The sequence below is a fragment of the Bidens hawaiensis genome, unplaced genomic scaffold (genome assembly GCF_021521415.1).
Source record: "Bidens hawaiensis isolate Kalapana, Puna unplaced genomic scaffold, B.hawaiensis_p1.1 tig00036246_1, whole genome shotgun sequence".
Classification (NCBI taxonomy): domain Eukaryota; kingdom Viridiplantae; phylum Streptophyta; class Magnoliopsida; order Asterales; family Asteraceae; genus Bidens; species Bidens hawaiensis.
The window spans coordinates 28,213-172,391 of record NW_027496310.1 but is presented as its reverse complement, the minus strand read 5'-3'; the positions used below and the strand labels follow the sequence as shown (position 1 = coordinate 172,391).

At 36.6% G+C, this 144,179-nt stretch overlaps 6 protein-coding genes, 1 long non-coding RNA gene and 3 pseudogenes across 9 annotated transcripts in view; 6 read left to right on the top strand and 4 right to left on the bottom strand.

Annotated features, from left to right (window-relative positions):
- Positions 1 to 30,807: 30,807 nt before the first annotated feature.
- On the bottom strand, positions 30,808 to 31,674 carry LOC143588223 (uncharacterized). Its single transcript, XM_077069287.1, has one exon. The coding sequence runs from the start codon at positions 31,672 to 31,674 to the stop codon at positions 30,808 to 30,810; it is 867 nt and encodes a 288-aa protein (XP_076925402.1).
- Positions 31,675 to 42,409: 10,735 nt separating this feature from the next.
- On the top strand, positions 42,410 to 44,267 carry LOC143588222 (uncharacterized; annotated as a pseudogene).
- Positions 44,268 to 45,284: 1,017 nt separating this feature from the next.
- LOC143588225 (uncharacterized protein At5g41620-like) lies at positions 45,285 to 48,171 on the bottom strand (annotated as a pseudogene). Its single transcript, XR_013145068.1, has 3 exons — positions 47,781 to 48,171; positions 46,704 to 46,829; positions 45,285 to 46,621 (listed from the first exon to the last, which is right to left on the bottom strand). The product of XR_013145068.1 is annotated as an uncharacterized protein At5g41620-like (transcript).
- Positions 48,172 to 49,186: 1,015 nt separating this feature from the next.
- LOC143588232 (F-box/kelch-repeat protein At3g61590-like) lies at positions 49,187 to 51,065 on the bottom strand. Its single transcript, XM_077069295.1, has 2 exons — positions 50,890 to 51,065; positions 49,187 to 50,627 (listed from the first exon to the last, which is right to left on the bottom strand). The coding sequence occupies exons 1-2, from the start codon at positions 50,890 to 50,892 to the stop codon at positions 49,374 to 49,376; spliced, it is 1,257 nt and encodes a 418-aa protein (XP_076925410.1). The 5' UTR covers positions 50,893 to 51,065; the 3' UTR covers positions 49,187 to 49,373.
- Positions 51,066 to 88,586: 37,521 nt separating this feature from the next.
- On the top strand, positions 88,587 to 92,293 carry LOC143588231 (cation/H(+) antiporter 18-like). Its single transcript, XM_077069293.1, has 3 exons — positions 88,587 to 88,775; positions 89,854 to 90,855; positions 90,930 to 92,293. Exons 1-3 carry the CDS (start codon positions 88,587 to 88,589, stop codon positions 92,139 to 92,141), a joined length of 2,403 nt encoding a protein of 800 aa, XP_076925408.1. The 3' UTR covers positions 92,142 to 92,293.
- A 939-nt stretch (positions 92,294 to 93,232) lies between these two features.
- Positions 93,233 to 96,074, top strand: LOC143588221 (disease resistance response protein 206-like; annotated as a pseudogene).
- Positions 96,075 to 103,096: 7,022 nt separating this feature from the next.
- LOC143588230 (disease resistance response protein 206-like) lies at positions 103,097 to 103,779 on the top strand. Its single transcript, XM_077069292.1, has one exon. The coding sequence runs from the start codon at positions 103,132 to 103,134 to the stop codon at positions 103,687 to 103,689; it is 558 nt and encodes a 185-aa protein (XP_076925407.1). The 5' UTR covers positions 103,097 to 103,131; the 3' UTR covers positions 103,690 to 103,779.
- A 3,369-nt stretch (positions 103,780 to 107,148) lies between these two features.
- On the top strand, positions 107,149 to 108,073 carry LOC143588228 (uncharacterized). Of its 2 annotated transcripts, none has more exons than XR_013145070.1 (3): positions 107,149 to 107,223; positions 107,568 to 107,675; positions 107,792 to 108,073. It is a non-coding gene; the product is annotated as an uncharacterized LOC143588228 (long non-coding RNA). The 2 variants fall into 2 exon arrangements; XR_013145069.1 differs by having other exon boundaries at positions 107,155 to 107,223; positions 107,568 to 107,666; positions 107,782 to 108,073.
- A 3,480-nt stretch (positions 108,074 to 111,553) lies between these two features.
- LOC143588220 (F-box/kelch-repeat protein At1g57790-like) lies at positions 111,554 to 113,555 on the top strand. Its single transcript, XM_077069285.1, has 2 exons — positions 111,554 to 112,300; positions 112,385 to 113,555. The coding sequence occupies exons 1-2, from the start codon at positions 111,738 to 111,740 to the stop codon at positions 113,553 to 113,555; spliced, it is 1,734 nt and encodes a 577-aa protein (XP_076925400.1). The 5' UTR covers positions 111,554 to 111,737.
- Positions 113,556 to 139,167: 25,612 nt separating this feature from the next.
- The window catches only part of LOC143588227 (uncharacterized), a 5,969-nt gene continuing 957 nt past the window's right edge, over positions 139,168 to 144,179 (bottom strand). The window contains exons 2-5 of the mRNA XM_077069291.1: positions 141,416 to 141,514; positions 141,043 to 141,087; positions 139,679 to 139,816; positions 139,168 to 139,581 (exon numbers count right to left, since the gene is read on the bottom strand). Of these exons, the coding sequence (XP_076925406.1) occupies positions 139,246 to 139,581; positions 139,679 to 139,816; positions 141,043 to 141,087; positions 141,416 to 141,514 (618 nt within the window). The 3' untranslated portion in view covers positions 139,168 to 139,245. The remainder of the gene's footprint in view (positions 139,582 to 139,678; positions 139,817 to 141,042; positions 141,088 to 141,415; positions 141,515 to 144,179) is intronic.

Below are 144,179 nucleotides of genomic sequence, written 5' to 3'. Positions count from 1 at the left end.
AACGTGGTCAAGGCAGGTCTGCACAGTACAATGGGAGTAGTAAAGATTTCAGTGCCATGATGTCTAGAGAAGCAGGTGAATACAACTGGAACCTGCATTCGGATGAAACTTTTGAGCAGGCAAATATGGCTAAGGTTGAGAATGAAGAATGTGAGAAGGTCACCGGAGTAGTGAAAGCTACTGGAGAGGAAAAAGCTTTCATGGCAGATCTCAAGGACCAGTCCTCCGAGGTATGTTCTAAACCTATATGTACTAAATGTGAGAACTTGTCTGAGCAACTTGCTACCATAACTGATCAGTATGTTCGTTTAGATGCTGAATTTAAAACTCTTAAAGAAGATCATCACTTTATGAAAGCAAGAGAGAACAGTTACAAAATTAAAATAAAAGCGTGTGAAAAAGATGTTAAAAGCTTAAAAACAAAACTTGCTGAAAAAATTGAAGTGATAGATCTAAGTTATGAGGTTTTGGAAGAAAAGACAAAACTTATTGCTGAACGAGAAAAACAGATTGCTGACCACCAGGTGAAAGTGGTGGAACTGAACCGAAAACTTGAGCAGTTCAGAAATTCCTCAGCTATTCTTGATCACCTTGCTAGTGATCAAGGTACCTCTGCGAAGAGGGGAGGAATTGGTTATCACGAGGTTCCACCACCTTATAACCACAATTATACTTATAACCCTAGTGTTCAGAAATCTGTTGATTTTGAAGTTCCTCAGACAGTTCCAATCAAGGTTTCGAGTAAAGAACCAATTGTTAGTAAAGGCGAAACAAGTTCGCCTGTTTCAAGTGTGAATATTTCTGTTGCAAGTCCAGTCTCATCAGATTCGGAGAAGTCGTCCGAATCAGGTAAGACAAAAGAGGAGAATGTGTTACTCAATGGTGGAGAAAAAGATAAAACTAATAAGAAAAGTACTCCACTAAACCCGTACGTCCCACCTTATGTGAAACGAACGGCCGGTAACACTGCCTCGAGATTCAAAACAACCTTTGAAAAGAAAGTGGAGCATAGGTGTTGTTTTAGGTGTAATAAATTAGGACATCTTGTTGCAGATTGCCCTCTGAAGCCGCGATTCAGAGGTGTGAGGCCTAATAAAACTGAGAATAAGACTAATACTATTAAAAATGAAAACCATTCAAAATTTCGAAATGTAACTAATTCAGGTTTTCACAGAAACAAACCTCAGTTTTACAATGCAAATAACCAAACCACAAGATATAATTCTTTCAATTCACTTAGGTTTGGAAGGTCCCACACTCAATCTCCAAGGTGGTTTCCTAATAGGGCTTACAGAAATTATACGAATACTAACTGTGAAAAGCCAAAGTTCGGGATGTATAGATCCAAGACCAATTGGTCTTGGGTCCCAAAATTCTAATCTTTTGCTTTATTGTGCAGGGACAGTTGAACAGGGCTGCCCACAGTCTTTGGATTGTAGATAGCGGCTGTTCCCGGCACATGACGGGTAACAAATACTTGTTGCACCACTTAAAACCTGTTCAAGGAGCGAGAGTTAGCTTTGCCGGTGAAAGTGGAGGCAAAATTACTGGAAGAGGAACGGTGTCCAATGGAAAAATGACTCTTGAGAATGTGAACTTTGTAGAAGAGTTGAAGCACAATCTGCTGAGTGTATCACAGATTTGTGATAAGGAGTATACCGTTCAATTCACGAAGAATGAGGCGATCGTGTTGAAACCTGGTTTTCAGATACCAGACGAGTGGATAGTGATGAAAGCTCCACGTGATACAAATACTTATGTGATGGATATGAGGTCTACTGAAATGGCCACGGAAGAATCATGTTTAATGACGAAAGCAAGCGAATCGGAATCCGAACTGTGGCACAGGAGGATGGGACACATTCATCTTCGGAAGATGAACCACATTGTCAGGAATGGGCTTGTGCTGGGTGTTCCCTTAAAAAGTTTCAATTTTGAAGACAAATGTATTGCGTGCAAAAAGGGAAAGCAACACAAGAAATCCCATCTCACCAAGAAGGTCAACTCTATTGCCAGTACTCTAGAACTGCTTCACATGGATCTCTTCGGTCCCGTGAATGCAAAAAGTCTAGGAGGTACTTCTTACTGCTTGGTGATCACTGATGACTACTCGCGATATTCGTGGGTATATTTTCTGAAATCGAAAGATGAGACGGCTCAAATGGTGAAGAATTTGATTACCAAAGTTGAGAACGTCATGGGTAAAACAGTTAAGTTCATCAGAAGTGACAATGGAACGGAGTTCAAGAATTTTGAGATGGAGATCTTCTGCCTTCAGAGAGGGATTGAACACCAATACAGCGCTCCGTATACACCGCAACAGAATGGAGTGGCTGAAAGGAAGAATAGAACGTTAATTGAAGGAGCCAGAACAATGCTGGCTGACTCGAGGCTTCCTGTGGTGTTCTGGGCTGAAGCTGTTGCTACAGCCTGTTATGTCCTGAACAGAGTCTTAACGGTTAAGAGACTTAATAAAACGTGTTACGAGCTTATGCATGGGAGAAAGCCCAATTTGAGTGGTCTTGAACCATTCGGGTCCCCTTGTTCGATTTTGAAGACAAATTCTAAATTTGGTGAAGTAGCCGATGAAGGAATCTTAGTCGGTTATGTTGTTGGGACTCCTAACAGACGTGTCTTCAATACATCGACCAGCAAGGTTGAGGTGGTGTGTAACACCGACATCACAAGTTACCAACCGCCAAAACCAAGCAACGGACCTGCTGAGTTTTTCGACTATGTTAAACTCTTCAAGTCTTTTAACGTACCGTTTTTGGATATTGCTGAAGAAGAAGAGAGAGTTGCAACGAAGATGATCCTTGATGAGGAAGACATTCTATTACAAAGACAGCTGATTGTCAACCTTCCTCATCAAACACTATCGGTACCCCTGCTGCCTCGACTGAAGAAGAATTTTTCAATCCATTTCACTCTCAGCATGAAACAACCATTGACGAGCTCTCTTCTAACTTGGAAGACAATTTGCATGTCGGTTCTGTACCAACCACGAGAATTCATAAAGATCACCCTTTGGAGAATGTGATTGGTGATGTGTCCTCCGGTGTACAAACTAGAAGTAGCTTGAATGAGCACACCTGTGTTTATACAAGCATTAAGGAGACAGGAATAATCAATGAATGCCTGTACACCTGCTTTATAAGCCAGATTGAACCGAAGAATTATCAAATGGCTTTAAAGGACAGCTCGTGGGTCGAAGCCATGCAAGAAGAGTTGGCTCAATTCGAGAAGATGGAAGTTTGGACTTTGGTTGAAAAACCAAAGAATGTGCATGCTATAGGCACAAAATGGGTGTTTAAGTGTAAGAGAGATGATAAGGGGATCATTATAAGGAATAAGGCGAGGCTAGTCGTTAAAGGTTTTAATCAACAAGAGGGGATTAATTATAATAAAGTGTTCGCTCCTGTCGCCAGGTTGGAAGCCATAAGATTGTTTTTGGCGTTTGCTGCTTATGAAAAGATGAAGGTATTTCAGCTAGATGTGAAGAGTGCGTTTTTGAATGGGAAAGTTGATGAGGTTGTGTATGTTGAGCAACCTCCGGGTTTTCCTGACCCAGACTTTCCAGATCACGTGTACAAATTGAGCAAGGCGTTATATGGATTACATCAGGCATCTCGTGCCTGGTATTCAACTTTATCAGATTACTTGCTCGAAAATGGTTTTGAAAGAGGGAAAATTGATAGCACGTTGTTCTTCAAAAGAGATGGAAGCGACTTCCTGCTGGTGCAAGTCTACGTGGATGACATTATATTTGCTGCATCAAAAGTCTCCATGTGTCAAGATTTTGAGGCCGTCATGAAGAAAAGGTTTGAAATGAGTGCTATGGGTGAACTAACTTTCTTTCTAGGATTGCAGGTTGATCAAAAGAAGGACGGGATGTTCATTCATTAGACGAAGTATGTTCATGATGTGCTCAAACGCTTCAAGATAGAGGACAGCACTCCATTCGACACTCCAATCTGCGTCAATCACAAATTGGGTGCTGAGTCAGACGGTGATGCAGATGTGGACCCAACTCAGTATCGGGCTATTATAGGTTCTTTAATGTACTTAACTGCATCTAGGCCTGATATAATGTTTGCTGTTTGTCTTTGTGCTCGTTTTCAGGCAAACCCAAAGGAATCTCACATGAAAGGTGTGAAGAGGATCTTGCGGTATCTCAAGGGCAAACCGAAGCTGGGGTTGTGGTACCCGAGAGGAGGAGACTTGGAGCTGGTCGCTTACACGGATTCTGATTATGGAGGGTGCAATAAGAGTCGGAAGTCTACAACTGGAGGATGTCAGTTTCTTGGTGGCAGATTGGTGTCGTGGCAATGCAAGAAGCAGACTTCAGTCGCAATTTCAACCTGTGAGGCAGAATACATGGCAGCATCCAACTGCTGCTCTCAGGTTCTTTGGATTCAACAACAGTTGCGCGACTATGGTCTGAATTTCTTACTTACTCCTATTTGCATTGATAACACAGCTGCTATCTCAGTAACTAACAATCCCGTGAAACATAGTAAAACTAAACATATTGACATACGTCATCATTTCATACGGGATTGTGCTGAGAAGAAACTGATAGTGCTTGAAAAGGTGGATACGCTTGATAATTTCGCTGATCTTTATACTAAAGCGTTTGATAAAACAAGATTTCAAAACCTTATCGAGCTAAATGGGATGATCAATCCCGAGTAACCATGCTTTTCTTGTAATATTTAAATAAAAAAAAAAAGAAGGGGTCACTATCGCTTAAAAATATGTCGGTTACATCAGTTTGAAGGACTTGTCTTCGGATATGTTTTGGTCCTCATTTTCTACTTGTAGATTTTGAGGATAGCCATTAACCAGATTACTGATTGTGACCGGGGCGGTTTATGATGAGTTTTCATTCTTTCGCTTAAAATTAGTCGATCATACTTAGTTATAAGGACACATACTAGTATGTGGTCGGTCCAGCTGATCCATTGGATCTTCGGGATAGCCGTTTACCTGAAGACTTTGTTTTGGTCGGGGCGATTAATGTTAAAATTTAAAAAAAAAAACGGGAAATGAAATTATTTTTCAAGTCTACTACTTCGTATGAAGTACGCTTGCTATGTTAAACGGAAAATTGATCCAACCTTGGAAAATGATAGATATACTAACTTTGTGTGCTTAACTAGTGAAGTTATTAGGCTTAAAAGGCTTTAGGACAGTCATTGTATGTCATGGTAACTTTTTATGGTGTGTAAAAGTAGATGTGATACAAACTAAAACTACTTGATTTTACGTGGAAACTCCTTACGAGTTCTGCATGTCTTCATATATATCTTTCCGAATGATAGGCAGAAAAGCGATTACCCAGTCATACACGAGCCCGTAAGTGTTCTGATTCCCGTGGAGATAGCGTTTCAAGAAATTGCAGTGATCCATATTCGGGACTTGCAGTTGGTTACTACTCTGAAGTCTATGTAAAGTTTATCATAACAAAAAAAAATAAATAAAAAAAAATAAATAAATAAATATATATGAGTTATTGAAACATTTTAGAGTTCAACATATCAAGACTTCTTAATCATGGAGTAAGAAAGAGAACGGGAAGCAGATCAAGAATACTTACAAGTTTAATCAGACACTATGGGTCGAAGTCAATTCGGGGTGACCTGGGGAAAGCCAAATACGCTTTGAGAATAGATAGGAGGCATCAAAATCTCTGAGTTATTGCCCACTTAAATTTTGAGGCTTAATCGAACCTAACTCGTATCACAGACACGATGATAACCACTTTAAGTTATACCTGCTTACAACCTGTCTCTATATGTCATAATACAGCTAAACACGGATCTATGTGACAGTCACGTAGTTAGTATGATTCCTGTTCGGATCTTTTCTAAAACGTGGTAGTCCCTAACTAGACTGAAATTTGATCCCTTATACTTTAAATTTTTAAAGTTTTTGTACTTAGATAGTTTTATGATTTTTTAACTGGTTACTTAGAATTGATCATGTCATTTATTTCTTAAAGGGAAGTTTTAAAGAGTTAATTGAAAAATGTTCAAATTATAAGGTTTGATTTTGTAAATACATGCGATGTTGTTAAACAGGCGAAGTTGTGAATAACTTCGCCTAGGCGAAGTTATCCGTAACTTCGCCTGTATAACTCCGCCCCTATATAAAGGATTTTAAGGGTCAACAGTATTCATTATTCAAAATCAGCGAACTTATCCAATCTTTTCCGGCGAACTTATCCAATATTTTCCGGCGAACTTGTGTTTATTCCGATTCCGAGTTATTTTTTTCCCAGATTTCATACCGATTCAAGGTTCGAGATGCAATTATATCATATCATCAATGTACAAGGGCATTAATCTTAGGTCGTTTCGACCCGGTTATTAACCTCGAATCGTCGGCCATTCAACCGATTTTCAAAAACTTGTTTTTACGTGTTAAGAACCACTTTGATCGTCTAGATAACCTTAACATCATGTTTTCCGGATTCCTTAATCACGAAATCATCAACTGCACGTTGTTCCATAATCCTTACTGTCGCCGATTCAGATTCAGGCGAACTTAAGGTTTAGGCGAAGTTATCCGTAACTTCGCCTGAGGCTTATCTTCGCCTGAGGCGATGTTGTCATTAACTTCGCCTAGATCAATTTTACTGAATGTTAAATAGACGAACATAAAGCTGAAGCGAAGTTGTTCCCAACTTCGCCCCACCTTTAACTTCGCCTATAAAAAGTTTATCACAACTTCGCTCATGGTAACAAAGCGAACTTGTGCTAAGTCTTAATGTTTAACTAACTTGGTTCGTTTGTTGCAGATATGGCCGCAGTAGCTGGTGCTGGAGGTGCAGGAGGAGACGACGGTGACAATCAGAGGCAATTTTTCCCGGGTCACAATATGTACATCACCCTTGACCCGGAAGCGAGCGGCGTTGAGGATTACCGCGAGATCATTACTTTCCTCATACGCTCGAGGATTTTTCATGCTATCACGACGACTCTGCCGATATCCTTACCAAATATCGAAGACTTTTGGCAGACGGTAGAATACGATTGTCGTATTGAGCCCCCGGTCATGCGAGCGACTGTGAACAATCAACAGGTTCAGTTCAATTCTGAACAGATTCGGGTGGCGTTACGGTTTGGAGAAGAGACGAGGGACGACCCAACTGAGTTTGTGGCTCCGTTTCGTGATGGAGCGTTTCTCCGAATGGGCTATTATGGTCTATTAGGCGATACACAGAGACGGAAGGGTTTTCTGCTTGATCAGTGGCGCTTCTTCATGCACGTTATGATAGTTTGCATGTCTGGGAGGAAGGCGGGCACTGACGGTATGGGTGCGACCATGCAGTCCGCAATGACTGCACTGACTTACAATAAACGCTATAGTTTTAGTCAGATGGTCTTTTACGAGATTGACAGACAAAGGAGGGCGATGGCTCGTGAGAGGTTCATTATGTATCCACGTTTCATCCAGATGATATTGAACCATGTGGCTCCGAATCTACCTCAGAGACGACCGATCAGATACGTGGAATCTGTGAGCAAGCGTATATTCGCTCAATGCCGCACTTCGAGTGCGAGGAGCAAGCCTGAGCTGCATCCAAGGCATACTCCACTGTTTGGGTTTTTAATCAACCCAGAGTATGTTCCTGCTGGTGGGGACGAGTTCAGAGATCCTCAACCGCGACAGGCAAGAGCAACTCAAGCTGCCTCTGCTGTGCCTGTTGTGACGGCTGAGGAGAATATTGATCTTGATGAAGTATTTGGTGGTCAAGATTACTTTGATATGGACTGAGTTGATCCGCTGGAAGAGGTGCAGGTCTCTGCTGCACAGGGTTCGGGTGTGAGTGTTACTAGAGCAGCAACGTCGATGGCTGACTCAGATTTGGATGAGATCATGAATGAGGGGAGACGGTTGATGGTGTCTCGAGAGAGAACGTTTGGGAAGAGAAAGAGAACGGAGGATGATGATGAGTCAGAATAGGAAGAAGATATACATAAGCTGATACGACGTTCAAGACGGGAAAGGACAGGTGCAGGTATGGGAGCTGGAGAGACTTCAAGGATGGTACGTTTCGCTCCGGCTGCACTGTCTGGTATGTCTATCGTTCTTACTTCTGTACAGGTTACAAGTATAAGCACTGCGGATGTTCCCGTGGTGGCTACATCATCTGCTGGCATTCCATCTACCACTACTATCCAGATGTCGACTCCGGAGATTGTGTCTCTACCACCTCCAACGCTTACTCAGTCGGTGGTTGCTGCACGATTTGTAGAGTCAACGGTCGTCACTACTGCAGGGTTATCAGGTATGGTACCACCTGCGGTTACGCCTGCTTCTGATGTCTCGCCTACGCCTACTTCAGACTCAGAGAGAATAGCTTCACTAGAGCGGATCGTGGCAGAGCAATCTAAGACTATTCAACGCCTAGTAGAAGCAAATCAACTACAGTCATCCCTCCTGGTTGAGCATGGGAAAATTATAGATGCCTTGAAGGAGTTCTTGGCATCTCAGGGGGAGATGAGCTGTAAAGGCAACGAGCTCAGGACGAAGAAGAGAAACGACAGAGACGATGATCCCAATGCATCGAAAGATGCAGGTGGTGAGCTGCCAAGAACTTCTCAAGCTCTTGGTACTTCCACAGCTCAGGGGGAGTCTGCCGACGCGGCTGGTGGTGATGATGTGGTGTTGGTTGATGATGAGAATATAGGTGATGACGTGATTGATGCGTTGAAAGAACTAGATGATGATATGTTCAGCGATGATATATTGTTTGATGAGGATGTGCTGCCGAGTGATGTGATTGAGAAGATCGGTGAGCAGATTGAGATTGAGAATGAGATTGAGGAAGGAGAGATAGTAGAGGAAAATGTCGAACATGACATTCCAGAGGATGAGAAGGCCGATATGGGTGATCAGACGGCAGTTGAAGATACTGAATGGGAAGAGCAGCCGAGGTGGAAGGAAGGATACGCTCAATGGTTCGTCAAAATGAAGAGTTACAATACTAAGGGCTATGCTGAAGCAAAGAAAGGGATTATATGCTGGATTTATGATGAGCAGTTGCGGCTCTTCGTGATTAAACGATATGATGGAGTTCAGTACCTTAGAAGAATGTTGAGATCGTTAAACACACTGCCTGAATGTGAGGTTAAAGACTTAGCCAGATTGGGGTTGATCAATCGAAGTGATGATAATATGGCTAGAGTCATAGGGAAAATCGTATGGAAAGAGAGCATAAAGGAAAAGAAGTTTGAGCTGTTGAAACCACAGAAAGGGAAACTTGTTGAAGACAAGGATAGAGGTTTGAGAGCTGATGGAAAGCCTTGGATGGTTATGAAGTATAAACCAATCCGGTGCCTTAAAGAAGTACCGATGAAGCTTATGCCCAAGGATGTGCTCAAAGACCTAAAGTGGTGGTTCGTTGATTGTGAGACAGCGGAGGCAGTGATGGAAGATGAGGATGAACAAGAGATCCTTAGAGTTTACGATCCGATGCATCTTGTTAACTTATCGCAAGCTGATCTGAAGATGCTTAACGAGAAAAAGATCTTTTATATTCCTGCTTGGAAGGATGAAGCAAGGAAATATCAAAGGGTTGTGTCGGTGTGCGTTAGAGAAGGAGTGCACGCTTGAAGTTACAGGATTACGAGACAAGAGCTGAAAGATCAAGATATGAAGCTACTGCCAAGGGGGAGTCTGTTGGTGCATAAATGTCAGTAGTTCATATGTCTAATGTCTGTAATCGAGTCTGTAATATTGTTTATGTATTTGTTTGTTTAAAGCGAAGTTGTTGACAAGTTCGCTTAGGCGAACTTGTTAACCAAGCGAAGTTGTTGACAAGTTCGCTTAGGCGAACTTGTTAACCAAGCGAAGTTATGGACAACTTCGCCTGAGGCGAAGTTGTCGTGTATTTATATAGGTTACGGCTTGTTGTTCAAGTTGTTCGTGTAAGTCAGTTATTGTTCGTGAGTCAAGTGACGTGAGGTCGAGAGTCTGTAACTGTGATTATATCACGTGTTGAGTTATTAATATAATGTGGGTTTGTTCGTACCGTATTCGTGTGTTTGTGTTCTACGTCCGTAACGATCTACACAGGGATTCCGCACCTGTGTATATCGGGATATCTCGTGTGATCCGTCCAGGGAACCTACAATAAGGTATGATTAACTAGAACTCACTCAGCGTAGCTGACTTTTATTATGCACGCGGGTGAGTAGGATGAGGCAGCTCGCTTGAGGGGAACACGTGGCATTGAATAAGAATTTGGCATTGGAAGACTCAAGACGTTTATGTTTAATATTTTGTTTATTTTGAAAGATGAGATGTTTTAAGACAAGTTATGGTTTGTTATGAAATGATTTATGAAAGTTTTTATTTTCCGCGAATGTTTTATTAACTCTGATGATTAGAACTATGTTGATGAGTAAATCCAACGTCCAAATGTGAGGTACCGGTAACGGGGCCTTACAGTATGAGAAAACTCAATTCACAAATAAAACAATCTGATGGCTTAAGAGAATATAGAGAGCCATTAGAGACCATTTAAAGATGTCGTTCATATATATTTAAGATTTATATCTGAAAACAAAATAATAAATGTAATCAATAAATAGGATAATAGAATTTTGACATATTTTCCAAATTTGATTTTTTTGAAAACTTACCATTTAACAAAGATACAATAAACGAGTTATAACTTTCCAAATTTTTATGACAATTTAATAAATGTATAATTAATTTTGGTTGAACTTATAGAATTATCCTTTATTACTAAATTTATGTCAAATTTGTAAAATATAGTTAAGTTATTCAACCAAGGGGATATAAATAAAAAAGATGGGAATGATTTGTAGAAAAAAAAAACTCTTAATAAAAAAAATTAAAAAAATAAGAACTCAAAATAAAAAAAAATAAAAAAAAATTGTTTCTCTCATCTTCCAAGTTCTAAAAGAGTAAAAAAACAATATTAATCAGGAAAAAAAATCATTGTGTCTTTTTATTTATTAGTATGTTTTTTTTGGCATTGTGTTTTCTTCGAGGGTTTTCTATTAACGAGAAAGACATGGGAATATTTAAGTTTTTCTTTTTACTTTTTTGATTTTTTATTTATATTTTGACTTGTGATTTTTTTATTATTTTCTTTAATTTTTTAAGAGTTTTTTCTTAGAAAAAATTACCAAAATAGATATCTTTGACCAAAATTTTATAAAAATAGACATGCCAATAAACTTACCATTTAATAAAGATACATTGGTTTTTTGATCAATAAACAACTGACACGTCACCGAAGCCGGCTAAGGAGGCTAAGCCTTAGCCACCACTTTATAGAGCACAGAATTTTATGAAAAGTAAACGGGCCCCACCTTTAGCCAATAAAAATTCGACACGTGTGAAAGGGGCTAAACTTAGCCTACATCTAAGGTTATTTAGCCGGCATCTTTGACTCTTAGCCGGATTCGGGATACGTGTCTATTTACTTAGCCGGCTCCAAATATTCCTTCTTAGCCGGCTCCAATTCGGCTTGTAGGCTAAGGCTTCACTTAGCCACCTTCTTTTTTTTCATTTAGCTGTCTAATTTTAGCCGACAAAATTGAATATTTTACCAACTTTACTAACTCTATTAAATATTTAGCCGGCTTCACTTAGCCGTCTTCTTAGTCGGTGTAAATTTAGCCCCCAAAATTAAATATTTTTACCTACTCAATTAATTATTTAGCCGGTTTCGCTTAGCCGACAATTTTTTTTCTCCTAGCAGGCATGTTTTAGCCATCAGAAATAAATACAGTTACCTACCCAAATTTAATTTTTCACCAACCATTTTCACTCCATCTTATAAAATTATCTTCACCCTATCAAACTTTTTTACTTTTTTATCACAAGATCCCCATTTTTTAAAAAAAATATGTTTGCTAACGTCATCATTTATAGTGGTGGAAATTGGCTAAGTATGCTGATCAATTCCTCATGGTGATAATGGAAAACATGAATACTATGATAAACCTATAATTATATGTGTACCTGTTATAGCATGGGGAGTACTAACCGCATCGGAGAAGGATGTAAACGACATAGTTGTCAGGTTGATCGAGTTCCCCTTTAGGATGTATTGTTAAGGATGGTGTTAGGGTTCTTGAGAGGAACCCGGTTTAGGAGAGAAGAGGCACAGAAAATTGTATGTGTGTAAGATTAGGTTATGATGTTATTTTTCTCTCTATATATATACACCCAAGGGGGAACCCTTTATTAGTTAATAATTGGTAATATGGCCCATCAACAATTACCAAACTAATATATAATAAGGTATAATTAATATTTTGATCTATTATAATGGCCATATATAAATATATATTATTATATATTATTTTTACATTCTCCCACTTGTCCGAGTAATCATTTATTATGAGTATTAGATAAGCCTGATAAGAAGTTAACACTCATTTTAGCTTTAAACTTAAATGGAGTAGAGAAATACAGTTATTGAATTGAACATCAGCTCAAGACCCCCATTAATCATACTGCAGTCCTTATTTAAAACCTAAGTAGTTATGATCAAAAATTTTCAATTACGCCATTCAAACGTTTGATTTGTATAATAATTTGTCTATATGTCATTATGCATGCAGAACATATTAAGAGACATACAAAATCAAAACTGATGAGGAAAATTAATAGTTAATCATTCATAGTACGATATGCAGTTGTACGTGGTCATTAATAAACCCCTCATGATTATAAGGGCTTTCATAATTCTTATGGGTAATAGACCTTTAGTTATAAGATCCTTAAGCATATCATGAATGTATTCGATATGAAAATTTAGATTCCTCAATTCGTTCATAAACGAATAATTAATTTCATATCAAAATTTAATGCAACACCTCTCAAATTGTTATTGTTTGAGAAAACATGGTAGCTTACTTTATCACAATTAGTCTTCAATATATAATTGATCTGGAGTTTAATAAAACTTATGAGTCCACTAATAAATATTCAACAACATTTATTGACAACAACGTTGTAATTAATCAACATATTATGTCGTTATGACTCAGGTCGTTGTTATCAGTTTATTATGACTCCTCCATGAGATGGATTCATCTACTGACATAAGAATTTATCACGAAAATTACGTTTTCTTATCTCTGAATATGACAAAGTTTGGAGTAATCTACCGGTTTGAATTCTCACTTCTTCTTCTAATTTATAGTCTTTCGTTTCTTTTAAATATATTTTTAATACTCTTTTAGATGTTTCACATTAATCTAGACATATCTAGTGTGTTGCAATTTTGAGTAATATCTGAACGAGTATAGACTTGAACCTACATAAGGCTTCTACTTAATGAAGCATAAGGTAATAATCCAATGATACTATTATCCTCTAAATAGAGCAATATTGTTTGTTACATGTGTAAGGGCCCATTTAAGATAAAACTTATAGAACAAAACTAACGTCCCTTTGGGTCTATCTCAGAATGTTATGATATCTATTATGTAAGGGATATCTCTGAGATCTATCACATCAAAGTATGTACGAACAATGTTTTGACATATGTAAAATATACTTGTTAGAAAAATGTCATCTATATAAGGACAAGTTTTTTTTAGTTGCTCCCACACAACTTGAGGTAGGTACATTAATCCACTAGGTTTTTGATGAAAATGATTGTATAAAGATTTCATCACATTTTGATGTTTGCATTAACCCATATATGGATTTTATTGACTTATAGACTAAGTGTTCTTTAACCTTCAATTTATAACTTTTAGGTTGTGTTATGAACATATAAATATATAAGCCGATTGTTAGGGAAAGTTGCTTTAATGTTCATCTAATGTAGCTCTTAACTTTTATAAGTTACTAGAACAATAATGATCCTTAAAGAAATCTTTTGTAATATAGGTAAAAAGATTCATTGATAATTGGTTTATCCTTGAATATAACCTTTAACAATCAATCGTGCTTCTTACTGTCTTAACGTTTCGTATTGGAATTTAGTTTAGTTATGAACACTCTTAGGTGATTCAAGGAAATCTCAAAACGTTAGCCTGACTTATGAAGTCAATTATGATTGATGCTAATGGTTTAATTATAAGGGGTATGGTCATTAAACATTCCAACATCCATTTCAACTTTAGTAATTAGGGAGGTTACATAATCATCAATTTTAGTAGGTTTTAAAACCTAGATGGCCTCTTGAGTTGATTATTGGGTAATTTTAAAAGTCTCGATTTTAAGGATTAGCTCTTGGTTAGTTTGCTATCATTTTCAGGATTCTAAGTGTGTAAGAGTTGGTATAGTATGGTGTACAAGAGGTGTAATTGGAGGTAAATTTTGGAGTAAAATTTAATGACTCTCTTTCCTCTGCATCTTGTACTTTGGCCAAGTCATTATTAAGGACTTTTACTGCTCCCATTGACCTAAGAAACCTTTAGGAAATTAGCATGCTTAGGGTCAATATTTATAGACCAATAGATTCTAACAGAAAAACAAGTTAATAATATAAGTTGTTGGAGTTTCTCTTGTTGAGGATTAGTTTAGTAAGAAATCTGAATTTGTCCACTTTAAGCAACAATGAAACTTTTGTAAGAGTAACTGTAAATTCTAAAGAGATAAGTTTTCATAGAATAGTGTTGTGATGGAGCAGTGTCTTGTACAAGAGGTTTAATTGAGATAATTGTTTCGGTCAAAAATTGACAAAGCAATTTTTGATCAAATTAGTGCGTGAGGTGAAGTGCTTGTTGATGATAAGATCGAACACAACGATATGATTACGAGGGAAAAAACCCTTGATCACAATAATCTTACGTTGGTCAAGAATTAACAACGTAATCTTTGGTCGAAATGCTTCGGTCAAAGATTAAGAACGTAATTTTTGGTCGATTCCGTATATGATTATGGTAATCTCCGGCACAAAAAACCCCCGGACGGTGAAAACTATCACCGTCGACTTTATTAATAACGAAAATAGGTGATTACAAGCAAAGGAGCTGATAAGTGATCGAATGCTAAGTGTTACAGAGTATACTAGTAGCTAGGTGAGTGAATGTGTGTGCTCTAATGATATTATCAGCTCGCATTTATAAGAAAAGATTACAACTGTTATCCCGGGAAATCTGCCCTTGTCTTAAATGAAAAACGTTTCATGCTTTAATTACGTGGTTTAATGGCTTTAAATGCGAAGTTATATGTTGGACTTGGTCTCTCACATCTTTGACTGATTCTTTTGGGAGTTACTCACCAAACATGGTCCCACACATGCTAATATTAACTATAAGTGCGAGATTTCAGGATAATAGTCAATGGTTAATCATTAACCATTACTTGGCCCTTAATGCTAACGGTTATAACTCATTCCACACGTTTTATGTAACCACCAACCGTGTATTTCGGATGGAGTAAATCAACAATTAATATCTGCAATTATAAATCAACACCAAGAGAGAAATATCTATTTATTAGCAATAATACTCAGGATACTAATTTTATCTGAGAATCCTGAACATATTCGGGATCCCGAGCATATTTAGGATCCTGAGCTGACCACAGATCCGACTATAAAATTTGGGCCCTAACAATTGTCTCCAAAATTTGACAGCTGTTTTTACCAATTTCAGCTGTTAAATTTTCTAATGATAAACTGTTTTCCATGTAGCACCAAAATTTTATGATTTAGCACCGACTAAAGTTGACATTATTACGAGAATAGATTAGTCCTTCGAAATTCCTGTTTCCGTTATTAGAGAAAAGTTTAAGTTTGTTAAAAAATTTCTTAGTAATAACTTAAGTTTTAGCCAATAAACCAATACCAAGTCATAAACTTTATCTTGTAATTAATACAAAAGATAGAATATTCACAAATAGTAAATCATACCAGAACCGCATATCAATTAACCTGGATAATGTCCAGACCATCTTATTTTTGCAACAAGACCATTGTTTAGGATGCTCCTCTAATCCTAGGGATATAGCGATGAAATTGTAATATCAGCATTACCCTAAAAATAATTTTAGAAATTCTGGCGACAAGGCTCTTTAGAAGAGATGAAAAATCTCTTAAACCATTAGAACGAACTTGCGACAATGCCTTTTAGAAGAGATGAAAATCTCTTAAACCTTAGGAATGAACTGGCGACGAGGCCCTTTAGAAGAGATGAAAATCTCCTAAACCTTAGATTATGGTACGTCTAGCATAAACTTGAGATTCAAACCAATAGCCGAGGATAACGAGGTAACAAGTCACTATATTTCATGTGATGGCCCCGCCTCTCGAACTAAGGCCAAATAAATCATGCGCTACAGGCGACTTTAAGAAGAGATGAAAATCCCTTAAACCTCGAGATTCAAACCAATAGCCGAGGATAACGAGGTAACAAGTCACTATATTTCATGTGCTGGCCCCGCCTCTCGAACTAAGGTTGAATAAACGTGCGCTACGGGTGCCTTAAGAAGAGATGAAAATCCCTCAAGCCTTACAAGAGGTGAAAACCCCTTATACCTTAAGAATAAGCTGGCAACGAGGCCTTTAGAAACTGGCGACGAAGGCCAGAGTTAACTTCATTTCCTCATATCTACAAAACAGTTAACTCTAAGTGAGGGGTGGGTGTTAGCCTTGCTAACACCCCTCTGATGCTTAAGTCAGTTCCTTGTTTGAAGAATAAGAATATTAAAAATGAATAAAAGTATAAGTTCAAGTACATACCTTGACTGTTTATTATAACAGTTATCCTTGGGATAGAAGTCTTACATGAAATATTTTTTGAGGTGTATAGCATTCCAAGCCCTAGGTAGTAAGTCACCATCCAAAGTAGATAATTTGTATGCCCCCTTTCCTGCTTCCGAATCGATCAAGTAAGGACCTTCCCACTTTGGTGCGAGCTTACTATCTGTAGGATTGATAGTATTTTGAAAAGCTTTTCGGAGAACCAAATCCCCTTCTTGAAACCTTCGAACTCTGATATTCTTGTTGTAGGACTTTGCTATCTTATGTTGATAAAAAGCCATTCTGATCTTTGCCAAATCCGAAGTTCTTCTACTGCATCTAGATCTTCAAGTAGACTTCGAGTAATATCTTCGGGATTTTGATGACTGACTCTAGCCGTCGGGATAACCATCTCTGTGGGGATAACTGTTTCAGCTCCAAATACTAATAAGAAAGGAGTCTGACCCGTAGCATTCTTTGAAGTGGTTCTATCTGCCCAAAGAACAAAAGGTAGTTCCTCGGCCCACTTTCCTTTCTTAGACCCCAACTTTTTCTTCAGGTTATTGATAATGATTTTGTTGCTTGATTCAGCCTGTCCATTAGCCTGAGGGTGGACAGGTGTTGATGTGATCATCTTGATTCCCCAACTGGCACAGAAGTTAGTTGTTCTCTTGCCGATGAATTGCGAGCCATTGTCACACACTATCTCTGCCGGAATCCCAAATCTTGTCAGGATATTGCGCTTGTTGAATGAGATAACTTCTTTCTCTCTGACTTGAACAAAGGCTTCCGCTTCGATCCACTTCGAGAAATAATCCGTCATAGCCAACATAAAGACTTTTCCTCCTGGGGCTCTTGGTAGTTTCCCCACAATATCCATTCCCCACTTCATGAAAGGCCAAGGGGATATAATAGGATATAATGGTTCTGCTGGCTGGTGCAAAATGTTGCTGTGTCTCTGGCATGCATCACATTTCTGAGAATAATTCATACCGTCCCTCTTCATTGTCGGCCAGAAATATCCTGTCCTCAAGATTTTGGAGAATAGTGCTCTGCCCCCAGTGTGATTCCCACAATCTCCTTCATGGATATCCTGAAGAACTTCTTGAGCTTATTTGCGTGAAAAGCTCTTGGGTTTTCATGCTTTGGGATGACTCCATCCTGAATATATCTCCTGGATAATGTCTAGACCATCTTATTTTTGCAACAAGACCATTGTTTAGGATGCTCCTCTAACAGTTTAAGAACCATTAAAATGATTAGTTAATAAAAATGAATCAACATGTACTTGAATAAACCTGATTTTCATGTCGATTGCTAGTTGTAATCCTGCTATCAAAGCTTCATATTCTGCCTCATTATTTGTGGCTTGAAATCCGTAGGATATGGATTGAGGTATAATGTCCCCATGTGGCGATATCAACAGAATCCCGAGACCTGTTCCTCTAACATTTGAAAAACCATCAGTGTATAGAGTCCACTTATCTTTGGTTTTATCAAGTTGTTGGACTTCCAAGTCTGCCTTTTCTTTAAGTTCACTGGTGAAATCAGCCACAAAGTCTGCTAATGCCTGGGATTTGATGGCAGTCCTAGGTTCATATGTTATATCATATGCACTTAGCTTTACCGCCCATTTTTCCATTCTACCTGACATTTCTGGTTTTCTCAAAACAGACTTAATAGGATAATTAGTTTTAACACATATAGGGTGAGTTTCAAAATAGTGTCTAAGTTTAGTAGATGCCATAATAAGTGCTAAAATTAATTTCTCAAGATAAGAATACCTGGTTTCAGCATCCAAAAGACTTTTACTTACATAATATATGGGATGTTGTTGACCTTTGAGATCCTTAGCCAAAACAATACTTATAGCATTATTTGATACAGCTAGATATAGAGATAGAGATTCACCTTCTTCGGGTTTACCAGTAGAGGAGCAGTAGAAAGATAAGCTTTTAAGGATGCTAAAGCTTCCTCGTGCTTACTGGTCCACTCGAACCTTTTGTTTTTCCTCAGGATATCATAAAATTCTTTGTACTTTTCTGAGGATTTGGATATGAATATATTGAGTGCCGCTATCCTGCCAGTTAGCCTTTGAACATCCTTGACTGATGCTGGGGATTTCAGGTTCAGGATAGCTTGTATTTGCTCCGGACTCGCCTCTATCCCCCTTTTGGTGACCATGTATCCTAAGAATTTGCCAGCCTTCACTCCGAAATGGCATTGAAGGGTTCAGCTTCATGTTATATTTGTCGAGGATATCGAATGCGGTCTTGAGATCTTGGAGGTGATCCTTAGCTTTCTTGGACTTCACCACCATATTATCAATATAGACCTCCATCGTGTCCCCCAGTTGCTCTTTAAACATCATGTTAACTAACCTCTGATAGGTTGCACCTGCATTTCTAAGTCCAAAGGGCATAGAAATATAACAATAAATACGTATGGGAGTCATGAAGGCAGTATCTTCCTGATCTGAGGGCTCCATCTGGATTTGCTGAAATCCTGAGGATGCGTCCATAAATGTCAGCATCTCGTGGCCGACTGTAGCGTCTACCATCGAATCAATGTGTGGTAGAGGGAATGGATCTTTAGGACAAGCCTTATTCAAGTATGTGAAATCTACACAAACTCTCCATTTGCCATTCTTTTTCTGTACAACCACAACATCTGCTAACCATCGGAGATATTGAACTTCCCTAATCATTTTTGCCTTCAAGAGTCTTTCTACTTCTTCTTGAATAATTATGTTTCTTTCAGGTGCAAATTTTCTTCTTTTTTGATGGATTGGCCTGAAAGAATTATCAATTCCAAGTTTATGTGTTATAATATCTTTGGAAATACCTGTCATATCTTCATGTTTCCATGCAAATGTTGACAACCTTGATTTGAGGAAATCGAGCAATTTTGACTCAGTATCCTCAGGAATGTTAGTTCCTATCAGCACTTTGACTTCAGGATCCTCGGGATAAAGAGGTACTTCTTTAATTTCTTTTTCCCTGGCCTCCATTATGCCTCGTGCTGGCTTCTGTAATTGCTAAGCCTGTTGGGGTTTGGCAGTACACTTCATGGAAGAGGTGTAGCAATTCTTTGCGTCTTGTTGGTCACTGATGATTTTGATAACCCCCCACGGACTTGGGAGTTTCACACATTGGTGATAAGTGGAGGGAACTGCTTTCATCTCGTGTATCCAGGGCCTGCCTAATATAATATTGCAACAAGATAAACAGTCAATAACACAAAATTTTTGCATTTTATTTACCCCTTCGACATATATTGGGAGTTTAATCTCCCCAATAGTGTTCTTAGTTTCTCCACTTAATCCAACCAATACTGAGGAGCTGGGGATGATCTCATCCCCAGGAATATTCATCTTTTTCAGCACGTCTAATTGAATAATGTTGACAGAGCTTCCGCCATCTATAAGGATCCTGCGAACATAATGGTTAGCCACATATAAAGTTATTACCAAACTATCATGATGAGGATCCTGAACATCGACTCTATCACTTTCATCGAAGGATATAATCCTCTCTTGAGTGAGAATAGATGTCTTTGTTGGCCTATCAGCCACTTCTAACTTTCGTTGGTTAGCATTTCTCTTTGCAGCAGAATAGGAGGTTCCACAGATGTCGGATCCTCTGGATATGAACATGATTGTTCTTGCATCCGTTGGTGGAGGAGTTGGCTTTTCAGGAATTTTCTCGGGATCCTGCTCTCTTCCCTTTTCTTGCCAAGTAGCTCTTTCAAGTGGCCCTTGCTGAGAAGATAGCTGATCTCCCTTCTGAGTGCAATGCAATCATCAGTCAAGTGCCCAAAGTCTTCGTGGAAGGCACACCATTTTGATTTGTCTTTCCAGGCTCTTGGTCTCTCCACTTTCCTTGGCCACCTGGCTTTCTCACCTAAATCATGTATGGCACACATTAATCCACCAATATCAACATAAAAACAATATTCAGAGATCTTAGGATAATCTTCATCATTTTCCTCATCTACTGCATTAATCTTGGGGTTATCAGGCTTGTAGTAAGGCTTTGCTCGATATGATTTTCCCGGGGATTCGAATTTCCTGTTCGTCTTATCATACTTCGGGATATCGACCTTGGAGTTTTTCTTGTCGTATTCTAGCCTGATAAACCTCAGAGCTCTGCTTTTTGCTTCGTCTAATGACCTGCATGGCATCATAATGAGATCATCATAGAAAGTGGAGCCTTTTTCTAACCCCAACTTGAGAGCTTCCACTGCTGAAGCTAGGTTTAGAATCGGAATTTCCAGCGACTCCTTACTAAACCTGGTAATAAACTCTCTCAAGGATTCCCCAGGATTCTGGGTAACCCTATAAAGATCACCTGTCATTTTCTCAAAAGTTCTACTGCAAGAAAACTGGTTATTAAATATGTTAACTAAATGAGAAAAAGAATTGATAGTGTTAGGAGGAATACTCAGTAGCCATTTCATGGCTACTCCGGTCAAGGTAGACCCAAACCCTTTGCAAAGACATGCCTCTTTGATTTCCATAGGGATTAGATTGATCTCCATACGTTCTCTATATTGTGCGACGTGTTCCACAGGATCCGTTGAGCCATCATATAATTTCATATTCGGGTTTTGAAACCGTTTTGGGATCTGTACGTCGCTAATTGATGGCACAAACCGGGATATCCTGTGACTATCAGTGGGAACTTCAGCTATGGGACGGATTACGCCGGGGACATTCGATATCATGTCCTTAAGCTTCTGCAATTCTCGAGCTAAACTTGAACTTATGCTTGCATCCTGCACAAATCCTTGATTAGCATTAAATGGAATCGTATTGAAAGAGTTACCCTGATAACATTCTGAGGAGCGGTCTGGGCGTTGTAGCTCATATTCCCAAACATAGTATTTTCAGGGTTGGTAAGCGGAGCAGTCGGAGCATTGGCCTGCATCGGGATAAAGTCTCCCTGATGCACATCAGAGGATCCTGAGGGCTGCTGAGCTTGAGTTAATCCTGAAGATACCGCCTGCTGATAAGGACCAGCCTGATGGAACAATCCTGAGGATTCGAACTGTTGAAACAATCCTGAGGATCCAGACTGCTGGAACAATCTTGAGGATCCAGACTGTTGGAACAATCCGGAGGGTCCTCCCGGCTGTGACAATCCTGAGGATCCTGCATGTTGAAAAGGCCCAACAGATGACGCATACGGGTATCCTTGAGATCCAGATAAGTGCAATCCCGCAGACCCCAAATGCTGGAAAGATGGGGGTCCAGAGTTGTACGCCGTGGTCGGCTCTGGATGCACCAGTCCTGAGGATCCTGGAGAAGTGAAATCCAGAGATCTCGGGATTAGTGGTGTGAATTCTTCCGCCGGCTTCTTGGCTTTCTTGAAATCTTCTAGTTCCCTCACGAGCATCTGGTTGGTCTTGTTCTGGCGATCCATCTGTTCCTGTAGTCGTCTGTACAAAGACAGAAGGTCGTTGTTGGACACCACGACGGGATCCTGGGGAGATGGCCTCGAACCTGAGAATACAGGAGTAGCAGGTTTCTTCTGGACGTTGTCAGGTTTCTTCGGGATACCACCAGCAGGAGGGAGAGGCATAGGCGGCCTCGCTGAGGAATCTGAGGCTGCGGCAGAAGAAGATACAATCTTTGGTTGGGAAGACATGTTGTGTATATTGAGAGTAGGGTTTAGTTTGAGAGTGAATAATGATCAAAGCACCGTTTTTCCCACGGTGAGCGCCAAATTGTTTCGGTCAAAAATTGACAAAGCAATTTTGGATCAAATTAGTGCGTGAGGTGAAGTGCTTGTTGATGATAAGATCGAACACAACGATATGATTACGAGGGAAAAAACCCTTGATCACAATAATCTTACGTCGGTCAAGAATTAACAACGTAATCTTTGGTCGAAATGCTTCGGTCAAAGATTAAGAACGTAATTTTTGGTCGATTCCGTATATGATTATGGTAATCTCCGGCACAAAAAACCCCCGGACGGTGAAAACTATCACCGTCGACTTTATTAATAACGAAAATAGGTGATTACAAGCAAAGGAGCTGATAAGTGATCGAATGCTAAGTGTTACAGAGTATACTAGTAGCTAGGTGAGTGAATGTGTGTGCTCTAATGATATTATCAGCTCGTATTTATAAGAAAAGATTACAACTGTTATCCCGGGAAATCCGCCCTTGTCTTTAATGAAAAACGTTTCATGCTTTAATTACGTGGTTTAATGGCTTTAAATGCGAAGTTATATGTTGGACTTGGTCTCTCACATCTTTGACTGATTCTTTTGGGAGTTACTCACCAAACATGGTCCCACACATGCTAATATTAACTATAAGTGCGAGATTTCAGGATAATAGTCAATGGTTAATCATTAACCATTACTTGGCCCTTAATGCTAGCGGATATAACTCATTCCACATGTTTTATGTAACCACCAACCGTGTATTTCGGATGGAGTAAATCAACAATTAATATCTGCAATTATAAATCAACACCAAGATAGAAATATCTATTTATTAGCAATAATACTCAGGATACTAATCTTATCTGAGAATCCTGAACATATTCGGGATCCCGAGCATATTTAGGATCCTGAGCTAACCGTAGATCCGACTATAAAATTTGGGCCCTAACAATAATATAAAGTTTTCACCCCCCCACCTCTTGCAAATCTTGTAAGTTATGATTGAGACACTTAAGGCTCCCACTTATCTTTAATATCTCTAGAAAAACTACATAAGGAGTTTCAATGATGTATGTGATGTGGGAATTTTTCATATATATGTTAGACTTGATCTAATTTCATTAACGTTCAGATGTCATAATAAACTTAGGGACATATTTAGAAGAAATCGTATTATGTATATATGAACGGATCTCTTTAAAAACCATGAACCATAGAAGTCAGATTAGATACAAGTAAATAGCTTTTTAAATTATAAAAGAATTATGTCTGAATATTTTGTTTTAAATAAGTTCCATGAATGTCAGTAAAATATAACTTAAGATGGACTCATACTTACTCCTTAAGCCAAGTAATGTTTAGGGCATCTAACACATGATTAAAATCACTAAGAATGATATTAGATAAAATTCACCCTCATCAACTATGCCATGATTTCTCATGAAATTTGGTTTTAATGAATGAATTTTGTAAGTCTCATTTGTCTTTTGTTAAATTCTTATTTGCATGAAACAAAAGTTGTGAAAGTACGTAGTATCATCTATTCTATTTTATAAATGTTTCAATCCAGATATTGATAACAAATAATATGAGATTTTAAGGTAAGAGTGACTTTATGTTGGCTATGCAAACCTCACAACTGTCATAATGTGGCTTAAGTATTGATACTGAATTCTGATTAATCTCCAGAATATCTAAGGTATCATAAAGAATAATTAGAAAACAGTGTGTTATGGTTATAATAGCCTTAACATTTATATTTTGTCACTGACACTCATGTTAGCTATTTGTTGATATCGGTAAAGAAAGTTATAGAACTAAACTCAACATATAATGTGTTAATTGGAATATTAGGATTAGCAGACTTAAATATCATTAATATACAACTATCAGTTTTAGCATGTTGTTCTTTTGAATTATGAATAATCTTGTTGCTTATGCCTAATCTAATGACATATTTTTGCAATAAGACTTCTCCTTAGAGAACTTAAAGCTGAAAGTAATACTTGTATTTTATCTATGAACCTTAGAATTATCCTCTTTTAGGTTTTAGTGGTAGTGAGTTGAATAACATCTTATTTTCCAGTATCGGACGTTTCTTTTCTTGTATATATGTTGCTGATCAACACACTCATTTTCCTTTGGTATTTCTGAGTGTTATAGTTGATTCTTAAGACACCAAATTGTACTATTGAAAATTTTAGAATGGAATGTACTAGAAAATTGTACTTATTTTCATATGTGAGCCCTTAATTTTATGGGTCATGTATTGTACAATATGATGTATTTAGTAATGCTATTTAACCTTATAGTTAGAATTTAGAAGAAATGCATGCATCTTAGAAGTTATTTTTATTAGGCTTAGGAAAAACTAAATCTAGAATAACTCTAGTGATAACATTTATTTAAATAAGTTCTTGATTATCATTATCATAAAACACATTATGATTGACTCATCCCATTTGTTATGATCTAGCTTTTAATAAAAGATTGTTATTAGAAAGAGCAGTAGGATAGTCATATCATGTCTTAAAAGATAATTAAAACTGAGAAGAGCTAAATATTATTGAAACTCTTTAAACGTATGTTTTAATATTAGAGTGAATGATTTGGATGAGATAGTTATTTATAGAAGAAAATTATAGTGAGTTATGTTATTGGATATTAAATAATACAGATTAAATTTATGATCATTAGATTAATAAAGGATCATTAATGTGAGGATCATTATATTTTATTGAAAATGTGATATGTCTATTATTAACATAAAATAAATAGACTATAATTAAAAGTTCTACTTAAACAAAAAATAAATCACCTTTGGGCCGAATTAAAATTTATTTAAGTATGTGTGCAAAACAATTGTAACACATCACCTTTGGGCAGAAGTGAGACAATTATTTTAATTATGCACGGGCTAGTTTTGCTAGATTAAAATGTAACGCATCACCTTTGGGCAGAAATGAGACATTTAAATCATGTAAGCAAAATTAACAACGCTTTGTAATTAGACTTGAATGAGGAGTAGATGTAACACATCACCTTTGGACAGAAGTGACACATCAAAATTCATTCAAGTAAAGCTTTTATGTTTTGTAAAATGTTTTTAAGTTTTAAATATTTACAAAACATTTAATTAGTTAATAATAACCTTTTTAGATTAGAAAAGTTTTTGTTTTCGGTTTTGTAATGAGTTCTCGATTCTGGTAATGAGTTTCGTTCAAATTATGAGTTCTTGATTTATATTGGGTTTTCGGTTTTTAATAAGTTTTCGGTTTTTAATGGGATCTCGGTTTTAATGGGATTTCGGTTTTGATGAAATCTTAGTTTGACCGAGATTTCCGTAAGCATTAAAATCCAAAAATTATTTAAGGTAATAATATTTTGGTTCAAATTGTTAGAGATTAATTTTATCTCCAAGATTTTTTTAATTTTGAAATTTATATTCTCAATAATTATTCAGATTTCAAAAAATCTTTGAAGATTTGTTTTTCAATTATTTTAGGAAAAACACAATCATAATTTAAAATTTAACCAAAATATGTATTATTTTCGAAAAACCCTTGATGAACACGAAGAACATCACCTAAAAACCATAAATTTTTAACAGGTTTTTAATGTGAAATCGGGTTCTAAAATATTTAAACAGTTTATTTATAAACTGATTTTAATGAGTACAAGCACAATAAAATCAAAATTAGGTTTTATCACGACTTTAGATTCAAGTTTTCCGGTTTAAATCCTGATTTAATGGAATACCATGATGAATCGATTAAACAACATCACTCTGATACCACATGTTGATCAATTCCTCATGGTGATAATGAAAAACATGAATAATATGATAAACCTATAATTATATGTGTACCTGTTGTAGCATGGATAGTACTAACCGCATCAGAGAAGGATGTAGACGACAAAGTTGTCAGGTTGATCGAGTTCCCCTTTAGGATGTATTGTTAAAAGGATGGTATTAGGGTTCTTGAGAGGAACCCGGTTTAGGAGAGAGGAGGCACACAAAATTGTATGTGTGTGAGATTAGGTTATGATGTTATTATTCTCTCTATATATATACACTCAAGGGGAAACCCTTTATTAGTTAATAAAAGGTAATATGGCCCATCAACAATTACCATACTAATATATAATAAGGTATGATTAATATTTTGATCTATTATAATATAAATGATTATAATGGCCATATATAAATATATATTATTATATATTATTCTTACAAAGTAAAGCCTACAATCTGATCTGAGTAAACGACGACGTTAACAAACATATTTTTTTTAAATGAGAATCTTATGTGATAAGAAAGTAAAAAGTTTGATAGGGTGAAAATGGTTTATAAGATGGAGTGAAGATGTTTGTATAGTTTTATAAAAATGGTTGGTGAAAAATTAAATTTGGGAAGTTAAATGTATTTATTTCTGATGGCTAAAAATGTCGGCTAGGAGAAAAAAATTGACGTGTAAGGCCCCGTTACCGGTGCCTCACATTTGGGCGTTGGATTTACTCATAAACACAGTTTCTGAACATCAGAGTTAATTAAAACATTCGCGGAACATTAAAACATTCATAAAATATTACATATAAATCCATGACTTGTCTTAAAATAAACATTCTTGTCTTTCAAAATATCATAACATTAAACATAAATGTCTTAAGTCTTCAGATGCCAGACTCTTATTCTTCTGCCATGTGCCTTCGCTCAAGCCAGCTGTCTCATTCTACTCACCTGCGTGCATACTAAAATTCAGCTACGCTGAGTGAGTTCTAGGTAATCAGGTAATATACAATACTTTCACCTACTTATACATACGTATCCGAAGATACATATTATATTCTTAACATGCTCATCTTTCTTTCGTACATATATAAATAAATATACATTCTTTCTTTCATTCTTTCTTTTATTCTTTCTTATACATACTTTGCGTCTATAAATACTTTACATACTTATACCTTTTAAATAGCATTACGCCTTACTTCCTCAAGTATTATTAGGGCTCGGTCCCTTTTTCTGCCTTGAGTATTATTAGGGCTCAGTCCCTTTCTGCCTTGAGTATTATTAGGGCTCAGTCCCTTTCTTCTATACCTGGCTATCTCTTACATTCATTCATAACATACGTACATATCATTCATACATTATACACAACATTATATCCATAATCATAACTTGCCAATACGTGCAATATCCGAAGATCGTTCACGCACCGACAACCAATCATTCACATCTTTCACATAATACATATATGGCATACACTTATCTCTTAGGATAAGATTATTAACTAATCACATCGAGTATGCACACAGCCCCGAAAACATAACAAGGAATGGGGCTAGAACTCACTTTAATGCGGTTACGTTCACCGTTAATAGTTATTCCTTTCTTGAGTTGTGCACGGCTAACTGTATAATGATTACATGTATTAATTAACTACTACTACTCATATCGTATTTCTATCTTTATGTAACCCACAACGAACGGGGGTCCAGGGCCAGCGCCTTTGGCAGCAGGGTTCTAGGGGCGGCAGCCCCTAGAGGGGTCCAAGGGGCAGAGCCCCTAGCTGGGGTTAAGCTGACAGGTCAGCTTGGAAAAATTTTATTTTTATTATCTGTCTTAACACATTTTCCATTAGGATTTTAATTTTTTTTCTAATTCGCTAACTTATAAAGTTCGAGGGTTTCTTTGTAATTAAACCATTCTTCTCAAGTCCAGGGACTGTTTAGTCATTCTATCAAACTTCTAGCTCGTTACTTGGTTCTTAACGAATTGGGTTATCATAACGAACTGGTCCTTATAAGGATTTGGACCCTCTAACGAACTGGTCCTTTGACGAATCAGTCCATATAACGAACCAGTCCATGTAGCAAACTGGACCTTCTAATTCCTTATATCTTTTAACGAATGGTCAAAGCGAACTGGGAATTAGTTCGTTATCTTATCCGTAACGAATTTGAACACGAACCGGGTCTAGTTCGTTAGGCTTCCTTTAACAAATCATCAGACGAATTACCCCTAGTTCGTTAACTCTCCGTTAACGAATTAGGGTTAGGTCAGAGAATGTCAGGACATTCTCTAACATTCCTCTTAACCTCGTACCATTTCCGGCGCCGTCGCCAGAAAAAACGCGGTTTCGCCGGAAAAAACGAGTTTTTACTCGTTTTTCACCGTTTTTCGCCCCGTTCGATCCAGATCTGAGCTAGGGTGATCCCTAAGCTCATCTTAGGTTCGGTTTATACCCGATTCCATCCGGATCTCGTGACTTAAATGGTTTAACGGTGTCGGATCGTCGTTTCGTGACCATATCTAACGGGTTTAGGTTCATACAACATCATACTATTATTACCTCGGGTCGGTGTTCGGTTTTCTTCTTGATTTCGGCTAGGATAAGGAGAGGATTAGAGAGAAGGCTTAAGTGTGTGTTTTGGATGGTGTATGAAATATGTGTAAATGAGGAATTAAGTGGTGATTATGGTTTATATATATATGGATCATGGGCTTAAGCCCATGGTCTTTCCTCCTTTCTTCTAACCCAAGTCCATAACTCCTCTTCATTTAACCAACACAAGTCCAACTCATATTCTATTTATCTAAACCGATAACGACCCACCATAAAATAGACGAAAGTCATTTGATTATTATAACCAAAAGTAGGATGTTACATGACGGCTAGGCGAAACCGGCTAAATAATTAATTGAGTAGGTAAAAATATTTAATTTTGGGGGCTAAATTTACACCGGCTAAAAAGACGGCTAAGTGAAGCCGGCTAAATATTTAATAGACTGGTAAGATTGGTAAAATATTCAATTTTGATGGCTAAATGAAAAAAAGAATACGGCTAAGTGAAGCCTTAGCCTACAAGCCGAGTTAGAGCCGGCTACGAAATGAATATTTGGAGCCGGCTAAGTAAATAGACATGTATCCCAAAGCCGGCTAAGAGTCAAAGATGCCGGCTAAATAACCACAGATGTAGGCTAAGTTTAGCCGCCTTTGACACGTGTCGAATTTTTATTGGCTAAAGTGGCGGCTAAGGCTTAGCCGCCTTAGCTGGTTTCGATAACGTGTCAGTTGTTTATTGGTCAAAAAACCAATGATTAGAGAGATGTGTGCTAAAATAGGCATGTCTATTTTGATAAAATTTTGGTTAAAGATGTCTATTTTGGTAATTTTCCCTTTTTCTTATTATAGTCGTTCTCACACTTCTCATTTGTCTCTCATTTGTATTTTAAAATTTACCTTAATTTAATATCAAACCTTTCATTTGGTTCTCATATTAATATTCCTTGTTACCAATTTATATGGGAGATATGAGGGATGACCCTGGCTTGTTAGGGTTCGATCCCTGATCTCACCCGGTTTTACCAGCTCCTCGCTGTAGTGTCTTTTGGCGGGCGTGGGGGTCGGGTTTTATCCGATGAATCCCTCAATAGGTGAACCGCTAGGGGCTCCGTCCGTCCGGACTAGTGGCCGGCTCGGGCTACCTTTAGCCAATGGGGGCCGCGTACGGTGTACCTGGCGTTACTTAGTTAGTCGTTCAAAAAAAAATATTCCTTGTTTATATCTTGACTTCTTTGAATTATGTGGTGTTTTACTTCAACATTGTTCCAGCCCAGCTCGATCAATCTTCTTGGTTTAATGTTCATCGGCCCAAGTCAGTCACCTCTTCTTAGCCTGCGTCTGACCTATTCTCATGTACACGATTTGTGATGTAGCTTTCCTAGCTTCTTGATCGAATAGATTTCCCAGACTTGCATATGAAGAATGATGCGTGCGAATTGTTCAAGATCCCATGATTGATGCTACTAACTCCATGATTGATGCTACTAACTGGCTATAACATAGAAGTCGTCGATTATTTTCAAATCAAAGAAGATCAATGTAGTCAGGGGTGGCTTGTGAGACAGTAAAAACAAGTTAGGGCTTTAGGCCCATACATTATATATAGATGTATTATAATGGGTAAAGTAAACTTAAAGTAAAGTATCGATGTGGTGATAGGCTTGGTTGCTACTAAAGTATAGGTTATGAGTTAAAAATTTGTAATAGTCAATTTTTTATCTTAACAATTGTCATGAAAAGACCAAAAAATCTTGTTTTGATTTAGGCCTTCATATTCGTTGAGCTGACCCCAAATGTAGTGTCTAATCTTCTTTTTCGTTGTTCATCCCTTTATTTTTTATCTTCTTGTTTTCAATGTTCTTATATTTATGTCCAATCACATGCAGTCGTACCATTCAATTCTTGGAAGAATGCTTTGCTCAAATATATGTGTAATAACTTACGTGTAAGGCTTAATGCTATGTGCGCGCTAGTGGAAAGTAATAACACAAACTTGTGAAAACAGATGATTAAAAGTTAAAATAGAATTCAGAAAAAGAAATTACAAAAGGCACCATTCATCTTTAAAGTTTTAATTACTAACTAGCATTAAGGACTTTCAAGATTTGGACAAGTCCTTGTACCGGTTGCACATGGCATCTTACTATAACCAATCCAAACTGTTTCAAGATCTATACTTCCTTCTTCCATTTGCATTTCCATCTCATCTGATCTCTTCACTTTCGCGATCTTCACGAGCACGATACCAACAAAACTAACGAAAACCGTCATCATGAACCCGGCCCCAACTCCCCACCAAACCCTCATTACCCCTTTCTTCTTTTTCGGTACAACAACCGAGAACCGACCATAGTTTCTAGTATAACACACTTGTCCAACACTCATATCACTTAGGGAAAACTTGTCATTCGAGTCACCAAAAGAAGCACATTTAGCACCTTTAGGAAACTTCAAGTCAGGAAAGTGAACTGATATGGGTACATTAGTTGTGTTAATATCAATCTTTCGGGCATTTTTATTTGTAGGATTTGATGCATCATAAACTCTAAAACCAACAACCGAAGATACTAGCGCGTACCCTGGAACATTGATATAAAATTGAGAGGACAAGTTACCCAAATCTTGATACATGATGATAACTCTCTTCACAAAAGGCATTGGGAGAGTTCTTGATGGGATTTGAAAGCTACTGAAGTTTTCTCCTTTTCTCCACAATGTTTTGCTTCGGAATCTAATATAAGAGACATTCATGCCTGATAAATTAGCAGGCAACTTGACTGCGTAAAGAGTTCCTGTTTTGTATCGCTGTTGTTGTGATAATAGAGCTTTGAAAGCGTGTTCGTGGAGAATAACATCTAGTGGTTCACCAACACCATTTTCTTTGTAACTATCTGTGCTTTGGACAAAAGAGCAGAAAGATGAACATAGAAGCATGAGCAGTATGATATCTTTCATTGTTACATAACATCATTTGGGAGCAAATAGGAATAAAAGTAGAGTATAAATTAAAATCTAAGGGGAACAACTTTAATAATAATAATTAACAATGATCATAAGAAATGATGTAATGAAGCATGACACGAGTCTTTTTCCCAGGGAATGCGGAGATAATTCCCCAAATTGGTATTTATTCTCTTACAATGTGAGGCAATTTAGCAATTAATTGTGGATGAGTTGGTCCATGTAAGTCAAAAAGCTTTTAGCTTCATTGTATACAATATTATTTCTTAATACACGGGTTAAATAAATTCTAACATGTTGTTAACGAATAGTTTCTATTAAATTTTATATGTTAGATGTTAGCATGGTGAAATAATGAATGGTGAGAAACAAATAATACATTTGTATATAGGAAATAGAAAATAATCATAGTGAAAAGAACCATCATATGTATCACATCCAAAGCACTACGTACAAATGTATATGCAGTTTTCATAATTCTCAACTTATTATGGGTTTTAAACAAACGTCACCGTATGTGTCCATGCGTGCGCGTGTCTATATGTGTCCGTGCGTGCGCGTGTGTGTCTTTGTATGTGTGAGTGATCTAGGCATAAAAAAATTAATTATTTATAAAAAAAAATTAAATTTAAAAGAAAATGGGATAGACATATTATGGTTATTGTTTTTCACTCCTCTATTTAAATTATTTTTTAAATATAAGAACGTTAATCTGATTGTCGTATATAATTTACACATGTGTAGTACATAACGAATAATACATACATTATAGATATTTCATATTAAATTAGTTTGATTTTTTTTATGTACGTAATATATGTGAAAAGTACAGAATTTAAGATATGTGTATGTATGTAAGATGTACAAATTTAAAATACAAATTATTGATAAAAAATATCTGGATTTACTTTTTATGTTCTTGTAATCATATAAATAAGGACCATTGAGATCAGTGATCCACTTCTTCGTCGCGAATATGTGAGACTAAAAAAATCAACTAACTACGAACAAATGTCTTTTAGTAATGCTAATGGATGAGTAGCAATCGAGGTCCATGACGTTTACGGCAAGAACTTTTAAAGCATTCCATCTTATCCACTATTTCATGTGAGTAGAGTTTTAAAATATATATATATAGTGATTTAGGGTATTTTAAGCATATGAGAAAGAAAATATAATAATTTTTTTGTATCTTTAAAAAATTATTATTAACCCTTCTATAATATTTTGATACTTTTTTAAATTGGTTGTGAATTGAGAATAAGGAAAAGATAATTCATAAAAATATAAAAAATAATATTTAATTAAAAATATAAAAAATTTTAGTGTAATTTAAAATTGATGTAAACTCATTTCTCCTTGACTCACTTTTTAAAAGAAAAGTTATATTTATAAAAACTTATCTAACGAAGAGTAGCTATGAATATGCTTCAATTTAAGTGGCCAGTGTGGCCTTATATGATTCCTTTTTAATTTATGTTTTTACCACTAAACTTTATTAAAGTTATCATACGACTTTCAAACTGTAATAATTTTTTTTTACACAATTTATGTCTTTACTTCTAAACTGCAACAAGGTTATCCTTTTCTTTAAATGATCTTTTAAAATTTCTTATTTACTTAAGTAATTATAAATAAAGTTAAGCTCTTAATTCTTTAGGGCGTGTTCGTTTCATAGAATTCATGAGAATTCAAAGGAATTAATATTAAAATACTATGACATGGCGTGTTCGTTTCGTTGGAATTGGAATCTTAATTTCATTTTGGTGTGTTCAGTTCAAAGAATTAGAATTGGAATTTAATTCCTTCAAATTCCTTTAAATTAAGGAATTTTAAATCCTTCCAAAATGTAGGAATTTTTAATGTAATTCATTAGAATCTTTTCTCGAGTTTTTTTTACGAGGACAACGAATAAAACATTTTAGTTTTTTTTATTTATTTTTTTATTTTTTTATTTATATTTTGAGTTATGAATTTTTTATTATTATTTTTGAATATTTTTTTTTTGAAAGGTTTTTTTATCTTAATAGAAAACTCATAATAAAAATTAAAAGAATAATAATAATAAAATCATAACGCAAAATATAAATAAAAAACAAAAAATCTAAAATAACTAAAATATTTTCGCCGTTATCCTTGTTAAAAAAACGATTCCTATTCATTTGTCAAACGAACACATTAAGAATATAATTAGATTTTAATTCCAATTCCTATTAGAATATTCAAATTCCAAATCTAATTCCTTCAAATTCCACATCCTATGCAAATTCCAATTCCAATTCCATTCCATTTCATTCCATGAAACAAACGCGTCCTTTAATGTTTACTATTTTTTTATTATTTAAACATTTATTTTTTTCTTTAATGTTTTTTTATGTGTTATAATTTCCTTTTTATTGATAAAAATGACTCGAAAACACATCGTTAAGACTAGAAAAAGGGCTAATTACCAAATAAATAAGTTTAACCCAAATTTGTCCAAAACAGACATATCTAATTTAGCATACATATTTCCAATCATTGAGTTTTGGTCCAATAAACAAGTGACATGTCAGCGAAGCCGGCTAAGCTTTAGTCGCCACTTTATGGACACAAATTTTGTGAAAAGTAAAAGGCACCTACTTTTAGCTTATAAAAATTCGACATGTGTCAAAGGCGGATAAACTTAGCATAGATATCTGGTTATATAGTCGACATCCTTGACTCTTAGCCGGCTTCGGGATATGTATCTATTCACTTAGCCGACTCCATATATTCTTTCTTAATCGGCTCCAACTCGGCTTGTAAGCTAAAGCTTTACTTAGCTGGGTTTTTTTTAGCCGTCTAATTTTAGCCGCAAAAGATTGAAATATGTATCAAACCAATTAAATAATTAGCCGGCTTTCATGTTTTTCACTCTTAGCCAACTTCATTTAGCCGGCTCACATTTTATTTCTCTCTTAGTTGTCTTGATTTTTTATCTTAGATGTCATGTGTTAGCCGCCGAAGTTAAATATTTTCACTTAGCTAATAAAACACTTAGCCCGCTTTCATTATTTTTTTACTACTAGGATATAGCTCGTGTAATACACAGCTGGTTAAAAAAATGCAACTTTGTTAGTAATTCCATATAAAAAAAGTAATAGTATTAGTTGGCATCTTAGTTAGCTACTCTAATTGAATGACATGTGAAAGAATGATTTTGTTTTAATAGTATAGGTAGACAGGTAAATTAGCCGTCAAAACTAAATACTTATATCTATGCAGTTATCTTACTAAACATATAACACCATTATCACCCTACCAAAGGTTTTAACTTTCTTACTACACCATATCTATTGTTTTCATTTAAAAAGAATTTGTTAACCGATAAAGTTGAATTCTGTTATCAATGAAGTTTTTTTTATGAATGAACTCTATTTATTTTATTAAAATTATTTTATGTATGTAGATACTAACACTAAAGTAATAAACGAAAATGTTCATTAATAATGAAAATTAAAAAACATACTAACAACATGCCAATTCCCACCACTATAAACGAACATGCCAATTCCCACCACTATAAACGACAATGTTAAAAAACATATGTTTTTAAAAAATGAGGAAAAAAAGATCTTGTGCGATAAGAAAAAAATTATTTTAGTTGTGTTGATTTTTTTTCTTAGATGTCATGTGTTAGCCACCGAAGTTAAATATTTTCACTTAGCTAATAAAACACTAAGCCCGCTTTCATTCTTTTTTTACTACTAGGATATAGCTCGTGTAATACACAGCTGGTTAAAAAAATGCAACTTTGTTAGTAATTCCATATAAAAAATAATAGTATTAGTTGGCATCCTAGTTAGCTACTCTAGTTGAATGACATGTGAAAGAATGATTTTGTTTTAATAGTATAGGTAGACAGGTAAATTAGCCGTCAAAACTAAATACTTTTATCTATGCAGTTATCTTATTAAACATATAACACCATTTTCACCCTACCAAAGGTTTTAACTTTCTTACTACACCATATCTATTTTTTCATTTAAAAAGAATTTGTTAACCGATAAAGTTGAATTCTGTTATCAATGAAGTTTTTTTTATGAATGAACTCTATTTATTTTATTAAAATTATTTTATGTATGTAGATACTAACACTAAAGTAATAAACGAAAATGTTCATTAATAATGAAAATTAAAAAACATACTAACAACATGCCAATTCCCACCACTATAAACGAACGTGCCAATTCCCACCACTATAAACGAACATGCCAATTCCCACCACTATAAACGACATTGTTAACAAACATATGTTTTTAAAAAATGAGGAAAAAAAGATCTTGTGCGATAAGAAAAAAATTATTTTAGTTGTCTTGATTTTTTTTCTTAGATGTCATGTGTTAGCCGCCGAAGTTAAATATTTTCACTTAGCTAATAAAACACTAAGCCCGCTTTCATTCTTTTTTTACTATTAGGATATAGCTCGTGTAATACACAGCTGGTTAAAAAAATGCAACTTTGTTAGTAATTCCATATAAAAAATAATAGTATTAGTTGGCATCCTAGTTAGCTACTCTAGTTGAATGACATGTGAAAGAATGATTTTGTTTTAATAGTATAGGTAGACAGGTAAATTAGCCGTCAAAACTAAATACTTTTATCTATGCAGTTATCTTATTAAACATATAACACCATTTTCACCCTACCAAAGGTTTTAACTTTCTTACTACACCATATCTATTTTTTCATTTAAAAAGAATTTGTTAACCGATAAAGTTGAATTCTGTTATCAATGAAGTTTTTTTTATGAATGAACTCTATTTATTTTATTAAAATTATTTTATGTATGTAGATACTAACACTAAAGTAATAAACGAAAATGTTCATTAATAATGAAAATTAAAAAACATACTAACAACATGCCAATTCCCACCACTATAAACGAACATGCCAATTCCCACAACTATAAACGACAGTGTTAACAAACATATGTTTTTAAGAAATGAGGAAAAAAAGATCTTGTGCGATAAGAAAAAAATTATTTTAGTTGTCTTGATTTTTTTTCTTAGATGTCATGTGTTAGCCGCCGAAGTTAAATATTTTCACTTAGCTAATAAAACACTTAGCCCGCTTTCATTCTTTTTTTACTACTAGGATATAGCTCGTGTAATACACAGCTGGTTAAAAAAATGCAACTTTGTTAGTAATTCCATATTAAAAAGTAATAGTATTAGTTGGCATCCTAGTTAACTACTCTAGTTGAATGACATGTGAAAGAATGATTTTGTATTAATAGTATAGGTAGACAGGTAAATTAGCCGTCAAAACTAAATACTTTTATCTATGCAGTTATCTTATTAAACATATAACACCATTTTCACCCTACCAAAGGTTTTAACTTTCTTACTACACCAAATCTATTTTTTTCATTTAAAAAGAATTTGTTAACCGATAAAGTTGAATTCTGTTATCAATGAAGTTTTTTTTAAGAATGAACTCTATTTATTTTATTAAAATTATTTTATGTATGTAGATACTAACACTAAAGTAATAAACGAAAATGTTCATTAATAATGAAAATTAAAAAACATACTAACAACATGCCAATTCCCACCACTATAAACGAACATGCCAATTCCCACCACTATAAACGACATTGTTAACAAACATATGTTTTTAAAAAATGAGGAAAAAAAGATCTTGTGCGATAAGAAAAAAATTATTTTAGTTGTGTTGATTTTTTTTCTTAGATGTCATGTGTTAGCCGCCGAAGTTAAATATTTTCACTTAGCTAATAAAACATTTAGCCCGCTTTCATTCTTTTTTTACTACTAGGATATAGCTCGTGTAATACACAGCTGGTTAAAAAAATGCAACTTTGTTAGTAATTCCATATAAAAAAGTAATAGTATTAGTTGGCATCCTAGTTAGCTACTCTAGTTGAATGACATGTGAAAGAATGATTTTGTTTTAATAGTATAGGTAGACAGGTAAATTAGCCGTCAAAACTAAATACTTTTATCTATGTAGTTATCTTATTAAACATATAACACAATTTTCACCCTACCAAAGGTTTTAACTTTCTTACTACACCATATCTATTTTTATAATTTAAAATGAATTTGTTAACCGATAAAGTTGAATTCTGTTATCAATGAAGTTTTTTTAATGAATGAACTCTATTTATTTTATTAAAATTATTTTATGTATGTAGATACTAACACCAAAGTAATAAACGAAAATGTTCATTAATAATGAAAATTAAAAAACATACTAACAACATGCCAATTCCCACCACTATAAACGAACATGCCAATTCCCACCACTATAAACGACAGCGTTAACAAACATATGTTTTTAAGAAATTAGGAAAAAAAGATCTTGTGCGATAAGAAAAAAATTATTTTAGTTGTCTTGATTTTTTTTCTTAGATGTCATGTGTTAGCCGCCGAAGTTAAATATTTTCACTTAGCTAATAAAACACTTAGCCCGCTTTCATTCTTTTTTTACTATTAGGATATAGCTCGTGTAATACACAGCTGGTTAAAAAAATGCAACTTTGTTAGTAATTCCATACAAAAAAGTAATAGTATTTGTTGGCATCCTAGTTAGCTACTCTAGTTGAATGACATGTGAAAGAATGATTTTGTTTTAATAGTATAGGTAGACAGGTAAATTAGCCGTCAAAACTAAATACTTTTATCTATGCAGTTATCTTATTAAACATTTAACACCATTTTCACCCTACCAAAGGTTTTAATTTTCTTACTACACCATATCTATATTTTTCATTTAAAAAGAATTTGTTAACCGATAAAGTTGAATTCTGTTATCAATGAAGTTTTTTTTATGAATGAACTCTATTTATTTTATTAAAATTATTTTATGTATGTAGATACAAACACTAAAGTAATAAACGAAAATGTTCATTAATAATGAAAATTAAAAAACATACTAACAACATGCCAATTCCCACCACTATAAACGTACATGCCAATTCCCACCACTATAAACGACAATGTTAACAAACATATGTTTTTAAAAAATGAGGAAAAAAAGATCTTGTGCGATAAGAAAAAAATTATTTTAGTTGTGTTGATTTTTTTTCTTTGATATCATGTGTTAGCCGCCGAAGTTAAATATTTTCACTTAGCTAATAAAACACTTAACCCGTTTTCATTCTTTTTTTACTACTAGGATATAGCTCGTGTAATACACAGCTGGTTAAAAAAATGCAACTTTGTTAGTAATTCCATATAAAAAATAATAGTATTAGTTGGCATCCTAGTTAGCTACTCTAGTTGAATGCATGTGAAAGAATGATTTTGTTTTAATAGTATAGGTAGACAGGTAAATTAGCCGTCAAAACTAAATACTTTTATCTATGCAGTTATCTTATTAAAAATATAACACCATTTTCACCCTACCAAAGGTTTTAACTTTCTTACTACACCATATCTATTTTTTTCATTTAAAAAGAATTTGTTAACCGATAAAGTTGAATTCTGTTATCAATGAAGTTTTTTTAATGAATGAACTCTATTTATTTTATTAAAATTATTTTATGTATGTAGATACTAACACTAAAGTAATAAACGAAAATGTTCATTAATAATGAAAATCAAAAAACATACTAACAACATGCCAATTCCCACCACTATAAACGAACATGCCAATTCCCACCACTATAAACGACATGGTTAACAAACGTATGTTTTTAAAAAATGAGAAAAAAAAGATCTTGTGCGATAAGAAAAAAATTATTTTAGTTGTCTTGATTTTTTTTCTTAGATGTCATGTGTTAGCCGCCGAAGTCAAATATTTTCACTTAGCTAATAAAACACTTAGCCCGCTTTCATTCTTTTTTTACTACTAGGATATAGCTCGTGTAATACACAGCTGGTTAAAAAAAATGCAACTTTGTTAGTAATTCCATATAAAAAAAGTAATAGTATTAGTTGGCATCTTAGTTAACTACTCTAGTTGAATGACATGTGAAAGAATGATTTTGTTTTAATAGTATAGGTAGACAGGTAAATTAGCCGTCAAAACTAAATACTTTTATCTATGCAGTTATCTTATTAAACATATAACACAATTTTCACCCTACCAAAGGTTTTAACTTTCTTACTACACGGTATCTATTTTTTTCATATAAAAAGAATTTGTTAACCGATAAAGTTGAATTATGTTATCAATGAAGTTTTTTTTATGAATGAACTCTATTTATTTTATTAAAATTATTTTATGTATGTAGATACTAACACTAAAGTAATAAACGAAAATGCTCATTAATAATGAAAATTAAAAAACATACTAACAACATGCCAATTCCCACCATTATAAACGAACATGCCAATTCCCACCACTATAAACGACAATGTTAACAAACATATGTTTTTAAAAAATGAGGAAAAAAAGATCTTGTGCGATAAGAAAAAAAAATTTGATAGGGTGAAGATGGTTGTATAGTTTTATAAGAATGGTTGGTGAAAAATTAAATTTGGGTTGGTAATTTTATTTTGTTCTGATGGCTAAACATGGCTAAACATGCCCGCTTTCATTCTTTTTTTACTACTAGGATATAGCTCGTGTAATACACAGCTGGTTAAAAAAAATGCAACTTTGTTAGTAATTCCATATAAAAAAAGTAATAGTATTAGTTGGCATCTTAGTTAACTACTCTAGTTGAATGACATGTGAAAGAATGATTTTGTTTTAATAGTATAGGTAGACAGGTAAATTAGCCGTCAAAACTAAATACTTTTATCTATGCAGTTATCTTATTAAACATATAACACAATTTTCACCCTACCAAAGGTTTTAACTTTCTTACTACACGGTATCTATTTTTTTCATATAAAAAGAATTTGTTAACCGATAAAGTTGAATTATGTTATCAATGAAGTTTTTTTTATGAATGAACTCTATTTATTTTATTAAAATTATTTTATGTATGTAGATACTAACACTAAAGTAATAAACGAAAATGCTCATTAATAATGAAAATTAAAAAACATACTAACAACATGCCAATTCCCACCATTATAAACGAACATGCCAATTCCCACCACTATAAACGACAATGTTAACAAACATATGTTTTTAAAAAATGAGGAAAAAAAGATCTTGTGCGATAAGAAAAAAAAATTTGATAGGGTGAAGATGGTTGTATAGTTTTATAAGAATGGTTGGTGAAAAATTAAATTTGGGTTGGTAATTTTATTTTGTTCTGATGGCTAAACATGTCGGCTAGGAGAAAAAGAATTGACGGCTAAGAGAAAAAAATAGAAACCGGCTAAATATTTTATTGAGTGGTTAAAAGTATTTAATTTTGAAGACTAGATTTACACTGGCTAAGAAGACGACTAAGAGATAAAAAGATAGAACTCGGCTAAGTATTTAATAAGGTTGGTAAACTATTCAAGTTTGGCGGCTATAGTTATACGGCTAAAAGAAAAAAAAAGACGGCTAAGTGAAGTTTTAGCCTACAAACCGAGTTGGAGCCGGCTAAGTGAATAGACACATATCCCGAAGCCGGTTAAGAGTAAAGGATGCCGACTAAATAACTAGAGATGTAGGCTAAGTTTAGCAGCTTTTGACGTGTGTCGAGTTTTTATAGGCTAAAAGTGAGTCACTTTTACTTTTCACAAAATTCCTTGTCTCATAAATGGCCGCTAAGGCTTAGCCGGCTTTGGTCAAAAACTCAATGATTGAAGAGATGTTGGCTAAATTAGAAATGCCTATTTAAGAAAATTTTGGTTCAAACTTGTTTATTTTGATAATTTTTCTTTTTAATGGCGAATTCATATATTAATAATTTGGAGATGACTATTTCTATAAGGGATTTTCTAACATGTGCCCTTAGGGCATATGTAAGAAACATTAATTATGGTAATATTCTTATTAAAACTATATATATATTAATTATATTAATAACTATTATATTTAACATTATATTTCCCTCTTTAAAATCTTACTTCCATTGATGACTATTAAATAAAATTTTTTAATTTCATTTAAAATTACTATTTCATCTCCCACAATTTTTATATTCATTTTTATGTAAAGAATATTCAAATATGAAAGTAACTTTTAAAATTCCTATAACGTCTCCAAGTGTTGAACCAACTCAAGATCAGCTTGCTCTAGCGATTCAATATTCAGCTTGCAAAGAAAATGACACAAGTTTGTTGTCAATCATTACAAAGCGGCTCAATTGCATAAGGTTATTTGGGATGGTAAGATGGCTGACAGCACTTGCAAAACTTTGAATTTGTCAGGATGCTTTGTCGTCATGTTTTGAGTGTTCTTCTCCATACGGGTTGTTTTGAAATTTCTTTTTAGTTATTGGCTATCACGATGGAGACGAGAAGAGGCTCAATTCAATAACGTCTCTCAATTACATCAAGAAGAAACTTTGGATATTACATCATCTTTTACAAAAAATAATGATCCTATAACTAATACAATTGGGAGGTTCAACACTTGAAGACGTTATAGAAATTTTAAAAGTGACTTTCATATTTGAATATTCTTCACATATAAATGAATATAAAAATGATGGGAGATGAAATAATAATTTTATAGGAAATTAGAAAATTTTATTAAGTAGTTATCAATGGAGGTAAGATTTAGAAGAAGAAAATATAAAGTTAAATATGGTAGTTAATAAAAGATAAATTTAATTAATATAAAAGTTTAGTGTTTTAATAAAAATATTTTCATAATTAATGTTTCTTATCTTATGTTAGAAAATCCCTTTCAATAGTTCACTCTAATATGTGAAAGATAAGGTTAACTGAAAACAAGAGTCAAACACAAGAGTTCATACTTGATACTCCCTCATGGAAGCTGCAAACAAGTTGGAGATATATGAAGTCGGACCCTGTGAAGACCCATACCAATTCGGGTTATCCATTGGCAACCATTTCTCTAAACTCATAACAAGCAGACTATCCACAGACTCCATTTTCAATAACCAACTTCTTCCTTTTGCTCAAACCACACATGCACACTCACTCCTTCAATCTCTCTCAAACAACAACTCCACCAAATTCCCAAGTTACTGGAACGAAATGCGGGGAATAGCCGATGGATCCGGGGTCCCGTTTCTCCATGTAAGCAGTTAGTTTGTGATCATTAACTACTCGTTTATTTTTTATTAATTAAGATAATGCAATTCAAAAAGGGCTTGTGGCGCAGCTTACTGCCCGTTTGCCTTTGTAAACACTATATTTTTGCTTTATATGGGTTAAATAAAAGTGCATATTTAAATTTTTTTGTATGTATATTTAAGCTCGGCTTGAGCACGTGTGCATTATCTTAAAGTCTTAAACCAGCCGAACCGAGCGGAGTTGTGAAATTAATACATAGAACTTCAAAAGTGTTAAAACTTAAAAGTATGCTAGTCTCATTAAAGTTTGACGAGACTAAACGATCTTCCCATACAAGGCTTGAGCTCGGGCTTGATAACTAAACTAGCTGTTAGGAATTGGTGAAGCCTTTGGGCTTGTGGCAGTGTTGTAAACATCCCATCTAGGCGTCGATTAATCCCCGATTAATCGCTATTCCTCACCCCACAAGTTAGTTTTGGGTTAATCGGCATTAATCGGTCAATGGCCAAATCCAGCCAAAATCAGGATTAATCGGACTTAGTCAGCTTTTTCCAACGAGGTTCTGGCCAAAAGCATCGGTTTCCAGAGAAATTCTGGCCAAAATCAGCGGTTCCCAGTGAGATTTAAGCCAATTTCTAGCCAAAATTTGTTTATGTATATATAAAACTGAAAATTACATATAAAAAAGTGTGCGTGTATATATAAAACTGAAAATTATACATTAAAACTCGATCCGATTGATCCTGATTAATCACTAGTCCCCACCCCACAACCTGACTAGCGACTAACGATTTTTACAATACTAGCTTGTGGTTGATTGGAAGAAAATAAAAGGGGCCGGTTATAGCACGTGGATGTAGGTTCCCCACTGGGACTGAACTATATAAAATCATGTATTGTGCTTATTGTTTACTATTTCTGTATATTGCGTGATAATTGTGTGTTCTCATTTGTGTGTTGTTTCCGAAACGCCGCTTTGTTCCTAACACAAGCCTTATTTGAGGCTCGGTGTCTGATCGGGCTCAATAGGGAAGTTTTTAATCGATCCGATCTCGAGTAGCTCGCGAGCAGCTTGGCTCGTTTGCACCCCTAGTTTTAATCGTTTCCGTTTCCCCAACTCACACTGATGCTACTGTGACAGATCATGATTTTGAACTTTCGGAAAGAGATTCTACCGTTCATTCCAAAGCCGAAAAAGGTTGAAGATGAAGAAACCAATAGATGATTGCTCGGATATTCTTGTTGTTAGTGATACAATGGCTGTTGCAGTTCATAATGAGGATGCTAATGTCGCTCTTGTTGGCCATACGTAAGCTCTAAATTCTAACTTTAAAGTTCAAATCCCCTGTTTTTGTGCTTAATTGTTCGTCTTTGTTTGATTATCGTATACATCACTGATATTGCAGGTATCTTATTAAAGCAACCATGTCTAATGGTCTATGTTACACCGCTTACACCTATGCGGGCGAGCTTCCTAGCTGTGCATTTGGTTTTAATAACCATGGTCTGGTAATAATATTATTACGATGCCGATTAATAATAAATGATAATTCAAATAATAACAACTACAAATCATGCAGGCATTTACACTGAACGCAGTACCACCAGCCGAGTCAGAGATAGTGGCGGGTGGGATCGGGCGAAACTTCATTTCTAGAGACCTTCTAGAAGCGACAAGTCTCGAGGATGCGATTAGCGTAAGATTCAGATTACTTTTTTTTCATTAAATTTAGGTGATTCAGTAGAAGGTTTGACTTTTTCTGACGTGTTGACTTTTTTGCTGGCTATTTATTTAGAGGATTCATTCGTCACCAGTTTCAGTCGGGCATAGCTATAACCTAATCGATGTAAACGTACGTAAGATCTTGAATGTGGAGACTGCATCAAGTCAACGACTTTCGGTTCGTGAAGTTGGGTCAACCCCTTTCTTCCATGCCAATATGTATCTTCATCTTCAAGTTGACCAGGTAACATATTAACAGTTATTATGGTTATAGTAATATTAAATTTTACAAGATTATATCATTTCATGCAATTTACAGGTGCATGATGAAAACTCGATAAGCAGACAGAACAAGGCAGCTTTGCTGCCCAAAAAGTCAAAGCATGACCTTCTTTCACTCCTTGGAGACACAAGTGATCATAAGTATCCTATATTTATGCAAGGTACATTAGACAAAGCATCTATAAATGTCACATGATATAATATTATGATCCAATGTTAATGGTATCTTCATTGCAAATATTCAGGTCCAACTCTTTACACACTATATACGGCTGTGATTGATTTAGATGAACGAACATTATCAATAACCAAAGCTAATCCTAGAAAAGGCGAAGCTTCTTACGTTTTCAAAATGGCTTGACCTATTTGATGATTTTCACAATTCTTGTAAGGAACATTTTGCATATTTTGATAATTTAAAAGCACGTGTAAGACAACCGATACAAGAGATGTACATTATAAAACTCGAACGACATGGTACAATAATAATATGTAGATTATGCACGCTGAAAACATAAAATGTGAAGCTAAGAACAAGAGACGAGACCTTGTTACATTTTTACACGCGTGCCCACTCTATGACCTCGTGTTCTTGCTTCGAGTAGCTTTGACTTTAGGCTAGTTTGCTCCTTTGACTCGGGTTTGACTTTGGTTGATGACTCAGAAATCTCGAGATCTTCAGTTGGTAGCTTTGTGGCCATCCTCGAACCGGGCTCGGGTGACTTTTCCACATGTGTTTATTAGCCGATTCTTCATATTCGTTTCCCGGTTGTAGATGATGGTTTTTTAGTAAACTGTTCAAGTACTTCGAGTTTAGACCGACATTTTCTTCTGTTATTTCTGTTTGTTGTTCGCCTAATATCGCTTGAGCCATTTGTTCTTCAAACTTCACTTGCAAACTAGACGGGTCACGTGCTACTTTTTTCTTACCGCTGTCGGGTTTGGTTGTTGAATTTACCATATCGTCCTTGGCGCGAGCGACGGGTTTATCTAGCTCGAAACAAGGTGAATCACCGCCATTGGAAGAAACATTTTCATCATCATCACCATCATCAGGAGGTGCACTAGTAGCCAAGTTCATAGGGATTGACTCGAGAGAATGTCGTCTTCGGGCTATGGGTCCCACCACTGACCCTGAGCCAAGCTTTTGCATACCCTTTCTTTTCGCTTCAAGAAAAGCCTCGATTTCGGAGCTTAGTTTCTCAACTACCGATTTCTTTGTTAATGTCGTTTCCTGTTTCATTTGCATTCGTTCGTCTAGCCACGATTCGGAAATATGAAGAATCATTCCGTCTCGGGCCAATTTATGGTTCGAACCATTACCTTTATCGGGATTTACATGTTTCAAAGAATGCAACTCGTGTTCATAGTTTTTAATCCCCCAAGCAAACTCGTCACATAGATCTTCCAAAAGTACCCTCGACCGCCTCTCATTTTCCATGTCTTTTAAAGCATTCACGAGGGCCATTTTCGTCTCGTAAAGCTCCCGGGCCAGCTTCCGGTGAAGTGTCTCGGACCGTTTTCTTAACTTCCTCTCGTCTTCAAGCTCGTCTCTCACAGACTGAACCGCAGCATTGGCGTGACCTTGTTTATCTTCAGTCATTTGCTTCATCAAGTGCTCCATCTGGTGACGGTCACGGGCCAGCTCTTTGATCTTGGATCGGCCCAGGTCTAGTTCGCGTTTCAAATCGCGAACCAGGGTTATGTTAGCCGCGTGTAACTCTTCGAGGCTCCAGATTCGGTTCAACACTTTGAGCAGCTCGGTTGATGTTTTAAGACTGTAACTTGTCTCACCATTTCCGCCCCTAAACTCTACAGAACTTGTAGGTATAACAGCAGGGTTATAAGGTGCTACCTGTGACAAAATATTAAAATCCTCCATTTTTCTAAACAAAACATATACTTCAAATTTATATAGATTAAAAATGATTTTGTACCTCCATGGAACTACTACCATAACTTGCGGGTGAGACTGCGCGTATCGCGTTATGGTTTCTTTGAATTGCCTGCTGATGTTGCATTAATGATGCTGCAACATGTCTTCTTAAACTACTAGCACTCCCCTGCATTCATCACAAACCAAGATTCACATAAATCAAATTAAAGCTCACAACTTTATCATGATGGTAACAGGGGTGAATCATTGGTCAAGATTCAAGAACACATATTACCAAATTAAATTTTACAACTTTATCATGAAAGACACTTAATGTTGCGTAAGTGATGCTGCAACATGTCTTTTTAAACTACCGACACTCCCCTACATTCATCATAAACCAAGATTCACAGATATCAAATTAAAGCTTACAACTTTATCATGATGGTGGTTTGTAACAGGGGTGAATCATTGGTCAAGATTCAAGAACACATAAACCAACAAAAAGTTTAAAACTTTATAATGATGATGGTTTGTAACAGGGATGAACCAGTGATCAAGATTCAAGAACACAAACCCAAATTAAAGTTTACAACTTTATCATGAAAAATGCTGCATAAGTAATGCTGCAACATGTCTTTTTAAACTACTAGATTCAAGAACACATAAATCAACAAAAAGTTTACAACTTTATCATGGTGATGGTTTGTAACAGGGATGAACCATTGATTAAGATTCAAGAACACATACCAAATTAAATTTTACAACTTTTTCATGAAAGACACTTATTGTTGCATATAAGTAATGCTGCAGCATGTCTTTTTAAACTACTAACACTCCCCTACATTCATTATAAACCAAGATTCACATAAATCAAACTAAAGCTTAAAACTTTATCATGATAGTGCTTTGGTAACAGGGGTGAGCCACTGGTCAAGATTCAAGAACACATAAACCAAATTAAAGTTTGCAACTTTATCATGAAAAAACACTTGAACTAGCATAAAAACAGACCCCCACCATACACCCACCCATCATAATCATTAATCAACAAATTCCACTAGAAAAAAAAAGTAAAAATAACAATCAATATGTGTATCAGATCCACTCACAAAATCAAGAAAACTTAACAACTTACCAGTTCAGGATAAGGATCAGGTTTGTCTTCAAGAAGATGATGCCTGTGGTGATGATGATGGTGGTTCCTCCTGCTTCCACCACCATGGTGCATTTTAGCAACAGGTAAGCTGTAGTTATAAATCTCCCAAACAGTAGCACCAAGCTTTCTAGCAGAAACCTTTAAAGGGTGGTGGTTGTTTTCCAAATCCTTGCTGCTATCTTGCACACCACCACCGTTGCTATCTTGCGCACCACCACTGTTGCTAACATGCACTGGGAAGGGCAAAACAGGTGTGACTTGTCCTCCTTTTTTACCAACTATTTTCTTCAACTTTTGCCCCAAATTCTGCTGCTTTTGGGGTATTGGTGGTGGCTCCTCTTCATCACACTTTTTCATCTAAAAAACTTTTTTTTTAACTTTCTCTCTCACCCCACCACCAACTTTTCTCTCACTAGAATACCATATTTTGGTATTTAGTTTTTGTTTTTTTTATATTATAAAAGTTGAGTATATCATGTCATCTGGGATGGTGGGTTCTTTTTGCTTCTGTGTGTCTGTGTTTTTTTATATCTTTAGTTTCTTGTTGTTCAACTCAGTGTGTGTGTGTGTGCAGGGATGTGATTGAATCATATGTGTGGGACCCATGGTGTTCATGACTGGAGGCCCATGGTGTTAAAATTATGGAAGTTTTGAGGGATTGTGGGGTCCTTTCCATGTATTTGTCCGTTAGGAAAAGGAAGTTTGGTATAATCAGTCTTTTTCTTACTTTATTTTACCTTTTATAAAAGATTGTTTTTCTTGACATTTATGGTGCATTTTTTGATATAAATATATGAATGATGAATGATACATCTGTGTTTTGAATATAGTTAGGTAAGTTATATTCCTTTGGTTAGTATTTCTAATGTTCACAGTTCACGGGTTTCGGTTTTTATACTCGTGGGAGTCGTGGCATTTACTTTTGTCTAGACAGGTTGAGATCAAACCCGTAAGCACATTAGCTAAACGGGTCATTTGGGATCGAACTAGCAAGTTCACACTTTGACCTAATTGGGTCATACTTATTTTTTAAAATATTTTTAAGTTATAAATTAAATCAATCAAATATTTTGTACCGAAAATCAAATCATAAAAGAAAAACAAGCATCAACAGCGTACTTGTTTTACATGCATTCAAGAAAATACTCCTTTTACGTAAATTTATATTTGTGCTTGTCAATTTTGGAGTATTATATCTATACGAAAAAATATAATATAATAAATTCCGTATTAAATGAGGTTTGTTCGTATCAACCCGTCAAAACTTGTGTCCTGTTCGTACCGGGTTGAGGGTACCAAGATCAACATTTTCTATATAAATCACTTTAAAATAAATAAACTTTAGATATGCCATTGACATGATTCCTAGTCCAATCAGTCATGGTCTCCACCAAAACAGATGAGTCATAGGAAAAACAAGACTGCAAATGCTTCAAATGTTTGATTGCACAAAAACCAACAACACATGTTTCCCCACAAAATGAAACATAAGTACATGTATAAAGACAGATACAAAATTCAAGATTTCAGATAACAAAACAAAAACAACATAAAACCAGACCACCTCAAATGTTACATGAACTGCAGCCGAGGTTCGAAGCAAAACCCCGAAAAGATTTCAAGCGGAAACTTCTTATGCATCGAACACTTTTGCGACCAAAACCATTGTCGCGTTTCCATATCATATATAAGCAAAGCCGTCCCTCCATAACTCTGTATGTATATCAAATCGCCACCACCACTACTAGCAAAAACATCATCCAATTCACCAAAACCTTGAACAAACTTGTGGGGCATTCTGGTAATTTCCGTCCACTCACTCCCGTCAAGAACCCATATCCCAATTCCCTTAATTACCCCTGGTCGGCTCAGCCTCCCGATACCCCCAACAAGCACGAGCTTTCCTTGAACATTCATTAACCTCCCGCACGTAAGAGCACACGGTGCTAAAATTACCGATTCATCCCTCAACATACCAACCGACACTTCAGTATTATCAAGATTGTAAGCTACCAACCCATGAAGGTTTTGAACAGGGTTATGAATATCAATCTGTCTTGTGTAAAAGACCAAAATGTACAAAATGTTGTCACAAATTACACTTACGTCCCCGGGCCTCCACCCTTGCATAGCCCCTGTTACCGAGGACAGCCACGTCTTTTCCTTCGAATCATAAACGTGGATTGAAACTTTCCATAACACGAAATCATCGGAATCTTGCATTGACCTGACGACAGAGATGGTGTACTTCGACTTTGACGGGTGAACGGATAACGCCAATGCGCTATAAACCGGGAAACCCGAGCTCGGTGGGGTGCTAAGAATATGATATTCCCGAGTAATGGGATTACAAACATAGATTGACTTAGTTCTTTCTTCGTCCATGAACGATACAAGACCGCAAGACGAAGCAATGTTCCACGTGTGGTGGACCATAAACGGGAGCTCAAAGTTGTACCATTTCCTCAGACCCGAGTCATAAAGATACCCCACGGGCTCTACCGAGCTCGTGAACATGAAGTACCATGTTTTATCCGACAAAAGATTCGCATCTTTTAAAGTAAATCTCTGCGAATGAACGATTTGTTTCCATTTTTGACACACGCAAGATGCTCTAAACGCTGCGAATAACGGAAGGAACGATAATATTCTTTCGTGAATATCGTTTGGAAGGATATCTATCGAGACGGGCTCTTCAGATTCCCCATCATTACTATCCGTCTCAAAAATTTCCAAATTTGGAATGAAAACCCCGGTTCCCTTTCGGTTAACCTCGGGCTCGTCATCCGACCACGAACTACCCTCTGTGGATAAATTCAGAGAGTCCTAACACATAACAAATTTTAAAACTTTTGTTATCAATCTATATATCATTACATAAATGTACCAAAAAATCTGAAATATTAATTAAACTAAATAATTTGAGTTTTTATAGGTTAATCTTGATATGGGTTTAATTAAATTCAAACAAATGACATCATAATAACATAGATCAACTAAAATTAACATCAAATTAACACAAAATTGGACTCCAATTGCACAAATTAAACCAAATTAAAACAAGGGTTAGGGTTAATATTATTCATACCATGTTGGGCAATCGATTAACCGGCCTCCAAACTTGCTTAAACCATGGGGGATTACCCTGTAATCATCACAATTAAAAACCCACAAAATTACAGTCAATTTTGGTGAAATTGCACAAAACCCACAAATTATTTCTAGGGTTTTTGGGTATTCGATGAATCAATTTATTAAATTTCATATTATTATTATTATTATTATTATTATTATTATTATTATTATTATTATTATTATTATTATCGTCAAGAAAAATGATGGGTATTGTCAATTGTGCGGTGGCGTTTGTGGGAGCATTTAGAAGAACGAGGACAGGTGGCGGTGTTTAATTGGTTGATGTGACCACGTGGATTAAAGGTGGCCAGCAGACAAAAATGTAATAATAATAATAATAATAATAATAATAATAATAATAATAATATATAAAGGTTTAATCCTGTCCGTTGATTTTCAATTTCCGAACAATTTTCAATATTGTTCGAACCCTAAATGGCTAAAACGCTAAAATCAAATTTGTGTTTGCTAAAACAATTGATGTGATGCTAAAATTGTGATGGATTTTGATTATTAAGATACAAACATTAGTTGGTATAAATATACATTACAACAATGAGAAAGATGGATTGTAAGAACGTGAAAAAAAAAAGGTTGTGTACCTTGTATCTTGGTCTCCATGAGGTATGCATATCAAAGAGAGATTGGGATTTGTTTGGTATCTAGAATGATAGAAAAATGATAAAATTCTTAGGACAATTTGCGTCTTTATATAAGAAAGTTACATGAAGTCATGAATGGATGATATCGGATACAAGATATTTTTACTTTTTCAGAATCCTTAAATTATCTTGTGCATTAAATGCACTTGTAAAAGATATATACATTTAATATTCATGTAATATTTGTAATAAGGTGTAATCTGATGATAAATCATTTTAACGTTGAGAATGTGTTGCGTTAACGCGTGAGAGTCTTATTAGCGAGGGAATTTCCGTCCATTAACTGACGTAACTTTCGAACGTCTACAACAGTACAACGCGAAATATTATACAACACCATATATGCTTCCATTTACGAACACAACTTTTTGACGTCTATAATCTAAACAAACACATATAAACTAAACAAAAAAAAATATAAACAAATTGAATTTAAATATAGTTCTTACACATAAGTTTCACCATGTGTATGCGATAACATAATTAACAACATAACACATCATATGTGAAAAAAGATCAATCGTACAACTTAATCATAAAATACCCACACGCTATATGATAAAATAAAAACAAAATAAAAAAAGCGTGAAAAGCATAATAAACTATAGGAAAAACAATACAAATTGCATATGAATTTTTATGATTTAAACTTAAACAAGAATAAAAAAAAATTTTAATTAGATTTACTTCTTTCATTATATAGAAACATAGATATTACATCAACATAGCAGGTAGACGGGCAACAAGCTGCGCCGCCACCCTTTTCTGAATTAAAATTATAAAAAAAATTAAAAAACTAACCATGTAACACTAGTTTTCTTTTATCGCATAATTTTATAATAAAAACAAAAATAATAATAATAATAATAATAATAATAATAATAATAAACATTTACATTACAACCATATTGACCCATTTAATTATGAGAAAAGATATCAATAATAAGAAAAGGTAATTTCTATACTACCCTTAACTAATTAAGTCATACATTAAATGTTCCATTTAATTACCAAATATGTCATGGTTAATTTTGACCATTAATTAAAGTGTTATAATGGTTGAGATCTCTCGTTACATTTCTCTTATGTTTTGCATTAAAATTCATGCAGAACTTAATCATATATATATATATATATATATATATAATAGTTTAAATAAGAATAAGGAGCTTCCTAAGAATGATAAAAACCAACAAATTTTTGGCATTTGACATTACAAATTATGGTGAAAAAATAATTCTAGAAAACTATGTCGGTTATTGGTAATTTTAAATCTCAACCATTGATTAACATGATCCAATGACTATGATTTATTCCCAGTCTTCCTAAGAAACTATTTATTTTTAGGATAATCCTTCCATATATATATATATAATATATATATATACACACGTGTTCCTTTGAAAATTAATTTATATTGAGAACTATTAGAACCGCATAAATCACGTATTCACGTGTACCTAATACATTAATGGTTCACTGTGTTCTCAGTTTATGTAAGCGCCTTAGTTAATAGCCATGTAATATTTGTAATAAGGTGTAATATGCCGATAAATCATATTTACGTTGAGATTGTGTTGCCTTAATGCGCGAGAGCTTTATCAGCGAGGGAATTTCTGTCCATTAACTAACGTAGTCTATAGCAGTACACGCAAAATAGTATACAACTCTATATATGCTTCCATTTACGAACACAACTTTTTGACGTGTGTAACCTAAACAAAAAACATACAATCTAAACAAAAAAAATATAAACAAACAACAATTGATAAAAAATTATTTAAATATGGTTCTTGCACATAAGTTTCACCATGTGTATACGATAACATGATTCACGGCATAATACATCACTAGGTTAAATCATGTGTTACACGCGGGCGAAAATATATTAAACTTCATATATATATATATATATATATATATATATATATATGATTAGGATCATGTGAGAACTATTTTGAAATTGAGAACTTTGAGAACCATTTTAGACCACAAAAAACCCTCTTATTAACAAAAATAAAAAAAAAAGTATAAAACAAAAAAAAACTCAAAATAAAAAAAAAAAGTAAAAAAACCAAAAATTTATTTTTCATCCCAGTTTATAAAATAAAATAAAAAAAGTTGAAAAAAAATATCGGTTTAACAAAATTATACAAATATGTATAATACTTTTTTTTTAATTATACATGTTTTTCATACACATATGTACAATTTAAGGTAAATGATAATGTGCATATGTGTACATTACATAATTAGAGATTAAATGAAATTATACACATGCGTATAATACGAAGTGTTTTTTTATGAACCGGAAGAAAATATAAGAATTTTGGTTTTTTTACTTTTTTAAATTTTTTGTTTTTTTTTTGTTTTATGATTTTTTTTAAAGGTTTTTTAGTGGTTCAAAATGGTTCTTAAAGTTCTCAATTTTCAAGCGGTTCTCTTAGGATCCTTACGCTATATATATATATATATATGTGTGTGTGTGTGCGCGCGCGCGCTAGCTATACATTTTAGTGAATTGTAAGCGTACGTCAGATAATCTAACATTATTAATATAAGGTATCATCACATTGTTGTTTTAATTAAAAAATCCAACATATTTTAAACTCATACCACATATTTCTAACTTATACCATGAAATAAAAAACACATATTAATTAAAACTTCATCATATACTGAAGTCATATGATATAAACTATGAAGCGTAAACATGTAAATATTGTAATATAAGTTGCGTATTATAAAAACTATTTTTATTGAAATTATAAAACGTATAAGTACACAACATAAAGAATGCTACAAATATAAATATAAAAATTATAATATTTATTAAAATGTTTAATAAAGCAACAATAAAGTCTAAACATCATGAATTAAACCAGCAATTTAATCCATACTTCCGGTCCAGATGTTCATAAATAATTTCCCAAAATCCAAAATAAAATAAAATAACAAAGTCTCAAAGTTTTTAAAAATAGCAATGAAGAAAATTAATTTACTTTATTACTCAATTAATGGTGATTATAACCATTTATATTGAAACCTTCTTCAACTTATGAGTTAATGTTAAAAATTAAATTGTTTATTAGGTGGATAATTTATTAATAGAAATTGCATACTTGACATCCTATATGGATAACCTAGTTAAAGGACACGTGAAAAATATGTTTTGCTTTAATAGTATAAGTAGATATGTGAAAAAAGATCAATCATACAACTTAGTCATAAAACACCTACATGTTATATGATAAAATAAAAACAAAATAAAAAAAGTGTAAAAAGCATAATAAACTATAGGAAAATAATACAAATTGCATACGTATCTTTATGATCTAAACTTAAATAAGACTAAAAATTATAAAAAATAAAAAACTAACCATGTAACACTACTTTGTTTCTATCACATGATTTTATAATCACAACAAAATTAATAATAATAACCAGCATTTAAAACCATATTGAACCATTTAATAATGAAGAAAGATACCAATAATAAGAAGAGGTAATTCCAATACTACCCTTAGCTAATTAAGTCATACATTAAATATTTCATTTAATCTATACTATTTAATAAATAAAGTTTTCTAAATGTCACGTGTCATAACTATGTTGATTCTTACAAAAAATTTTCTATTCCCTCTCATATTAAATACATTTCTCTTTTTAATATTTCGTTTTCAATTTTTAATAATTTCATCTTACTTTAAAAGAATTAATACCATCATAAATACATTAATTTGTTTAATATAAAATATATTGTATTAATTATTAATATTAGATTTTTATAAGTAATCAATATAAAACGGGTGGGCTTCTTTAACCAATTAAAGTATCAAACATTGTTCATGTCAAATAGTTTAAGATTAGAATGAGTTTTGGTCCACGAGTTAGTTTAAAAAAGTTGTCATTAATTACAGCTAAGTTTTGATCTAAAAAATAACAAAGAAATAATTTATGATTTATGGATTTTCCACAACTTTTTATTTCCAAATTGCGTAATGTGTAATTTTTTTACCATATATCATATCTTTATATATCTGACATATATTTTTTTATTTCACATTATGTTATTATTTAAAAAAAAATACTTATTCGAACCCGTGTACTACACGGGTAACTAACCTAGTTACAAATATGCCATTGTTAATTTTGACCATTAATTAAAGTGTTATAGTGGTCGAGATCTCTTTTTACATTTCTCGTACCTTTCACTTTAAAATCACTTCCAGCATGAAATTAATCATATATATATATATATATATGGATGCGTTCCTTTGAAAATTAATTTATATTAAGAACCATAAGAACCGCATAAATCATGTATTCACGTGTACCTAATACATTAATGGTTCAATGAGTTCGCAGTTTACGTAACCGCATTATGTATAGCACTTAACGCAAAATGTAGAAGTCCATTATGCGGAGTTCGCAGTTCTTAGCATTCTTTTTATTCTGATTTAAACACAATCACACATTAATTTTTGGTATCTAGAATGATAGAATAATGATGAAATTCCTATGAAAATTTGAGTCTTTATATAAGAAACTTGCATGAAGTCATGAATGGATGACATCTTACATAAGATATTTTTATTTCTGATAATCCTAAAATCTTGTGTTTTAAATGTACTTGTAAAAGATATTTACTTACAATATCCATGTAATATTTGTACTAGGGCGTAATCTGCTGATAAATCTTTTTAACGTTTAGTATGCGACACGTGCATGAGTGAGAGCTTTATGGGCGAGGGTATTTACATCCATTAACTAATGCAACTATCGGACGTCTACAAAAACAAAATGCATGATAGTATATAACAACACCATATTTGCTTCCATTTACGAACATAAGTTTCTGACACGCGTAACAGCACCAGCGCCAACACCAAAATGATAGAACGTTAAATTTGTTATAATACAAAAACCTTCCAAACTTGGACCAAAGTAGCACCATGTAAATGTGATAACCACACCATATATTTTGTAATAAAATTACCATTCTAACCTACTAAAGTTACCAAAATAGTGTAAGCAGATATAACAACACCAAACTATATTAATATTAAAGACGCTTAAATGGGGAAAAGGTGCTTGATTGTATGGTATAATTTCTAAAATCAAATACGTAACAATCAACAAAAGTCCATCTTCACCCTTACGACCTTTAGTAACTTCCACTTAATTATAAACTTGTCATTAACTTAATATTAACGTTTGAACTAATTTGATCAACGTTCCAATTGTCACAAAATCTAGGAGCGTATTTTGATATTTTAAATTCAAAATCAAGATAACTGCAAAGGCAGTTAGAACTCCCCAACCCTAATTAAACTGCTTTTGATCATATGATAATTCTTCTGGTTCAATAAACTCTCTCATTCTTCATACTGATTCTTGCACTCAATCTGAGTTTTATCCGATCAAAACATTTGAGAACCAACAAATAGTTTTGATCTAAAATTGTTTCATGACTCTCAGATTTTCCTAGGATATACAATTTCAGAAATCCCCAACAGTATACACTGAGAGATTGCTGTACGCTAGAAAATCATTAATTGTGCAAAAGATAATGGCTTTCAAGTTAAAGTTCTCTCGTTTATAAGCATCATAAACATCCACACCTTCACTCCATAGTGTTTTCATGTCATCAATAAGAGGTTGAAAATACTTTCAATGTCATTACCAGGTTGTTTGGTGTCACACCCCATCTTAGGCCTAGGAGCGTGACCCAACAGTTGGTACCAATATTGTAAATAAATCAGAGTTACGTTAATTTGCGGAAGACTTATAAAACTTTTAAGGATCGAAAATGTAACTTATATATATATATATAGACGGGATTATAAAATAACCGTTTAAGTTAACAAAAGATTACTTGTTTATGTTTACAAACCACCATATTAAATTATTACAAATCCGAGCCATCGGATATATAAGCACTTCGTCATTCCAAGTGCTAAACTTGTTCACCTGCAAAATGTAAGAAAATACGTCAGCAACGAATGCTGGTGAACACAATAACTTCTTTTACTTTATTACTCCTCGAGACTACGCCTGCCTCGGCCCAACGTGGCTTAGGAATAACAAAGTCAAATAACACATTATAAACTTGAGCCTCTACTCTAGGTCACCTCAGCAAACACCGCAGCGTTCGACTTAGTTAAGTACCCGTAAATATACACACAAGGTCGTACTCCCTGTAGGAGAGCGTCCTACGACCAAGGGTGGTGCGATCATGCCCATACATCGCATAGTACCACCTATGTAAGGATCCAGACATACGTATACCACAGCCTGAGGGCTAGGTTTATACCCATAGTTATAACGGTTTTAGGAACACATAGTTCCTTGTAAACAATTTCACATAACAGGTTTGACTCATTTGAAAACAAGTTTAAAAGTTTGGGGGCGTATTCACCTTGTCTCTTTAGGATCGGACTCACTCACCGTCCAAGGGTCTTTCCCTTTCTTTATCTCGCACCTATAGTACGAGTATAAATATTTGTTAGTCGGATACACGATCCGACCTAAGACCTTTAGTCTTATATCTCAATCCTCGATTGAACCTTTAGTTCAATTCTTATTTACTTGAAAACCTTTAGTTTAAAAGTAAATTATAAACCTTTAGTTTATATAAAAATCCGACGTTTCTTCTTCTCCAAGAAACGTAATCTTTTCTTTTATTATTTAAGAATACTCTTTATTCATTAAATAATATTTTCATAACAAAGAATATAATCATATATACTTACACACATATATATGTATCACAATATTCAATAATCAAACTTTCATTCGTTTTTTTGTTATGTTTTATTTTTTTCCTTTTATCGAAGTATCGAGTATAACCTTGACTTAAGGCCAAAGCCTTGAATATAATATTAAATTATATTGAATTCGTTATTACGCCTAACCTCGTTGGCGTATTGAAACCCTAGGGAATCGAGCAGCACTCCGACGCCGCTTTACTTTTCTCGTTCAACTTTGATATGCCAACTTCAACACTCGTCGACACGTCTTTCGGGACTCTTTGCCATTATAACAACACCTTTCTTGATTGAGTGAGGGTGGAGGGTGGCACAACTTCGAGGAAACGTTATACACAAACGAGGGATCGTGGCACACTTATCGAGGCAAATTGTTTATAGGTTCTAGAGAGAGGCTAGAGAGAAGTGAGAGGGCAGATGTGGTGTGCAGAAATGAGATGCCCATGGTCGCTATTTATAGGCAAAATTTTGGTTCCCATCGCGGTACTCGATGGGTCCCTGGGCTGACCTATCGCGTACCGCGATATAGGTCAGATGAGTCATAACGTAGACCTGCCACGTGTTGACACGTGGCAGGCGCCGCTCCACGTGGTGGCAGTGTTGCCACGTGGTGACACGTGGCAGCACATAGTGCCACCGTGTGCCATGTGGCACACGTGTCACACATTGTCAGACACCCCATCGCGGTACGCGATGGGTGTCTCTTCTGACTCATCGCGTAGCGCGATGGGTCAGGAAAACAGAATTTTCATTTTTAACCCTCAAGTTTGGATTTTGGCAATTTTAGTCCCTAGACTTTGAAAAGTTGATACTTTTGAACTCGAAATTTTCACGTTGTTACATCCTCCCCACCTTGAAACAAATCTCTTCCTCGAGATTTCTTACTCGAATAAGTGTGGGTATTTTCTTTTCATTTTCGATTCGAGTTCCCAGGTATATTCAGGCCCTCTACGTGAGTCCCATTTTACTTTCACTATTTTCAAAGTTTTTCTTTTTAACTTCTTTGTTTTCGAATCTTTAATTTGTATTGGTCTTTCAACAAATTTTAAGTTTTCGTTTATTTCAACGTCTTTTAATGTCATAGCCAAAGATTCATCGGTTAAACACTTACGCAGATTCGAAACATGGAATACATCATGTATCCCTTGCATTTTCTTCAGGCAGTCGCAAACGGTATTCAACATTGCCGATTCGTTCGAGTACCTCAAAAGGTCCAATGAATCGAGGACTTAACTTTCATTTCTTACCGAAGCGAACAACGCCTTTCCAAGGCGAGACTTTCAACAGAACCTTGTCACCGACATTAAATTCTAACGGCTTACGGCGGACATCAGCGTAACTCTTTTGACAATCACGAGCTGTCTTAAGTCGTTCTCGGATTTGAAGTATTTTATCGGTGGTTTCTTGGACTATCTCGGGTCCAGATAACTGATTGTCTCCGGTTTCAGATCAACACACGGGCGTTCTACATTTACGACCATATAACGCCTCAAATAATGCGGCTTGAATACTTGTGTGATAGCTATTATTGTACGAGAATTCCATTAGGGGTAAGTGGTCGTCCCAACTTCCACCTAAGTCGATCACACAAGCTCAAAGCATGTCTTCCAACGTTTGAATCGTCCTTTCACTTTGCCCATCGGTTTGCGGATGATAGGCAGTGCTCAGGTTCAACTTCGTACCAAGAGCTTGTTGAAAGCTTTTCCAAAAGTGAGATGTAAAACGACTGTCTCGATCAGAGATTATAGACAGCGGTACTCCATGTAAAGCAACAATGTTGTTCACATAAATACGCGCTAGTCTATCCATTGAGTACGACTCATTGATGGGTATGTGTAGGTTCCCAGCCGGATCTACACGAGATATCGCGTTCTACGTAGGTGCGGAATCCCTACGTAAGACGTTACGAGCGTAGAAGACAAAACAATTAAACACGTTACAATAAACACAAACACGTTATATTGCAACAGTAAACACGTGATACAAAGATCACCAAATACAGACTCTCTAACTCGTTCTCTGACTAATGAACTCGTTGAATTATCTATCTATTATTCTTTTCTTCTAAGCCGTAACCTAGGACATATATATCACGACAACTTCGCCTGGCATGTTCAGGCGAAGTTGTCCCTAACTTCGCTTGTCTAAAGCGAACTTGTTAGCAACTTCGCCCATATCAGCGAACTTGTTAGCAACTTCGCTTACATACAAACTCAAATCCAAACGACTCGATTACAGACACTAGACACTGAACTACTGACATCATGTACCAACAAACTCCCACTTGGCAGTAGCTTCATCTCTTTATCTTCAAGCACGTGTCTTGTAATCTTCAACGACCTTGCATCTTCATCTTCAAGCATGAACTCCTTCGCGTACACAAACTGATACAATCCTTTGATATTTCTTCGCTTCGTCTTTCCAAGCAGGAATATAAAAGATTTTCTTCTTATTCAGTACCTGCAGATCAGCTTGCGACAAGTTCACTAGATGCATCGGATTATAAACTCTTAGCAGCTCTTATTCATCTTCGTCTTCCATCACTGCTTCAGCTGTTTCACAATCAACATACCACCACTTTAGATCTTTAAGCACATCCTTGGGCATCTGTTTCATCGGCACTTCTTTCAAACACCGGATCGGCTTATACTTCATAATCATCCAAGGTTTACCATCTGCTCTCAATCCACGATCTTTGTCTTCGATAAGTTTTCCCTTTTGTGGTTTCAACAGCTCAAACTTCTTCTCTTTTATACTTTCCTTCCAAACAATCTTCCCAATAACTCTAGCCATATTATCATCACTTCGGTTTATCAATCCCAATCTGGCTAAGTCTTTCACTTCACATTCTGGCAGTGTATTCAACGATCTTTAAAGTCTTTTGAAGTACTGAACACCATCATACCTCTTAATAACAAAGAGCCTCAACTGCTCATCGTATATCCAGCAAATAATCCCCTTTCTCGCTTCAGCATAGCCTCTAATGTTGTAACTCTTCTTAAACATTGTAGGGACCGCTGGTTTCTTCGTTTTGACGAACCACTGAGCATAGCCTTCTTTCCATCTAGGCTGCTCTTCCCATTCAGTCTCATCATTCCCAATCTCTTGACTCATATCTACGTTCTCGACTTGCGGTATCTCATGCTCCACATTCTCCTCTACTATCTCTCCCTCTTCAATATCATTATCAATCACTATCTCTGCACCAATCTTCTCTATCTCATCACTCGGTAGTACATCATCATCACCAACCAACTCATCATCCATCTCCTCTACGTCCACTACCACCACATCATCATCAACAGCTGCAGTTGTCGACTCCCCCTGAGTTGTGGAAGTTCCAAGAGCTTGATCAGTTCTTGGCAACTCACCACCTGCATCTTTCGATGCATTGGGATCATCGTCTCTATCATTGCGTCTCTTGGTCCTCAACTCATCGCCTTTACAGCTCGTCTCCCCCTGAGATGCCAAGAACTCCTTCAGAGCATCTATGATTTTACCATGTTCTACCAGCAGGGACGACTGCATCTGATTCTCTGCAACAAGGCGTTGAATAGCCTGGGTCTGGATAAGATTAATCCTTGACTGCTCTGCCACGACCCGTTCAAGTGCTGCTATTCGTTCTGAGTCTGATAAGGTTGCATCGAAATCAAACTTCAGATGTGATATATCTTGAGTGTACTGAGGAGGGATTTCCGATGTAACCGGGACCTCAGAAGTAGGCAAAGACGTAACCGCAGGTGGTGTCGTCACCGATAACCGTGCAGTGGCCACAACAGTCGACTCAATAAGTGTGCCACGACCTCCGTTGGAGTAACAGTCGGAGGCGGCAACGAAACGATCTCCGGAGTCGGTAGTTGGAATGAAGTTGGTGGGAGGCCAAAGGCAGATGAGGTAGCCACCACGGGAACGTCCGTGGCGCTTGGCCTTGTAACCTGTAATGATGAGGGAACCATTGTCATACCGGATAGTGCGGGTGGGGTGAAACGTACCACCCTCGAGCTCTCACCAGCTCCAGATCCTGCACCTATCCGTTCCCTTCTTGTTCTGCGTATTAACTGTTGTACCTCTTCCTCATAATCTGACTCGCTATCATCATCAGTTCTCTTTCTTTTCCCATGAGTCTGTTCATGTGTTACCAAAATCCTTCTTGCCTCATCAGAACCAGCCACCGTAGCAGCTGTCCTAGTAACATTCACAGTCGACACCCTCTCAACCGAGACTTGCACATACTCCTCTGGATCAACCCTCTCCATGTCAAAAAATCCTTGACCGCCAAACTCTGCGTCAAGGTCAACGTTCTCCTCCGGTGACACAACAGGTGCAGCAGGTATAACTTGAGGTGCTCCTTCCTGTTATGGTGCCGGGTCCCGAAACTCGTCCCCTCGAGCAGGCACATACCCTGGGTTGATTAAGTACCCAAATAGTGGAGTATGCCGAGGACGGAGCTCAGGTTTGCTCCTCGCACTGGAGGATCTGCATTGGGCGTCGCCGATCGATACGAGATCCGAACGCCTTGTAACTCCCCCCGGGGCGTCGCCGATCGATACGAGATCCGCACGAGGTCTAGGATTGCGGAATCCTCCTAGACTCGTTAATGGTGTACAAGACGAAGAACACGATTACACACAAACACATACACGAACAAACACACGAATGGGATAAACACATCTGCAGATCTTTTATATAATAACCGATACACATTACATACCAAACACGAAAACAAACGACGGCCGACCCGAGGTGAGCTCTACCTCGGGTCGTCCCACACGACTCTCCCTCTCGGTTTCTCTCTAGACAAAATAAACTGAACACAAAACACTCTCAATTTCTGGATTACTAACCCTAAACACGACACACATATATATATATATAAACTTCGCGGGCTTGGGCCTGTACGCGAAGTTGTTATAACTTCGCCTATGGCGAAGTTTTTCTAATTTCGCCTATGGCAGAAGTTGTTACAACTTCGCCTATGGCGAAGTTGTTCTAACTTCGTACTTCCACAACGCTGAACAGAATTGCATAGCTACGGTCACAAAACATACACCAACAGACTCCCCTTTGACCGTTGCTCTCAATTCTAACAAACACAAAAGATCATCTGTTACAAAACATGCACCAACAGACTCCCCCTTAACTGATGATCTTCTGTTTGCTCTTCAACCAGCCGTGTCTGAAACTGTCCTGTAGCTTCACAAATCTACCAATCACCCAGCGTCTTCCATATCAGATCTCCCCTTCAGTGTAAGCTTCTCCGACTAAATAGATTGAGGTCTTTGAAATGCATGCATCCCCGTGCCTAATTAATCATCTCAACCAATCATGTGAGTCCTTCTGACTTCACCAACACGTGAAGTTGGTCTCCCTCCACAACTTCACCAACATGTCGGCATACGATAAGGTTTAATCTTCAACTACTCAACATCAAGTGATAAATTTCATCACAAAACCACCTTGACAGAATCTAACACACATGACCATTAATTAATCCGAAGCATCTTCAATCACCAGGGATAACGATCAAGAACATAAACACTTTAATTCCCGATTAAATCCAACTTGTTCCAGAATTTTCACTTTAATAAATAAGCATCACGTTTCAGGATCCAATTCTCGAACGCCTTGAAAATAACATAAATAATATGCTCTGACCGCAATCCAGTAATGACGAAAACCTTCAGTTCAATTTGACTTTCTTCAGTTGGTCAACCTTGAACAACAACAATTTCATTGCCCACAAACACCCAAATATGTGTCAATATCCAGTTTCAATCAATATCCCATTCACAACCTCAACTCCATATCCAGAGTTGACACGTATTTGTTCACACGTAAGACCCAGAGATAACAAGTTTCACTCGTTGACGGAACAACATCTCCGGTCTCACAATAATCGTGTACACCTGGCCATACAGACGAAAACTCCAAAACACTTTTTTTTTTCTCTCGTTAACTTCGCCTAAAGTCAACTTCGTCTGTCCATAACTTCGCCTGGCTATAACTTCGCCTGACTGATAAGCGAACTTGTGAGGTAGGCGAAGTTGTGAATAACTTCGCTTAACCTTATATCTTCGCCTAAACCCTAAAATATAAGCGAAAACTTCGCTTGAACCCAATAACTTCGCCTGCGGCGCTGATCGGCCAGAAACGATCAGAAACGTGCCAGACACACCAAAACGCAGATCTCGAACCATAGCATAAGAGCCTAAGGCTCTGATACCACTTGTAGGTTCCCAGCCGAATCTACACGAGATATCGCGTTCTACGTAGGTGCGGAATCCCTACGTAAGACGTTACGAGCGTAGAAGACAAAACAATTAAACACGTTACAATAAACACAAACACGTTATATTGCAACAGTAAACACGTGATACAAAGATCACCAAATACAGACTCTCTCTAACTCGTTCTCTGACTAATGAACTCGTTGAGTTATCTATCTATTGTTCTTTTCTTCTAAGTCGTAACCTAGGACATATATATCACGACAACTTCGCCTGGCATGTTCAGGCGAAGTTGTCCCTAACTTCGCTTGTCTAACAAGTTCGCCCATATCAGCGAACTTGTTAGCAACTTCGCTTACATACAAACTCAAATCCAAACGACTCGATTACAGACACTAGACACTGAACTACTGACATCATGTACCAACAGTATGAAGTGTCTGGACTTCGTTAAGCGATCCACAATTACCCATATTGCATTATGTTGTCGAGTCGTCTTTGGGAGTTTGGTAATAAAATCCATGGTTATTAACTCCCACTTCCATACAGGAAGTTCGGGTTGCTGAAGCAATCCTGAAGGCTTTTGATGTTCAGCCTTGACCTTTAAACAAGTCAAACATTTCGCAACATGCGAGCGACATCCCTTTTTATCCCATTCCACCAATAGTTTGTCTTAAGATTGTGATACATCTTATCACTTCCGGGATGCATCATATATTTCGACTTATGAGCTTCATTCAAAATTTTCTCATGCAACCCTCCAACGATTGGTACCCAAATCCTATTACCAAGTCTAAGGATACCATCATCACCCTTGACTAACGAGTCAATGGTGCCATTACGTTTTTCGACGGAGATTTGGTTTTCATTGATCGCTTGTGTTTGAGCAGATTTAATTCGTTCGAAAAGATCAATTTGAAGTTCTAGACGTAACGCTCGGACTCTTTTGGGTTTCTCATTTTCTTTGCAACTTAAGGCATCGGCAACAACGTTGGCCTTGCCTTCATGATAAGCAATCTCGCAATCGTAGTCGTTGAGCGTTTCCATCCATCGCCGTTGGCGCATGTTGAGCTCTTTTTGATCAAAAATATGTTTCAAGCTCTTATGATCAGTGTACACGATGAATCTTACTCCATAGAGATAGTGCCTCCATATCTTAAGTGCAAAGATTATGGCGCCTAACTCTAGATAGTGAGTCGTGAAATTCTTTTCGTGTACTTTAAGTTGACGAGAGGCATAAGCGATTACTTTCTTGCGTTGCATTAGTACGCATCCCAAACCCGATTGAGACGCGTCACTAAAGACAACAAAATCCTCAGTACCTTCTGGCAAAGCTAAGATAGGTGCTTGGGTGAGTTTTTGTTTAAGTATATCGAATGCCTCTTGTTGCTTCGTTCCCCATTCATACTTGATATTCTTACGAGTTAAGGAAGTTAGAGGAACGGCGATTCGAGAAAAGTTCTCGATGAACCTACGGTAATAGCCGGCCAAACCTAAGAAACTTCGGATCTCGGTTGGCGACTTAGGAATTTCCCACTTAGAGATAGCTTCAATCTTAGCGGGGTCCACTTGAATACCGTTAACGTTGATGATGTGACCAAGAAATTGCACCTCATGCAACCAGAACTCGCATTTCGAGAACTTGGCGTACAACTTCTCGGTTCTAAGAATTTCAAGCAACGTTCGAAGATGAATTTCATGATCGGCATTGGACTTAGAGTAAATAAGTATGTCGTCGATGAAGACGATAACAAAATTATCCAAGTAAGGCTTGCAAATACGATTCATCATGTCCATGAATGCAGCTGGAGCATTAGTAAGTCCAAACGGCCGCAAAGGGGCGCCGCGCCGCGCCTAGGCAAATGCCCAGGATGCCTAGGCCGGGCGCCTAGGCCTTCTGGTCAGCCAAAAATTGCAAGCCCAAGCCCATTCTCGCTTATATAAACATATTCCGTTTTTTTAGAACAAAACCAAGGGTTTGAAGGTGTTTTGGAGTTAGGATTCAAGGAGGATCATCAAGCTTTCGTACAAGCGTTCAAGAGTCGATTAAGACGGGTTCTCTCGTTCTTTATATTTGTTCTTGTTCATTATCTTTCATGATGTTTCTCTTTGTTTTCAATACTTGTTTAGGATTGTTTTTAATAATGATTCTAGGCTAGACTTCATGTCTACCTAGGTTTGATGAACATGTGTTGATTTGATTCTTGCTTTGGATAATGTTTTGATTATGGTTTTGTTGATTTAATAGTAAAAGACTTGATTTTGTTTTCATGATGCATATAAGTATTTATTATCTTGATTGATTTTTAACTATTGCTTCACATAGATCTTTTATCTTTTGATTGTGTTCTTTAGATTTAGGGTTTATGTTTAAACCATTACTTGGTGTTTTGATTATTGTGATTAAATGGGCCCATTAGATCATAGAAGCTTGTTGATAGTTGGTTAGGGTTTTAAATGCTTTGCTAAATTCCAATAGCTGTAAGGTGAGGAATTGTTCATGTGTCTTGGTCAATTGCATGCTAGGATAGTTAGTGACAATATTCTTGCTTATTGTGTTGATCCATGTTCATGATGTCATGTTTAACTTATCAAGTTATCTAGGGTTTGGTGTTTCGTAAGATTGCTTGCTTTAGATACTATTAATTAACCCTATTTGATAACTTTGCGGAAATTAATTTAACTGATTGCTTAATAATCTAATAATTGTTCTTTGGGATTTCATTCGATTCAGTCAAAGGTCCTTAGGGTTTTGTTAGATGAATATGTTTAGAAATCAGTTTCCATAATCATGTTATTTGTCCATTGCTTGATGATTGTTGATGCATGGGATTCTTACCTAGGTAGATTCCTTCTCTTATTGGTTTCGATCTTGTGTTTAAAATTGCTTGTTTCTCGTTTACTTGCTTATTTGTTCTCTTAGTTTAAAATCCCCCTTAACATTAATAATAAATTGTCGTGTCGTAAGTCGAGTCTAATTAGTTAATTAACGTAATTTATAGAGTCCTGTGGGTTCGATATTCCGGACTTACTTAGCTTTAATACAATTGACCGGTTCACTTGCCGGTGTTTTGTTTAGTTGAGTCTTAGGTCTAGTTTTTTATTACTTGTTTAATTTAGTTAATATTTAATTGACTGTTTTTAGCACATCAAGTTTTTGGCGCCGTTGCCGAGAACTCTTGGCAATTGCGTTATTTGCGTTAATTGGACATAATTGCTACATAAGTGTTATTTGTTTTATTTTTGTTTGAGTCGTAGGAGTCTAATTTAAGTTTTAGTTTACTTTAATTTATTCATTATTTTTTTCAGTATTCGAGTCTACTCACTTCGTCTTTTGCGTTTTTCAGGTTTATGCAACATCTTCGTTCGCAAGGACCACCGCTGGATAATCTTAGATCTTCTCCGTTGAAGACCGAGGCTATTTCGTCAGTAGAAGAACAACCGTCAGAACCCGCATCTACACAAAATTTGTCACCACCCGAAAGTCCTAGAAGTCAAGATCCAATAGCCGACAACAGGACAATTGCTGCTCAAGCCTTCGATGGCTTAACCGGAAACCAATCATGCATCGTCGTTCCCGATATCGACAACCCCAACTCGTGGCAGATTCCGTCATACGTCATGAACAACATCGTTCAAACTAATCAGTTTCATGGGAACGATAAAGAGGATGTGCCGGCTCATATTAACCGACTTTACCGCGTTTTGAAAACTTTTAAATTGCAAGGTGCTACTGAAGATGCAATTTTCTTACATCTTTTTCCTTTTTCACTTACAGGTAAAGCAGCTACTTGGCTTGACACGCAGCCACCTGGCACGTTCACCACTTGGGAAGCACTACGTTCTGCATTTATCAAGAGAAACTTCCCACCGGCTAAAGCGGCTGTTCTTCGCGATCAGATTCACTCGTTTCACATGGAGCCGGATGAGCAATATTTTCATGCTTAGGAGCGTTTTCAGAACTTGCTGTCTTGATGCTCACAGAATGGTCTCACACCATGGGCTCTCGTGGAGAAATTTTACAACGGGCTGAACTACGAAACCCAAGTTCGGTTCGACACGGCCGTAGGAGGAAGTCTACTGGCTAGGAAGAACGTCACCGAGTGTAACGAGATGTTTGAGAGCTTCGCTCAATCGGACCTTGCCAAAGTGCCACATCGCGGGAATTCCAATCCCGTTAGCAGTACATCCTCATCCGCTCGAGGTGTACACCATGTTAATCTGGATACTAGTGTGGCAACTGCTTTGGAATCACTAACTCGAGAGGTGAAGGAGCTGAAGGCCAAGGTGGAAATGTGTGAGTCTTGTAGAGGTGGACATGGTACTTTGGAGTGCCCGGTGATGAATCAACAAGTCGATTTTGTTGCTGGTCAGAATAGGTTTCCCAATAATTACAACAACAATAATCTGAGTTGGAACACCTACAAGAACCCGAATCAGAATAATTCCAACTGGCGCCCGTCAGGCGCACCACCCGGATTTCAAAATTCTTATGCTCCAGCACAAGGTCAATATTTTAATGATAATAATACCAATAATACTAATGTTCAAAATAATGTGCAGGATTCGAACGGTGGGATTGGGCGTTTGGAAGAGATGATGAATGTAATCTTGGAGAGAGACCAAGCAACACAGAAAAAGTTCACCGAGCATGACTTACTCTTCAAAAACCAACAATCTTCTATTCTCGATATTCAAAGGACTGTTGGTGACATTGCTCGTCGTTTAGAAGAAAGGCCCCCAGGTCAGTTTTCGGGTATTCCTCAAACTAATCCGACTGCTCAATTGAAAGCCATCTCCACTCGTAGTGGTAGGGTTTTTGGTCTGGAGGTAGTTAGTAAAGAAATTGAGAAAGATGGGGACGATGAATTGGTAGATGAGGAGATAGAGGTAGAGGCTCCGGGTAAGTCACAAGTTAAAACACCAATTATTGAGCCACTAGTTGAAAAGAAGCCGATTGGAGTCCGGCCACCACCACACATCATTAACCTTGCTTATGTCCCGTATCCCGCTCGTCTAAAGCATCAACAGTATATGAAGGATTACGGGCATTTTCTTAATATTTTTAGCCAATTAAATGTTAACCTCCCGTTCGTCGAAGTCCTTCAACATATGCCTAAGTACGCCAAGTTTTTGAAAGATATTCTTAAAAGAAAGGATAAGTTGGAGGAGCTATCGACTGTACCGCTGAATGGAGAGTGTTCTGCATTAGTTCTTAATAAAGTACCAGAAAAATTACCCGCCCCCGGTGTGTTTACCATCACATGTCTTTTCGGAAGTGATACGACGTGTCAAGCATTGGCCGATCTTGGAGCTAGCATAAACCTCATGCCATATTCTTTGTATGAAAAGTTGGGCCTCGGAGAGCTCCCCCCCTACTCGTATGACGTTGTCTTTAGCCGATCGTTCCGTTAAGTATCCAATGGGTGTCGTGGAGAATTTGCTCGTGAAGGTAGATAATTTAGTTTTTCCCGTGGATTTTGTTGTTTTAGATATGGAGGCCGACGAGAGAGTTCCTATTATTTGGGTCGTCCGTTTTTACGTACTGCTAGGGCAATTATTGATGTGTTTGAAGGTAAGATAACCCTTAGAGCCGGTGATGATAGTACCACATATTTGGCGAAGTCCATGAGGCATCCGAGTGGTCAAGATGGTCTCATTGATCCATGTCACCCAGTTTACTCGATAGAATCATCTATTTCGGGCATGGATCCAAGTCTTGACGAGTCGCGTTCGGTGAGTTTAAGTGTGGGAAAGGAGCGAAAGGTTTCGAGTTCTCGGGTAATGGTAAAGTGTTTTAGAGAATGGGGTGGTGGAAAGCGTAAGGTTGAGAGGGTCCGTGGAGTTAGAAAGAAAAAGACAAAGGTTGATGGATGGTCGGATCGTGATTCGATATCTTTGAGGGTATTGGAGTTTTACCGAGGTGGAGGAAGCTCCACTCGGTCCGCCACGTGATTCGTATAACATGGGTTCTTGAGTGAAAACTCAAGTGTAGAGTTTGTATATTTTATTTTATTTTTATTTCTATTTTCTTTTACTTTGAGTCACTAACGTAGTTTTTTTTTGTAGTTTTTCTTTGTTTTGTGTTTTTAAGTTTTGCGAGTTTGAAGATTGTGTGAACTAGAGAGGCGTCCCCGAGGAAGAATTTAATAAAAAAGACAAGTGTGGGGATGGAGTAGCAGTGGAGCCGTATACTTTACGTTTTATTATTATTTGCTGCTGATTATTCATGTTTTATATATTTGTGGGTTGATTGAAGTACTTTAATTGCATAATATCTATCATTACGATAAGATACATTTTTAGATATGTTTGTTTTGTTTTGCCGCTTACGTTCGTGAGAGAAGGAGTTACCATTTGTTGAGCACGTTTGTAGTTGGAGGGCATTCATGGAAAGAAGACTTTGGCATCATGTTTCGTTCGTATATTACCAGCTAAGTCTTTTCTATTATCTAGCTTGTTAACTTTTTATTTTGTTTTGTTTTTTTTATTTTTAGGTTTTTAGTTTTTGTAGTCCGACTTTAGTTTAATTTTATTTTTATTTTGAGTCGTCCTTATCCTTGCATTGAAGACAATGCAAAATTTAAGTGTGGGGATATGATATTTGAGTCGTAGTTTAAATTGAGTTTTTGTTTGGAAAAAAAAAATAAAAATAAAAAAAATTAAATTTTTTTTTTAAATGTTTAAAAATGTCCCTTGAATCTAGTTTTTTGTGTTAAAGTTGGAGATGATGATATTTATCGGAAATTGGTTTTTCAAACTACTAATAATATGAGATAAATAAAAGAAAACGCACTTAACTTGGGATGTGTCGGTAGGCTCAGCTTTGAAAATGAAATGGCAATTTGATAAAATGGGTCGGAAATCTCTTGTGGGTAAAGCGTTTTGTCCGTAGAAAATAAGTAATGACAGGTCAGCCATACTCAAGCCTCAATTCTTGGTATGAAATGTGGAAATATTATAAAGTTTGAAAATTTTGAATACGTTATCATATGATGTTTGGGTAGGTTTAACGTTAGAGTATGCCTTGTAGCCTGTGATATAAATTTTAAACTGTTAGTTTTAGTGTTTTTCACCTCATTGGCGTATGGTTTTATAACCTTAAATCTTGTATTGATGGGATGCCCCGGGTCCGGAGACCATGGGTCTGTATGCCGACTATTCATCTGGGTATTCACGATTCTAAATGGGATTGTGAATATTTAAAATAAAAGATAAAAAAAAGAGCAAACCCTTATAAGTCTTTAAACATAATCACAAAAAGTACAAATGCATTACAGACTTGATCATCCACGCTGTTAGCCATGTGGGGTCCCCTTGCTCGCGTCTCATTACCATTAAGAAACGGACCACAAGGTACACGCTACATGTAAGCCCTACAGATGAAATTTTGCATACTCACCTATGGTAATGGTTCGGTGTATTGCTTGATAACGGGGGTATGTCATGTTATGGGGAACACTAGCTATAAATTAATTGAATCTTAATAATATCTAATGGCTTCTTGGTAGACTTTGCTGCTTAAGCTTAGGTGGATAAACAATACCCTTGATTGTCTTAACTATTCATGAAAAAATAGAGCAACACAAGTTTTAATTCTGCTAATTTTGAGGTTTAAGTCAAGTTGGGGTGGTCTGGTTCGGTAAAAGCTGAAAATAAGCGGGTCTTAACTGTGTAAACCACTGAGTACAAAAAATGTCGGATCATATTTGTCCCGGTAAATATTAAGGCATGGGTTTAAGTGGACAACAATATCGGTGATCGCGGTTTTTGCATTTTTCTAAGCTTTAAAATTTAACCTATATGTTTGTTAGACTATATTTTCCGATTCTGATCCAACTGCATAAGACTTTTTCAGGGACGAAAAAAGAGTAAGTGTGGGGATATTTGATATACATGTATTTATACATCTCGAATCCCATGTAAAGTTTTGTATACTTAATGTTTTAAGTTCGTTTAAGTCCGAGTTTTGTTTATCTTTTATTAATTTAAGTTTTGAGTCAAGTATTGTATGCTTTTCATGTTTTAAATCTTTTGGTGTCTTTCACGTTAAACTTAATTCTTTCTATCATTTTATGTGAAGTTTATGCTCGTTTTGCTCGTCATTGACTACATGATTAGTTCACTTAGAGTTTCGATTTGTTTTCATGTAGATGGTGGCTTTGGAGTCAAGGAAAAGAAGTTCTATAAGTTTCTCATCGTTACTTGGAGTTCAAGAAAGGGGCCTAACATGAATAAACAAGAAATGTTGCAAAAAACGAAAATTCCCCAAAAAGGGGCGCCGCGCCGCGCCTAGGCAAATGCCCAGGATGCCTAGGCCTGGCGCCTAGGCCTTCTGGTCAGCCAAAAATTGCAAGCCCAAGCCCATTCTCGCTTATATAAACATCTTCATTCCCTAGCCGATCCTAAGCTTATTCGCAGCCGTTTTTTAGAGCAAAACCAAGGGTTTGAAGGTGTTTTGGAGTTAGGAATCAAGGAGGATCATCAAGCTTTCGTACAAGCGTTCAAGAGTCGATTAAGACGGGTTCTCTCGTTCTTTATCTTTGTTCGTGTTCATTATCTTTCATGATGTTTCTCTTTGTTTTCAATACTTGTTTAGGATTGTTTTTAATAATGATTCTAGGCTAGACTTCATGTCTACCTAGGTTTGATGAACATGTGTTTATTTGATTCTTGCTTTGGATAATGTTTTGATTATGGTTTTGTTGATTTAATAGTAAAAGACTTGATTTTGTTTTCATGATGCATATAAGTATTTATTATCTTGATTGATTGTTAATTATTGCTTCACATAGATCTTTTATCTTTTGATTGTGTTCTTTAGATTTAGGGTTTATGTTTAAATCATTACTTGGTGTTTTGATTATTGTGATTAAATGGTCCCATTAGATCATAGAAGCTTGTTGATAGTTGGTTAGGGTTTTAAATGCTTTGCTAAATTCCAATAGCTGTAAGGTGAGGAATTGTTCATGTGTCTTGGTCAATTGCATGTTAGGATAGTTAGTGACAATATTCTTGCTTATTGTGTTGATCCATGTTCATGATGTCATGTTTAGCTTATCAAGTTATCTAGGGTTTGGTGTTTCGTAAGATTGCTTGCTTTAGATACTATTAATTAACCCTATTTGATAACTTTGCGGAAATCAATTTAACTGATTGCTTAATACTCTAATAATTGTTCTTTGGGATTTCATTTGATTAAGTCAAAGGTCCTTAGGGTTTTGTTAGATGAATATGTTTAGAAATCAGTTTCCATAATCATGTTATTTGTCCATTGCTTGATGATTGTTGATGCATGGGATTCTTACCTAGGTAGATTCCTTCTCTTCTTGGTTTCGATCTTGTGTTTAAAATTGCTTGTTTCTCGTTTACTTGCTTATTTGTTCTCTTAGTTTAATATTAGTTTAAAATCCCCCTTAACATTAATAATAAATAGCCGTGTCGTAAGTCTAGTCTAATTAGTTAATTAACGTAATTTATAGAGTCCTGTGGGTTCGATATTCCGGACTTACTTAGCTTTAATATAATTGACCGGTTCACTTGCCGGTGTTTTGTTTAGTTGAGTCTTAGGTCTAGTTTTTTATTACTTGTTTAATTTAGTTAATATTTAATTGACTGTTTCTAGCACATCAAAACTCAAATTGGCACCAGAATCGAATAAAACTCTAACATAGGTGTCGTTGACTAGAAACGTACAGGTTATGGTTTCCGGCATGTCAGCGGCCCTTTTTGTGTCGAGTACAAAGACTCGAGCGTTTCCTTTCTTGTTTTGGCCACTTCCACCCGCACCACCAGCAGCAGGCTTGTTCTTTGGGCACTCAAAACTCAAATGGCACATTTCCTTGCAGTTAAAGCAAGTCATCTTCTTCTTCCAACAATTAGCAGCATCATGTCCCGTACGATTACAGGACTCGCAGACTTTAGGAGACGGGGCGAAATTGCATCGGCCCTAATGGTACTTCCTACATGTCTTGCATAGTGTTGCATTAGAATTGAAGTGGCTTTGATTTGTTCCCTTGCCCTTGTAGTTGGAACCTCCTCCAGTTTTTCCTTGAGTAGCGGTTGTTGTCACCTTCTTGTCCTATTCTTTGTTGCGGACCATGCCGCCCATCAAATAACCGGCCAACTCCATAGCAGAGTCAGCGGTTTGAGGTAGGTGAGACCTTACCATGTCGCGGATTTCCCACGGCAGTCCCCAAATATATCTTGTGACTTTGCTGGACTCAGGGTTAACCAACTGGGGAACAAGGCGACAGTACTCGAGAAATTTGGTATTGTATTCTCGAAGGTTTGTCCCTACAACCTTATGATTTAGAAACTTGGTTTGGATTTAATCAGTCTCGTGCATAGGACAAAATTTTCCCATCACCATGGCCTTAAACTCTTCCCACATCAGGCCGTACATCACATCTCTTCCCTTACTCATCAGTAATGCATTCCACCACTCATACACTTCTCCTTTGAACATGAGAGCGGAGTATTGAATTTTCTCCTCCTCGGAACACTTGCTTGTATTCACAATAGTCTCCATTTCCTCGAGCCATCTCACGATTATGATAGCTCCCTTGTCACCATGGAACTCTTTCGGTCCATATTACTTAAAATCCTTGAAAGTACACCCACTAACTTTGAGTTTCTTGAACTCTTTTCTAACTCCACCATCGGCGTTAGACTCATGAAAACTTTCCTCTTCATGAGAGGGTTTCGGATGGGATTTCACGGATTTCGAGGGATGAACGGAAGGGTTAACAGTTCGGGGATGTCTAGATTGAGATCTAAACTCGGATTCTTCCCTAACAGCTTTCCTAATCATCTTTTGAATTTTGTTCATATATTTTTCGGGAATTTCTTCCTCTCGCTCATTCTCGGGGCCTTTCCCCTTATCTCTCATTTCTTTCTCTTTTCGAGCGTTTTCATTTTTGTTACTTTGTTCAGACATTTTCTTTTCTTTTCAAATTGGTCTAAAAATTTTAACAACATTTCTTTTATTAAACACATGTTTATTTATTACACATTTATATATATATATATATATATATATATATATATATATATCCCAAGGAAATATATATTTTATAATACATATATATATATATATATCATTTACACGATATATATAGCTGATCCTATCATTTACATAAGAACGTTTCATACGTTCTTTTATTCATACTTTTATTACACATAACAGACAAGGTCCAATTACACAAACAACTTCATGTTGCATCTTTTTCCATTATCTCTAATCTTTCATAAACTTCTTCACGACTTTCGTCAATTTGTTGCATTTGTGAAGAAGTTTCTCCCCATTGTCTTTTTCTTCTTTCCTTCCTCATGCACTTTCTTCCTTTAATCGTCGGTTTCACGTAGAGCGCGGTTCAAGTGCTCTTCATATGATTGCGGGATTACATTGGGGTATCCATACTGTGGAGGTGGGTCATGGTAACCCAGTGTCACCATTTCGTAGTGGTTCCTCGGTTCTGGATACGGAACATAATCCATGTTGAATGAAAGGTAGAGGTAGGTCTTGGCAACTTGAATCTGCTCTCGGATCTCATCAGCTTGCTCTTGAATTGACGGAACTTCTCCTTGGAATGGTGGGAAGCTTGATGAAGCTTGATTCCTAAGTTTCTCAAGATGCTGGACATATGGATCCACAGAGCCATAGCTTGCGTTTTGGGAAGTGAGTGATCCTTCCATTGGGCTTGCCATTTTGTTGGGAATCTCAGGATACTCTTCTTCCGGTTCTTCTTCAGACTCTTCCTCGGGTTCTTCTTTTTCTTCGGGATCTTCCTCCTCTTCTGGTTCCTCTTCCTCTTCCGGTTCCTCCTCTTCTGGTTCATCTTCCTCCATAGGTTGTGTGGTTTCATTGTTTATTGGGATCATCTGGAAAGTCTCAATGGGCAGCATTATTCTCATCTTGGGTCTACGGGACGGTCCTTCACCGTTTTTTGGTTGGGAACTAACTTCCTTGAAGGTGGAACTTCCAGCATGCCACTCTTGTTGTTCAGAGAAATATTTCATCCACTCGGAGGATGGTTGAGAGTTTGGTAAGTATCCGGTTGGATAGTATTGTGGTATCTCCGAGGGTTGGTAAGTCGGTACTTCGAAAGGTGATACATCGGTAATGTTGGTGAATGATAGCTTGAGTGTCTTGGTGGCTCAATTCCTTGATTCGGTGGACTATCGGGAACATCTATTGGGTAGTGCCTGCTTCCAGGGTAGTACACAGGTTTGGTCAAGTCGTGTTCCACATCTTGGTTGAAGTAGGCTTCATAATAACCCTCGCTCATGTTGTCTTCGGGGTAGGGTTCGGCAATTCCAGCTTCCTTTGCCTTGCAAACAAAGTCTTCGATGTGAGCTTTGAATGGCATCTAATATTATGGGTGGTTTAGAATGTAGAGTGGGAAAGAAAGGTTACCAGCCTATCTTATCCCTAAAACACATAAACAATTATTTCCTATACTTGGATCGAAGCTTGGGTATTGTTTTATGATACCCAATTCGCTAAGATCGATGGCTCTGATACCAACCTGTCACACCCCCATCTTAGGCCTAGGAGCGTGACCCAAAAGCTGGTACCAATATTGTAAATAAATCAGAGTTATGTTAATTTGCAGAAGACTTTTAAAACTTTTAAGGATTGAAAACGTAACTTATATATATATATAGACGGGATTATAAAATACCCGTTTAAGTTAACAAAATATTACTTGTTTATGTTTACAAACCACCATATTAAATTATTACAAATCCGAGCCATCGGATATATAAGCACTTCGTCATTCCAAGTGCTAAACTTGTTCACTTGCAAAATGTAAGAAAATACGTCAGCAACGAATGCTGGTGAACACAATAACTTCTTTTACTTTATTACTCCTCGAGACTACGCCTGCCTCGGCCCAACGTGGCTTAGGAATAACAAAGTCAAATAACACATTATAAACTTGAGCCTCTACTCTAGGTCACCTCAGCAAACACCGCAGCGTTCGACTTAGTTAAGTACCCGTAAATATACACACAAGGTCGTACTCCCTGCAGGAGAGCGTCCTACGACCAAGGGTGTGATCATGCCCATACATCGCATAGTACCACCTATGTAAGGATCCAGACATACGTATACCACAGCCTGAGGGCTAGGTTTATTCCCATAGTTATAACGGTTTTAGGAACACATAGTTCCTTGTAAACAATTTCATATAACAAGTTTGACTAATTTAAAAACAAGTTTAAAAGTTTGGGGGCGTATTCACCTTATCTCTTTAGGATCGGCTTCACTCACCGTCCAAGGGTCTTTCCCTTCTTTATCTCGCACCTATAGTACGAGTATAAATATTTGTTAGTCGGATACACGATCCGGCTTAAGACCTTTAGTCTTATTTTATATCTCAATCCTCGATTGAACCTTTAGGTCAATTCTCTTTTACTTGAAAACCTTTAGTTTAAAAGTAAATTATAAACCTTTAGTTTATATTGGAAACCCGACGTTTCTTCTTCTCTAAGAAACGTAATTTTTTCTTTTATTATTTAAGAATACTCTTTATTCATTAAATAATATTTTCATAACAAAGAATATAATCATATATACCTACACACATATATATATGTATCACAATATTCAATAATCAAACTTTCATTCGTTTCTTTGTTATGTTTTATTTTTTTTCTTTTATCGAAGTATCGAGTATAACCTTGACTTAAGGCCAAAGCCTTGAATATAATATTAAATTATATTGAATTCGTTATTAAGCCTAACCTCGTTGGCGTATTGAAACCCTAGGGAATCGAGCAGCACTCCGACGCCGCTTTACTTTTCTCGTTCAACTATGCCAACTTCAACACTCGTCGACACGTATTTTGGGACTCTTTGCCATTATAACAACACCTTTCTTGATTGAGTGAGGTTGGAGGGTGGCACACTTCGAGGAAACATTATACACAAACGAGGGATCGTGGAACGCTTATCGAGGCAAATTGTTTATAGGTTCTAGAGAGAGACTAGAGAGAAGTGAGAGGGCAGATGTGGTGTGCAGAAATGAGATGCCCATGGTCGCTATTTATAGGCAAAATTTTGGTTCCCATCGAGGTATGCGATGGGTCCCAGGGCTGACCTATCGCGTACCGCGATATAGGTCAGATGAGTCATAACGTAGACCTGCCACGTGTTGACACGTGGCAGCACATAGTGCCACCGTGTGCCATGTGGCACACATTTCACACATTTTATGACACCCCATCGCGGTACGCGATGGGTGTCTCTTCTGACTCATCGCGTAGCGCGATGGGTCAGGAAAACAGAATTTTCATTTTTAACCCTCAAGTTTGGATTTTGACAATTTTAGTCCGTAGACTTTGAAAAGTTGATACTTTTGAACTCGAAAATTCACGTTGTTACATTTGGGACCCTAAATTAACAGCGACATCATTATGTATTTTCTTTTCATGCATAATCAAGGAGGAAGATTGTACATGCATAGCAGAATCGGCCAAGTACAATGACGACTACTCATGTTCCCGAAAGAATTGATACCATATGAACTTAGACCAAATCGTATGTTCCTAATCTCTTACTAAAGTCTTTATACTTGTAATAAATATTTCTCCATTGAGGCGAGTCAGCCAAATGTCTTAACTTTCCATCTTTTTTACGCTCTTCGGAATGCCAACGCATCAGTTTTGCTTCTTCAGGGTTGGAAAATAAACGTCTCGGTCTCGGTATTATGAGAAAATACCACACTAATTTAGTCGGTGGGCCATTTTTCTTTACATTGTCATCGTATTGATCATCATCGGTTTGATCACTTCCTCTCTTGTACCTTGATGCACTGCATATGACACATTTATGAATATTTTCATACTCCTTTCTAAGAAATATACAATCATTCCGACATGTGCGTATTCGTTTGACTTTCAATCCCATCGGACACGTCAATTTTTTAGCTTGGTATATTGTTACTGGCAGCTCATTGGCATTCGGGGGCGCATCATGTAAAAACACTAATAGAGTTGTAAACCTCTTATTGCTCCATCCGTAGTTTGCTTTTATGTTAAATAGTTTAAGCACAACACTAAGCTTAGAGTATTTCATACACCCAACATATAATGGCTTCCCCAAATCAACAAAAAATTGCTTTAGTTTTTCTTAGTATTTGTCACCAGTAATATCATTATTGACACCAACATCAGTTTCAATATCGTTAAACATCTCATTTAAATTATCAGGATATGTAAAATTGTTGTCATTGCCACAATGATCATCATCATCATCACTAATATTTGTCAATGTTGGTCTTTGTTTTGGAAATGATTCACCATGTCTTGACCAACAAGTGTAATTAAACATAAAACCCCTTGAAAATAAATGATATCGGGCATATTTTAAATTTAATTCATTGACATGTTTGCATCTCATACAAGGACAGGTAATTTTTCCTTTGAATTTTTACTCGACGGCAACCTTAATAAAGCTATAATGACACTTATAAAGGTCGGATGAAAACGCTCAACTTCATGCATTGAACGATAACGATTTCTCCAAATATTCCATGTGTAATCTATAAGAAATTTGTATCATTTTATCAAATCTGTATCCTACGTGAATGAATAAAACAACATTTTGCTAATCATATAAATTTTATCAAATTTCTAATAGATCCTCTTATAAATGTACAAATTAAATGGGTATATCTACCTGACGACTGACGCAAACAGGGTAACTATAAGAAGTAAATGAGATTGCGCCGTTTATCTAATAAATCTATATATTAATGGTGCGCCGCTATAAATGAGCTTCTACAAAGTAATTCTTGTTGTACAATATGTGCGGTTGTGCGCCTAATGTAAAATAGGGTTTTTTATCAGTGTAAACCGTTTTAAAAGAGATAACTAGCATGTGTAAATCAGTAAGTACACCGGTGAAAAAAAAATCGTTGTTCTAAAGGAATGACAAACTAAAACAACTATCAAAATGAAACACAACAATCTTATAACAACAGTTAATATGCAAAGAAAACCTATTAAGTCACCGTTGCTAATTGATTATTTTTTTTAAATCAACATTGATTTTAGCCTAACAGATCGAGTAATTTACTACGTGTTTAAAGTTCAAAAATAAACCGTCAGGCGGTTTTGGAGTTAATATGACGTATATGGCTATGATTTTGACCGTGGAAAGATTGGATAACATTTTTATTGCTATTTTGGTTATGGTTCAACTAACACATTTATTTGTTATTATTGTTAGCTAGTAGTTGACAAATGAACCATTACATTGCTTCAACAAACACAAACAAACATGCATAAATAACACAAATATGATAATTACATTACAAACATTGGTAGTTAATGATTACATTTCATAAACTAGTAGATATCCATTACAAGCATTGCATAAACTAGTAGTAGATAACCATTGCATGAGCATTGCATAAGATAGTAGATAAATAAGATACAAATATTTGCATCCCACCTCAATTAGGGTGGATTATGGAAATCTGCATACTGCCTCAATTATGGTGGATTACAAAGACTTGCATGCCTCCCAAAATCATTTTTCTACAAATGATTTTATGAAATCCCTCTTATGATCCCTAGAGGATTGCACTAAGTGCATTGCACAGTTAATGCCTTGATCAATTCAAGATCAGCCACTCCAAAATCAACACAAAACAATGCTAAAATATCACGAACATCATATTCTAGAAGTTTCCTGAGTTCATGAAATATTTCATCCCTCATAGCTTTCCCTTCCAAAATACGCTTCATATTCATGTCAAAAACATCAAGGGTGAAGTTATCTTAAAAAGCTTGTTCTCTCACTTTATCGTTTATTTCTTTCTGGGAAACAGAGGACGAAGAAGAAGAGAAAGAAAACATTTTGTTCTATAGAAAGAAAGATTTGAAAAGGTTTGAAATTGATCCGGTTTGGTAGTATCCTTTTATAGAGCTAAATAGCATAATTATATCATAAATGCACTGACTCAACTGCTTTTAAATAATTAACTTGAAAATATAACATTTCCAAAGAATATGAACCGTCGAATTCATAATTACAACGGGTAACACAAAAACCGGTGTAAGAATGTTAAATTTTTAAAAACTAGTTCACAAGTAACCGTTATATTTAGTGAGTATTTTTAAAACATGGTACAACAGTTTTTAAAAAACCGGTGTATTTTTATACTTTAAATAGGAAGTACAACGGTTAAATAATAAAATGCTGTAAAATGTTGAACTTTTTACACCGTTTACATGTAACCGGTATATAAAATAAATTTATAAACAACTTCACACTCCCGATGTAAAATACATATATTAATAGTTCACGCTAAATAGTTAATCATCAAAGCATGAAGGCAATTATAGTCTCTGTTAAGTTTTCAAATCAATTTTTTTTTGTAATTAATTTGGCAACTCAAAAAGATTTACTATTAGTAGGCTTATCGATTACCTGACATGAATTAAATAACGCGTCTATATATAAAATACATCTCATGTATATACCCACAAAATCATAATATTAGCAAAACTGACTCATCAAAGTTCTGATGCAAAATTTAAGAACATGATGAGGGATTACCTCATCAGGGTTGTTGACGATGATGCGAAGACCACGATAGCAATGCAAAGTCTTACAAAGTTTGCCGATGAGCGCGCTCATTCAAGCCTCGATGCATACAAGGAACAGCTTGATCGGTCAATAGTGAAACTTAACAGCACTGTTGACCTCCCAAATTTGGTTTACTACAGATCTCAAAACCAACAAGATGAGAAGATTAACAAGGTTATAGACGAAGTTAACAAGGTTGTCAAAAAAAGCCACAACCATGAAGGTTGATTTCCTAGATAAAATATGAAATGAGGATTTAGGGATTTTGTTGTTTTTTCTTGTGTATGTTTGGATGTATATATTATAATTAACGTAACATCCCGAAATTTCTATGAATAATATTTAATATATTAATTGTGTCGGAAGAATCAATTTAAGTTAGTATAATAATAATAATATAATAAAGAGGAAAGGATGGTGGACTTAAGATGAAGATGGGCCTAAGGTCCATAGGCTTAGGAAGTATAAATACCTCTTAAACCCTAATCATTTCCATCTCCATCCATTTTACACCATAGCCTACACCATCAAAAACACACACTTAAGCCAAACACTCTCTACACAATTCCATTCAACGATCTAAGACCAACAGAAGGTAAGAAATCATTTATCTCAGCTGACCCAACATAAGAGAATCCGACACCGCAGCCCCGTGATTCCTAATGAGTCGTTTGAATCTAGATCTAGCTTTATCCTGGTGTTTAACCAAAAACGAGCTTAAGAGCCACCTTAGCTCAGATCTGGACACCTCAAAGCTACCCAGGTCATAAACGATCAAACCTCGACCAACCGTGGTGATTAATGGCGGCTGACGGCGCCGAAATCAAAGAAAAACTCTAAAAACGCGTGAAGAAGGGCTGACCTGCACTTATACGACCGTATAAGTATATATTGTTGTATAAGTTGTAGCATATAAGTATGAGCAACGTGTATGCATGTAGCTCATAAGTATAGAACGTATATGTATGGGCGTATATGTATATGTGTAAGCCGTATATGTAAAACGTATATGTATATGGCGTATATGTATATGTAATGCCGTATATGTAAAACGTATATGGCATATATGTATATGTAATGTTGTGTTTGTATGCCCGTATATGTATATATCGTGTATGTATGCAGATGTGCCCGTATTTGTATGTAACGTGTATGCATGTAGCGCATATGTATGTGATATACGTCTATTTATACATCTCGAATCCCTTGTAAAGTTATGTTTATTTAATGTTTTAAGTTCGGTTTAGTTCATGTTTTGTTAATCTTTTATTAATTAAGGTTTTTGAGTCAAGTATTGTAGATATCATGTTTTAATTCTTTTGGTGTCTTGCATATTAAAGCTTTAATTCTTTCTATCTTTTTATGCAAAGTTTATGCTCGATTTGCTCGTTAATGATTACGTGATTACTTCACTTACGAGTTTTGATTTATGTTCATGTAGATGGTGGCTTGGTGATCAAGGGAAAGGAAGTCTAGAAGATTCTTAAAGTTACTTGAAGATCAAGGGAGATATTTATCAAGTTTATGCAAAGAATAATCAAGAAAAAAATAAGAAAATCCGTTGCCTCCCTTTTGAGTGTGCCGCGCCGCGCTAAGGCAGAAGGCAATATGCCTTCGCGCGGCGCCTAGGCCTTCTAGTCAGCAAAAAAAAGCAAGCCGCGCCGCGCTAAGGCAAAAGGCAATATGCCTTCGCGCGGCGCCTAGGGCTCACTGTTCACGCGTTTTGCAAAGTCCAAGCCCAGCTCGCGTTATATATAAAGATAATTACATTCCCAGCCGATCCGAAGCACTATTGCAGCCGATTTTGAGAAGGTTTTCAAGGTTTTTAAGTTGTTTTGAAGCAAGGAATCATTAAGAGATCAAGGAGCTTCCATTTAATCGATCAAGAAAGGAGTCTTACGGGTTTTATCGCTCTACTTTTTTCGTTCTTGTTATTTATCATGAATCTCTTTTGTTTTCTTTGTTTGGGATTGTTTTTAATAATGATTCTAGGCTAGACTTCATGTCTACCTAGGTTTGATGAACATGTTTTTGACTTGATTCTTGCTTTGGACAATTGTTTGATTATGGCTTCGTTAATTTAATAGTAAAAGATTTGATTTTGTTTTCATGATGCGTATAAGTATTTGTTATCTTGATTGATTGTTAACTATTGCTTCACATGGATCTTTTATCTATTGATTGTGTTCTTTAGATCTTAGGGTTCATGTTTAATCAATTACTTGGTGTTTTGATTATTATGGTTTAATAGGCCTATTAGATCATAGAAGCTTGTTAATCGTTGATTAGGATTTTGAATGCTTTGCTAAATTCCAATAGCTGTAAGGTGAGGAGTTGTTCATGTGTCTTGGTCAATTGCATGCTAGGATAGTAGTGACAATATTCTTGCTTATTGTGTTGATCCTTGTTCATGATGTCATGTTAAGTTTATCAAGTTATCTAGAGTTTTGTGTTAGTAAGATTGCTTGCTTTAGATACTATTAATTAACCATTTTTGATAACCGTAAGGAAATCAATAATACTGATTGCTTAATAATTTAATAATTGTTCTTTGAGATTTCGTTTGATTCAGTCAAGGGTCCTTTAGGGTTTGTTAGATGAATACGTTTAGAAATCAGTTTCCATAATCATGTTATTTGTCCATTGCTTGATGATTGTTGATGCATGGGATTCTTACCTAGGTAGATTTCTTCTCTGATTGGTTTCGATCTTGTGTTTAGTTTCTTGTTTCTCGTTTACTTGCTTATTTGTTTTCTTAGTTTAATATTAGTTTAAAATCCCCCATAAAACATTAATAATAAATAGTCGTGTCGTAAGTCGAGTCTAATTAGCTAATTTACGTAATTTAGAGAGTCCTGTGGGTTCGATATTCCGGACTTACTTAGCTTTAGTACAACTGACCGGTTCACTTGCCGGTGTTTTGTTTAGTTGAGTCTTAGGTCTTGTTTTTATTACTTGTTTAATTTAGTTAATATTTAATTGACTGTTTTTAGCACATCAGTATGTGTACGCCGTATATGTATACCATGTAATGTATATAGCGTGTATGCATGTATGCATGTGTGTTGTATATGTATAAGTGTGATATGTATGTATGGACGTATATGTATGACTTATGCGCTGGAACTAGTTATACGCTGGGAAGACTTACATGCCACTAAAGGACTTACACGCTTGAAATTCTTTTTCCAAATAAACGAAAGATGAATAGTGTATACGTACGTAAACGATATGTATTGACTTATATGATAAATGAGCTAAAGATAAGTAATTACTTAATAAATAATGAACGGTAATGTCTAAAATGGGAAATGATTTAGAAATATGATATTATTAGGGATAATTAAGTGATGCTTGTTAATTGATACATAGTTAGCCGTGCACAGCTCAAGAAAAGCATAACCGTAAACTCAGAAAGGAATCGCTTACAGGTGAGTTCTACCCCATCTCCTTGATATGTTTTCGGGGCTGTGTGCATACTCGATGTGAATAGTTAATACATTTGCCCTATGTGGTTTATGTGATAGTTATTGAGATTACGAGTGAATGCTTGTTGGTACGTGAACGATCTTCGGATATTGCACGTATCGCCAGGGAAGGTAATCGCTAGAAAATGTAATTGTTTATAAAGTATGTATGAATGATATAGCATGGTATGTATGAAATCGTAAGAATGAAAGCATGAAGGTATCGTTATACGAATGTAGGGAACAGAATCTAATAATATATGCGAATGCAGGGAACATACCCTAATAATATCTGCGAATGTAGGGAACATACCCTAATAATATATACGAATGTAGGGAACAGATCCTAATAATATATACGAATGTAGGTACCGACCATAATAATATCTGCGAATGTAGGGAACATACCCTAATAATATCTGCAAATGTTATAAGGCGAAATGCTCTTAAAAACATATATAATTATGCATGTATGTGAGTACGAAAGAAAGAATGAAAGTATGTAAGTGTAAAAGAACTATAACAAACTGATTATGTTATGTGTATCTTCGGATACGTATATATGTAAGTATGTGAATGTATTGTATGTTGCCTAATTAACTAGAACTCACTCAGCGTAGCTGACTTTTAGTATGCACACAGATGAATAGATTGAAGCAGCTGGCTTGAGAGAGGGACACATGGCATGATTTGAAGGGACTAGCACCCGAAGAAGATTTGTCATGATGATTTGATACTATATGTTAATTTATGTTTTAAAGACAAATTATGAATGTTTTGTAATGAATAGTTGATTTTTATTTATTCCGCGAAAGTTTTAATTAACTCTGTATCTAAAACTGTGTTTATGAGTAAATTCAAGACCAAAGTATGACACCGGGAACAAGGCTTTACAATTAACTATGAAATAAAGATGTATATATTAGTATAATTTTTGCTACAATGTATGAATGTTTGAAACCGTCTATTTGTAAACATGAACATTTTATTATGCTGAAACTGTTAACCGCTTTAAAGTACTCGCCAAAAAACGGTGTTATAAACTTTTTGTTTTTTACAACGCTTATTGTTTTCTAAGTTACAACGGGTTTGGAAAATTCTTCATTTAAAACAGTCTTCACATTTTATTGTAACGGTTGAACTCCTCACCGTTTTAAATACTAGTCAAAAACCGGTATATAAACTTTTGTTTAATAAGCAACGCTAGTATCCTTCTAATTTATAACGGGTTTAGAAAATTCTTCTGTTTACAACGGTGTTTAACATGTTTTATAACGGTTGGATTTCACACCGTTGTAATTTTTATTTTTCACCGGTGTTTATAGACGATGCTGTTGTAGTGTTTAGAAAAAAATTAAACGAGTCAAAGCTTGGCTCGAGCCCAGATGTATATTAACTAATACAAAGAAGTCCAAAAAGTGTTGAGTTAAACATAAGATACATAAGGCTCGTTAAAACTTGACAAACCTAAAATAATAAAATCTATTTCTATTCAAGGCTCGAGCTCGGACATAACAATTACACAAACTTTATTTTAGGCTCGACTAAACTTGAGCTCATCAAGGCCGGCTCAGTTATCACCCATGATCACACATGTTTACAACTAGAAATTACATAAATCCATTGTTTAATTAAATGGCCAACATTTATTCATCCTGTATCTTGGTTAACCCAACATTTGTATTTTGTAAATCTATTTATTTAATATAAATATAGAATGAATTAAAAGTGGAGAGATGATGGATCAGATGTAACTATAAATACGGAAAACTCGACGCCTATTTTTTCTAGAATTAAAACACGAAAGAAACAAACAGGGCTCTTCTTAGCTTCTTTCTTTCTTTGTGTCATGTCACTTCGCTCTCAATTTCAAAACATTTTACACAAAATGATCACAACAAACAACGATTATTCGCTATATAGAATAAAAATATAAACACCCTTTGAATTCTTTCTTCATCTTCGTCATTTTCAGGTATTAATTTCATGAGTCTTTGTTTCTTGATTTCATGTGTATATTATCAAGATTGTTTGATTCTTGCATATGCATGATATATATCTAGTGTTATTAAATCAAGATTGGATTTTTATTTTGTTTTGTTTATGATTTCATGTTTATTGTGTGGAAAGAATGGATGAGTTTAACGTGTAATTTAGCAACCATTGTGGGTAGGGGTATTATAGAGACACGTATCCTTTTGACTTGTTTCCAGCTTTCAACATTCTATTTTTGGGTTGGATACATATATTATTTTTTTAATTTGAATTTTTTATTTTATTATATATATTTAAAAAACTATATTTTTAGTTTATGGCCCTCCCTCGGTCGTAACTACTCTACTCCCACTCGGACACGCTTACCTTAGTTGTTCATATCAATAATTTAGAATCATAACGTAGTTACTAGTGTTAGTGGAGTTTATTATATGTTATAGTTATTATGTTTGCTTGTTAGTCGTTAGTTACTTTCTCCGTCCTATTAAAAATGTCTATATTTTATTTTTTATTTGTCTCATTACAAATGTCCACTTTCAAAATTTATTAGCCAATTTCCAAGTTTACCCTTAAACACACACGACTAACATTAATAAACAATATTGATGGATCTAATTTCCAAGGGCATTATTGTCATTTGGGAAACAAAATAAATAATCATTCAATCTACCTTGGACTTTGTGTTTTTCAAACCATGACATTTTTAATGGGACGGTAGGTCGGATGGAGTATTATTTGATCTCTAGTTTTAATATTAGGATAGTTATTGTCGTTTTATTATTACAGTATTGCCTCATTATCATGAACTTGGTTACCTTTTATGTTTGTTTGGAATTTGAAACTTGGAATGTGATAAAGATTGATACATTTGTTGATGAATAGGTTGGTGTGACTTAAAAAGGTGCTGTTTTTAGGCAGTGCAAAATGGCCACCAATGCAACATGTGAACCCCCAATGAAAGCAACATCAGAAGGGGTGTTCCAAGGAAACAACCCACTTGATTATGCACTCCCTCTTGTAATTGTGCAAATATGTTTGGTTCTCGTGCTCACTCGACTTCTCGCTTACCTTTTGAGACCGTTACGACAGCCTCGAGTCATTGCTGAAATCATTGTAAGTTTCAGTCTTGTTTTATACAAGCTTTTGCTGTTTATGCAACTGTTTTACTGAGTTTGTGCAATATTAGTTGAACCATTGTTTATGCAAATGTGGATGAATTTAATATGATGGTATCATCGTATATGCCACTTGCAATATGGATCAAGGTTTTTTAGTTGACAATGTAGTTAACATTTAGCCAAATTTACATTTTTCCTTTTTATTTTTTATCATTTTAAACTATTATCAAACTTTTCTTTTATAACTCTAAATTATTTTTCATTACTTTTGTTCGGTACTTCAAACTGGGAAGTTGGATGCAATGTTATATACTTGTGCATCAGTCATTATATATCGAAAGAGTCTCAGGATATTTTTTTGTTTGTTTTTTTTTTTTTTGAGTAATTTATCGTTTTTTTCCCCTCAAAGTATGAGTATTAATCAAGTGTTTAAAAAAATGAAGTTTCATTGTGTTTTGGTACTTGGTAGGTGTGTTCATAAACCAGTAAAACTAACTGTACCATTCAGATTGAAGCAAATGGCCGGTTTGGACTTTGGCTGGTTTAATATTAATGCAGTTCGGTTTTGACTGTCTATCAGTCCGGCTGCTGGTTTGAAATAGCTAAGCAACCGTTTAGCTATTCTTATTTTGTTTTTGTTTTTCATTTTTAGAATATGCGATGATGTATATACGTAGTATCTTCTTAAATCGTCATATTTTTAAATTTTGTTGATAGAAACAAACAATTTTGGAGGAAAAAGTAAAAGAAAAAAAATAAAAATATCAGACTGTCAAACTGCTAAAAGCAGTCGGTTTTGTATGGCGTTTTCTGAAACCGTAGTTAGCGTTTGACTCAGGATTTTTGTCAAAACTTGTATATGATTTGTTAAAAGATTCAGATTATTATTGTTTTAGTATTTTTTATCACATTTATTTTTAAAAATTACAAATTATAAAAAAGAATAGAACGGGCCAAGCCCATCTAACCGATACCGGAAAGTAGCCCGAGTTTAAGATTAATGCCATTTTTAGTTTTTCACCTTTTACTCGGCCCATACTATGCTTATGTTAATAATTATAATTTTTTTTCAGGGTGGAGTTTTACTAGGCCCGTCAGCTCTGGGCCGCAACACAGACTACCTTCAAACCATTTTCCCTAAAAAGAGCCTACCGGTATTGGACACTTTAGCCAACCTTGGGCTCCTATTCTTCCTCTTCCTGGTGGGCCTGGAGCTCGATTTAAACTCGCTTAGACGGACCGGAAAGAAAGCCCTGTGCATAGCCGTAGCCGGGATCTCGCTTCCATTCATCTTAGGAATATGTGTGTCTTTCGTCCTTCGTCACACCATCTCCGAAGGAGTCAATGCTGGCCCGTTTATCGTCTTCATGGGCGTCGCGATGTCCATCACCGCATTCCCGGTTCTAGCCCGTATCCTAGCCGAACTCAAGCTTTTAACCACGGATGTAGGCAAAATGGCCATGTCAGCAGCTGCTGTCAATGACGTGGCGGCTTGGATCCTACTTGCACTAGCCGTTGCACTCTCGGGTAGTGGGCGGTCCCCGTTTGTGGCCCTTTGGGTTTTTATGTGCAGTTCGGCTTTCATCATGTTATGCTCGTTTATCATCCCGCCAATTTTCAACTGGATATCCCGAAGGTGCCCAGAAGGTGAGCCCGTTGACGAGGGTTATGTTTGTGCCACTTTGGGGGTTGTTTTGGCAGCAGGTTTTGTGACTGATACTATCGGGATACACGCACTTTTTGGCGCTTTTGTGGTTGGTGTTCTTATCCCAAAAGAAGGCCCGTTTGCAGGGGCGTTGGTGGAGAAAGTTGAGGATCTTGTTTCGGGCCTGTTTCTACCGCTTTACTTTGTGTCGAGTGGTTTGAAAACAAATGTAGCTACGATTCAAGGAGCGGAATCTTGGTGTTTGCTGGTGTTGGTCATATGTGCAGCTTGTTTTGGGAAGATTGCGGGCACGGTTGTGGTTTCGTTGTGGTGTAAAGTTCCTTTCACTGAGGCTCTCGCTCTCGGGCTTTTGATGAACACGAAAGGCTTGGTTGAACTCATTGTTCTCAATATCGGAAAAGACCGCGGAGTATGTAATATCTTTTACATTTTATTGCATTTCAATTATTCTTTCTTATAATATGTCTTTGTTTTTTAATTCAGGTGTTAAATGATCAAACATTTGCCATATTGGTTCTAATGGCTCTTGTTACCACATTCATCACAACACCTTCAGTGGTAGCAGTATACAAGCCCACGAAAAGGCCCACAAAGTCCGAATACAAAAACCGAACGATTTACAAGAAGGGCTTTGCAATGAGCCAGTTCCGTATGTTCTCCACGTTCCATGGAATCCGAAACCTGCCTGCAATGATTAATCTAATCGAAGCCTCACGAGGGGCCCGAAAGAAGGAGACACTCACGGTCCACTCAATGCACTTAATGGAACTCAGCGAGCGGTCTTCGGCTATACTCATGGTTCACAAGGCTAGGCGAAACGGGTCCCCGTTTTGGAAGAAAGATCCCCATGCTGGTTCGGACCAGATCGTAGTGGCTTTCGAGGCCTTTCAACAGTTAAGTAAAGTCACAATCCGGCCCACAACCGCCATTTCGCCTGTAGCGAGCATGCACGAAGATATATGTATCGAGGCCGAGATGAAGAAGGCTTCAATGATTATACTTTTATTTCATAAGCACCTGCGGGTCGATGGTCATCTCGAGACAACCCGGGCCGAATACCGGCTCGTTAACCGAAAGGTTTTGGAGCATGCACCGTGTTCGGTTAGTATATTAGTGGACCGCGGGTTTGGTGGGAGTTCACATGTTGCCGCAAGTAATGTTGACTCGCTTATCACGGTTTTGTTCTTTGGTGGTCGGGATGACCATGAGGCATTAGCTTACGGGGCCCGTATGGCTGAGCACCCAGGGATCAGCCTGGTCGTGGTCCGGATCATTCTTGACCGAAAGGCAGCCAAATCTGGCTCGGTGAGTGTCGAGATAGACGATCAAGCGCCTAAGGACGACGACGTGATTGCTGAATACAAGAACAAGCTATTGAAAAACACCTCACACAAATATGTGGAGAGAACGGTTAAGAACGGGCCCGAGACGATTGAGGTGATTCGTGAAAATACTCGGTGCAACCTGGTTTTAGTCGGGCGAATGCCCGAAGGTGAGCTGGCGGCTTCTATGAGGAAACGAAGCGAGTGCCCGGAGATGGGACCTATCGGGAACTTGCTAATCTCGCCCGAGTTTCATATCACTGCGTCAGTGTTGGTGGTCCAGCAGTACCATCCGCAGCTTTCGGTGCATTCTCTGGCTTCCTTAAAAGAGGAAGGATTTAGTGCTGACCCGTGGGAATACGAGTCGTATTAACAGTTTTGGTTGTTGTAACTTGACCAGCCAGGCTGGTCGGGACAGGTCCGATCTAGTTAGATCTTTTGTGGACTGGACTAGATCGGACCAGTTTGGGACTAGGTTTATTAAACAGAAATAAACTCGGACAAATTGTGTAACACGTTACATGTGACGGGCTTTGTCGGTATGATGTAACGTTGTATTTTCTTTTTCTTGAATTCAAAGCAGTGTAATTACGAGCGGAAATGTGTATATTGTTACGTCACAACTTAAGACCGTGAATAAGCGATATGGCCCTTCTCAGGACCCTGCGCAAACGCGGGAGCCTAATGTACCGGGTACGCCCTTTACCAAGGTTACATTAATATTGTAAGTATGCTTTAAAAACCCTCAAACTCCATGTGTTTGTGTTTTAAACTATTAATATATAAAAAGTGTTTATATTTGCAAATCAAATTATGTACACATTTATAGGTTTAGGGAACTTCATATTTGATAGTCTAAAACATTTCACAAGGGGTTCGCATACCTGAAATCCGATACCGAAGACCCTACCTGACGCCAACCTGAGACCCGCCCCGGATACCCATATAATAATGGCCTCACCACTATTGTATTTTTATTCACTTTTGAAATAAAAATAGCACGTTTCTGGTAGCGCACTATTATGCTTTTAGATAGCGGTTCGCTACCCTTGGAAAGCCTTAGCGGACTGTTAGGGTTTTCGATAGCGGGTTGCTATCCGAAAACTATGCATAATTGCATACTAGACCATAGTACTTTAACTTTGGCATAATTACTAATAGTTTCCTCAACTTTAAGGGGGTGTTTGGAATTCCTTATTTTACTTTCTTATAACTTTTCATTAGGTTACAAAAGTGAAACTTATTGAACTTTTCATCTCACAATATAAGCAATTCCAAACACCTTACTACTTCTCAAAAAGTTTATAAGTTATAAGTTGATGAAAATAAGCAATCCCAAACACCCCCTAAAAGTTGGTAAATTTGGCTTGAAATTTTTCACGATAATAAATATATATATATATATATATATATATATATATATATATATATATATATATATCTTTTAATTTCTTGGGGGACCAATTAGTGTTTTATTTCCATGACGTGATCTACAATGGCAAATGCTGCTAATGCAACTTCTACTATTGTAGGTGCACCCAAATGGGGAAACCTTACAATATTAGCAGATAAGTTTCATTTTGGAAATATAGTAGTTTTTTATGATCCCGTCGCTTTAGACAATAACTTTCATTCAACTCTGGTCGTCCAGGCTCAAGGGACGTATGTCTATGACACGAAAAACACATTCACCGCATGGTTAGGGTTTTTGTAAGGCCCCGTTACCGGTAACCCTACTTTCGTGTTGGATTTACTCATAAACACAGTTCTAATTATCAGAGTTAATTAAAAACTTTACGCGGAATATAAAACTTTCATAAAACATTACATATCGATTCATAATCATGTCTTAAAACATTCCTCTTGTCTTTCAAAATCAAAACATAACTTAATAAACATATCAGATCTTCAGATGCCAGGCTTTAGTCTTCTGCCATGTGTCCTCCACTCAAGCCAGCTGTCTCAACCTACTCACCTGCGTGCATACTAAAAGTCAGCTACGCTGAGTGAGTTCTAGTTAATCATACAATACCATACAATACCTTATTACATACATACGTACTTAACCTCATAACTTTCTTTCATACACACATAAGTACTCATACCTTCATTCTTACTTACATACTTTCTTTCTTACTTACATACTTTCTTTACATTCATAATCATACGTTTTAAAGAGCCTTTCGCCCTATAACCTCACAGATATTATAAGGGTCTGGTCCCTAACATCACAGATATTATAAGGGTCTGGTCCCTAACATCACAGATATTATAAGGGTCTGGTCCCTAACATCACAGATATTGTAAGGGTCTAGTCCCTAACATCACAGATATTATAAGGGTCTGGTCCCTAACATCACAGATATTGTAAGGGTCTGGTCCCTAACATCACAGATATTATAAGGGTCTGGTCCCTAACATCACAGATATTATAAGGGTCTGGCCCCTTGCTTTCGAATATTAGTAGGGTTCAGTTTCCTCTTCGTTACCATACAACCATGCAACATACCTCGAGTATTATTAGGGCTTGGTACCCTTTTCGTAACCATACAACCATACAACCGTCATTTCCTTCTTTTATTAACTTTATTACGTTCATACACGTAAACATACATATCATACTTGCCATATTTATAACGTTACAACCTGACAGTACGTGCAATATCCGAAGATCGTTCACGTACCATCAAGCAATCATTCATACATATCACATATATCACATATGGCATACACTTATCACTTAGGATAAATGTATTAACAACACATCAAGTATGCACACAGCCCCGAAAACATAACAAGGAATGGGGCTAGAAACTCACCTGGATCCTGTTACGCTCGCCGTTGATCGTAATTCCTTTCTTTAACTGGGCTCGGCTAACTGTATAATATTTACACATATCAATTAACTACTACTACACGCTTTGTATTTCTATCTATAAATGACCCACAACGAACGGGGGTCCGGGGGCAGCGCCCCTGGCAGCGGGGTTCTAGGGGCGGCAGCCCCTAGCGGGGTCCAAGGGGCAGAGCCCCTGGCTGGGGTTAAGCTGCCAGGTCAGCTTGGAAAAATTTTATTTTCGATAACTGCCTTAACACATTTTCCATTAGGTTTTTAATTTATTTTCTAAGCGAACTTCACTTTAGGCGAAGTTAAACCTTAGGCGAACTTGGCTTCAGGCGAAGTTAAACCTTAGGCGAACTTGGCTTCAGGCGAAGTTAAACCTTAGGCGAACTTGGCTTTTAGGCGAAGTTAAACCTCAGGCGAACTTGGCTTTTAGGCGAAGTTAAACCTTAGGCGAACTTGGCTTTTAGGCGAAGTTAAACCTCAGGCGAACTTGGCTTTTAGGCGAAGTTAAACCTCAGGCGAACTTGGCTTTTTAGGCGAAGTTAAACCTTAGGCGAAGTTACCATTTCAGCGAAGTTGCCATCAGGCGAACTTGGCTTCAGGCGAACTTATCATCAGGCGAACTTGGCTTGCAGGCGAAGTTCATCAGGCGAACTTAGCTTGCAGGCGAAGTTCATCGCTTGAAGGCGAAGTTGCCCAGATGAAGGCGAAGTTGTCGCGCTGCAGATCTGTTTGCCCATAACTCCTTCGTTTCTTAGCCAAATAACTCGATTTTGGTACCCACGGAATCGTATGATCGGTGCCTACAAATCCCAACCATCAAATCGGCCTAAAATCGACGTTTTAGGGGTCCGATTTGGGCAGTTGTGTTTCGGGTCCGATTAACCCGTCAAATCCTAACCATTTTCAGTAATATTAGCTTTGCGGGATTAGTTCTTACCTTTCCAACTCAGATCTACCAGCAAAATCTCGGGTCTCGACTTCGGATCTCGGTCGGTTATGTGTGTGTTTTTAAGTGTGTAAAAGAGAAAGATGGAAATAAAATGATATCTTGGGCTTGGGATGGGTATTTATATCTCTCAAGCCCACGGACCCAAGGCTCATTCTCATTTAACCCATCTTACGTAATCTAAGCCCATGACCCGTTCCTTACTCGACATTAAATAACTAAAACGTGAAATCACTAAACATAACTTTCTTTTATTTAACATTATAAAAATTTTAGGATGTTACAGTTTTCGCTTGCACTGAATAGTGCACAACATAAAGGAACCATAACTTTCACTAGGGTTGATCCGACTTTGCTTAATACTAGAGATGTATATGTGGACGTGTTGGTGACTTGGTGGGACTGGAGACTTTTTCGTGCACCGTGGGATCACGACCGTTATGGCTGATGCTTACGAAGGGGACGCATATGTTAGGCTTCATGTAGATGTTATGTTTTATGAATGTTGGTGATCAACTCATTGATCAGTCTCTTAGTAGGCTAAATATGCTTGGTGTGAAACTAGTTTTATGTATTGATTTGAGATGCAAATAAAAAAGTTATGCAACTGCATAAGAATTCTAAGATAGCTAGCTATCTCGAATATATACCACGGTTTGCCATTTTCCGAAACCATAGTTCTTAGTTTGGCATAGAATTTTTGTCAAAACCGGATTGTGAACAACCCAAACACGATATGTTGTTCCAACTAGACCCCTCGAATTCATAAAAGGTGGTTACATTTTGAAAACAATTTCTAGTTATAAATGGTTGAACATCTTTGGTTTTCGTTTATAAGGTTTGCCCAACTATTTTTGTTTATGTTTATATTTTTATTTATTAACCAAGGGTTTTTTAATAGTTTATACACAAATAGCCTATGTTATTTTCAACAGTCATGCTCAGTAAAACATCACTCGTAGCAAAGCTGTCAATAGAGTCTAAGAAGATGGAATGTAAGCAAACCATACATCTATCATAACAAAGAGCTACTTTTAGGGAAGCCCCCGACTTCAACCTCTGCTATCTTTTACTAATTTACATAAATAGTCTTTTGGGTGGAAAATGATTGAAATCTCCTTTCGTTTAACAAAATATCAATTCCTAGTATTCATATTTTAAGTGAGGTGGTTAGAGTATAGAATAGAAGGTCATAAGTTCAATTACAAGAGTAACATTTAACTAGGAAAAAAAATGAAATTTTAACCATGTTGAAAACCCGAGTAAAATATTATTGTAAGAATTAATATATTTTATATATTTATTTATATGGCCATCATTATTATTTATATAATAATAGATCAAAATAATTAATTATATCTTATTATATATTAGCTTGATTATTGTTGATGGACCATATTACTCTTAATAGCTAATAAAGGGTTTCCCCTTGGGTGTATATATAGAGAGATAATAAATTAATATCATAACAAAATCTCACACACATAAGTAAATCATGTGTCTTCTCTCTCTTCTAAACCGGGTTCCTCTCAAGAACCCTAACCATCTAACTATACATCCTAAAGGGGGAACTCGATCAAGATGACAAGCATGTCGACTGCATCATACTCTGCTGCGGTTACTACTCTTCATGCTGTAACAGGTTCATAGGTTTAATATTTATCATGTTTTATATTATTTACATGAATAACTGATCAACATGTGGCATCAGAGTGATGTTGATTAATCAGTTCTTCATGTTTTCTGTAAATCTGGAATTGAATCAGAAGACATGGACTAAAACTTGATAAACCCTAATTTTTTAGGTTTCTTTTTTTTTCATGTTCTATTACGAAAGCAATACATGAAACTGTTTATAATCGCTAAAATTCATATTTATTAAACTCTAATATTTTCAAAATCTGTTAATTTCATGTTTAAAGATTTCGATTCCAAGTTTTTTTATGTTTAATTGTTAAAATTTTCGATGATGTTCTTCATGTTCATCATTATTATCGAAAATTATACATATGTTGGTTCAAAATCTAGATTAAAATTTGTTAATTATTATTTAGGGAAATATTTTTTCAAATCTTAGATAACTTAGAAGTTTTAATATTTTCTTAAAAGATTTGAATCCCCTTAAAATAGGAAACAAATATAATTATTAATCATTAAAAAGATTTGAACCAAATCTTATCATTATTAATTTAGTTAATAAAGATCATGGGTTAAGGGCTTAAACCAGTTTACGGGTTCACGGGCTATTTAAAAATCATGTATTATGGGCTTAAAATAGCTTATGTGTTTAAGAGTTTATGAGTTTCTAAAATGGTTTGGGGTCATAACCTATAAACCCGAAAACTCACTAATACCGGAATCAACGTTTTCCATAAAACTCCATAAAATCATGTTAACACCCAAATACTGAAAAACCGACTAAAAGCCAGAAACTGGCAATTCTCGGGAACCCAAAATTTCCGAGAACTAATTCCGCAAATAAGGTCCTACCGGAAACTTAAAAATCCTTACTCTAAACATTTTCCGCTATTAACTAATTAAATGTTTTGTAAACCTTAAATATTATAAAATTTTACAAAACATAAAGGCTTAACTTGAATGAACTTTTGATGTAACACTTCTGCCCAAAGGTGATGAGTTACATTTACCCTATCATTCAAGTATAACTGAAAAGCTTTTGTTAGTTTTGCCTAACATGATACAAATGTCTCACTTCTGCCCAAAGGTGATTTGTTATATTTTTATTTAGCAAAACTAGCACGTGCATAATTAAAATAATTGTCTCACTTTTGCCCAAAGGTGATGTGTTACAATTGTTTTGCACATATACTTAAATAAATTTTAATTCTGCCCAAAGGTGATTTATTTTTTGTTTAAGTAGAACTATTAATTATAGTCTATTAGTTTGATGTTAATAATAGACATATCACATCTTCAATAAAATATAGTGATCCTCATATTAATGATCCTTCACTAATCTAATGATCATAAACTTTAATCTATATTATTTTAATATCCCATAATATTACTCATTATATTTTCTTCCATAAATAACGATCTCATCCAAATCATCTACTCTAATCTTAAAATACAGTTGAATTTTGTCTCATAAAGAGTTTTAATAACATTTAGCTCTTCTCAATTTTAATTATTCATTAAGACATGACATGACTATCCTACTGCTCTTTCTAATAACAATTATTATATTAAAAACTAGAGCATAACAAATGGAATGCGTCAATCATAATGTCTCTAATAATAATGATAATCAATAATTTGTTTAAATAAATGCTATCACTAGAGTTATTCTTGATTTAGTTTTTCCTAAGACTAATCAAAATAACTCATAAGATGCATGCATTCTTTCTTGAAAATTCTAACTATAAGGTTAAATGGCATTACCGAATACATCATAATGTAAAATACCATGACCCATAAAATTAAGGGCTTACACATGGAAATAAATACATTTTTTTAGTACATTACATACTAAAATTTTCAGCAGTACAATTTGGTGCCTTACGAATCAACTATAACACTCAGAAGTACCAAAGGAAAATGAGTGTGTTGATCAGCAACATATGTACAAGAATAGAAACGTCCGGTACTGGAAAATAAGATGTTATTCAACTCACTGTCACTAAAACCTAAAAGAGGATAATTCTAAGGTTCATAGAAAAAATACAAGTATTACTTCCAGCTTTAAGTTCTCTAAGGAGAAGTCTCATTGCAAATATATGTCATTAGATTAGGCATAGGCATTACAAGACTATCCATAATTCAAAAGAACAACTGACTAAAACTGATAGTTGTATAAATGATATTTAAGTCTGCTAATCCTAATATTCCCATCAACACATGATTGGTTGAGTCTAGTTCTATATGTTTACCCGAAATCAACAAATAACTAACATGAGTGTTAGTGATAAATATGCATGTTAAGGTTATCAGAACCATGATAAACTGTCTTTTAATTACGCTTTATGATACCTTAAATATTCTGGAGATTAATCAGAATTTAGTATCAATACTTAAGCTACATTCTAACAGTTATGAGGTTTGCGTAGCCAACATAAAGTCACTCTTACCTTAAACTCTCATATTATTTGTTATCAATATCCGGATTGAAACATTTATAAAATAGAACAAGATGATATTATATACTTTCACAACTTTTGTTATCATGCAAATCATGCAAATAAAAATATAACAAAAGACAAATGAGACATATAAAATTCATCCATTAAAACCAAATTTCATGAGAAATCATGACATGGTTAATGAGGGTGATTTTTCATATAATCTCATTCTCAGTGATTTTAAATCATGTGTTAGATGCCCTAAACATTGTTTGGCTTAAGGAATAAGTATGGGTCCATCATAATTATATTTCATTTATATTCGTGGAACTTATTCGTATGAAATATTCAGACATAATTATTTATCATTAAAAGACTATTTATTTGTATCCAATATGTCTTCTATGATCCACGGTCTTAACGAGATTCATTCATATATACTTAATTAATACGATTTCTTCTAAATATGTCCTTTAAGTTTATTATGACATCTGGACGTTAATGGAATCAAATCAAGTCTAACATATATATGACAGATTCCCACGTCATGTACATCATTGAAACTTCTCTTGTATTTTTCCTAGAGATATTAAAGATCAGTGGGAGCCTTAAGTGTCTCAATCATAACTTACAAGATTTGCAAGAGGTGGGGGAGTGAAAACTTGATATGCTAGATAAAGTTTATAGAATAAATATATTTTATATATTTATTTATATGGCCATCATTATCATTTATATAATAATAGATCAAAATAATTAATTATACATTATTATATATTAGCTTGGTAATTGTTGATGGGCCATATTACTCTTAATAGCTAATAAAGGGTTTCTCCTTTGGTGTATATATAGAGAGAATAAATTAACATCATAACAAAATCTCACACACATAAGTAAATCATGTGTCTTCTCTCTCTTCTAAACAGGGTTCATCTCAAGAACCCTAACCATCCTTAACTATACATCCTAAAGGGGAACTTGATCAAGATGACAAGCATGTCGACTACATCATACCCTGCTGCGGTTACCACTCTTCATGCTATAACAGGTTCATAGGTTTAATATTTATCATGTTTTATATTACTTACATGAAGAACTGATCAACAATTATTATGAAGAACTGATCAACAATTATTATAGAAGTGCCTATAGATATGAATATGTCACCTACCCACTCACCCACTTACTACCTTTTTTTAGATACTATTTGCATAGAAAACTTTAACAAACATCTATTCGACTTGCTATTTTAACTTCTTATGTTTATGTTTATAAGGTCATATCAAGTCAACATGGAAAAAGACCATGCGAGTCCTATGGCATCTTTTAGCGATTACATCAATCGGTCAAACATGTTACACGGATTGTATGACCTGGTCTTCATATGTTACCGTTTTTCCCCATCATACAACTTGAATGACTATCAAAATGATTTGTTTGAAAACTTTTCACTAATGACACGTATGACCATACGACCCATAGGACACATTAGTAATGTATAGACACGTTTAAAAATCAGATCACAACACTTCATGATCGAGTTCATGTACACATTTATAGGCTTATAGCTTCATAGCTTACTAGATGATGATTCTCAAGGTCTCAACGACATTAACAAATTCATACTCGGATGTCTAAATTAACTGAATCTAAACTAAGCATGTGTTTATTCCAAAACGATATAAAAAGACAATAGTGGGGAGGCCATGATTATAAGATCAATAACGCATGAAATGGATTATTATTTATGGCAATTGGTCAAAAGGATTCAAGTTCATCTTATAGGTTGAGTGTCCTCCACTTTAATTACCAGTCTCCACATGGTTTTTCCATGTAACTTCTTTCTCTTGTTGAAGATAAAAATGATTTGATTTTAGATAAGGATCAACTAAATTATATAATGTTTTTATATATTATATGAAAAAACAATTTGTCAACGGGCGGCCCAATTCCTAAACTGCCTGTTTAACTCACAAAACAACATAATTAAATATTTCTTGTTTTCATATTGTAATTACTTTTTACTATATTGTGTTTTATTCTACAACTTATAAAATGCGGGTTAAGTTATCATAGAATAATCATTTATGTACAAAAACGTATGTGAATTACGCTCAAGGGAAAAACAAAACATTCAAAGCAAAAAACAAAACGTTCAAAGCCAAAATACAAAAAAAACGGTCAAGATATCCATAACACGCTCAAAACGGTTTTCGAGAAAAAAAATAAAAAAATTGATCGATTAACGATCCAAATCTGTTTTTTTTTTTTTGAACCGATGATTATGACGAGTTCGAAATCTTATGATGTGTTTCATGGATCAATTGCATGAATATAGGTATTTTTACACGTTAATGTACGTTAGGGATTATTATATTCTATCTTTTATTAATAAAATGTTACAAAATTTTGAATACCGTTGTAACATGCTGTTTTTTATCTATGCATGAACACATTATATTTCAAACCGTCCATGATCAAATATAATATATATTTTTTATTTTGTTCCATAACAACGTAATGTTATTTTAATCCCAATATACCGTCTATGCAATATTATTTCAACCAAAGTTTGGGTGTAAATTTTGTTAAAACAAGGACAGCAACACAAGGCCAAAACCCACAGCTCAGATACAATATGTTTTTAGGCTTTGTTAATTTTTTTCCTTTTCAAAATCTCAATTAAACCCTTATGTCAAGACCACTAGTTTATATCATGTTGTATATAAGAAATAATGGCATTTCGTGTGTTGCTAGATAAAGTTTATTGTGAATACCTCTTAACACTTTATAACCTATAGTATTCTTATATATAATAGATTAAGAATATGTTTACTTACAAAGTTTTTATCATCTAATATTGTGAACTCGGTTAGTAATCAATATTCACGAACACAAAGATACATTATTAGACAAAGTTGTGTATCTTCTAAGTGCCAATTTGGTAAATACACATGCCTCTTATAGGAAAGGTTATAGGTAATTTAAATATGAAGAAGAGAGAGTTTGGAATTCCTGATTTATTTAAAGTAGAGTAGAAGTAATATTTATCGTTAAAAATATATATAGTAAGTGCATATTATTATTGTTGTGAAACAAATTACTATTCATATTGGTTATTGGTTTAATCACTTGATGTAATTGTTAAAAATAATGTTTTCATTTTAAGTTAAAGTTTGTAAAACATACAATACAAAGTGTTTTATGCATGAGGTAATACCAAAAAAACATATCACTTTAGTTAGTGGATGGTAATTATTACAAATAATGCTTTCCACTAAATCAAGGTTTATAAAACATATTGTAGAAAGTATTATATACAGGGATTTATTTAATTAGTATTAAAAAGTTATATAGGATAATCCAGTTGGGTTATCCATCAACTGCCCTATATAAAGGAGATGAATTGATGAAATAAAAACCCACAAGATCTCTTCTTACACTCACTCTTTTCTTAAACTTGACTTGGATTTCAAAATCCTTATTTCAAATGAAATCACCAACCATTTTTGTTACCTTCTTCCTCTTTCTCTTCTTCTTAACGTCATCCGCTTATCCGGGCATGAAAAGACAACCCTACCCATGTAAAAACCTAGTGTTCTATTTTCATGACGTGATTTATAATGGTAAAAACGCCGCTAATGCAACTTCTGCTATTGTAGGTGCACCCCAATGGGGAAACCTTACAATATTAGCAGATAAGTTTCATTTTGGAAATATAGCGGTTTTTGATGATCCCATCACTTTAGACAATAATTTTCATTCAACTCCCGTGGGTCGGGCTCAAGGGATGTACTTCTACGACACCAAAAACACATTCACCGCATGGCTAGGATTTTCGTTTGTGTTGAATAGTGAACAACATAAAGGAACCATAAATTTCATCGGGGCTGACCCGATTATGGTTAAAAGTAGAGATATATCCGTGGTTGGTGGGACCGGGGACTTTTTCATGCATCGTGGGATTGCGACTATTATGACTGACTCTTACGAAGGGGACGTGTATTTTAGGCTTCGTGTCGATATTAAGTTCTATGAATGTTGGTGATTAAGTCTTCATAATACTACTGTAGTAGGCTAAATATGATTGCTGTGGGACAACTTTTACGTATTGAAGTGTGATGCAAAATAATACATCTTTTCTTTTATGAATTTCATATCACTGCATAATGATGTTATGATTGTTATATTTTTATTTATATTCATAAAATTAAATTCTATATTTGATGGTAGTTTTAATATATACCATTTATATTATCAACTAACTACTTTTTATCTTTCGTATTACTAGGTTGTTTTACATTAATTATTTGTTTCTAGTATTTATATATTTCTGGATTTTAATTTTATTTGTTGAAAGAAAGTTAATAATATACTTGATGAAAGGGTTTCACAAATTGAGATGTTATAACTCGGTTAAAAAGCTATTTGGGTTTAGTGAGAGTAATGACCTGCTTATTTTTTTTATTATAAAATTGTTTTTTAATTATAAATAATATTTTTTTTAAAAAGATCAGATATTACTTTTTGGTATATTTCTATTTAATAGGATTTTCATATCAAATATTTGATGAGATTAATTTTTAATTCAATGAGATGTTATAACCCGTTTAAGGGCGATCTGGGTTTGTAAGACCTATACCCGTGAATTCGGGTCAAATGCATGAAAAAACTCTATTTACAAATAAAACAATCTGGTAGTTTGAGAGAGTGTATGAAGGTTACGTTTATATATATATTTAAGATTAATTTATTTATGCCTACTTGGATTCCATAAACAGATAAACTTGTTAACCATATTATGAACAATTATTGTAGTTATTTTATTTTTTTTATTCGCAAGTACATGTAATTAGGGCTGTAAGTGAACCGGAAGTCCGGTGGACGTCTGACTGTCCGTTCGGTGGGAAGTTTGTTTATGTTTGTCTGTTTAACAAACGAACCGGTTCCGGACAAAAATATTATGTTCGGTAAGCTTAACGGACGAACACGGGCAAAGGTCGCGTTCATTCTATAGTGTTCGTGGACGTCCGATAATGTTTGTTTGATTACGTCCGGTAGTGTCCGTTTAATAGTGTTGTGTATGTTGAAATTCTTTGAAGAATGAAGAATTTGAAGTTTGTCATCAATGGATTAGTCTTGTGATTTCTTCATCTTTATGTTGGTGTAGAAATCTTGATTAAACCATTAGTATATATAAACTTGATAATCTTGATCTTGAATGTTTTCAGTCTTTGTTAGGTCTTGTGTTAACTAATGGTGATCAATCAAGTGTTAAGTGTGGGCGACGACTAGGGGTGCAAGCGAGCCGAGCCGAGCCAGGCTCGAGCTCGGCTCGTTTAACTTACACGGAGCTCGAGCTCGGCTCGTTTCGAGCTCTATTTTCAAGCCTCGAGCTCGGCTCGTGAGTAGATTTTCAAGCTCGAGCTCGGCTCAGGCTTGGCTTGTTTACAATTTATTAATTATTTTTTTATATAATTATAAATATTTTTATATATTTTTTTCTATAAAAATTTTATGTATAAAATAGTATATATTATTTAGTTATTATTATTTATTTTTAATAACATTATATATATTAATTAACAATTATTAAATATATATTTTGAAAAATTATATAAATGACAGACTCGTTTAGGCTCGTAAGCTGGCTCGAGCTCGATAAGTGAAGCTCGGGCTCAGGCTCGTTTATTAAGCGATCTTACTTTTAGGCTCGAGCTCGGGCTCGATTAAGCTCGGCTTGATCGAGCTTTTTAACGAGCCGATCTCGAGTAGCTCGCGAGCAGCTCTGCTCGTTTGTTAATAAAATTGTAAGTTTCTCTATTTTGTCTCAATAACTATTATTGTGTGTTTGCAGAGAAGGTTATAAACAAACACGCGCGCTAGTCAGTTTGTTAACAGCAGGTGCAAACCACCGCACGCGCATGCAGATTAGCTCTGATCAGAAACGCGCGCTCGTTGGTCTGCCCGTGGTGTTAACAAACTGACCAGCGCGCATGTTTGTTTGTTTTTGTTAAATTATAATATTTCAAATATTTTATACATGTAATTGCGATACAACAAAAAAAATATAATTAACATGCTGGCAGCGTGTGCAGACCAACGCCTCGGGCTGTCAGCGCGTGCAGACCAGCGCGCGGGGGCTGTCAGCGCGTGCAGACCACCGCGCACGCGTGCAGATCAGTTTGTTAACAGCACGTGCAAACCACCGCGCGCGCAGATCAGATCTGATCAGAAACGCGCGCTCGTTGGTCTGCACGTGGTGTTAACAAACTGACCATCGCGCATGTTTGTTTGTTTTTGTTAAAGTATAATATTTCAAATATTTTACACATGTAATTGCGATACAACAAAAAAATATAATAAACATGCAGGCAGCGTGTGCAGACCAGCGCCTCGGGCTGTCAGCGCGTGCAGACCAGCGCGCGCGGGCTGTAAGCTTCGTCTATTTTATACATCTACGTGTGCAATAATAGAAAGTAAGAAAGTCAAAAAACGGTTACGAGAACCTGATGAGGAAAAAGAAAAAAATAATGGAAAAGAAAAAGAGACAAGTAAAGCAATAAAAAGAGACAAGTAAAAGAGACAAGTAAAGCATTGCTATTGGTGGGATATACTGAGTACGTACGATGATGATGATGATGATGATGATGATGATGATGAAAAAGAGACAAGTAAAGCAATAAAAATTCATAAAGAAAAAAACAAAACACCGGAGCCTAGTGAGGAAAATGAAAAACATAAAGGAAAGGGAAAGAATACAAGAAAAGATAAAGAGACTTTTCGAAAAAGGAAGGCGAGAGCACAACGGAAGACAAGGGTGAGAATTGAGAAAAGTCCTATATTGACAATGGCTGCACTTGTGGCTGATGGACAAATTGCAAAGGTTGATTCCATAAAAGTTCAGAGTGTCGATGATTGTTTTGGGTACGAGAGTTACACGTACCTAAGTATGGAAGATTTCGAAGCTGTTTTTACACTGGACTGGCTGAGTGGTTCTATAGTTACTTCATATATGATGTAAGTGAATAATTTAATGTAAAAAACTGTTTTTGATTGAAGCACAATTTAGTTAATCAATTTACTTTTTGTATATTATAAACAGGTACTTGTACGAGCAACTCAAGAATGGGCTGATTCCAAATCATGGAATTTGTTTTGTCCGCGAGTGCACCCATGACAGATGATCGTAAAGTGTGATCCCAACATATTGAAGATTCAAGTAAAATAATTGCAGATCGGTTGACTAAAAGAAACAAAAATGACATCGTCATTGTGCCCTATAATCCCGGGTTTGAATTCTCATTTAAATAACTGTTCGTTAATAATTTAGGGCTAAGTTGTTTCTCTTTATTTTTGTTCGATTTTTGTAGAAATTACTTGCTATTATCTTGATTCCTGAAGGCCTATCCGCAGCTGAAGCAAATTATCGATGCGTAAGTAATACAAATTATTGATTAGATATTACATTCTTTGATATAATACGCTGCAAATTTCATAATCTACTTGTAGGGCAATGGTATTGTACGCTGTAAAAATGGGATCTCTTATGCGAGTCAAAGTCAACTGGGTCAACAACAAGGTGAGCACTTAATTCCTTATTGAAATTGCCTTTTTAAAATATCATTTTTGACAATGGTGACTTAAGTATAATATGTGTTGGATTGTGCGTGCAAACTGACCATCACGCGCTGCTGCATTGTCCTGAACACGCGCTCAAGTTGAATTCTTATATAGTTATATATATCATGCATTTTATGGAATACTATTCAAGACACTTAAGATTATAAAGGTCAAACGGGCCTAAATCGTGAAACCGACCCGTCACTACTGGTGGTGAACACCCCTAGCTACTATATTCTTGTTTATAAATCACTAGAATCTTAATTATAGGGCTTCAATATTTTACTATTTGTAACTGTGTAGTGTCCAACTCAGCCGGGAAGTACCGAGTGTGGTTATTATGTCTTAAACTTCATGAAGGAGATCATCCGTGAAGGACTTGACATACTCATCAAGAACAATGTAAGTGTAGTTTATTTTTTTATGTTTGTAATTTGTATTGGTTTGTAATTTTGGCCCAATTCATTTTGATTCAATCAAATCTGGTCACGTTATCTTTTTCTAATTTTCTTCTTAGGTCGGGGGAGACAAAGAGGAATACACGGATGTGGATTTTGATGCAGTTCGGGAAGAATGGTCGGGTTATGCGGCACAGTTTATTTTCCGGTAGTGATGCATGTGTTTGTATTGACTATTAACCAATATTTTTGATAACTTGGGAATATTTGTAATATTTTGACGTACGATGTCTAGTTATGAAATGAAATGAATAGTTTTGCTCTATAATGGTGTCTTTAATATAAAAATTTGTAATTATGCATAAAAAAAATTAAATTAAAATTATACGATGACACGCATTAGTGCTGGTCGTAAACTTGTGTCATAAATGCAATTAATAAAAGCGTGTCATACATGTGTGTCACAAATGTTTGTCATTAATGCGTGTCATTAAATATGACACGGTGCGTGTCATTTTTCGTTTATGACTAGGCCATTAACTACACGCATTTGCAACACTCAACGCGTGTCGTGAAAAACATTTTTTCTAGTAGTGGGAATAGATATTTCTTTCGTCATGTGCCCTTTTTTCCTCGTGAGAAAACGAAACAACACATCACATTTTCACCTTCTGTTATGTGGCTTCAAAGACATGAAGATTGATTATTGTTTGGCTTCAATATAAGGGTCGAATATCATGGAGCCTAGAGAGTTCAACTATTGGTTTGATCAGTGCCACCTTTCAAAGAAAAAGAAACAAGTTGTCGAAGGAATCATATGCACCATTTGGAAAGATAGAAATGAAGCAGTTTATAAAGCCAACGATTTAAAGACGGAGTTTAAATTTGATACCATCTTACATTTCTTGCTAGAAATAAAAAAGGTTAATCTTCATTGAACCGAGTGACTACAAAACCCACTTCTTTTTATGTAATTTTGGTGTTTTGATGTTTGGTTAGTGATATGATCATAAATATTAGTTAAGTTTAATATATTAATTAAGTTTATCTTTTATTTAGTTTCCTTATTGTATTATAATCAGGTTTCTTCTAGTTTATTTTTTTCTATTATTATGTCTTTGATTTTCCTATATATAGTAATGTTTAATAAAAAAAATATGAGAAAAATAATCATAAAATTGTCTCAAGTTTGATTTCTATTCTTCTTTCTTGTTCGTGGAGCATAACTCACTCTACGGGTGTATCAGGAGATTGACCATCTTCAGTCGGTATCTATCAGTTAGCTTTTTCTAACCATCATCCTTTATATATAATCTTCTTTAGTTGTTAAAAAAAGGATATATCTTTTAAAAATCAAGTTTTTTTTAAACTCTGTATGAAGTTTTAAGTCTTGTGCACAAAATTTTATGGTTTTTTTACATGTTGTTTTACCTTTAGGTGCGAGGCCCGACCCATAAGTGTGGGCGACGAATAGGGGTGCAAGCAAGCCGAGCCGAGCCCGAGCTCGACTAGGCTTGAGCTCGGCTCGTTTAACTAGCTTGGCTCGTTTTGACCTCTATTTTCAAGGCTCGAACTCGGATCGTGAGTAAATTTTCAATCCCGGCTCGGGCTTGGCTTGTTTACAATTTATTAATTATTTTTTATATAATTATAACTATTTTTATATATTTTTTTCTATAAAAATTTTATGTATAAAATAGTATATATTATTTAGTTATTATTATTTATTTTTCATAACATTATATATATTAATTAACAATTATTAAATATATATTTTTAAAAATTATATAAATGACAGACTCGTTTAGGCTCGCGATCCGGCTCAAGCTCGATAAGTGAAGCTCGGGCTCTGGCTCGATCGAGCTTTTTAGCGAGCCGGTCTCGAGTAGCTCGCGAGCATCTCTGCTCGTTTGCACCCCTGGCGACGACAAGACTCAACATTTGTATACATATTGAGTCCAGGGTTTTAACCTAGTGTTTTATATGGAAAATGTTGTAAAACTCGCTAGAGGATAGTCGGACAGTGTGGTAGGGATTAACGATTAATCAGATTAAAATTTATTATATAAATTTTCAAACAAATATTTGTACCGAATTTTATATATTAAACTTTTAACTTTAACCGATTTTGACTAAATATTGACTAACCTGTGACTAATTTGTGGACCACCGACTATCGATTGCTAAGAATCTTTTTTATATTTGTTTCTAAAATAGAATATCAAACTATTTATAGGGAAGAGATCGAGAAAGGCAAAAATAAAAAATAATAATATTACGTTCTTGATCGGCTCTTTCACACATTAAGACTACTCCTTAGGTGATTTTTGCCTAAGAGATCGGAACAAAAAAAAAATTAAAAAAGCCATGACTAGTTCACGACCACGATCAAGATTGCAAACAAAGTTTGGAGATAGTGGATCCAAGTGTCACACTTGGGTTGGTTGCTTTTTATTTTATTTTTTGATTTTTCTTTTAACATAATTCATTTTAATTATAATTTGATTTTTCTTAAATAACTTATAATATTTAAAATTTTAAAAAAATTTAAAAACACAATCTTGTTTAGTTTTTTTTTGTGAACATTCCGGTATAAATTTTATAAAAAACGAAGTTCGTTTCAAAATTTGCATTTTTAATACAAATTAAATATTAACATTATCTTCGTCACCACATGTCACGATTTTATATTTAAAAAAAATATAATTACTTAATTATATTTATATAGTTAATCAAAACTAATTATAAATTGAATTAATTTAATAAAAAAAAGAATGAGATTAGGTTGTTAATGAGAGTAAAAGATTGGAGTGAGTTAAATTTTGTAGATTGAAGAGAGAGAAATTAATTTTATAATGTGGGATTGAGATTGTGAGATTGTTAATGGGAGTAGTCTTAACCCTCGCCATCGTCAACCACACCGATCACCGCCTAAACAACACAGGTAAATATGTTTGCTTTCATTCATGTTTATTTTTGTGTCTAGTTTAAGCTATACATTAATTTGTTTATTATTATTGTTCTGTACACTTATGATGCTTGAAGTTAATGTTATATTTCATCTATATATTAGGATCGGATATTTATAACATGTTCGTTGTTCATACCATTCGGGGGATTTGTTATATCGTTAGAGGGTTGTCTTACGTCCAATCCTTGTTTTTTTTCGGTAAAAACATAATAGTTGTTGAAAAGTAAAAGTAATATTTGTTTATCAAAACTCAAAACCATTATAAAGTTACTGATCTTTAACCAAAGCTACAACCTTGAAGCTGTGAAGCAATTAATTACACAGTTTTCTTAAGTAACAATTGAATCTTTTCTTTTCTCAAAATCATCAAGTTCTATTGTCTTCAGGTAAAGAACTTCACTCACATTATAATGATCCTGACATTTAACCAAAGCTCCAACCTTTTTCGACAATATCGTTTTTTATTTCTCAATATATACTGGTCAGATTTTTATGTTTTTCATAATATGACAATTATTTTTCAAGATCATGGTTCATGGCATCTATTAATTTACTAACTTCAGCCAGTTTTGGGGGGATTAGAATATATATTTTATTTTTTTTGATTTTTTTATAAGAGGAGTTTATCATATATATTTTTTCTGATATATAGTAGTTAGTATATATGTTGAACTAAATAAGTTTAAGCTTTTATCAGATGGAGCAGAAGCTGATCGCTTGTGGTAATCAATTGCCTTCCCTATCTGCAAAGTACCCATGGTTAGTTGCTCAGAACCCGGATGGCACTGGAGACCAGACTTTTTACACCATACACGACCAGCTGCCTCATTATCGATGTCGAATGCCTAAGCTAATTGGGAGACTTATTCACATGGTTGGGTGATTCTCTCCAAAAACAACATATGGTCTGTTTGGAACCCAGTGACTGCAAAGATCATAAATCTCCCTCCCTTGATTTTGAACAAATCCGAAACTATTGGACAATGTTGTTTGTCATCCCCTCCCGATGATCCCCTTTCTGTTCTCCTGTTGACGATAACGGGAAAACCGACATTTGTTTTTTGTCAGCTAGGTTTTAAGGGAAACAGGTTAAGATGGACAAAAATGCCATACAATAGGCAGCTCAAAGGAATAATTGGCCATTATGATGGCTTCTTACAATGCCTAACCTCTTACAATGGTAAAGTATATGCCCTGTGTAATGATGGCAAATTTGTCATCCAGGTTGACGTTATAGTTAAGGATGGAGAAATAGAAATACATATAAAGTTGTTGTTGTTTGCGAGATTCCCTTCCCCTTCCCATTGCCTTTCCCACACTTGGTTTCCCGTATATATTCCATTATTGAAAGGTACTGGTACAGAATTGTTCTGTATTATAGTAGCTTTTAACGAGGCCACACTTGCTAATGTGTACCTGTTTAAATGGGTCATGGCGGGTATGAGATGGGAAGAAATGGTGGACATCAAAGACGACACATTCTTTGTAAATCTTGCTCGTGATTACTCTGTTTATTACAGCAATGCAATTACGTCTGAGTTAGGGGGGTATATACACATATGTGACGAAATGGGCAAGATGATGTACTCGTTCGATGTTGAAGATAAAGCCTTTTCTCTATCTTCGATGGCTTACCCAACAAGTCATGTGTCATTGTGGGAATGCAGGTATTGCCTTAATTTATTTTGTCTTAGAAGTATCATTTGTGTTTTATTGCTAGTCCTAAAACCGATCATAATTATTTTGTGTAGCTTGGAAGGTGGTCGTGAAGATTTTGAGTTAACACGTGGTTCTAAAAGAGTAGACAAGGATGATAAGATAGCTGTAAGATCAGTTATGGATGGCGAGGTTGAGCTGAATGAATCACGCCTACTTAATCTCCCGTTTCATCTTTTGGTGACAATAATGGACCACTGTACTGGTGTTGAATATATGTCTTTTCGTGCTACATGCAAAAGTTGTCATTTAGCAGCACCTTTACTACAATGGAGCAACAAAACAGCGTTAACGAGATTGCACAAGTATTCAGTAGTTTCACCATGGCTAATGGTGGTAAACATGAATCGGGGCATTATCACTTTTACAGATCCGATTCTTGGTGACAAATACTTTATGAAAAGACCACATGTTTCTATCCGTGACAATAGAATACGTTGTTCTAGGTTTGGGTGGTTGCTGTTTTATAGCGACTATTCCATATTGGTGTTCTTTAATCCATTCACGGGTGATATCCGCAAGCTCCCCCCTGCCTGGTATTATTTAGATACCTTGTGTTTCTCTACACCTCCTACTTCCCCAGATTGCATGGTTGTTGGATTTAAAGAAGGAGGTAATGGTTCATGTGTGTTCATTCACGTCGTAGCTCGGGAACAAAGTTGGGTTATGATTCGTTTGGATTTTGGTGGTGCCACTCCACATCGCTTTTCTTTTCCAACATTCAGTGACCGAGATCTTTATGTTTTAGGTGACAAGGGGGAAGTTTATGTTTTTAAAAGTTTATTCAAATTAAAAGGTTACGGTTATGAGAAGGTTGCAAGTGCGATCGACAATTGTGAAGGAGAATATTTTCTTGTGAAACGCAATCGACAATTTTTACTAGTCACAGTAGGCAAGTCTAAAGAATATGTTGAGGTATTCAAGTTGAATGTTTCTACAAAAGAGTGGGAGAAAATATATTGTTTAGGAAGGTATATGATTTACATTTGTGGTACCACATGTCTATGCATTGAAGCTGAAGCACCAGAGATGCAAAACAAGATCTTCTTTCCACGACTGGATTCCAAGAATGGCAACGTGGTGTTCTATTCGCTTGAAACACGCATGTATCAAAGGTTCCATGGCAGCAAAAACTTTGAAGAAGTTGTCGGGGTTGGATGGGAAAATGTCTTCCCTCACGCGTGGATTGAACCAACTTGGTCCTAGCTAGCGACTTGTTTCGTTTAGTTTATTTATTTCTCTATGAACCTTTTGCATCTATTTTTCATTTAATTTTTGTAACTAATATAAATGCTTGAAATGAATTATCCCTGTGATATGCAATCTCTTAAAAGATAACTCTTACGTTTCCATTTATTTAATATAATACTTTATGCAAATCAAACTAAATGCCAAAAGAAATGGAACTGATGATGGGTGATCCTTGCAAGTGATGTGAGTTCAATAATTGCATGTACATGTGTATGGTTATGTGGTATTTAGGTGGAAAAAACGATGCTAAAAAAACTCATTTACAAAAAAACTTATAGAACCAATCGAGGTGACCTTCATATGAAGACAAAAGGTGTCGGAACTTGGATATTTATTTGCTGATTGCAAGATTTGAAGAACTTTTAAGATTTCTTTCTTTTACGTATTGGATTGTGTGTGTATGGGTATAGGGGTTGCATATAGAACTACGAAGAGTCGTTCATAGTAGCCAGGGTCCAGTAACATGTTTTTAATATATGAACTTTAATGAATGCATGATTATTGTTAGAGGAATTGTAACTAGGTCAAATGCATTAGTGCATTACTTGGTTTATTATAAACATTTATTTGAAGGAGGTCCAAGTGTTCTGTTGTGTTTGTATGCTACAATTTATACGAGGCACAACCATATTCGAGATGCCAACACAGTGAATTAACATCATTCGGTCCACTTGACCGATATAGTCACCTCGGCCGTATTTGTAAGATATGCTGATTTGATGAGGGGAGGGGGTTAAGCACATTTTCATATTTACTTATGTTTAAAAAGGTATAATTTTAAAGAATCCTGTTATTCAAAATTCCTGTTGTTTAGTAAGAAAATGGTATTGTAAGACATGTTAAAAACAAAACATAAATAAATATTACAGATACAATAAAATACCCAGAACTTTATTAGTATGTTATAAGCATTTTTAATCTTTTATATTGGTTTCCGGGTGAAAAGAAATTTCCTTTGACCATGAAAATATGTATGAGGATATGGCATTTTTTTGCAGGAATGATACGATGGACGAATGTATATCGTAACATCATATATGTTGGTTAAGTAAATATAGTAGTAGACTCATGATAAACAGAGTATATAAGTTTGACATGACATCTATACTCTCTCAATTAAATAGTTTCAAACTGAGCATGAGTCGGTTCAAAGTTGTTAGTTTGACCTCACATTGATAACTTATGTAAGTTTTACAATTTTTCTCTTATTTCTTATTAATATGTTGTTTTCTATGAGTGGTACACGCCTAACATCTAGGATCAAGGAAACACACTTGTCACAAATAACGTAAAGTATGTTCAAATATCACCTCAAAGACTGTTGAACTTTACAACAAAACTAAGAAAATGTATACATACAAATTCTTTTGGATCCATACATTAAGAATTATAGAAAGTATAGTTGTAATGCATTTTTCACGTACATAATCTTTATTTTTGTTATCTTATATCATCTCATGTATTATACGGTAACTAATGCTAGTTAAATTCATATATTAGATAAAACTCGAGTTGTTGTATTTGGAAGACAAGAAATTCGGCCATCTTTGAAAACAAAATGGTCTCGATCAATCATTTCATAAAAGACATCAAAAACAGTTTTTTTGGGGTAAAAAATAGGTGTAAACTAGTGGGGTTGGATAGGGAAAAATGGTGCTCGTTTTGATGTAATGGGTGCGCATGTAATTTGGTGCATATGTTGTAGGTTTATTGGATTTAAATAATCCAAACTTTGGTCAATTGGCCAATATTAATCCCAACTTAAGAATTGGCCCACATTAATCCCAACTTTCACTGTATTAGCTGTCAAAGAATCTTTTCCTAACGGAGTCTAACTCCGTTAATTTTTGCTTATGTGGCTGCTTATGTGGCGCAAAAAAAAACATTAATTTTTTAAAAACACTCTTTTAAGATATATATCAAAGTTCATGGACCATTTGTAAAAATTACCCATCACCATTATCATTCTCTAACATCTTATACCACCACCACACCGGTACCACCACTACCACATCAGGCTACCATATTTTCCGGTGATGTTTTTGACGATTCCGGCAAGATTTCCGGCTTAAAACGGTTTTCCGGCAAGGTAACCATATTTTTCGCTGTAACAACAGAAATTTCCGGCGACGTTCATGCCATGGATGTGAGCATGATCAGAATTGTTTGATGATTTGTAGAGTGTTAATTGATCTCGTAGCCGTTTTTCTTTCCGGCAAGAAACTGGATATTCCGGTGAGGCCATTCTGGGGACACGTTTTCGGCAAGCCATATTAGTGTCATTTTCTGATTTAGTAATAACACATCGAGTTCCGACTGTAACAGATTTCTCCGGTGAAGAAAATTGTTGTTCTGGTGGCCTAACTACTTTTTCCGATCATTTTCGTTTCTCCGGCCATGATTAAGTTTTCCAGCGGGTTTGTATAAGAAAACAATGTGTTACTAATTGTACGACGGCAGAATATCTCTACAAAACATATTTATTTTGCTCCGATCAAATTTCTGTCAATGTTCAGATTTCGTTCAGATCCACATACTCTGATTTTTCTGAATAGAATGGTGTGGTGGCCATGCTTATGTAGTGATGGTGGTGATAATGGTGAGGTGATGGTAGCTTGATGTGGCGGTGGTAGAATGGTAGTAATGGTGTGATGGTGGTATAAGATGTTAGATGGTGGTGGGTAATTTTTACAAATGGTCTATGAATTTTGATATATATGTTAAAAGAGTGTTTTTAAAAAATTAATGTTTTTTTGCGCCACATAAGCAGCCACGTAAGCAAAAATTAACGGAGTTAGACTCCGTTAGGAAAAGGTTTGTTGACAGCCAATACAGTGAAAGTTGGGATTAATGTGGGTCAATTCTTAAGTTGGGATTAATATTGGCCAATTGACCAAAGTTTGGATTATTTAAATCCAATAAACCTATGTTGTATTTAGTCTAGTGGTTTGATGTTTTGATAAAATTAGCCGTTCAAAAGAAAGATAAAACTCGATCTTAAGATGGATTCCATTGCTTTCTTCATGGTGTCCCGGGCGACTTCTTTGAAGAACACGTTGCCAGAAACTTTCTTGCAGTTGGTCGCCGGCGACGGAGGCATGATGAACACAAAACAGGCATCGTCGACCAGATTGTAATCAATTTGATTAGAGCCGCTGGATTTAGTGAGACATGGTGGTTTGTTATTGGTTGTTCAAAACCGGCCGTCTGGAGAGCGAAATAAGGCGTTGACGTTTTTTAAATGACCAATCTGGAATGTGAGTGATCATTTATGGAATTTTCTCTTTGTAAAAACGTAGGAAAAATCTAGTTACAAATGGTTTCTTAATTTGATACTTGATTCAACTAATTTCCAAAACAGTCCTAAAGTTAGAGATGTTCAAAACGGTTTGGGACTAGGAACCGGAACCGGTTCCTATATTCAAAACTCCCTTATAAACCGGTTCCAGGCTCGAACCGGTTAGGGAACCGAACCGGTTCTCCCACCCTCGGACCCCTAACCTATGGAACCGGTTCTTACCGGTTCCTAAACCGGTTCCTGTACCCTAACCGGTCAAAAAACGGCTATTTTTGACCCCAACGGTCAAAAAACGGCCAAAAAAAACGGTTAGGAACCGGTTCCGGTTCCAGAACCGGTTCCGGTTCGGTTCCGGTTCTTACCCGCCCCCACTCAGAAATGCAAGAACCGGTCACGGATCATCGGGTTGAATCAGATAGGGTCCGGTTCCTACAAAAAACGGGTAGGAACCGGTTCGGTTCCACCGGTTCGGTTCCAGGAACCGATTTATTTGATCATCTCTACCTAAAGTTATAGCCCATAACCACACCTTCATGTTTCGTTGGATGTTTTCTGTCACAATTAAGTCAATGCATAAACTTACCATAATAATTTCTAAAGTTATAGCCCATAACTATATGAAGTAAACTGATGATCCCAACACCAGCACCTAACATCCTAGCTACCATCATCACCCAGAATTTCCACTAGAGCTAACTTAACAACCTCCAAATCCAAATTCATTTATTAATTAATCTACCAAAAAAAACCAACTATTCCAACCTTCATTCACACACGCACCAATTTCATATATATTATAGGCATGACTACTGATGAATACGGGTTAAACCATCTGTTTACACTTTAATCCCAGAATCTAATTAATGATTATAGATGGAATCAAATTTTGAATAAACAAATCTAAGCCCTTAGGCGCTTGACAAAATCACTAATCTTCACATGAGATAATTGTGTCATAAACATATACTGTATTATTCAATGAAAATCTCCAACTTCCTTAAGAAATATAATAACTATATGAAGCAATATGGTGATTCCCAAAATGCAACTCACCCCTCAATACCAGCATCTACTTGATCCTACTATACTGCCACATCAGCCCAAGAATCTAACTAATTAACATCCTAGTTATAATTATCAACCAAAACTTCCACTATAGCGTGCTAAGTTAACAAACAGCCTCCACATATCACCATTACACATTTCCAAAATCATGATTAATGAAACCAATTTCTTGACCGATTATCCCAATTAACCTTCATTCACACACGTGCCATTTTCATACATACGCCGGTCACTGGTGTGACTACTAGTTAATACGGTTAAGTACTATAATTAAGGATTATAGATGGAACAGAGCTATGAATAAACAAACCTAGCTCGCTAAGCTCTTAAGCGACGTACGTATGACAAAATCACTAATCACTACACGTCTTGATAATTAAATACTAGTCACTGCATAATGTTAGACTACACTTACAATTAGTTACAATCCTAGTATATGACCACATCACAACAACAATCATGCACCTCATTCTGCATCAAATATGTGCACGAACACAACAAGAATCATAACATATGCACCTGTCAAAACTAGAAATCAACTAATAGCATCAAACTCATCGATCAATATCTATGTAATATGGAGCTAAACTCAATAGTAATAGTACCTGATGCGATTGATATCAACATCATCACATCACAAAAGCCTTTTTAGGTCATATCATGTCAATAGTTTTCAGCCTCATAGGTATCATATATGTGCGTATTATTATAAGCTAGGTCACTCATATTCATATTATATCAACAATTAAGTTGTGCGCAGTCATACCTCAATCGTCAGTGATCCTTAACGCCTCCTTCAACCTCTCAGCAATGCCGTGGTCTTCAATCATCTGATCCACGGGAACCACAGGCAGTTTGGTCTTGATGATCTCCGAAATGATCCACAGTCTCATATTAACCGAGCAATTTCCGCCCAAAGCCATTGCAACCAAACACTTCAATTTCTCCTGAAATTTCACGTCGCGTTCGTTCATTTACTCAATCGCAATAACTAATACTAATAATAATACTAACACTAACAGTAACACTCACCGAGCACGGAGCATTCTCCTTGTGCCTCACCACAAGAGCACAGTACAGGCACCTGCCATCGTTGATCCTGACGGAAAGCATCTGCGCGGCTTTTTTGAAGATACACAAATACGATGATAGAATTGGAAGTGAATAATATTATTCACGTATTGTTACAATATAAATACAGCAAGGGGCTCCATTATTCATGGAGAGAAATAATCAAAATACATGGAGAGAAATAAGCAACTAATAAATACAATATTGACTATTGACTAATTTTGAATTTGATCTTATCTATTATGCGACTCCTCCGTCACCACCTAGCAACACCACTTACAGTAGCCTCTGGTGCTAACTTCTTTCGCAGAGCTTTTCACGGCTTTGTCTTTGCTCCGTTTGCACTGCAATAATACACGGATTAATTGACTTATGAACCGATCGACATTCAATTTCAAGCCCTAGCTAAATAATAATTTAGCTTGTTGTTGCGATGATGATGATGTTGTTGTTGATGAAACATTGTCAACTTTCCTTCCCTCTCACAGTCGCACTCACTCTCCTCCGTGTTTATTTTAATGTAAATTTTAAAATTTAACCATTAAGTAAAATACAGCTAACAAATTGATTATATATTGTTAATACAGTTATAATTTACAATAAAATTACAATTTAACCTGAAGAACCCGGCCCGAAAAACCCGAAGGACACCCACAGTTGAAGGTATTGGATAAAAATGTTTAAATTTTGTATATTAATCCCGTGTTATTAGTTTATATTATTAGAAGTTGCTGGGATATTTACTTAATCGATATATTTTAACAACTTATAGAAAAGTAAAAAAGAAGCATAGATTTTAGATTTTTATGGAAGCATGGTAAATGATTTTAACCGGATTAACTTTTTTTTAAGTTCATGTGAAAATAGAATATCCTTAATGAGGAGAATGATTAAGTTACAAATAATAAATAATAAAAATAAAAGTAACAAAATATTTCTATTAAGTTACACTATAATTAAGATGTGAAATATTAATGAATTTTTATAAAATATTTAATGATAAATGTTTTAACTACAATTTTTTTTTCAAGAATTTTGTGTATAGCTTTATTAGTTTGAATATAAACCATAATAAACACTTATATTGCTTTGAAATAAATAATTTATCTTATAAGACATATTAAACTAATATTATTTAACTGTATAAAAAAGTAAAAAATCAAGTCATAAAATATATGTTTCTGAAACATTTTGGTCTGAGTTATAAAAGAAAATATTAAAAACTACATATATCTTTTTATTGCTAAAACCCTTTACACTAAACAAAAAATCATATAAATAAATGACAGGTGGTTCATCTCTAGTAAATCGTTAGACATATGAATTATAATTATAACATTCAACTTTAGTGATTTAATGCTAAACACCAAGATATATGTAATACGTATTCTCCATGTTTGCAATATTTGTCCAAAGTGTTTGTAGAAAATTAAGAAAATATAAATTTTCCTGAGTTCAAATGCATGTAAGAAAATTTTAAATCTAAATTTGAAACAAATCTTAAATAAAAATTATTCACCGCTGCTCGAATCCTAGTTTAAAAACAATTTGTAGTTTTATCATATAAATTCAAATTCTCCGAAAATGATACACCTTTATTTTTTTTAATATGCAATTACCTGTGACTTTAAAATTTTATTCTAACATGCCTGCAACTTCGATTATAATAATTTTCTTATTTCACCATTGATGTTATGAATGAATCGGTTAGGATTTACATTTAATATAAAAAAAACTTGAATTCATATATTGATGATAAGGATTATATATTAAAATTGATTAAAGAAAGTGAGGAGGGTTATGAGATTGATAAGTGACAAAATTAGTAGTCATTTATTAGGATAGATAGATAGATAGAATCAATCACCTACACAAGATACATGTACTAGATACTTGTTTTTAAGACTCCCTTTTCTCAATGCCTGATTTTATTTTAAACAAAATGAATGAATTCGGATGCTTAAAAATGGTTCTCAACCCCTCCTAGTTATCCTATTATTAAAGTTTAATATAAAGGTTCATATAATCCTTCATGTGATATTCATAGAATGACAAGAAGACCATTTATTAACCAAAAAAAATGGCTAAAAACCAATGTGTAATTTTAACAATTTTTTTTCACCTACACAAAGTACTTATTACTTTTCCATTGGGTATAGGTATAGCTTTAACCGAGAATGGTTTTTACTAATTTGGTTCGCTTAATGTGGCTTGTCTTTGCCGAGAATGGTTTTTACTAATTTGGTTCGCTTAATGTGGCTTGTCTTTGCACGTTATTGACGTGTCTATCTTTACACGTTATTGACACATGTGCATGTATTTGACATAATGTAAGAACATTTTCAACCTATCTCTCATCCTTATCTCTAAAGTTACATTAAAAACACTACATTTTTCATCTCTTATTCAATTAAATATTATTTTTTTATACTTTTATTATTACAATTTTTTCTTTTCTCTATTCACAACTGAAGAAACGTGGATCGACTCACTGGTAGACGATCAACTTTCCTCGGGTGTGATTATGCTATTTCACCGATGGTTCTCTGGGATCTGGATTCTTCCACCTACAAAATGAACAGCACCGTAAACTTACCCCTCAGAAAGGGACAGAGGGGTCCTCTTTGGGGTAACCCTCCGGTGTGAGAATAAGAGATTGTAGGAGAAGAGAATAATCTGAGAGTAAGGAATTGGAATGTATTGCTTAATAATGTGTAATACTGTGTAATAGGGTATACCTCTCCTTGTGGAGTTGATGTGGTATTTATAGTGCTAGGGTTACCAATGATTAGGCTCAGACCCAATTAGGGCTTTTTTGGCCTCTTCCTATTGCTTCGCGCCACGTGTCCTTGGGACACCTGGTGCTTTTTCATTGATTAATTGCACATGGGTTTTGCTGAGTTGTCCACCTTTCATTGGCAGCTGTCAACATCAGCATATTCTTATTCCTTAGAAAGATACCTTCTGGAAGGTTGTCTGACGTGCACAATCAAGGTTGTCCTTATCCTGATTTGGATAAGGACGAGGTTGATTATGTGCATGTGTGATATGCGCCTATCCTGAGGATGCGCGAGGTCTTCTCTTTATTCTCACGCGCAGATGTTTCATGCGCAGATGTGATATGCACAAGCATGTGATATGCGCCACGCGCGGATGCGCCACGCGCAGATGTGATATGCGTGAGCATGTGATATGCGTCACGCGCGGATGCGTCACGCGCAGATGTGATATGCGTGAGCATATATGGTGCGTGAGCATATGTGATGCCTGAGCATATGTGATGCATGAGCATATGTGATGCCTGAGCATGTGATGCATGGGCATATGTGATATGCGCCGTGCGCATAGGTTTTGGCTTTGTGCCTTCATAATGTCTTGATTTCAAGCCTCTTGTCTATATCTTGTGGGTTGACCCGCCTCGCTCGGTTTTGAGGCGGGTACATACCTCTTCAAGCCCCCCCAGTCTAATGTGTGTCTTGTCTCGCGCGAGCGAGGTAAGATAGATATTAGACTTAATAGTTTGCTCTTTTAATAGGGTTTGTCTTTTCTTCTTATTACTCATCGTTGCGCGAAATTCTATCCTTTTGGTTGAAAACGAATCGTCCCTGTACGTGGTTGGTTGTTGCTGACATGCGTCAGTGATGGAGACGTGCCAGACTTTTCGTGTGCTCGAGGTGCTACAGTTGCCTTTCATGTCCCCTCACATAGTGTCAGGAACACGTGTCGCGCTCGCGTTGGTCCGTACCTGCGAGTGGTGGCGCGTGAACTCTGGCAGCCCCTGTATCGTTTCTTTTCGTGTCCCCTCACACAGTGTCAGGGACACGTGTCGCGCTCGCGTTGGCTTACACCTGCGAGTGGAGGCGTGTGAAGTCCGATCAGTACCAATTTTTCTCTCTCTTGGGCCTATAAAAGCAAGCCCTTAGAGTTTTTACTCTTCATCTTCTTTGTTGTTTATTCAGAGCTTTCCTTTCTTTCTATTCCGATTAAGTGCCTATCTTCCAGATTTCCGTTCTTCAGAAGCAACTTGTGCCTGACTCTGTTGTATGTCTGATAGCCCAGACAACACAATCTCCCCCAGCAATCGCCGTGTGAAATCGCTAGTAATGTCTACGTTGAAGAAGACCGGCAAGGGGAAGAGGGCTGCTGAGGCCTCATCGGAGGAGGTAGGGAAGACCAAGGCAGTGAAGAAGTGGGATGAGATCCCCTGTAAACTGAGGCAGTCCGATTTTGACAGCCTTATCGCCTCTCAGGGTTTTCTCCCTGAGTATGGCTGCATGCTGCCGGCGGCCGGGCAAACGGCGGCGGACCCGCCCACCGGCTATATATCCTTTTATTGCCATTTTTTCACCCACTGCAACCTTCGTCTCCCGATGACAAGGTTTGTGGGTGCGCTGCTTAGGTTTTATGGGATTCACATATCCCAAGTCCATCCGTTTGGACTTGTGCGCATGACTCATTTTGAGTTAATGTGCAAATCTCAGCGCGAGGAGCCCACCCCTCGTCGCTTTCAATTTTTTTATAAGCCAAAGATCCAAGATTCTTGGTTCTCCTTCATTCCTCGCAGTCAGAAGGTCAAGTGCTGCACTATTTCCTTCAAGAGCCTTCATGACTGGTCTGAGAGATTTTTTTACATTAAGGCTGGTGTGATCCCCATCCGCATGACCATGCGCGCGATCTCTTCTGCGCCTGCGGATGTGGGTGTCTTCAAGAACCCAACTGGCGCCTGGGTTAAAAAGTTGACTGCCGAACCATCCCCCGCCAAGAACATTTGCGAGAAGGTGCTGGTGAGGGTTGGTATGAGCAGGAGATGGGCCGACAGCGCGACTGAGCCCGTTATCCAAGTTGACGGCTTGTGTAAGTTAACTCATTGCATTACTTCTGCGCGAATATAATTCGTTTTGCTGATATCATTTGACTTGTTTTGTGCAGTCAGTAAGGAGTATGTCCACGCCGCCTATGATGAGCATATGGAGGGTGGCTCCGTCGCGCTGGGCGCTGGGGAGGTTGGCTTCCCCGATCGCTTCGATGACATGTTCATCCCTGTTGATCTGGGATTTTGCTTTGACAGCGACGCGCCTGGTAAGCCTTTGTACTTATGCTTATGCCTTTATAATACCAGATTTGGCTAACCTTTCTGTTGCGTGTATTCTAGATGCGCTTGAGAACTACGAGCTGGAGCTCGCGGAAGAGGAAGAGGCTGAGGTGCCCCAACTAAAGCGTAAAGCTAAGGGGAAAACTGGCGCAGGGGCCATTAAGAAACAGAAGAAAGATGTTGCCCCTGTTGCTCAGGATCCTCCTACTCAGGCGAGGGGACTTGAGAAAACCCAGGAGTTTACCTCCAAGTTTTCCTTGTCTTCCCTGCCTCAAAATGTGGGCAGACCTCCTGTCCACACGAGGTATGGTGCCGCTACCTCCTCCCTTCGCGCGGCGGAAAAGGGAAGCGGCGTTGCGCCTGCCGTTTCTTCTTCGACAGGTATACTTTATACTTTATGGTTTTATGAGCGTTATTCTGATAGGATTACTAATGAATCTTTTCTCTCAAATGCTTGTAGAGCCGGTGACGTTGGTGGATCAACCTCAGGCGCAACAAGGTGCCGAGGCCGCGCCGGAGGTCGCTTCGAAGTCTCCTGTTTTACCCTCAAAAAAGGGGAGAATGGACTTCATGGCGATGTTTAATTCGCGAACGGCGGTGCGCCAAGGTATGTATTGCACTTTTATTTTCTGATTTTTCTCTTTTTAGATCAAGTCAGAACCATTTCTTTTTGTTGATTTTTTCATAGGAGTCATTGCTGGTGTACAAGCTGCTGGCGGCACTGCTGGCGCCGGTGCCAGCGCCGTTGGTTCTGCTCCTGCTCCTGCAAGCGCTGAATCTCCCCTCATCGGGATTACTAAGGAGCAGGAGGCCGTATTACGCGCCGACCTGGCGGCGTCGAGACCTCCCTCACCTCCTCCTGCGCGCAGCCCTCCTCGCGAGACTGATTTTGGTTCTTCTAGGTCGCAGGAGAAAAGGCCTGTTTCAGAGGAGGATGAGGAGGTTCAAGTTGAAGGCTCCGACAGCGGCCGCGCCAGCCCTGCAACGCCACGAGATTTCGCGGCGCAGTCTTCTCGTGGGGCTGGCGCTGACTTTTCTGCTTCATCCCCGCAGGTATAGGTTCGTTTTTGCTCCGCTGCGCGGACTTCCATATTAGTGTTTTGATGACTTAGATCATTACTTTGTTTGCAGGAAGCCGATCACATTTACCGCCCGAGATGGAATATTACTGAGGACAGCTCATTTCAGTCCATGGGTGTGTGTGAGGACTTCTGGGCTCATTCTGTGCCTCCAGCTGAAAGGAGGTTTCAGGAGGACCGCGCTCGCGAGGACTTGCTCAACGATCATCTGTTTTCTGGGTCGGCTTTCTTTGCTGCCTCCCAAGAGCTTCGCTATGATTACATAAAGGTACGTGATGCTCTTGCGGAAGCCAAGCAAGAGGCTAAAGTGTCTGCTTGGAATCTTTCTGATGCTCGAGAGAGAGCTGAGAAACTCCAAGCAGAGCTCAGCGAGAACAGAGCAAGTGCCAACACCGCCTTCGTGAAGCGCGGGCATGAGCTACAGGCTGCGCGGGAGAAGCTACAGGCGGCCGAGGCGGACGCGGCCAAGTACGCGCGTAGAGTGCGCGACTTGGAGCTAGACGCGGAGGCGCGTGACCAAGCTCTTGTCCAGTCTATAACTGACAAATCATCATTGGAGAGTGAGGTTACGCGCCTGAAGAAGGAGCTGGCGGCCGCGCGGGACGAGAAAGATGAAGCCTTGGCGACAGCAGCGTCTAGCCAGGAAGCACTTGATGCTGCGCGAGCGGAAAGGGAAGAGGCCTTGGCGGCAGCAGCGTCCGACAGAGAGGAGCTGAAACAGACTAAGGGAACTGTTGAGTTGTTAAACTCTCAGATTCCTGCTCTTGAGACGTCTGTTTCTTCCCTCGCGCAGGATCGCCAATGGCTAATCTCACAGGGTATGACTCGTTGCGCTTACGCGATGAAATACTCAGACGAGTTTCAGGCCCTTGTGATGGATTGCAACGCTGCCGCGCGCTTGGTGGGTCGAGCTGAAGGGTTTAAGGATGGCTGTGAATATAGCATGCTGAAGAAGAACCCATCCGACTACCCTTATCAGCTCGACGTTGCCTGCGCGGACATGGCCGAGATGGGGGAGAAGTATTTGAATACTCCCATTCCCATCCTTGCGCAGGTATTTTAACCTTAATGAGATTACCTTGACTTATTTTCCAAGTCTTTTTGTACTCATATTTTTCCTTATGATTTGCAGATATCCGCGCTTGCTGACCAGCCCGATCTCGGCGCGCTAAAGAAATTACTTGACGAGTGCAAAGGGGCTGGTGGCGGCGATGATGGCGCGGGGAATGCTGCCCCTGCTAGCGGCTCTGGCGTGGCCAAAGGACCCGCTCCTGACACTATTGTGATAGAAGACTCCATTCAGGACGAACAACTTGACTATGGTCAGTTTGGAGATGACGAAGAGCGGGCTGCGCCAGATGCTGAGGGCGGTGATGAGGATGATGAAGAGGCTGACGTCGACGTGGAGAATTGAGAAGCCCTTCATGTTTTTATTTTTTTTTTATTTGTAGTTTGTATCTCATCATCTTGTAAACTTGTAAATTTCAATGCTTTGGAATGAAATTTTGTTTTTCCCTTATTCGCATCTTGCGCATTCCCCATTCATCTCTTTATGTTGCATGTTTGCTTGTTGAATATAAGATATGCTTGCACGTTGAAATAAGAACAAGGTTGTAAGGAAATTATTATACTTAATCCTTGTCATATTGTAAGTGATTTTGCCATATCTTGATTATGTTGACACGTGCCTTGGCGTTTCATTATTCCTCTTTTGCGCGACGTTATCGCGCATTTATTATAGGGAGTTATGAGTTTTTTAGCCTTTACGTGTCAGTATGTGTTACTCAGATATCCATTACAATTTCATGCGCGACCTCGACCTGAGACCTTAACAACTATGTTTTGGCATTTGCTTTACCTTAGTTGTGCTTAGGTATTTTTATGGTCAGGCTGCGCAGCATGTAGGATGGATGTTGTGAGTGATTGAGCTAAGGCTCACATTATTGGGCTAAGGCCCTGAGCTAAGGCTCATATTATTGGGCTAAGGCCCTGACGTTTTAGAGTTAAGACTCGTTAACGCGTTTGAGCTTGAAGCTCGCGCATGTATGTTTTACTTCGTTTTATTTTTGTTTTGATGTCAATACAATGTTGTCATATTGCTCAAAATTAATAAAGGGAAGTGTGAAACATGTATGCAAAAGGTAATAGAATCCACATTAAGAGAAGATAGCGCGTATCATTATTCATAATGGCTTAAAAAGCCTTGATTACAAACTTGAGAATTTTTACATGAAACATTTTCTAAGCTGTGCCGCGTTCCATGCGCGCGGGATCCTCTTTCCATTCAAATCTTTTAAAGCGTATGCGCCTTTTCCCAATTCTTCCGAGACTTGATAAGGTCCCTCCCAATTGGGGGACATCTTTCCCGGGGGTATCGCGCGGCTAGCTTCATTGTTTCGAAGGACAAAATCATTCTTTTTGAAGTGGCATTCTTTCACGCGCTGATTGTAATATTTTTCCAGTTTTTTCTTGTATTTGGCTTCACTGATGATAGCCGCCTCTCTGCGCCCTTCAAGCAAGTTGAGATCCAACCTCCTTTCGCGCTCGTTATCAATCTTGTTCATCATGAGCACTCTATGGGATGGGCATCCAATTTCAGCTGGAATCATTGCCTCCGTTCCATAGGTTAGGCTGAACGGGGATTCGCCATTGCTGGTTTTGCTTAATGTCCTGTGCGCCCACAGGACATTAGGTAGCTCGTCGACCCAAGAATGGGATTCTCCCTCCAACCTTTTCTTCAGCCCATTTAGCAAGCTTTGGTTCGCTCGCTCCACTTGGCCATTCCCCTGAGGGTGGTATACTGAAGTGAAAATTTGGTTGATGCGCAATTCCTTGAGCCAGCTGGATATCTTCTTGTCAGTGAATTGTTTGCCATTGTCGCTCACAATTTCCATGGGAAGGCCGAAACGGCATATGATGTGGCTCCAAATAAACTGCTTCATCGCCTCGGCTGTGATTTTTGCTAGTGGCTTGGCTTCGACCCATTTTGTGAAATAGTCTACTGCCACTACCAAAAATTTTACTTGCCCTTGCGCTTGCGGTAGGGGACCCACAATATCGATTGCCCATTTGTGGAAAGGCCATGCAGAGGTCACCGGAATCAAGTTGTTCTTTGGCCGCATGGTGTTTGGCGCATAGCTCTGACATGCTTTGCATTTTTGGATCTCTTTTAAAGCGTCTAAGTACATGCCTGGCCAATAGTAACCTGCGCTCATTGCCTTGGCAACCACCATGCGCGGGCCAGCATGTATTCCACAGATTCCTTCGTGTATCTCTCTGATCACATAGCTTGCTTCCTCAGCATCTAGGCATTTCATGAGTGGTCCAAGATAAGAGCGTCGATATAATGTATCATCAAGCAGTTCATAGTTCTGCGAGTTGTGTCTTATCTTCCTCGCCTGTGCGCGATCGTCCGGTACCTTTCCCTCCTTCAAGAATTCCATTATTGGAGTTATCCATGATGAAGGGGTTGTATGAGTTACAAGGACAGACTTCGCTCCCACCAACGGGTTGCTCATTACTTCTACCCTGACATCTTTGCCAAAGTGATCGAAGCTGGTTGATACCATCTTGCTCAGCGCGTCGGCAGATTTGTTTTCACTGCGCGGAATATGAATGATTCTGAAGCAGTCAAATTGCTCGATGAGCTTTTTCGCCTGCTCTAGATACAGAGGCATGGTGTTCTCCTTGGCATCATAAAGGCCATTGACCTGTGCTGCTACCAAGTATGAATCAACATGGGCCTCTAGTTTTTTAACTCCGAATTTGTGCGCGATGCGCAGGCCAGCCAGCAGGGCTTCATACTCAGCTTCATTGTTGGTGCTCTTGAAGTCCAACCTGATGGCTTAAGTATATTCATGGTTCTCTGGATCCACCAGTTTGAGGCCTGCGCCGGATCCTTCGTTGTTTGAAGCTCCGTCAGTGAATAATCTCCAAACATTTTCGTCATCATTGGCTCGCGGAGGGTCTACCTCGCGCTGAGCCTCTTCAATTTTTCCTTCGGGGATTTCTGCGATGAAATCAGCTAAGACTTGTCCCTTTATCGCTGGACGGGGCTTATAGGCGATCGTGTGTTCTCCTAATTCCAGCGCCCATTTTGTCAGCCTTCCTGAGAGCGCGGGACGCCGCAAGACTTGCTGGATGTTGTAACCAGTCAGAACTTCAATAGGATGACCATTGAAGTATCTATGAAGCTTGCGCGACGCGTGTGTTAGTGACAAAACTAACTTTTCCATGATGGAGTAGCGCGTCTCAGGATCTGTCAGCACCCGACTCACATAGTATATTGGCGTTTGGATTCCCTTGCGATCCACCAACAATACTGCGCCGATGGCGCGCTCTCCTGCTGATAGGTACAATGTCAAAGTTTCACCAGAAAGTGGAGCTGTGAGCGCGGGTAGATTTATCAAACATTCTTTTATCTCACTGAAAGCTTGCTCGGCCTCAGGAGTTCACTTGAATTGGCTTTTCTTCAGGCAATTTCTCAATGTGTTGACGAATGGGGTAGATTTGCTTGCATGGTTCGCTAGGAACCTGTTGATTGATATCAATCTCTCATTCAACTTTTGGACTTCTTTCATGGTGGATGGCGAGGGCATGTCAAGGATGGCCTCCACCTTTTCTGGGTTCACCTTGAAACCATCCTTGGTGACCATTACACCTAGAAATTTTCCCTCTTGTACGCCGAAAGTGCATTTGCTCGGGTTGAGCTTCATGTTTACTTCCTTTAGGCGCCCAAAGGTTTCTTCGATGTCTTTGAGCATTTGTTTTTCCTCCCTGCTTTTGATCACCAAATCATCCACGTAGACTTCTAGGTTTCTTCCAATTTGCTCGTTGAAAACGGCATCCATAAGTCTTTGGTAGGTGGCTCCCGCATTCTTCAAACCAAAGGGCATTTTTGTGTAACAAAAAACACCCTTGTCGGTTCTGAAGGCAGTCTTGTCCTCATCTTGTGGTGCCATTTGAATCTGGTGATAGCCCTTGTAGGCATCCAGGAAACATTTGAGCTTGAATGGCGCCACGGAGTCCACCTTTGCGTCGATGTTTGGAAGGGGGGTAACAATCTTTTGGGCATGCTTTGTTGAGGTCCTTGAAGTCAATGCACATCCTCCACGACCCGTTACTTTTCTTTACCATCACAGGATTGGCTACCCATGTCTGGTATCGTATCGGGCGGATGATGTTTGCGCGCAGTAGATCCTCAACCTGCTCATTCATGGCCCTCGCCTTCTCATCCCCCATGACTCTCTTCTTTTGAGCAATTGGCTCTACAGACTTGAACGTGTTGAGAGAATGTTGCGCCAGGTATCGCGGAACCCCAGTCATATCAGAGTGTTGCCACGCGAAGACCGACATATATGCTGTGAGCAATCTTTTCATTCTCAACCTCGTGTCGTCTGAAATCGTAGCGCCAATTGTGATTGTTTGCTCCGGGAATTTTGGGTTGAGAATCCATTCCTCTGGCGCGTTGTCTGCCATTGGAAGTTTCATTCTCCCTTCCCGCGGAGTACTTGTCACTGCACACAAATGATCTCGGTATACAAAAGTTACACCTGTTGGTGTTGGGAACCCCAACGCGCCGTGCGCTGGCGACGGTATGGCGTTGAATTGGGCAATCGTTCCCCTACCCAAGATCATATTGTGGCATGAAGTGGTGGGCAAGACCAAGAAGTTGACAACTTCGGCTCGCTTGTGTTTCTCATCCCCCATGGTTAGTTCAAATTGTATTTGACCTAGGGGATGAATGATTTCATTTGAAACACCAGAGATTGGTGCATTCACAATTTCAAGCCTTGCTTGGTCTGCCGGATCCAGTTTTCTGAAACATTGCTCATACATGATGTCTGATTCGCTGCCAGTGTCCACCAGGACTTTTGACACTTCATAATGAGCAATGTGTGTAGTGATGACAAGAGGACTGCTTATAGAAGGGCCTCCCCTGATTCTTGGGAAGATTACTTGTTGCTCGCGCCAATCTCCTTGGATTTGCGCGCTTCTCTTTCTTGATCTTTGCCCTTGCCTTCCTCCCTCGGCTACACAGATTCTTTTGAACTTTTTGCTGGCTGAGGCTCCTTCTGGTTGTTCATTTGCTGGTCTTGAGTTTTTCACCAGGTGAGCCAGCTTGCCTGATTTCACATCTTTTTCAATTGCATCCTTCAAGTGGTGGCATGCATCAGTGTTGTGTCCTGTGGACTTGTGAAACTCACAGTACTTGTCACTGTTTGATGGTCCCTTGTAGTGTAGTGGCTTGGGGCTTTTGAACTGGACATTCTCAGTGCTTAACACTTGTGAAGGCGTTTTAGTGAGGGGAGTCCATATTCTTGGCAGAGGTCTGTTAGGATCTCTGCCGCCTTCCCTCTTATCACCTTCTCCGCGATTACGAATGTCTTTTTGGGGCTGGGGTGAGCTTGGTTGCGCCTGCTTTTATGCGGGAGAAAAAGTGGTTTGTTGCAACCTGGACCATACAGAGTTCTGTTTGCCCCTTCTTTCGTTGTTGCGCGGTGCCTCTGCTTGATGTCCTCTTTCTCTCGCTCTATCTTGGGCAATTTGTTTTTCATTTCTCGCGAAGACTCGCGATGCTTCCATTAGCTTGGCCCAAGTGGTTGGCATGCCATCTCTGCTCACGAGAGCTCTGCGGAGTTGATCACTGCGCGCGCCTTGTATAAAGGCCACGCGCAAAAGTTGCTCAGTGATACCTCCGATTGCCAGAGACTCCTGATTTAAACGAGTTATGTAGTCTTCAATCGTTTCATCATTCCTGCGCACGCAGTGCATGATGTCATCAGGGTCGCGCGTGTGTCTGCGCTGCTGTATAAAGTGAGCTTGGAACTTTTCCAATAGTTCCTCGAATCCATCGATTTGCCCAGTCGGCAAGCTTTCGAACCAGACACGCGCCGCGCCCGTGAGGCAGCGAGCAAACATGTGACACCATGTTGGCATCATCCAGCTTTCTAGGTTTCCAGTGTTGTAAAAACCTTGTAAGAAATCGTCTGGATCTGTTGTGCCGTCATATTTGCCCAAACCACTTGGCATCTTGGTTTTGTGCTGAATGGGGGCCTTCGCGATGCGCTCAGTGAATTTTGAATGTTTCACCAAGATGGCTGGCCTGTACGGCGTGGTTACGTCCACTTGCCCTCTCACTGGTGGGCTGTATGGTGTGTACAGATCCAGGTCGGCTTTGGCTCCAGGCGCCATGTTCATGTGCGCGCGGAGCTGTGAGCCTCCTGCATGAGTATCTCGCGTCTTCCTCATGCTGTGCACTTCTTCATCACTAAACTCAGCGTGTTCAGTGTGAACAGAGTGACCCTCTTCCGGCGCGCGCGCCCTTTTTGTTCCATGAACGGTTTGCTTGTCAAACGCTAGCCTTTGTGTTAAGTCGGCTAACTTTTTGTGTTTGACCATCTCATTGTACTTGTCCATTAGACGTCGTTGCTCGTTTATGAGCCATTCTTTAGGGTCATTGGTTTCATCTTCTGGACCCATTGGTCCTTTTTGTTTCGCGCCGGCAAGATTTTGGAACGTGAGATCGTCTGGAGGAGTTTCAGTCTGGCTATGAGGAGTTGTGATGAAGGGATGGTTACTGGTGGTGCGCGTAGAATCACGCGGCACCCTCAGAAACTGCTGTCCCCCATTAACATCCTCACGCTCAATATCCTCCAGAACTTGATCGACGTTACGAACACCAGAAACCATGGTGACAAATTTTTTTTAGAGAACTGATGAGATTTTGTTGCCGTTGTAACAGGTGATGGCGCCAATGAAGAAACGTGGATCGACTCACTGGTAGACGATCAACTTTCCTCGGGTGTGATTATGCTATTTCACCGATGGTTCTCTGGGATCTGGATTCTTCCACCTACAAAATGAACAGCACCGTAAACTTACCCCTCAGAAAGGGACAGAGGGGTCCTCTTTGGGGTAACCCTCCGGTGTGAGAATAAGAGATTGTAGGAGAAGAGAATAATCTGAGAGTAAGGAATTGGAATGTATTGCTTAATAATGTGTAATACTGTGTAATAGGGTATACCTCTCCTTGTGGAGTTGATGTGGTATTTATAGTGCTAGGGTTACCAATGATTAGGCTCAGACCCAATTAGGGCTTTTTTGGCCTCTTCCTATTGCTTCGCGCCACGTGTCCTTGGGACACCTGGTGCTTTTTCATTGATTAATTGCACATGGGTTTTGCTGAGTTGTCCACCTTTCATTGGCAGCTGTCAACATCAGCATATTCTTATTCCTTAGAAAGATACCTTCTGGAAAGTTGTCTGACGTGCACAATCAAGGTTGTCCTTATCCTGATTTGGATAAGGACGAGGTTGATTATGTGCATGTGTGATATGCGCCTATCCTGAGGATGCGCGAGGTCTTCTCTTTATTCTCACGCGCAGATGTTTCATGCGCAGATGTGATATGCACAAGCATGTGATATGCGCCACGCGCGGATGCGCCACGCGCAGATGTGATATGCGTGAGCATGTGATATGCGTCACGCGCGGATGCGTCACGCGCAGATGTGATATGCGTGAGCATATATGGTGCGTGAGCATATGTGATGCCTGAGCATATGTGATGCATGAGCATATGTGATGCCTGAGCATGTGATGCATGGGCATATGTGATATGCACCGTGCGCATAGGTTTTGGCTTTGTGCCTTCATAATGTCTTGATTTCAAGCCTCTTGTCTATATCTTGTGGGTTGACCCGCCTCGCTCGGTGTTGAGGCGGGTACATACCTCTTCAACAACCAATTCAATAAATATTAAAAATAAATAGGGGCAAACAAAGTTTCTCCAAATTTACAAAAAAATCACTACATATTATTTTTCCACCTTATAATTTACACTCACAACATCACACTATAATTTGCAAATTCTCCTCGTATACTTTTGAGAATGCTCTAATGTAACCCTTAGTTTCTGTATATTCTAATATCATAAACTATCCAAAGGATTTTTTTTCTTTATATTGTACATTGGTAAATATTGCTAACATGTTATGCTAACATTACTAACACATCGACATCATGTGAATTTTTTATTATGGTTTGAAAAAGGTTTTAAGATTGCATGATCACTTTCTCACAAATCTTTTTGTTAGTTACGCAACGAGGTCTCAAGAAACATGGGTTACGTAAAATCAACACATATATATATAGAGAGAGAGACGTGATTTTTAATGCCATTAACCTTGAGTTTTAATTGCTACGTATACTTATCATGTGTATTTTTTTAATAATAAAAGGTTCTATGCACGAGTTTCGTGTGCATGTATACTTATATACTTATAAGGGTGTCCGTAGTGGGGCGACAAATGCTCACTTTTAGGACTATTTTTTAGGTGATGTGTTTGTACTTTTTATTAACCAACATTCATCCATAACTAGTCAATCTAATGATAATATTCGAATAATACTTAAATAGTTGGAAGAACTATTTATAACCATTCTAAATACATAATCTTATTGGTGAGAAGGATGTGAACAATGGTTTTTTAAATAAGAATAGAAAATATTTTAATAGATCTGAAAATAAAATATGTGTGTATGAAATAATTGTGACGTGTTATTGCCCTATTGGTTAACACATGATTCCTCCTTTCTCTCGCTCTTCGCGCACACTTTTGTCATAATCCTAATTTTTTATGTTATTTTCAACCCACCTAAGTTTCAAAGTGTCATTTACAACCCATCAACACTTAGTTTTAATACTAGATAGGCTTGTTAACGAACCGAACGTTCAGTGACATGTTCGTGAATTGTTCGACGGGAAATTCGTTTATGTTCTTTTTACTTAATAAATGAACGAACATCAACAAAAAGTTTGTGTTCGTTTAATTAAACGAACGAACATGAGCACATGTTCCGTTCGTTTATTTATGTTCGTTTTTGTCTGTTTATTTATATGTGTTTATGTATTAATAAAAAATAATTAAATACTATTTGGATGAACCATGTACTTAAAGTTTTATATTTGTTAATTTGTGTTCATTTAAGTGTTTTCATTTATGTTTGTTTGTGTTCATATATGTTCATTTATCTTTGTTCAGTTACATTCGTTTAGATGTTAAACAAACGAACACAAATGTTCATTTTTTAAATAATAGAACATGAGCATTAATATTTGTTCGATTAAGTGTTCGTGTTCGTTTAAAGTTAAATGAACGAACACGAACATGCTCTTGTTCTTATTCATTCAATTCGTTTACATGCTTTCATTATTCATATTGATGAATACATCGATCTTAATCTATAGGCTTTGTCGATTTTATTTGTGTTCGTGAACACATTAATTTTCTTAATGAATGAACACGAATATAAAATCTCGTTCGGTAAGTGTTTGTGAACACATTATTTTCTTAACGAACGAACACGAAAAAGGCCTTGTTTGTGTTCGTTCGATTCGTTTACAGCCCTACATGTAATATGCTTTTTAGTTTATTTTCGAAGTGGTTCGGCTGTTTTGGGCCGTATTTCAAGTGGCATAAAACTTCTTGTGATTTGATTTTTAGTGGGCCGAAAAGCCCACAAACAAACAATGAACAAATAAGTGAAATGGCAATTATACGACATAAGTCACATAACTAAACCAAAAGTCTATATCAACTCATTAACCACACTATTTTTAACTGAAATCATACGAACGCAATACACATATAGTGATATAACCAAGCTTAGGCAATCGTTTATTAGTTATAAGTTTAACATGCATAGCAATTAAGACAACAAAGAAAAGTCCAAAATTCTTATAATCACATAAAAAAGCACAACTAAATAACACAACCTTGAAAGAGGAAAACATGTCACGTGAAAATGTTAGCAATACTGTCAACAACTGAGAAAACCCCTTGACTTGAAACTTGAGACTTTAACCATTAATGTTGCCGCGTATACTAATAGATCAAGAAATCTTGATACGATGAGGAAGAGCAACGAGCTGATGGCAAAAACAGATACGAACAAGAGATTGATCTCGTTTTCATCGAACCTTATAGGAAGAGAATATGAAAGGAAAAGGCTCATTAGAGGTCCAAGAAGGTATATGGGTTCAAAGAGACATCATTTTTGCTCTTGTTATGGAGTTAACCTCACAAATACAAAGTGGGTCAAAAGATATAAATCAGGTTTGGTTTATATAGATGCCGAATTATTATTATTTTTTGGCATATAAGGCAGCCAGACAAGAGCCGGGTCACTTTCTTGAGAGGGGGTTCAAATAAGCAGATGTCATTGTAAACTGTAAAGTGTGGTTGAGGGGTTCAAATAAGCAGGCCGCTTTAAGCATCTTGTTGGGTCATAAAAGCAATGGGTCCAGCACGCTTTAACTAATGTGATTTTTTTATTTTAAATTATAGTTTTGGTTTTCCATTAAATATTCTTTTTTTAGTAAGACTTTCTTTCTTGTGTGTTAGATAAATGCACTCTCTAATTTTGAGAGTCTCGTTGTCTCACTCTGGTTACACTATGTTATCTTAACCGGGGTCACGCTGACTTCAAAGTTTGACTTGGTCATCTCCCGGGAAACCATATCGTCGGCCGCCACTTAACGATCGTTATGTCACCACAAGAGTAGAACTTTCTAACATAACACACGATGGGACTAAAACCAGGGTGGGCTCGGGATTTGAACTATAAACTTGCAAAGCCTAACTCAAATCTTTCATTATCAGTATTCACCCAAAGTACCACAAGTGATAATCGAACTTAGGTCTCCATTGAAGAACCCAAACCTCCTACGGTCCTACCACTATGTCAGAAGTAGGGGATTTCCACTAAATCTTCTAATGTAGATGAACAAGATTTATTAATATCATATATTACTTGTTGGCTGATAATAATTTATATTAACGTGTTAAATAATATTTTGAGTTTTCACTTTTGTTGTTAAAGAAATCTCATCTATACAGAAAAGAAACTTCGTATATCATCATCATCATCATCATCGTACTCAGTATATCCCACCAATAGCAAAGCTATGGTAGGGTCTGAGGAGGGTAAGATGTAGGCAGCCTTACCTCTACCCCATAGGGATAGAGAGGCTGCTTCCGGTGAGACCCCCGGCTCGATAGTAGTTTTGCATCAAGCCTTGGACATAAGGCACATAGCACTCAATCATCGGGACACCAGCTGATCGGTGCATGTACCCTTATCTTTCAGCTATCAACGCCACTACATGATGCCTGATTAACCGTCCGTCACTTTTAACGTTATTTTCACGAGATTAGTAAAATAACGTCAAAATTAGTGCAATTTCACTTTTGCCCACCCGAGGGTTCACACATATATACATCATATGTGCGCACCGCAAGCAAGGCTAAAACTTCGTATATCTCTGATGTAATTAAATAATTTTTATTTCAGTCAAAATCTTATAAAATTGTTTAAATGACATAAATGAAAGTCAGAAGCAGGAGTTACTTCAATAGAGTGAGATTTTCACAAACTACAAAAAATGAAATTTTGAAGTGTTCTTATCACATTGTTAATATAGATTATTATGGAGGCCGAATTATTATTATTATTATTATTATTATTATTATTATTATTATTATTTGGCATATAGGGCAGCTAGACAGGAGCCGGGTGACTTTTTTGAGAGGGGTTCAAATAAGCAGATGTCATGGTAAAGTGTGTTTTGAGGGGTTCAAATAAGCAGGTCTCTTTAAGCATTTTGTTGGACATAAAAACATGGGCCCCGCACGCCTTAACTCATGTGACTTTTTAATTGTTATTTTTTAATTTAAAATACATGGTTTTGATTTTCAATTATATCGTTTGATGTAGATGAATTGGGTTTCATTTATGTTGGTTGCTAATAATTTATACAATTTTAGAAGTTTCACTTTCATTAACAGAAAATGAGGAAAGGAACATCAATTGTCTCTAAATGTAAATGAAAATTAAATGATTTTTATTTCAATTAAAATCTTATCAATTGTTTTGAAATAACATAAATGAAAATTAAAGTCAGATGAAGTTACTTCTCCGCTAGAGTTAGATTGGCAATGAAAATGAAAATTACAAGTGTTCTTTATCACATGGTCATAAATAATTATCAATCAACGAGTCATAGTTTAGATTATTAAAAATTAGTATTTATCAAAAACCAATGTATGTCAGTCTCACAAATATAACTATTCATCAAATTGTGTTTTATTAGCCATGCACGTAGTTTATGACTCCTCATTGTTTAAGTGATGCCATGATGTACACCTCTCTCATCATTCCCATTTATCTACGGTATCGACATCGAATCAGGGACGAAGCTTCCTTAGGGCCGGGTCCCCCCCCCCCCCCCCGGTTTTTTTGGGTGGTTGTGTAAATTGACTGTTTTTTCTTCCGAAAATTTGTATACGTAGTGTAAATTTACTCGTTTTATACCGAAAATTTGACCCCCCCCCCAGTTTATGATTTTTATAATACATTTTGAGTCCGGCCCTACCAACGAACTCGCCCAAGTTTCGCCACCACATCGAAGCCGCCGGTATCAACACCAAGGCGGCCACTATCTAACCCTAAAGTGACCGCATTTATCATTGTCGGGTTTCATATTTGGGAACCCTAGACGGTGGTTTCCCGGTCGGAGAGGACTGTCAAACCATCTGTCGTTGTCGCCTTGTCGGGTTCCGTCAGAACCATTGGTAGCGGCATAGTAGGTGTGATGGCTCAGTGGTGGTCGCCGTGGGTGGTTTCGTCGTTGTGGTATAAACCCTAAATCATTTACCTTTAATATATATAATGTTTCACGTAAATTCGAATACAACTTGTTTATTATTATTTTTTTTTTTTTGCATTTGGATATAAGCTTTGTCACATACTCATTTGCACAAATATAACTTTTTAATCTAATCCATGCTCTATTTAAATGAATATAAAATATAGTATAAATCGACATAACTGTTATAAAATCAACCGAATTCAAGTGGTACCTTCCTATCCATCAAAATGGTGTATAAATGTCTCCTCTTTTAAACAAGCCTCTAGCCATGAAAAACTGAAAACACAAAATCAATGTCAAAATGATAAAACTTATACCAGAAATTCTCTACTTTGCAACTTTGTCAACCCTACTAAACGAAAACGACACCGGTTTCTCCAAAACCGACACATTAATATTGTTCCAAACATCCGAAGTCGCTGGAAGCGCAGCAATTTTCTCTGCAACTTCCATGTCTTCAGGAAGAACATATCCGAAAACCGTGTACGTGTTTTTCCACTCTTCATGATTCGCTAGACTGATAAAGAATTCGGGCCCCGAATCAATCCATGCAACCGAGCCACGTTGGATGACTGGACATTCTTCAGTTGGTATTTTTTTAAATGTAACTCCTTCAGCTTCAAGTGTTCCTTGAACCAATGCAAATGGAGGTCCAAACGAGGCCTGCAAAAGAAAATGTAACCGTAAAAAATATGTTGACTTTTTGGGTCAAACTTGTAAAAGGTAATGTATGATTTTGAAAGAGGGTTTAAAATATCACAGATTTTAAGTGATTTCCTTTTGAATCCCAAGATTCACCGCGGCCTTCGGCTCGATAGAACTGGCAACCCACGCAATGGCGAAAGGTCAACAATTCAAGAATGTACATGACTGAATGCGGCGCACATTCGGGGAGAAGCTGCATGAAACGATTTACTTTTAGAAATTACAACATGTGTAAAAAAATGAAAATGAAAATAAACATCACTCAAGAGTATCTAGGTTTATAAACGAACCGGACGAACACGAACGTTCATGTTCGTTCTTTTAATTTTAACTGAACAAATAATCGAACATGAACAACTAAACAAATGGTTGTCCTTTTCGTCTCATTCGTTACTAAAATGAGTGTGCTCGTGTTTGTTTATCTTTAACGAACGGACATAACTGAGCTTAAACAAATTAAAAGTAAATACGAACAACATTGTGTTAGGCCTAATGACTTATTAAAACTAGGCTAAATTGTAGTAGGACTTTTGATGAAAGCAAACGAACGAATGTTCATGAACATAAACGAGCGAACGAAGCATGTGTTCATGATCGTTCGTTTAACTAAATGAACAAAATATTTTTCATGTTCCTTCATTTGTTAAATAAACAAACTTTCCGCCAAACGGTTGATGGATGGTTCACTGAACGCTCGGTATGTTCACGAACCTAAGAGTATCCAATTTGTATTAAGAAATACATGTTGACTCTTGCACTGCATTCTTGAGTTTTTTATTTAAGGGATTGGAAAAGAAAAGATAAGAAAATTTTTCTTTTGTCATTTTTGAGTTTTTTCATTAAAAGAGAAGAAAGAGAATGGAAGGAAAATTTAAGCTTTTTTTCCTTCAAAACTTTCCTGCCAAATATGGCCGGATTGTGAAGGAAAGTTTATATCTCATTATCATATTACCAATTTACCCTATCTTAATTCTCTAATCCATGTTCTATGAGGACATAATTGTAAAATTACAAACTTTTTTCCTATCTTTTCCTTCCAATCTAACTCAAGAATGTAATAAACACTTTCTTTTCTTTTCTTTTATTTTAACTCGAGAATGTCTTTTAAGTATAAAATTTATTTTCCTTTCTTCCTCTATCCAATCTCATCATTTCTTTTTCTTGTATTTTAAACCCGAGAATACAGTGTTGAAGTCAAATGCATCAAGATTGAACTTATAAACCTATGAGCATCTTGTAAAAAAATTGTAAGGACCATTAAAAACTATATTTTGTATCTTATAACTTATAAGCCTAACCAGTGGAGTTCAATTCATATAAAGTTGAATTTAGGAAGTATAAATTTGACTTTTAAAGTCATACTTATCAATAGCACATGAGATGCAAAATTCGGAAGGTTTTATGCGAGTTTTAACTTACTTTGATGTGAAGAGTGCCGTGTTGTGTTTTCATTTTCACAATACCCTATCGAAGAGGAACATGAAAAAAGAATAAAGTCAGCACCTTTTGTTAATTACACGAAACCGTATCCAATATATATATCAGCAGTAAGAAGTTAAAAGAGTACGTCAGACGAGGAACTCCAATATTAATTCGGAGTTTATAATTTTCACCAAAAAAAATGGCAAACACGTTGAACTTAAAATAACGCTGCATAGTGATATATTTTTGCCATCGTAGCTGTGAAAATATTAATTTTGGATTTAAAACTGCAAAGTTTGACTTTAGAAGTCAACATTCCGGGATTTTCCTGTAACTTAAAGAACGAATCATGGAAAACATGTTAGATTACCTCGCCTTTACCATAAACAAGGCCAGAAGTCCAAATTGTGTTGTCTCCTGCTTGTTGCCTGTCGGGAGCCAAAGGATCGCTTTGTTTCTTCAACCAACACTGAACCAAGAAATGTAACCATCACTTTTAAATATATTATTAACACCAGAATTCATATACTAACAGTTTACAAAATCAAGATTTTCTTCAATCAAGTAAATGAGACCCATATGCACCTCTTGTGAGTAATAAAAGGCTGACTTGATATTTAGACTTAGTGGTTTAGCAATAATAATAAATCCATGGCTGTTACAATTACTAGATTTGCACTTCCATAATGAAAATAAATAGATCAAACAGAAACCTAAATACCAAAGTTTTTTACTTCACACAATATATGTATTATTTAACACAAATGATATTGCATCACAATAATCAAATTCAACTAGGCCTGTAAACGAACCAGACGTTCAGTGAACTGTTTGTGAACCGTTCGGGGGGAAGTTCATTTATGTTCGTCTATTTAGTAAACGAATGGACATGAACAAAATATTTGTGCTCGTTAAATTAAATGAACGAAAACATGAACACATGTTTTGTTCGTTCATTTATGTTCGTTTATATAATTTACTATAAAACGATTACAATAAAGTGGCAGGCAACGGGCAACAAGCTGCGCCGCAACCCCCTTTTGAACAGCAAAGCCAATCCTGCTAAAAACGAAGCTTTGGGACCTAGAAGCTGAAGAGGTTCCGTGTACGACGCGCTAAACCCTACTCAAAAATTTCACAGCCTCTGGAGCCAGAAAACCAAATGTATCAAAGGCAAATGGTAGAAAGACATGTTGATTATCTAAACAAGCTTTCTCGTGTTTAACAACTTTGCCCGATTCAGCCTTCAACGCAGCCTGACCCACAACAAACCCACGGTCCTGAGCCCAACAAGAGGAGACACTCCTGTAAGATCCACACAGGCGTGTTTCCCCCCTGCCCACCCGAACACAAGAATATCAGCTGGTCGTAAAGTAGACCTCCCTTCAATAGGATCCGTGAGAAAGTTAACAGGGGCCTCCTTTTTAGCAGAAATCCCTGCCCGTTTAAGAACATCACACAGAACATCCCTAACCAGATCATGTCTGTATTTAAAGCCAGACAATTCTTTGCAATGCACCGCATGATCACCAAAAGAATCCAAACAGACCTTGCGACAAATTGGGCAAGGTTCATCCGTCGGGAACATAGGATCATTAACCGGTACTTAAGGATAGCCCGATACTCCAAACCCGACATACGTTGGCCTAATCCTTCAATGGGGATGGCCGTTAGAAAATCCTGAGCCCGAGGAGCCCGAAGGCATTCAAACACCGCCTTTTGGCGAGGGGATAGATCAAACTTCACTTCTAAACTCTTGATGATTCCACTAAATAAGGCACTCGCCACAACATGTTGGGCTTTAGGGGGGGCGGTGTCCTTATTAGAGAACCCGCTAAGATCAAAATCTGGAAGTGAAGTACGTAAACGATCCATCGCACACCCATAATCAGAGTCCAACCCATAAATATCACAACCCCGAAGAATATGGTCTTGCAAACACCACGACTGTGCTCTCGAAGCCACAAAAGCATATGTAGATACATCCTCGGCCGAACAGAGACCCAACCCCCCATAACGGATCGGAAGTGATGCCAACCTTCATTGGAGATCCCCAAAGAACGGACCTCCACAAACCACGATGTCCTCAATCGCCCTTCGAAGACCATTGTCAAATATAGAAACAGCTTCCCCCACATACATAGGTTGGCATGTTCTCAAACCGAACAAAAGCTTGGCGACTCCCATACATGAGCGAAGCAAAAGAAGCTCGCATTGAGGATCCCGAAGTCTTGGGAGACAGCTCATCAGTTCCACAGCGCTAGATGCCCTTTTCATAGCCAAACTGCTGATAAACCCCGCATCCTGGCTTACAGCACCACCAAGGAGTTTCACGCCAAGCACCGGCCTTCCAATCCCGCAAGGGAACAACCCCTCCTGTGCCTTCACCCCATTGCATGTTGGCCAAAATAACTCTGTTTTCTTAACGTTTAATTCAAGACCCAAACGAGGCCCCTCAGACCTGATAATATCTAATGCTTTGGCTACCTCTTTAGTATCCCCGATAATCGTGCCATCATCCAAGTACCAAGCATGAAAGAGAAGCTTGCACCGATCTCTGATTTGGTGAACAAGTGGGTGCAAAGCTAAGGCAAAAAGGAGAGGCCCAAGAGGGTCCCCCTGTTGAACCCCAGTGGTGGATTTAATGAAAGTATCACCCACATATAACCTAGCCGACTGCCCATATAAAAATCCACCCAAAGAGAAATGGAAGGACATCGACTCCGAACCTCATGTAGAAGGGTCGTCCTATCTACTAAGTTGAAGGCATTGGAGAAATCAACAGTAAGCATAGCCAATGACCCATCTGAATGAAACTGATTTAGAAACCTGTTCGCAGCTATGAAGCACGGCCTCTGCCCCACTGGGGACTCCCACCCCAAATTGAAAGTCACCGAGGTATTTAACCATCTCCTTCCCGACACCCCTCATAGCCACCTTAGAGACCAACCGCCTCCAAATGGCCCCAACGGCAATAGGTCTAATCCCATTGTCCGGTTTAAGCAACGGCGTAAGTGGGGTAGACGCAACAAACTCTGCCAACACCTTAGGACACCTTCCCCCCAAAAATAAATTAACCACCGCAGAGATAGCCTTGAGCAAACCATCCGCAATCGGAGACCCCTCTCCGCACA

What these genes read in the sequence shown, in the direction of transcription:
- LOC143588230 (XM_077069292.1), top strand. Translation starts at nt 103,132, where the DNA reads ATGAAATCACCAACCATTTTTGTTACCTTCTTCCTCTTTCTCTTCTTC.
- LOC143588220 (XM_077069285.1), top strand. Translation starts at nt 111,738, where the DNA reads ATGCCATACAATAGGCAGCTCAAAGGAATAATTGGCCATTATGATGGC. An exon ending in GTGTCATTGTGGGAATGCAG is followed by an intron (nt 112,301 to 112,384) that starts GTATTGCCTTAA and finishes TATTTTGTGTAG; the next exon opens with CTTGGAAGGTGGTCGTGAAG.
- LOC143588223 (XM_077069287.1), bottom strand. Translation starts at nt 31,674, where the DNA reads ATGAAAGATATCATACTGCTCATGCTTCTATGTTCATCTTTCTGCTCT.
- LOC143588231 (XM_077069293.1), top strand. Translation starts at nt 88,587, where the DNA reads ATGGCCACCAATGCAACATGTGAACCCCCAATGAAAGCAACATCAGAA. An exon ending in GAGTCATTGCTGAAATCATT is followed by an intron (nt 88,776 to 89,853) that starts GTAAGTTTCAGT and finishes ATTTTTTTTCAG; the next exon opens with GGTGGAGTTTTACTAGGCCC. An exon ending in ATATCGGAAAAGACCGCGGA is followed by an intron (nt 90,856 to 90,929) that starts GTATGTAATATC and finishes TTTTTAATTCAG; the next exon opens with GTGTTAAATGATCAAACATT.